The sequence below is a fragment of the Stegostoma tigrinum genome, chromosome 35 (assembly GCF_030684315.1).
Source record: "Stegostoma tigrinum isolate sSteTig4 chromosome 35, sSteTig4.hap1, whole genome shotgun sequence".
Classification (NCBI taxonomy): Eukaryota; Metazoa; Chordata; class Chondrichthyes; order Orectolobiformes; family Stegostomatidae; genus Stegostoma; species Stegostoma tigrinum.
This window is the reverse complement of record NC_081388.1, coordinates 23,734,006-23,878,184: the sequence shown is the minus strand read 5'-3', so window position 1 is coordinate 23,878,184 and position 144,179 is coordinate 23,734,006. Positions and strand designations below refer to the sequence as shown.

At 44.7% G+C, this 144,179-nt stretch overlaps 2 protein-coding genes across 7 annotated transcripts in view; both read right to left on the bottom strand.

Moving 5' to 3' along the window:
- The window catches only part of yju2b (YJU2 splicing factor homolog B), a 10,027-nt gene extending 3,122 nt beyond the window's left edge, over window positions 1-6,905 (bottom strand). Inside the window, exons 1-6 of one of the 2 annotated variants that reach the window (XM_048521919.1) lie at window positions 6,862-6,905; window positions 6,345-6,408; window positions 4,285-4,338; window positions 3,307-3,389; window positions 2,609-2,664; window positions 1,718-1,778 (exon numbers count right to left, since the gene is read on the bottom strand). In XM_048521919.1, the coding sequence (XP_048377876.1) occupies window positions 1,718-1,778; window positions 2,609-2,664; window positions 3,307-3,389; window positions 4,285-4,338; window positions 6,345-6,347 (257 nt within the window). In that variant the 5' untranslated portion in view covers window positions 6,348-6,408; window positions 6,862-6,905. The other variant, XM_048521918.2, reaches the window with a different exon arrangement.
- Window positions 6,906-41,664: 34,759 nt separating this feature from the next.
- LOC125447600 (sphingosine 1-phosphate receptor 2-like) lies at window positions 41,665-125,797 on the bottom strand. Of its 5 annotated transcripts, XM_048522150.2 has the most exons (3): window positions 125,717-125,791; window positions 100,091-100,214; window positions 41,665-44,968 (listed from the first exon to the last, which is right to left on the bottom strand). In XM_048522150.2, exon 3 carries the CDS (start codon window positions 44,836-44,838, stop codon window positions 43,759-43,761), a length of 1,080 nt encoding a protein of 359 aa, XP_048378107.1. In that variant the 5' UTR covers window positions 44,839-44,968; window positions 100,091-100,214; window positions 125,717-125,791; the 3' UTR covers window positions 41,665-43,758. The 5 variants fall into 5 exon arrangements, with proteins under 5 accessions (XP_048378107.1, XP_048378108.1, XP_048378110.1 ...); XM_048522151.2 differs by lacking the exon at window positions 100,091-100,214 and having other exon boundaries at window positions 125,717-125,797; XM_048522153.2 differs by lacking the exons at window positions 100,091-100,214; window positions 125,717-125,791 and adding an exon at window positions 101,070-101,318.
- Between the last annotated feature and the right edge of the window lie 18,382 nt (window positions 125,798-144,179).

The following is a 144,179-nucleotide window of genomic DNA, read 5'->3' as shown; positions in this document are numbered from 1 at the left end:
TTGATTAAATGCAGTCAACACAGTTTTGTGAGGGGCAGGTTATGCCTCACAAACCTTATCGAGTTCTTTGAGGATGTGACTAGAAAAGTTGATGAGGGTCGAGCTGTGGATGTGGTGTATATGGACTTCAGCAAGGCATTTGATAAGGTTCCCCATGGTAGGCTCATTCAGAAGGTCAGGAGGAATGGGATACAGGGGAACTTAGCTGTCTGGATACAGAATTCGCTGGCCAACAGAAGACAGCGAGTGGTAGTAGAAGGAAAATATTCTGCCTGGAAGTCAGTGGTGAGTGGGGTTCCACAGGGCTCTGTCCTTGGGCCTCTACTGTTTGTAATTTTTATTAATGACTTGGATGAGGGGATTGAAGGATGGGTCAGCAAGTTTGCAGATGACACGAAGGTTGGAGGTGTTGTTGACAGTATAGAGGGCTGTTGTAGGCTACAGCGGGACATTGACAGGATGCAGAGATGGGCGGAGAAGTGACAGATGGAGTTCAACCTAGATAAATGCAAGGTGATGCATTTTGGAAGGTCGAATTTGAAAGCTGAGTACAGGATTAAGGATAGAATTCTTGGCAGTGTGGAGGAACAGAGGGATCTTGGTGTGCAGATACATAGATCCCTTAAAATGGCCACCCAAGTGGACAGGGTTGTTAAGAAAGCATATGGTGTTTTGGCTTTCATTAGCAGGGGGATTGAGTTTAAGAGTCGTGAGATCTTGTTGCAGCTCTATAAAACTTTGGTTAGACCGCACTTGGAATACTGCGTCCAGTTCTGGTCGCCCTATTATAGGGAAGATGTGGATGCTTTGGAGAGGGTTCAGAGGAGGTTTACCAGGATGCTGCCTGGACTGGAGGGCTTATCTTATGAAGAGAGGTTGACTGAGCTCGGACTCTTTTCATTGGAGAAAAGGAGGAGCAGAGGGGACCTCATTGAGGTATACAAGATAATGAGAGGCATAGATAGAGTTGATAGCCAGAACTATTTCCCAGGGCAGAAATGGCTAACACGAGGGGTCATAGTTTTAAGCTGGTTGGAGGAACGTATAGAGGGGATGTCAGAGGCGGGTTTTTTACACAGAGGTGAGAGCACGGAATGCGTTGCCAGCAGTTGTGAAAGCAAGGTCATTGGGGACATTTAAGAGACTGCTGGACATGTATATGGTCACAGAAATTTGAGGGTGCATACATGAGGATCAATGGTTGGCACAACATTGTGGGCTGAAGGGCCTGTTCTGTGCTGTACTGTTCTATGCTCTAAGATGCCCTGAATTATATTATTGAAATAGGAGATTCCATTCCAGGATCTGCACCACCCAAACAGGCAGCCAGGCGAGTAAGCACAGAACAGCTCCGGGATCTTCTCCATTATCACTGGACTACCCAGCATAGCAAGACTAACAGGTTGAGAAAGAAGGACAATTTTGAAAAAAAAATTTATAACAGGAGTGTTATTGGGGATGGCGGTGGGGGGGGGGGGGAGGGGGGGGGTGGTGGTCGCCTTGAGAACATAAATCACCTCGAACATGGGAGGGTGCACACTCACGATGCCATTAAGGAAGTGGTTCCAGATTTTTGATCCATCGTCAGTAAAAGGAGTGGTGAGCCTGACTCTGCTGAAGGGAGCGGTAGATTAACCTGTCCTGATGGGACACAAAAAGGAATGGAGCAGCCAAAGCCTGACTGAGCTTCGGAGGACGAGGTGAACAGGAATAGTACCTGTAGATGGGGGTTGTGTAGTAATTCCCAACTTTCTTCTTCTCTGCATTGTACCGGACACCTGGAACGAGGAAAGGACTTTTGTCACCCCATCAACATCTACTCTTTTAAACCCAAAGTAAAGCCATCTCTACACTGTCCCCATCAAACAGGGAGATTACAAACCATGAGGTTTGAAAGCCAGAAAAGCTATCTTTACTCTTTTTCAGCCAAATAAAGCATCGTCTGATCTTTTAAACTGCAAGAGAAAGAACCTGTGACACTTTCCCCATCAAACACTCCAAGGGCAGGAACAGCATGGGGTCAGATACAGACTAAAGTTTCCTTGAGACTGTCCCAGCAAATGTTCCAGGGACAGAGACTGCACAATTTAATATAGATTTAAGCTCTCTCTACACTGTCCCTAAACACTCCCAAGACAGGGTTAGCACTGGGTTGGGTACAGAGTAAAGCTCCTTATTGCTGTTTATCCAAGCAGGATTGTTTGCAATCTCCCTTCTCATAGCACCTCCCAAAATAAAAAAAAACTTGAATGAAGCTAACTACAACTCATTGCAGAGATAGTAGGAGCTGCAGATGCTGGGGAATCAAGAGATGAAAGGTGTAGAGCTGGATGAACTCAGCAGGCCAAGATTTTCTGAAGGGTCTCAACCTGAAACGTCGGCTTTCCTGCTCTTCTGATGCTGCTTGGCCTGCTGTGTTCATCCACCTCTACGCCTTGTTATCTATGACTCATTGCATCTCAGTTTGTTGCTGTGAAGCAGCAGAGATAGCAGTTTTCTCCACTTGGTCTATACTGGACCCACATTTGGCTGAAAAGTTGAAAGGACAGAATGCTCTAACTCCTCCAAGCCCGATTTCATCATATTCTGCACATTGTCGCAGACTTACCCATTCCGATGTGCTTCCCACAACCATCACACCAGATGTTATATGGCATCTCAAACCTTTGAGAAAGCAGAAGACTCAGTTACTAGTAAACCATACCTAATAAACCACGATAATATTTGTCACCCTGAAAATTCAGTTCCATTGACTACCAGGTACATCAACAGGCCAGAGCAAGAACCTGTCCAGCGAACGTGACATGGCATTCTTCAGGGAATGTGGCCACCATAGCGAAGGTGACCAATCCTTGCTCATCTACAACTTGCAGTTCTGGTTGGAGAGCAATTGAGGAAGAAAACAGTTGCTAACCAATCTGTCTTGCAGCACTGTATCAAATGCTTTCTGGAAGTCCAAATATACATGGAATAGTGTAGGTTAAATGGGTTTCAGTTTGGTTTCACAGGTCGGCGCAACATTGAGGGCCGAAGGGTCTGCACTGCGCTGTAGTGTTTGATGTTCTAAAACTTGTTTGAAAGCCCTTTAACTGTGACACATGGCAGATATCTGTATTGAGTGAGAGCCAGAGGCAATAGCTCAGAATGAGGAGCGGGAGATCCAGCCCCTCTATCTCCAAGCTGCAACACACAGAACATCAAACCCGGTAGCAAATATAGAAATCGCAATCAAGCGGTCTTGCTCTTAAAGATACAAAACACACAAGAAAACAGGAGTTTAAAATTCAGACTCAGCAGGAGACTCACCGGATAACGAGAATTCCTTGGGAGAGTTTCCGTGCCCTTTCCCGCAGAGGGTGACTGTTCCTGTACTTGTTGAGGGATCCATGCTGTCAGGTTAGAAAAATGTCATCCCAGTCCAGAAAAAGCAGGAAAGAAATGTACCAGATTTAAAGCCAGTGCAGATTGCTTAACCATTGAAATCCTTCCACCCAACTCCTCCCATCTTTCTCTCTGAAGCCCTGGTTGCTGATATCATTACTCAGTTTTTACAGCATAGCAAGAGGGCTTTTGGCCCATCATGTCCACTTATTCCAATCTCATTCTCCAGCACTGGGCTTTGTACACTATGGCATTTCAATTGTTCATGTAATTGGTTCTTAAATGTTTTGATGACTTCTGCCTCTTTTAGGCAGTGAGTTCCAGACACCCACAACCATCTGGGAGAAGGTTTTCCTCAAACTCCCTCAAAATCTCCTATCCTGAACTGAAAACTGTGCCAAATGGTTACTGCCTCTTCCAGTAAAGGGAGAAAGATTCTCTCCTATCTACACTGTCTGTTCCCCCTCAGGGCCTCATTAACCTCAAACAGTTCCTCCCTCAGGTCTTCTCTGCCCTCAGGGAAACAACTGCAACCTATCTAGTCTCTGACATGAAACATTCAAGGTTTCACAATGTTAAAGGTACTAAATCATTATCTTTAATCAAAAAGTTAACAAAGGGATACGGGTGATATTTAACAAGGCAAAATTTATTGCCCATCTAAAACAGCCTTCGAGAACAAGGTGTGAGCTACCTTCTTAAAACGTTGCAGTCTTTGAGGTGTAGATACACCCACAGTGCTGTTAGGGAAGGCAGTTCAAGGTTTTTGAGCCAGCAACAGTGAAGGAACGATAACACAGTTCCAAGTCAGGGTGGCAGACTAGAAGGACAAATGACATACAGCTTGCAGCTCTTATTTACCATTCCAAGCACTTCATCTCAAACACACTGAACTCTTCTTACCTTTGCAGGATCAAAGTCAGGTGGGTAGTACTTGTTCACACCTTTCCGTTCCCCCTGTAGGAGAAAAAAAAAATTACACAATGATTAGCCAGGCTTTTTTGTCTTGAATGCACACCTCTCCATCCTAGGGACACTAACTCTCACTAGATTGCTGATTCTTCAAGGGCAGTGCCTCCCATAAGACCATAAGGCATAGGAGTGGAAGGCAGGCCATTCGCCCATCACGTCCACTCCGCCATTTAAATCATGGCTGATGGGCATTTCAGCACCACTTCCCTGCACTCTCCCCGTAGCCCTTGATGCCTTTTGCGATCAAGAATTTGTCGATCTCTGCCTTGAAGGCATCCAACGTCCCGGCCTCCACGGCAAGCCATCACTGATGTGGCCATTCCCCACGAGAGTCCTAGCAATGGCATTGGTAGAAAAATTTAAAATGAAGGTTTAAATGGTCAAAATCCAGCTAATTCTCAACAACAGCTAGGAATCCCAACAGGGTTACCCAACTGCTATCTTTTAGATAAATCATTTGACACAGGTTAGATGTCAAACTAGGAATCAAACCGAGAGCCTCTGGACCAACTACACCTCAGAACACTGGGAGGACTGTTTGCAAAATGTTATAAAGCGGAGCCTCATCACGTAGTAAGACAAATGTCCTTCTAGTTGGCAGGCCTTAACTCCTGCATCAACCCACCTAAAGAGTTTTTAAACTGAGGCATCAACCAGCTGCAATATCACAGCCTCACCTTTGAGGCTCAGACAGATTTGAAGAGTGTGTTCAGATTTATTTTGCAATGGGAAATGTCAGAGACATGCCTCTGACAAATGATCTTATAGCGTAATATCTTCCTGAATAATTTAAAAACTTTAATTCCAGTCACAGAGTCATGGAGATGCACAGTATGGAAACAGACCCTTTGAGCTGACTCGTCCATGCCTCCCCTAAATTGATGTCCTAAATTAATCTAGTCCCACATGCCAGCATATAAACTATTCAGGTACCCATCCAGATGCCTTTTAAATATTGTAATTGTACCAGCCTCCACCACTTCCCCTAGGCTGCTCTTTCCATGCACACACCACTCTGTTCGGAAAAAGTTGCCCCTCAGGTCCCTTTTAAATTTTTTTCCTCTCATCTCAAACCTATGCCCCTCTAGTTTTGGGCTCCTCTACCCCAGGGAAAAGACCTTTGCTATTTACCCTATGCATGTCCCTCATGATTTTATAAACTTCAATAAAAGGTCACACCAGTCTTCGATGCTGTAGGGAAAACGGCCCCAGCCGATTCAGCCTCTCCATATAACTGAAACCATCCAACCCCGGCAGCATCTTTGTATAGCTTTGCTGAACCCTTTCAAGTTTCACATCGTCTCTCCTATAGAAGGGAGACCAGAGTTGAATGCAGTATTCTATAGCATCCTCACCTATGTCCTGTACAGCTGCAACATGGCTTTCCCAACTCCTATACTCAGTACACTGACCAATAAAGTCAAGTATACAAAACATCTTCACCATCCTGTCTATTTGCAACTGCACTTTCAAGGAACTGTGAACCTGCACTCCAACATCATTATCCAGCAATACTCCCAGGATCCTACCATTAAGTGTCTAAGTCCTGTCCTGATTTGCCTTACCATCTCACATTTATCTGAATTAAACTCCATCTACCACTTCTTAGCCCATCTCATCAATGTCCTGTTGCACTCTGCAATAACCTCCTTCACTGTCTGCCATACCACTAATTTTGACATAATGTGCAAACCTAGTAACCACACCTGCTATACTCCCATAAAAATAAAATGTAAAGAAACATTTCAGATACACATTCAAAAAACAGACTGCAATGAATAACAGATTGCATTTAAAATACAAATCCAAGCAGCAACTGAGTTAATACCTAATTATCCAGAATTAAAGCAAGGGGAAAACTTATTTTAAAATAGAAACCAGGACACAAATCTCAAACAGAAAGATCACACACCCCTTTAGACAGGCAACCTTGATGAATTGCTTGTACATAAATTTTCATTCTCAAAACAACGCATAACCAGCATACTTACCATGGTTTACTTCTTGAACTTCCAATTCACAGGCAAACAGCTGCTTCCACTCCAGTCCAACAGCCTGTGGACAAAAGAAACACACAGTGAGGTTTCCCAAAACGTCAGCTTTTGTGCTCCTGAGATGCTGCTTGGCCTGCTGTGTTCATCCAGCCTCACATTTTATTATCTTGAGGTTTCCAGCAGTTTGCTCAACTTCATCCTAGTGGCGCGCGCTGCGGGGCTGGGAGTGGGAAGGGCTGTGTACTACAAGAGGGCAGCGAGGATGAGGGGGTGAGAGTGGGGAACACTGATGGGGCAAAGGAGCTTCGGGCGGAAAGATTCATCCGGGGCAGCTGAGGGTGAAACCAGGAGAGTTTCTGACTCCCCCCGGGAGGCTGACAACCGGCAGGAAAGACAGGTGTTGGGTGGGAGATAGAAAGCCACGCTCGGCTAGGCCGCTGAGAAGCCTCGGGAGACCCAAGGCCCGGTTTCCACAGCAACCCCGAACCATCTAGCGCAGGCGCCGCCATTTTACCCGCTCCGGACCCCCGGGCACACCACGCAGGCGCAGTCCCGACGCGATGACGTAATACGCTCCTCCCAAGCAACCGGGCAGACGGAACTCCGAAATTCCCAGGGAATGTGGTGTCTGTATTCCCAAATGTCTTTTAAATGGCGTCTTCCTTCCTCTGGTAACTTGTTTCATACACGCATCACCCACTGCGTGGAAAAGGTTGTTCCTCAGGTCTGTTTTAAATCTTTCCCTTCCCACCATAAGCCTGCGCCATGGAGTTTTAGACCCCCCCCCCCCCAGCCCTGGGGATCAGACATTGGCCATTCATCCTCTACACTCCCCTCATGATCTTATAAACTTCAATAAGGTCATCCCTTAGCCTCTGTCCGGGGAAAAACGTCCCAGATAGTCCAGCCTCTCCCTATAGCTCAAACCTTCCAGTCTCAGTAACATGCACTTTTTTTTGCATTCTTCCCAGTTTATTAACATCTTTCCTATAGCAGGGCAACCAGAATTGTACTCTGTACTCCAGCCTTACCAATGTCTCGTACAGGCGTAACATGTCCCAACTTCTGTACTCAATGTTCCGAATCACGAAGGCAAGCATGCCAAATGCTGCCTTCACCAAACTTGTCTACCTGTGACGCCACCTTCAATGAACTATGTACTTGCACGCTCTGGTCTCTCTGTTCAAGGACACTCCCCAGGCTGTCATCAACTGTGTAAGTCCTGTCCTGGTTTGTCTTAGCAGCACCTCATATTTAACTGAATTAAATTCCATCTGCCACTCCTCAGCCCATTGGTCTAGCTGATCAAGATCTCAAAGTGCTCTTCGATAACCTTCTTCACTGTCCAATGTACTATCAATTTTGGTGTCATCCATGAACTTACTAACCATGCTTCCTACATTCTCATTTTAACCCTAGAAGTGGAGATAATGAAGTCAAGGCTGGATAGGGAAGAGTCAGATGGACAAGATGAAGGTTAGAGAATGATGAAATTGAAATGAAATTTGATGAATTTTCCCAGTTCATGGCAGAAGCAGAAAATGACACTGCTTGAGTCATTACTGTATAGAGTCTTGGAGTCCTGCAGCCCTAACTGGTCCATGTTGACAAAAATGTCCATCTATGCTAAGCCATTTCCCCACATTTGGCCCATATCCCTCTAAACCTTTCCTATCCAAGTATTTGTCCAAATGCCTTTTAAATGTTGTCAAAGTACCTAACTCAACCACTTCTGCTGGCAGCTCATTCTATATGCGTATCACCCTCTGTGCAAAAAAGTTGCTCCTCAGGTTCCCATTTATTCTTTTCCCTCTTACCTTAAACTGTCACCCTCTAGTCCGTGATTCCCCAATCCCGGGAAAAAGACTGAGTGCGTTCACCCTCTCCGTGCCTCTCATGATCTTATACATTTCTGTAAGATTCCCCCCTCATTCTCCTATGGTCTGAAAAAAATGTCCTAGTTTTTCCAATCTCTCCCTATAGCTCAGTCCCTTGAATCCTGACAACATTCTTGTAAATTTCTTCTGCACCCTTTCCAATTTAATATCTTTTCTATAGCAAGGTGACCAAAACTGAACACAATACTCCAAGTGCAGCCTCACCAATGTCCTGTACAACTGCAACATAACTTGCCAACTTCTGTACTCAAAAGCCCTGACTGATGAAGTTCAGTACGCCAAAAGCCTTCTTCATTGCCCTGTCTACCTGTGACTCAACTTTCAGAGAACCGTGCACCTGGACTCCCAGGTCCCTCTGTTCCACTACACTCCTTAAGGCCATTCCATTCACCATGAAACTCCTACCTTGATTTGACTTTCCAAAATGCAATACCTCACACTTATTTATAGTAAACTCTGTTTACCATTTCTTGGCCTACTTCCCCAGCTGATCAACATCCTGCTGTAATTTGTGATAATCTTCCTCGCTGTCTACATTACTAACTATTTTAGTGTAATTCGCAAACTTACTAATCATGCCTTGTGTGTTCCCACCAAATCATTGGTATAGATTACAAACAGCAATGGGCCCAGCACCGACCCCTGAGGCACACCACTAGTCACAGGCCTCCAGTCTGACAAACATCCTTCCACTATTGAGAGATAGCAAGAACTTCAAATGCTGGAGTCAGAGACAACACAGTATAGAGCTGGAGGAACACAGCAGGTTCGGCAGCATCATAGGAACAGGAAAGTTGATGTTTCTGAAGAAGGGTCCCAACCTGAAATATCAACTTGTCTGCACCTCTGGTGCTGCCGGACCTGCTGTTTTCCTCCAGCTCCATACTGTGTTGTCCTTCCCTTATTAGTTTCTGCTTCCTACCATCAAGCCAATTTTCCAGCTCTCCCTGGATTCCATGCGATTGAACCTTGCAGAACAGCCTATCACAAGGAACCTTATCAAAGGCCTTCCTGAAACTCATATCTACTGCCCTGCCCTCATCAACCTTCCTCATCAAAGACCTTCATCAAAGAACTTTAACAAATTCATGAGGCGTGATCTCCCATGCAAAAAGCCATGCTGGCTATTCCTAATCAAACCCTAAATCAGCCAGGGCACCCGCAATTTCTTCTCTAGCCTCTTGCAGGGTTCTTCGATATATGTGGTAAGGGCCAGGAGATTTATGCACCTTCATGCATTCTAATATAACCAACACCACCTCTACTGTGATTGTCCCCAGGATATCACCAGTAACTTACCCAAGTTCCCAAGTCTTCGTATCTTTCTGCACAGTAAACACAGAGGAGAAATATTCATTGAGGATCTTGCCCAACTCCTATGGTTCCAGATATACATGAACAAAAGCAGAAGTTGCTGGAAAAGCTCGGCAGGTCTGGCAGCATCTGTGAAGAAAAAAATCAATGTTAACATTTCAGGTCCGGTGGCCCTTGCTTAGAACTGAAACGTTAACTCTGATTTTTTCTTCACAGATGCGGCCATACCTGGTGAACTTTTCCAGCAACTTCTGCTTTTGTTCCCGGTTTACGGCATCCACAGTTATTTCGATCGCACACATACATGTGCATTTTGAGATAACAAATTGTGGAGCTGGATAAACACAGCAGGTCGAGCAGGAAAGCTGACATTTCGAGTCTGGACCTTCTTTAGCTCTACATCTTGTTATGTCAGATTCTCCAGCATCAGCAGTTCCTACTATCTCATGCATTTTGACCTTGAGGGCTCCAATTCTCACTCTAGTTATTCTTTGTCGTTTAATATACTTTGGATTCTCCCTAATCTTCTCAACTAAAGCTATCTCGTACCCCCTTTTGCCGTCCTGTATTCCTTCTTCAGTAAACACCTGTATCCCCTATATACCTCCAGGGATGCCCTCGATCCCAGCTGCCTGTACCTGAGCCATGCCTCCTCCTTTTTTCTGGTTAAAGCCTCAATATCTCTTGCTATCCGGGATTCCCCTACTCCTGCCAACCTTGCCCTTCACCCTCACAGGACCGTAAAGATCTTGACCTTTAGCTATCACACTCCTAAAGGCCTCCCACTTGCCTGAGGTCTGTTTTGTCTGCAAACAAACTACTCCAACCGACCCCTGCAAGTTCCTGTCTAATTCCATCAAAATTCATCTTGCCCCAATTTAGAACTCAAACCAGTGGACCAGCTTTGTCCTTCTCCAGAACTATTTCAAAATTAATAGTGCTGTGGTAACGGGTCCCAAAGTGCTCCTCTGCTATCACCTCAGCCACCTGCCCTGCCCTATTCCCCAAGAGTAGGTTGGGTTTTGCCTTTTGCTAAGTAGGACTTCTCTATGCTGCTTGAGGAAATTTTCCTGAATATATTTAACCAAATTCTACCCCATCTAAGCCCTTAACACTATGGCAGTCCCAGTCTATGTGAGGAAATTAAAATCCCCTGCTATGACAACCCTGTTGCTCTTGCAAGTCTCCCCAGTCTCCCTGCATATTTGTTCCTCTAATTCCCGTTGACTATTTGGGGGGCATATTGCACAACCCCAATAATGTCATGATCCCACAAAGCCTCACTAGATGATCCCTCAGTTATTTCATCTCTGACTACTGCTGTGATACTCCCCTTAATCAAATAGGTAAACCCCTCCCCTCTTTCCTCTCCTCTGTCATGTCTAAAATACCTGTACCCTGGCATATTAAGCTGCCAGCCCTGTCCCTCCCTTAGCCATGTTTTTGTAATGGCTATAATATCCCAGCCCCATGTACCTTAAAAACACCTTGAGTTCATCAGCCTTACCCGTCAGCTGTCTTGCATTGAAATAGATACAATTTAATCCAAGCGGCATTCCTTGCTCCCCGTCGTATTCCAGCCTGACCTGTCCCTTCAAATTGTTGCCATTTCTGAGTACTGTATCTCCTTCCAGCCTTGCACTTACCTCCCTGCCAATCTAGTTTAAACCCTCCCTTGTAGCACTAGCAGATCTGCCCTCCAGAATATTCATCGCTCTCCAGTTCAGGTGCAACCCATCCCTCCTGAATGGGTCACCTCTGCCCCAGAGAAGATCCCAATGATCTAAGAACCTGAATCCCTGCCCGCTGCATCAAGTCTTTAGCCACGCATTTATCTGCCATTTCGTTCTGTACTTACCCTCACTGGCATGTGGCACTGGAAGTAATCTGGAGATTACCACCTTTGAGGTCCTGGTTTTTAACTTGTTTCCTAGCTTTCTATAATCAATCCGGAAGACCTCGTCCCTATTCCTATCAATGCCATTTGTGACAATGTGCACAGTGACTCTGGCTGCTTCCCCTCCCCCTTGAAAATGTTCTGCAGTTGCTCTCAGTATCCTAGACCCTGGCTCCTGGGAGGCAACCAACCATCCTGAGTTCCCATCTGCAGCCACATAATCTCTTGTCTGTCCATCTATTGAGTTTGTTGTCACTAAGGCCCTGTTTACCTTCACTTTGTCCTACTATGCCCCAGAGCCAGCCATTGTGCAACTGACCTGGCTACTGGCGCTTTCTGCTGAATGGCCATCCCCCTCAAAACAGTATATTTGTTTTTGAGGGGAATGGCCACAGGGGGTTCCTGCATTCTCTGCCTACTCCCTTTACTTTTCCTGCTGATTACCCAGCTACTCTCTGCCTGCACCTTAGGTGTGACCACCTCAGTAAAACTCTTATCTGTGATACACTTAGCAGCTCAGATGATCCTGAGTACAACCAGCTCCAACTCCCTAATGCAGTCTCCCAGGATCTGCAGCTGGGTACCGTTCCCACAGGTGTAGTCATCAGAAATGACGGAAGGCTCCCTGAGCTCCCACATCCTGCAGGAGCAGCATGCCTCTGCCCTAACTGCCATCTCAACTACTCTAAGAGTAAAGAGGTAAGTTAAAAGGACTTTACCTGAGCTTATCTGTACTTTTTGCTGAGACAGTGTTCATCAAACCCTCTTAAGCCAAAGTTTTACTGCTCATTTTGTACTGGAAAAAGATTTAATACAATGTGAGACAGTGTAGGTCTGGAATAAGAGATATTCCACAGAGCCCACAAACCAATCATGTTTTTGGACCTAAGATAACAAAGTGTGAAGCTGGATGAACACAGCAGGCCAAGCAGCATCTCAGGAGCACAAAAGCTAGACCCTTCCTCAGAGAGGGGGATGGGGAGTGGGTTCTGAAATAAATAGGGAGAGAGGGGGAGGCGGACCAAAGATGGATAGAGGAGAAGATAGGTGGAGAGGAGAGTATCGGTGGGGAGGTGGGGAGGGGATAGGTCAGGCCGGGGAGGACGGACAGGTCAAGAAGGCGCGATGAGGTTAGTAGGTGGGAAATGGAGGTGCGGCCTGAGGTGGGAGGAGGGTATAGGTGAGAAGAAGAACAGGTTTGGGAGGCGGGGACGTGCTGGGCTGGTTTTGGGATGCAGTGGGGGGAGGGGAGATTTTGAAGCTTGTGAAGTCCACATTGATACCATTGGGCTGCAGGGTTCCCAAGCGGAATATGAGTTTCTGTTCCTGCTACCTACGGGTGGCATCATTGTGGCACTGCAGGAGGCCCATGATGGACATGTCATCTAGAGAATGGGAGGGGGAGTTAAAATGGTTCACGACAGGGAGGTGCAGTTGTTTATTGTGAACTGAGCGAAGGTGTTCTGCAAAGCGGTCCCCAAGTCTCTGCTTGGTTTCCCCAATGTAGAGGAAGCCACACCGGGCACAGTGGATACAATATACCACATTGGCAGATGTGCAGGTGAACATCTGCTTGATATGGAAAGTCATCTTGGGGCCTGGGATGGGGGTGAGGGAGGAGGTGTGGGGGCAAGTGTAGCATTTCCTGCGGTTGCAGGGGAAGGTGCCGGGTGTGGTGGGGTTGGAGGGGAATGTGGAGCGGACAAGGGAGTCACGGAGAGAGTGGTCTCTCCGGAAGGCAGACAAGGGTGGGGATGGAAAAATGTCTTGGGTGGTGGAGTCGGATTGTAGATGGTGGAAGTGTCAGAGGATGATGCCTTGTATCCGGAGGTTGGTGGGGTGGTGTGTGAGGACGAGGGGGATTCTCTTTGGGCGGTTGTGGCGGGGGCGGGGTGTGAGGGATGTGTTGCGGAAAAGCAGGAGACACGGTCAAGGGCGATCTTGACCACTGTCGGGGGGGACGTTGCGGTCCTTGAAGAATGCGGACATCTGGGATGTGCGAGAGTGGAATGCCTCATCCTGGGAGCAGATGCGGTGGAGGCAAAGGAATTGGGAATAGGGGATGGAATTTTTGCAGGAGGGTGGGTCGGAGGAGGTGTATTCTCGGTAGCTGTGGGAGTCTGTGGGCTTGAAATGGACATCAGTTTCTAGCTGGTTGCCTGAGATGGAGACAGAGAGGCCCAGGAAGGTGAGGGATGTGTTGGAGATGGCCCAGGTGAACTTGAGGTTGGGATGGAAGGTGTTGGTGAAGCGGATGAACTGTTCGAGTTCCTCTTGGGAGCAAGAGGTGGCGTTGATACAGCCATCAATGTTTTTGGACCAATGTGGGTAGGCTTGACCGCAGCTTCTATTTGAGTGTACTTTGGTAAGAAGAACAAAAGCATGGACTATTTTCTAAATGGGGAGAAAATTCAGAAGTCTGCAGTGCAAGGAGACTTGGGAGTTCTGGTCCAGTATTCTCTCAAGGTAAACTTTCGGGTTGAGTCAGTAGTCAGGAAGGCAAATGCAGTGTTGGCATTTATTTTAAGAGAACTTGAATATAAAAGCAGGGTTGTACCACTGAGGCTTTATAAGGCTCTGGTCAGGCCACATTTGGAGTAGTGTGTGCAGTTTTGGACCTCATATCTCAGGAAGGATGTACTGGCCCTGGAGCGGGTTCAGAGGAGGTTCACGAGAATGGTCCCAGGAATGAAAAGCCTAACATATGAGGAACATTTGAGGACTCTGGGACTATACTCATTGGAGTTTAGAAGGATGAGGAAGATCTAATTGAAACTTACAGAATACTGAATGGCCTGGACAGAGTGGATGTTGGGAAGACGCTTCCATTGGTAGGAGAGCCTAAGACCCTAAGGCACAGCCTTAGAGTAAAGGGAAGACCTTTTTGAACGGAGATAAGGAGAAACTTCTTCAGCCAGAGAGTGGTGAATCTATGGAATTCACTGCCACAGAAGGCTGTGGAGGCCAGGTCATTGAGTACATTTAATACTGAGATAGACAGGTTCTTGATTATCAAGGGGATCAAGGGTTTTGTGGAGAAAGCAGGAGAAAGAGGTTGAGGAACTTATCAGCCATGATTGAATGGCAGAGCAGACTTGATGGGCTGAATGGCCTAATTTTTGCTCCTAATGTTATGGTCTTGAGTAAGTGAGATGAGTTAAAAGAGAACAAGTTCAGCTGGGTAAAGATGGAGGAGGCACTGGATTGAAACTGCTTGCATCCCCATTGAAGGAAGAGCTGGAACCTGTCAGGCCGTCCTGGTAAGAGATGAAGGTGTAGAGAGAGAAGTCCATGAAGGGGAGATATTGGAGACAGAGACCTTCAGAGGAGTCATATCAGTAAGGACAGACTGACAGCTCTGAGTGAAACAACACTTGGTGCGTCTTCTGAGCCCTATTCTGGTCAGGTAGTTTCTGACTCATTGGCTGCACAACATTGATTTGAGAAGATGCACAATTCTCTGTTCTCTATTTTTTCCTAGACTGTCTCCTCCAGCTGGGCTCTGTACATTGGCTTGCCTCTTCCAATGCCCTTCCCAACAGAGACCCTTCAGAGGCCACAGCAGTCAGAACTTTCTCTGTCTGTGGCCTATATCTTGCAGGTGTTTTTGTCCTGGAGGTATAGACACCCAGAATATCATAACCTTATTGGCCAGTTCACTGCAGAGAAGCTTTTTGGGTAAACAGCAATCATGAATGTTTTTGAGCCAAATCAGACGTTGCCACTCAGCAATGAATCTCTTCTGGTGGAATTGGCATTCCTCAGGACCTCTGAGTTAGTGACCTGCACTTGCCAGGAGGTCCTCCCTGTGGACATGATATCTAACTCTGCCGTCACAAATAGGCTTTATGTAGTGTCTCGAGCTTTCTTGGTGATTATCCTTAAACTACAAATCAAGGTAGTGTCGTATCCAATTCTCTAACTGTTTGTTGCAGTCAGTGATGATCTCCCTTGGTTTGTTTTCAATGGACCTGTTGCCTTTTTGATCATTTCAAACATGCCCTGACACTCCTGCATTCAATAACATCTGGATATTTCAACGTGTAACCAGTAATTATTGGTACATCAAATTGTCATCTGTTGAACTTTACTTCAAATGACTCTTAGTGCATTCAGAGTATTCTCACTCCAATCTGCCACAATCTATTTTCATAAAAGAACTGGACAAGGGGAGAAAAAAATGGACTCAAAATAGGAACAGTTCAGTTCAGTGGGGTAGGTGCAGGCTACAGGGCAAGTGCAGGAAAATACTTTATGTGACTTTTGGGTAGGAGGTGTAAGCGTGCTGTTTGGGATTGGGGTCTCTGAGGTTTGGGGCTGTGGAGGGGAGATCTCTAGGGTTGAAGCCAAAGACAGTTCTTGATGCAACGCATGATGTTTGGTGATATGATCATGGTCAAGGCAGAGGTATGAGTATGTTGATATTGAGAACCTGCTGAGTAGATGTCGGTGTGCCAGAAAACAGCAGCAGTAACCTGGTCAACAAGTTAGATGACGGTGTTAGTGTTAGATCTGAGAGAACAGAGTTCAGAGGGATACAGGCTAGAGGGATTGAAGGATCCACTGACCCAACTGATCTCATGCTGACAGGAGGGAGGCAGGTGGGAGTGGTCCTCCCTGTGTCAGGAGTAGTAATTCAGAATGCTAGGCTATGTTTTGGGCACTAGGCTCTATTTCCATCAATGACAATTGGTAGAATTTGAATTCGGTATAAAAATCTGGAATTAAAAGTCTAATGATGGCCATGAAACCTTTGTCAATTTTCATAAAATCCCAGCTTGTTCTGTAATATCCTTTAGGGAAGGAAGTCCACTGCTTTTCCCTAGTCTGGACTACATGTTACTGCAGACCCATAATAATGTACTTGAGTTTTAATTGCCCTCTGGGCAATTAAGAATAGACAATAAATGCTGGCCTAGCCAGAAATGTACACGTCCCAAGATTGAATTAAAAAAGTTCTCAATAATAATAGGAGAGGTTGTGAAGCTAAAGGAAGCGGTGCAGCCAGAGGAAGATTCTTGGAGACAGGTAAAAGGGTCTGATTGGTGGAGAACCCATTTGGAGGTGAAGGTAATATCATTGCCAAACTCAAACAGTTTGCGAAGGTGGGATTGATTGGAGTCCTTTACTGAGCATGGATTATTCAGTGCCATGTATGAGAAGGTCAGAGGAATCATTATTATACTCCAAGTGGTGCGATTATAAGAAAGAATGGAGTCAGAAGGAAGTGAATAGGAATAACACAAGAAATAGGAGCAGGAGTAGACCTTTTGATATAATTTAGTATGACTGTGGCTTCAATGACATTTTCCAGCCCAGTCCGAAAACACTTGATTCTGTGTGTGACCAAAAATCTGACTATCCTGAACCTTAAATGTATTCCACAATGGGGCATCCTCAATCCTCTGCAATCTGGAGAATTCCAAAGATCCAGAAATGACAGGGTGAAGTAATTTTTCCTCGTCTCAGTCCAAAATGTTCAGTTGAGATGAGAGATGGAACAAAGTCCACAAATTACATTACCCACTGCTGCTGTTGTCTCTGTAACCTCCTCTGGTCCTTACACCCCTCCCTAGGTCTGTAAACACCTCCGGTCTCCACACCTTCCTCTGTGTCTATAGACACTGCCAGTCTCTAAAACCCACCCTGTCTCTGTAACCTCCTCTGGTCCTTACACCCCTCCCTAGGTCTGTAAACACCTCCGGTTTCCACACCTTCCTCTGTGTCTATAGACACTGCCAGTCTCTAAAACCCACCCTGTCTCTGTAACCTCCTCTGGTCCTTACACCCCTCCCTAGGTCTGTAAACACCTCCGGTCTCCACACCTTCCTCTGTGTCTATAGACACTGCCAGTCTCTAAAACCCACCCTGTCTCTGTAACCTCCTCTGGTCCTTACACCCCTCCCTAGGTCTGTAAACACCTCCGGTCTCCACACCTTCCTCTGTGTCTATAGACACTGCCAGTCTCTAAAACCCACCCTGTCTCTGTAACCTTCCTAGAAGTTAGACCTTAGAAGTTAACCTTAGAACTTCCTATGTTCTAAGCACCTCTAGCCCTAACAACTCCAGTGCCTAAAACCCATCCCTGTCTCTGAAACTTACTCAAGCTCCTACAACCCTCTGTATCTCTGTAATCTCCTCCATGTGCTACAACCCTCCCTATCTCTGTAACCTTCTCCAGGTCTAATAACCTTCCCTATCGCTAACCTCCTCCAGACCTTATAGTCTCCCTGTCATTTAACTTTTTCTGGCTTAAGAGCCCTCCCTAGTTGTGTAACTTTCTCCTGCCGTGGTACCCCTCCCTATCACTGTAACTGCAGCATCAACACAGGGGCTTCTTACCTCCCTTTCTTCCAGCTACTACTTACAAACATACAGATTAGCAGCAGAATTGGCTATGACCCCTTTGGCCTGCTCTGCCACTCAGTAAGATCATGGCTGTCTGACTGTAATCTCTACATTCCTGACTATTTCCAATAACCTTCCCCCGGTCCTTTGCTTAACAACAATCATTCGACCTCTGAATTAAGAATACTTGAGAAATCCGATTCCACCATCCTTTCAGGGAGTTCCAAATACTCTCAACTCTCTGCGTGAAAAAAAAATTCTCCTCACCTCCACCTTAATTGGACAACCCACAAGAAGAAATATCCTCTCCACATCCACCCTGACAGGGCTCCTCAGGGTTTACATGTTTCAGTTAAGTTGCTTTTCACTGTAAATTATTGTGTGGATATAAACCTAGCTTGTCCAATTTGTCTTTATAAGACAACTAACCCATTCCAAATATTAGTCTAATTATCTGTACTGCTTCCAATGCATTTCCATTAGTCCAGATGTGGCCTCACTAATGCCCTGTGTAACTGAACATAACCTCTTTAAAAGGAAATGGTAGAGGATCAATGTGGAGAATGATATAGTGGAACGTGAAGTGTGAAGGAACCTGATCCTGGTTCTGAGAAAGAGGAAAAGGGTTGAGGCCAGGAGTGTGGGAAATAGACCAGAATGCCCTGTCCATCACAGTGGTGGTGGGAGGTGGTAGTTATTGCAAAGTTGGGTAGGGTACTTGTGGATTGGGAGACAGGAAGTCGCCCACACTGACTTTAGTAAGGCCTTTGACAAAGTCTGGCACAGCAGGCTAGTTCTGAAACTTAGGTCACATTGGATCCAGGAATAGCTAGCTAATTGGATTCAAAACTGGCTCAATGGTAAGAAGCAGTGCGTGGTAGTTGAACTTGGTTTCTCAGATTGGAGGCCTGTAACTAGTGGTGTGCCACAGGGGTTGGTGCTGGGATCTTTGTTATTTACATAAATGATCTGGATATGAATGTACAAGGGATGATTAGTAAGTTTGAGGCTGATACAGTATTAGGAGGTATTGTCGAAAACGAGGAATGTTATCAAAAATAACAGAGGGATCTTGATCAGATGGGGAGGTGAGCTGAGGACTGGCAATGCAATTCGATACAGATAACTGTGAGGTGTTGCACTTTGCATAGTCAAACCAAGGTAGGACTTATACAGTAAATGGTAAGATCCATTTTCTGAAGAAGGGTCCCGAACTGAAACATCAACTTTCCTGTTCCTCTGATGCTGCCTGGCATGCTGTGCTCCTCCAGCTCCACACTGTGTTATCAAGGTCCTGAGGAGTGTTGTGGAACAGGGAGACCTAGGACTACAAGTACATAGTTCATTGAAAGCGGCTTCACAGGTAGACAGAGTGGTGAAGAAGGCATTTAGCATGCTGGCCTTCATCAGTTGGGACATTACGTTACAGTTGGATAAATGATTAGTGAGGCTGCACTTGGAGTATTATATACAGTTTTTGTCACCCTGTTATAGGAAAAACATAGTTAAACTGGAATGGATAACTTTCAGCAGCAATGTATTTGTGACAGGCAACATCTCAAGATTCTTTTTGACAGTTCTGTTAATTAACAGAACCCATGATTCCAAAAGAGCTGTTTTGAGTGCTGACTTAGTATTAGATAACATGTATATTCATGATATCTCAGTCTGGCTCTTCTGCATGGTTTAAGTGTATGAAGAACGTCCAGGTGCAAACATGTTGAAATACATTGGCCTTGGTCAAGTTGCACCCACTGCCATTTTCAGGACAACAGTCCCCTGTCGCAAAAGGAGCCCAATTTTGCAGCCTATCTGCCTTTAGAGACATAAATATTGTCGGGCCCTTTGAAAACTCCCCCACCCTTCAAAATTAGGGAACTCATATTTTTAACAATGGTCAGATACCTAAGTAGTCTAAATCAAAAAAGACATCTTGAGCTTTCCCTTATCTTGAGCTTAAATCTCAGCCGCCATTCCTAGTGTAGTGTTTGACCCTGATTCAGAGTGTAGCAACTAACTCCTATTTCATTATTAGTCTTGCTATTGTAAATAATTGCAAGAGCTGCGAAATATAAAAAGGAACACATTCTTAATGAGATAGTAGGAATATAGCAGTGTATTGGCTTCTGCCCATTAGGAATAAGATTGAGATTGCTCACCCCTCACTGTAAAGAAGAACCTTACAGCCCTCACTTGGATAACAAAGTGTGGAGCTGGATGAACACAGCAGGCCAAGCAGCATCTCAGGAGCATAAAAGCTGATGTTTCGGGCCTAGGTCTAGGCCGGAAACATCAGCTTTTGTGCTCCTGAGATGCTGCTTGGCCTGCTGTGTTCATCCAGCTCCACACTTTGTTATCTTGGATTCTCCAGCATCTGCAGTTCCCATTATCTCTGATACAATTTTAGCCATCACTTGGAGCTTGATTAAAGCTGAATAATCAGATATGAAAGGCAATATTCTGACCGATCGGTCCAAACAGTCTCCCCAACCAGGGCAAGAAATACTGCATGCTGTACCAGTGGTCAGCTGAAGAATTATCATCTCCCTCAGCAGTGGTCACTTGAAGCCCAAAGCATTACCGCAAGATGCAAATAACAAAATTAAGTTTATGCTACACTTTCACCCACATTCAACAAGAGTTACAGATCTTAATGGTGTAAAATGAGAAGAGCTGTGGCATTGTGAATTTAAAGCCACTAGGTGGCACCCTTTAAACAGGTGTGATTCCATGCCGTGATGCTTCTAATGTATGGCTTTTAGCAGGACAGAGGCTCCATTCTCTATGAGGCAGCACAGGATGTCTCGGCACAGTTACACTCATAATCCAGGCCAAAGTCCACCAGGCTGGTGCTCACACTGTTCAGAAAGCTCTAGTCTGCGGACAGTCCCCAAATGAGCAACACCAGGCTCCAGGCTAATAAAATGTGAGGCTGGATGAACACAGCAGGCCCAGCAGCATCTCAGGAGCACAAAAGCTGACGTTTCGGGCCTAGACCCTTCATCACTCTCTGATGAAGGGTCTAGGCCCGAAACGTCAGCTTTTGTGCTCCTGAGATGCTGCTGGGCCTGCTGTGTTCATCCAGCCTCACATTTTATTATCTTGGATTCTCCAGCATCTGCAGTTCCCATTATCACCAGGCTCCAGGCATTCAGCAGTGTATTACTAAGAAATTATTGGGCCTGAACCCTGATATAATAGGCAATGTGAGGGTCTTGTGGCATAGTGGTAATGTCCCTGCATCTGGCCAGTAGGTATGATTTGAAGTCCCACCCACCCCAGAGTTATGTCATAACATACTCAAACCGGTTGATGTAATAAGTAATATAATGGAAATGTGTGCATGGTTGGAGTGATACCTAGTACATAGGGAGTTGTGGCCGAGACTAGTCATCTGTTCAGTCTTCTCTATGTGCAGGTTGTTGCCACTTTTAAAATCAGATTTCTTTGATCGTCTTGACACCTGTGACATGTTTCCTGTCTCTATGTATGTTCAGTCAGATCTCAGAATGAGTTTCCACTTGCGATGAAGAGAGATAACAGGCTTTTCTGCTATGACAAGCATATAATCAAAAGTTGAGTTTCCGGATTCAAATCAGAAACGTTTTCTTAGGTTGAATAGAAAAGGAAATTTTGATCTTTTATTCCGCATAGATTTCGCACCTGGCAAAGGGCATGCAATGTTCTGAAATGCCATCGATATAGCATCTGTTTTTTGAGTGTATCAGCAAAGAGTCAGTAATGGAGGTTGTAATTTCCCTAGTGTTCAACTGTAGTCTGCAATGAGAGTGGAATTTTCTTGAATTTAGACCAGTGGTCAGTGAGCACAGGCCTAAAACACAGAGCTGTCCTTAAACTGCATTAATTTCATCACTCAGGAACTCTACAGGGTAACTGGAGAAACTGGGACATTTTGTTTACATTCTATTTGACCCTGTCTGTTTATCTGTCCGTGTCTGTGCATTTGCATACATCTGGCTGTGCCACTATCCTTTCTTTTTACGCATTGACAGGAGGTGAGTGTTGCTGACTTGCATTTAGTGCCCATCCTAATGGCTCGGAAGGGAGTTAAGAGTCACCGACATTGCTGTGGGCCTAGAGTTACATGTAGTCCAGACCAGGTAAGGACAGCAGATTTCCACCAGTAAAGGACATTGTTGGACCTGTCCGGTGCAGTTTTGGAATGATCCAGTAGTTTTATGGTCAACATTACTGACACTAGCTTTTTATTCTGGATTTTTTTTCATTGAAGATAATGAAATTCTCCAGCTGGGATTTGACCTCATGTTGCTGCTTCATTCATGTAGATCTCAGGATGGCTATTCTACTTCTCTTGAACCTGTCTGTCTGCAAATTGATGTGTGTCTCTATCTGTTTGTCTGTGTGTATGTGTCTCTTCATGTGAGTGGCAATCTGTCTGTGTGTGCTGTCTGTCTCTCAGTATGCTAGCATCACTCCTGCAAAATCACTGCATCAATTGGAAATTAGTCGTTATAACTTGATTAGTTCTGTAATGTACTTTAGGCTGCAGAAGCTGTCTTTATTCACCTTGAGCTGATACATCTTCCCATTACCACAATATGGCCTTGCACCTCAAATAACCACTTAGAAAAATAATCTGTCATGTGTGGTCTTGCAAGAATTACCCACATCCTGAACACAAATACTTTTTAAAAGACTTTTTCACTTTGACATCTAAATACATGAGCTGTGAGGAATTCACGTTAAATTTGACAGCACAGAATAAGGCCATGGACTTTGTTGTTCCTGCGCTAGATCTTTGAATTATCACTTTCTCCTTGGTAATCTTTCCTTTCTGAGTATTTATCCTTCTCATGTGTCAGCATTGACTGTGAACTCAGGAGGTTTTGGCTTGACAAGTCCCACTCCAGAGAGTTGAGCATCCACCGCAGCCTAACATGCTCAGTGCACAGGGAGTGCTGGTTGAGATATTAAACTGAAGCCCAACCTGCTCTTTCCAATGCTATTTCAAAGAAGGAATTCCAAAGTTCTCTCTGGGCTCCTGACTAATCTTTAACCCTCAATCACAAAATCAGATGATATTTCACCCTGCTTGCACTTTGCACGTAACCCGACAGAATTTCCTCCTTCAGGCATGTAACAAATGGCCATTTTTGTTTCATTGGTTCACAGCACATGGGCATCACTGATTTCTGTGGATTGACAGAATGTAAGGATTGCCCACACAGCTGTTACAAAGAGAATTCCAGGAGTTTGACCCACTAACAGCACCAAGTCTGGATATTGTCCAGATCTTTCTGCATTGAAGACTGCTTCAGTATCTGAAGAGGAGCAAAAGATGCTGAACATTGTGCAGTCAATAGCAAACATATCTACTTTTGATCGAATGGTCAAGGGAATGTCATTAATGAAGCAGCTGAAGATGGTTGGGCCTAGAACACTACCCTGAGGAACTCAGAGGACCCTGCTGTGATGCAGATGTAGTGTCTTTACCCCTAGACCAGGAGGCAGGGGTTCAAGCCTCACTTACTTCAGAGGTGTGTAATAAAATCTTAGAACAGGTTGATTAGGAAAAGAGGTTAAAAAATACACTGAGTGATGGTCTGGTGCAGTGATAGTGTCCATGTCTCTGACCCAGGAGACCTGGGTCAAGTCCAACCTGCTCCAAATGTGTGTTATAGTATTTTTAAACAGATTGATTAGAAAGTATCTGCCCCGAGGAACTGGCACTGTGATGCCTTGGAATTGAGATTGTTTTTTTCTAGCAACCACAACCATCTTTTTTTAGTACAGATATACAGGTAAGGTTCAGGAGGAGGCCACTTGCCATTTAATAAGATGATGGCTGATTTGATTGTAACCTCAAATCCACGTTCCTGCCTACTCCCCTGATGTGCTCGGTCAGTCTCACATATGCCAGCAGCTGTGCGACATGTACATTCCACACGCTTTAAACATGACCAGGTCTCCAAGTCTAAAGGGAGTAGTCCTCAGTCACGTCAAGGAAGCTCACCTTCAGACAGGGGATCCAAATACAATAAGTAAAGGACAGCCTCTGACATCATTTCCAAGGATTGGATGTGCTCAGTTTGTCATTTGAGGTGGTTAGGGGGCTCATAACTGTACAGTTTGGGAAGTGGACCATGGTAAGCTCTGTGGGTCTGGTGCAACCAGTCCAGGAAGTTGCAGCAAATCAGCCAGAGAGCTGTGCGAAGATTGTTCAGGAATATGGCTAGTCATCAGTCACAGCTGGTCATCCAAGTCAGTCAACATCTAGGCCAGGCCATTCTGGTGCTCAGTTCTTTAAAAATCATTGGTGGATTATCAGGGGACATATCTACAAGCGGAATGCTGGGGAGCTCAAATGTGACAATTGGAAACTGTGTGTGGGGGACATTCCAATTGTGAATGTAGGGCAAATCAATATATTTTTAAGGGGGGAGACGATAGACCATGAAAGAACACTGCAGAGGAGGGGAGTGTCATTGACAATCAGCAATTCCGTTGCTTTGTTTAGACAGTGCGTGACAATTACTTGGCATGGTGGCCTAATACAGCTGCAGTTAGGGGTGTAAAATAAGCAAGTATAAATGTTTACAGACTGTTTGGGTGGGAACATGGTAAGTTTGTAGCCAATGGGGTTGCCAGGGATGGCAACCAGGAGGTCAATGTGCACATTTGAGAGATCACTAAGGGTAAGAGGCTGAGCTTGAGACTCACTGCATGGAACCTGAGACTCACTGCATGAAACATGATCAATGTTTCCTTCTATCGTGCTGCAAATAACAAGTGTGCAATTAAACTGCAATGGCTACTATCGGACCTGGGATGTGCCTCATTCAGTGGGGTAGAGACTTCAACTTTTGAGTGATGTGAGAACCTTCAGAGGTACATCTATATCGTTACACAGACACCCATACAATACAGTTGAAAGACATTTTCAAACATTACATGTGTGATGATACTATGGCTTTAAAAGATTTATTTTGGCCTTTTTTAAATGAAGAATAGTTGAGAGAGAGATATAGAGCAGTCTACCCAGAACCAATAAAGTAAACAGCTTATGAGGCCTTGGGGTTTTTTTTTTCTACAAGTCAGAATAATAGAAGCAGCCTGAATGGGTGGGGTCAAGCTCCCACAGAATCAGGATGTTTACTTTTAGCTTTCAGTAGCAGTTGCTGTTGGTGTCTTGAAGCCAGATGTGGAAGCTCTTATTCCTGTCTCCGTTACAGCTAAAGGTGGGGGCTCTCTTTCTGCTGTTGGAATTGCATGTGAAATAATCTATTGTATGGAATTTTCCTTTGCCAAGTGTGTGTTTAAAGAATGTTGCTATATTAGAACAGTTAATTAGTAGTACTTCTATTCTGTTAAATTTTCCCATACAGTTTAGTCATTCCAATTTAGAATCCTAAAAGCGTACAGCATGGAAACAATTTGTTTTATTATTCTTCAATGAATGAAGTTTGTTTTGCTTTAAGGCTAGTCGTTTGACCAATCAAGTTGCATCTGAAATGTAATGCTTTGCACTTACCTTTAAAATAAGAAAAAGGTAGGGTCTAGACTATCTTCTTAATATATTTTGATAGGGTTTGGTCTAGTCCATAACAAATTGGAAGCCCTTGTTGGAAGCAAAATCTCTAATTCCAGGTTGGGTTTAGGATTATTGGACTCAAAGGCAATGAGCAGTGAGCGTTGGTGCTTTTTATTTCAGAATTTGCATTCAGTTGGTTTAAATGGCTCTTGCAGTTACTGAGAGTTTCCTTGGGTGTAGAAGAAGTCACTTTGGGTGTTTTACAGAAAGTGAGCCAGGCAAAGCTTTTGGAATTGGCAGACACACTGGAGTTGGGGTTGCCATTGTCCATGCAAAAATGAGAAGTAATTGCAGCAAAAGCTTGACATTTATGATTGCCGGATGTTCCATCGGAATGATTGAAATTCACTAAAAATTCAATTGCAAATGAAGCAGCTTGAACATGAAAAGGAAATGAAACAGTTTGAATTCCGTTTAAAAGCAGACAAAAAAGCAAAGCAAGAAGGCAGAAGAAAGAAGAAAGAGAGGTTTTGAACTTCAGAGGTGGGAACGGAAAACTTAAAAAGTTGACTTAAAATGAAGGAGCTAGAGGTGAGAGGTAAGAGTAGTGATGAGGACAGTGATGGAGAGCGATCCGATCGTAGCCAAAGGACTGGTGGGGATCTCTTAAATATATCTAAGTGTTGCCTCAGATCAACAAGAAGGATGTAGAAACCTTTCTCATATTATTTAAGAAAGAGGCTAAACAAATGAAATGGCTGGTCACCATGTGGATATTGTTGACCCAAACAAAGTTGTTGGGAAGAGCTAGAGTGGTATAGTGAGGCATCTCTATCAGAATAGGTATCTGAGGAGTATGAGGAGGTGAGAAAAACCATTTCATGAGCTGGTACCAGAAGCCTATAGTCAACATCTTAGGAGTCTAAGAAGGGATTTTGGTCAAACGTACATAGAGGTTGAAAGGATCAAACAGAGTAATTTTGATAGGTGAAAATGGTCACTCAAAATAAGTCATACAGATGACACTTAGAGAGATGGTTATTTTGGAGGAGTTCAAAAATTCACTTCCTAAAATAGGGAGAATTTGTGAAAGAGCAGAGAGTTAGCAACGGAACTGACAGGTGATTATGAGTTGGTCCGTAAATCAACTCTCGGCTACCAACATCAATTTCAGTCTGTGAGGGATAGAAACTGGGGCAAAGAAAAATTCCCATGTTGTAAAGAAAAAGGAAATCTCATTGAAGATCATAAATATAGGTTAGTTCGTGGTAGAAAGGAAACCCATGGGGCAAAAGAGAAGTAAAAAAAGCCCAAGTGTTTTCACTGTAGTAAAGTAGGCAACATAAAGTCACATTGTCAGTTTAGAAGCTCTCATGACTACATCTTGGAACACCACAACCAATATCAGTAAAGGCTGTGACATACAAGCAGCATATTGTGACCTGGAAAGATTCACTCTAGTCATCAAAGTAGCAATCACCTTCCAAATTCCCATAGTCTACACTTGCTGCAGGAGCTGCTCACTTTACACCTTGGATCATAAAACCTCGTGTTGCATTAAGGATAGCGAGGGTCTGCATCTTCAATTTTGTGGCTACAGTTATGTGACATATATTTCCAAATGTAAAAACTTATTTAAAATTAAGTGTCACCTGTGTCATCTTTGTGCCCAAAGATGGTCTTAAGACCATAAGATGTTGGAGCAGGAGTCCGCCATTTCACCCATGGCATCTACTCCGCTCCATTCAATGAGATCATGGCTGATTTGATAATCCTCAACTCAGTTTTCCTGCCTTTTCCCCATACCTTGATTAAAAATCTGTCATAGATTTATAAAGCATGGAAACAGACCCTTCAGACCAAATCGTCCATGCTGACCAGCTATCCTAAACTGGTCTGGTCCCATGTGCCAGCATTTGGCCCATATCCCTCTAAACTCTTCCTATTCATGTACCCATCCAGATGCCTTTTAAATGTTGTAATTGTCCCAGCCTCCACCACTTCATCTGGCAGCTCATTCCATACACGCACCACCCTCAGAATGAAAATGTTGCCCCTCAAGTCCCTTTGAATTCTTACGGAAAGAACTACTGATCCTATAAATCAGGAACAAAAACAGAAGTTACTGGCAAAGCTCAGCAGGTCTGGCAGCATCTGTGAAGAAAAATCAGAGTTAATGTTTTAGGTCCGGTGACCCTTCCTTAGGAAGGAAGAATCTGAGGAAAGGTCACCAGGCTCAAAACGTTATTTCTTATTTCCAGAAACTTCTGTTTTTGACTCTTGAAGTCTTCTCCCTCTCACCGTAAACCCCTGCCCTCTAGTTTTGTACTCCCCTACCCTGGGGAAAAAGACCTTAGCTGTTCACCCTATTGATGCCCCTCAGCCTCCAATACTTTAGGGAAAAAATAGCCCCAGCCTATTCAGCCTCTCCCTAAAGCTGAAACCCTCCAACCTTGGCAACATTATGGTAAATATTTTCTGAACTTTTTCCAGTTTAACAGTATCTTTCCTATAGCAGGGAGACCAGAATTGAAAGTAGTACTCTAAAAGTGGCCTCACCAATATCCTGTACAGCCGCAACATGACATCCCAACTCTTTTACACAGTAAACTGACCAATGAAGGCAATCGTGCCAAACACCTTCTTCACCATTCTGTCTACCTGTGACTCCACTTTCCATGAGCAATGCATCTGTACCCTTAGGTTTCTTGGTTCAGCAACACTCCCCAGGCCCCCCCATTAATCGTACAAGTCCTGCCCTGGCTTGCCTTACCAAAATGCAACATCTCACATTTACCTAAATTAAACTCCCTCCACAGCTTCTTGGCTCATTGGTCCATCTGATCAAGGTCCCATTGTTTCTAAGATAACCCTCTTTAGTCTCCACTGCTCCAGTAATTTTGGTGTAATCTGCAATTTTACTCATCATACCTCTTATATTCAGATCCAAAACATTTATATAAATGATGAAAAGCAGTGGATCCAGCACCAATCCTTGTGACACACCGCTGGTCTCAGGCCTCCAGTCTGAAAAGCAACCTTCCACCACCACCATCTGTTTCCCACCTTCAAGCCAATCTTGTATCCAAATGGCGAGCTCCCTCTGAATTCTTGCTAACAGTCTAATAAACAGAGCCATATTGAACACCTTGCTGAAGTCCGTGTAGACAACATCCACCACTCTGCCTTCATTGGCCTTTTTTGTCACCTCTTCAAAAAATTTAATTAAGTTAGTGAGACACAATTTCCCATGCACAAAGCCATGCTGGCTATCCCTCATCAGTCACTGCCTTTCCAAATGCAGGTAGATCCAGCCCCTTTGAATTACGTCCAGTAACTTACCCAGCACTGATGTCAAGATCACTGTTCACCTTTCTTAAATAATGTCATCAGATTAGCCACCCTCCAGTCTTCTTGCACCTCATCTGTGGCTGTGGAAGTTAATGATGCAAATATCTCAGCAAGAGGCTCAGCAACTTCTTCCCTAGCTTCCCACAAAGTTCTGTTGATCTCAGCCTTGAATATACTTAATGACCCAGGTCTACAGCCCTTTGTAGTAAAGAATTCCCCAAATTCACTTGTCCTTGAAGACAATCTTCACCTGTCTTAATTGAGCAACCCCTTATTCTGAGATCAAGCCCTTTGGTCCGAGACTCTCCACAACATGAAACAGCCTCTCTGCATTTATTCTGTCAAGCCCCTAATAATCTTGTATGTTTCAATGAGGTCTTCTGTCATTCTTCTAAACTCAGTAAGTACAGGTACAACATACTCAACCTGCCCCTGTAAGAAAGTACCTCCAGACCTTGAATAAACCCATTAGAACGCTTGTTGAGTCCCTCACCACCGTTTGCACATCCAGACCAGCAGCATTGTCCATTTGAACTTGACTAACTTGGTCATTAGTGGTACTGAAGAGCTGAAGACCTTGAAGTCCTCCATCCAAAGTACCTTCTTCACCCTTTTCATCTGCATAGCTTCTACCAAGTGGTGTCCCAACGTGGAGGAACACTGATTCATAAGCAAGGGGAATGTTTAGGTGGTAATCAGAGGGAGGTTGCGTTACCCCATCTTTGATCTGGTGCCATGAGATATCATGGGGTATGGACCCAACACTGATGACTCATTGGTCAGTTGCTTCCTGCCTTTACCTCTGTACCATCACTTCTGCCGGGTCTGTCCTTTTTGGATATTAATAGGATTAAAGAATTGGCAAAAATGTGTGGGAAAATGTGAAATTGTTCATTTTGACAGGAGGAGTAATAAAGAAGTATCTAAATGATGAGATATTGCAGAGGGATCTGGATCCTGAAAGCATGAATTGCAAAATGGTTAGTGAGCAAGTACAATAAGTAATGGCATGTTGGCATTTATTGCAAGGAGAACTGAATGCAATAGTAGGGAGATTATGCTTCAGTTATACAGGACACAGCATGAATAGTGCATCTTCATTAGTCTCCTTATTTAAGGAAGGATGAAAAAGCTTTGTTGACAGTTCCGAGCAGGTTTACTTGATTGATATCTGGAATATACAGATTTTCCTATGAGGAAAAGCTGGACAGACTGAGCTTGTTTTTACTGGAATTTAGAAGAGTGAAGGGTGACTTGATTTTAAGTATATACAATTACAAACTACCTTAACAAGGTGGATGTGGAAATGAGTTTGCCTTTTGTGGGTGAACCCAGAACAAGGACACACCCCTTTTAGAACAGAGATGAGGAGAATTTTTTTCCTCAGAGGGTTGCGCAACTTTAGAACTCTCTGCCTCAGTGGGTGGTGGAGGCAGGGTCATAGAATATTCTTAACATAGAAAAATAGGTGCAGGAGTAGGTCATTCAGCTCTTTGAGCCTGCACCACCATTCAACACCATTCACTGAGGAGAGGGACATGACGGATGTTGAGGTTAGGGATAGATGTTTGATTATGCTAGGTCAAGTTGGAATAAGGAGGGAGGATGGGTTAGGTATTCTAAAAGGCATTAGGGTGGACAAGTCCCCAAGTCCGGATAGGATCTATCCCAGGTTACCGAGGGAACTGAGAGAGGAAATAGCTGGGGCCTTAACAGATATCTTTGCAGCATCCTTAAACACGGGTGAGGTCCCGGAGGACTGGAGAATTGCTAATGTTGTCACTTTGTTTAGGAAGGGTAGAAAGGATAATCCAGATAATTATCGACCGGTGAGCCTGACATCAGTGGTGGGGAAGCTACTGGAGAAGATACTGAGGGATAGGATCTATTTACATTTGGAAGAAAATGGGCTTATTAGTGATAGGCAGCATGGTTTTGTGCAGGAAAGGTCATGTCTTACCAACTTGACAGAATTCTTTGAGGAAGTGACAAAGATGATAGATGAGGGAGGGGCTGTAGATATCACATACATGGATTTCAGTAAGGCATTTGATAAGTTTCCCCATTGTGTGCTGATGGAGAAAGTGAAGTCGCATGCTGTCCAGGGTGTACTAGCTAGATGGATAGCGAACTGGCTGGGCAACAGGAGACAGAGAATTGTAATGGAAGGGTGTTTCTCAAAATGGAGAACTGTGACCAGTGATGTTCCACAGGGATCTGTGCTGGGACCACTGTTGTTTGTGATATACATAAATGATCTGGAGGAAGGTATAGATGGTCTGATTAGCAAGTTTGCAGATGACACTAAGATTGGTGGAGTAGCAGATAAAGGGGGCCGACGGAGAATGCAGCACAATACAGATAGACCGGAGAGTTGGGTGGAGAAATGGCAGATGGAGTTCAACCCAGGCAAATGCGAGGTGATGTATTTTGGAAGATCCAATTCAAGAATGAACTATGTGGTAAATGGAAAAGCCTTGGGGAAAATTGATACACAGAGCGATCTGTGTGTTCAGGTCCATTGTACCCTGAAGGTGGCAACGCAGGTCAATAGAGTGGTCAAGAAGGCATACAGCATGCTTTCATTCATCAGACCGGGTATTGAGCACACGAGTTGGCAGGTCATGTTGCAGCTGTATAAGACTTTGGTTCGACCACATTTGGAATACTCTGCACAGTTCTGGTTGGCACATTACCAAAAGGATATGGATGCTCTGGAGAGGGTGCAGAGGAAGTTGACCAGGATGTTGCCAGGTATGGAGGGCGCTAGCTATGAAGAAAGGTTGAGTAGATTAAGTTTATTTACATTAGAAAGACAGAGGTTGGTTGGGGACCTGATTGAGGTCTACAAAATCATGAGGGGTATAGACAGGGTGGATAGCAAGAAGCTTTTTCCCAGAGTGGGGGACTCAGTTACTAGGGGTCATAATTTCAAGGTGACAGGGGAAAAGTTTAAGGGAGATATGCGTGGGAAGTTCTTTACGCAGAGGGTGATGGGTGCCTGGAACGTGTTGCCAGTGGAGGTGGTAGAGGCGGGCATAATAACATCATTTAAGATGTATCTAGTCAGATACATGAATGGGCAGGGATCGGGGGATACAGTGTCCCAGTGTCAGGGCCCCAGTACCTGACCAGTGTCCCAGTGTCAGGGCCCCAGTACCTGAGCAGTGTGAATACCTCAGTACCTGTACAGTTCTCCCCAATTCTCCCTTTCATTTAGCAATGTAACACCTCTCCTCTCTCATTGGCTGTCGGCGTTGTTTCTGTAAATTTACACCTGTCAATATTATGCAAACTGGTGTCTCAACTCTAACTTATTTCCAAAGACCTCAAAACTATGAACTTTCTCATTCACCCACCACACTCCTCCAGTCCAGTTATTTCTCATCTGGTCAGAATCTTTTGATTTCCTCATTTGTGGGTCAGAGTTCATACATCAAGTTTGGACTTGGTCAACTTTAAACAGCCTCTGGGCATGCATGTTAATCAGAACAGAATGAAGAAAGAATTAGATTTTTGAGGTGATCAGAATCTCCGCTAAACCTGCCCAGACTTGGAAATTCTGAATCCAGTGAAGTAATGTAAGATTCAAATCAGCAGCAGCCCAGGGGAATTCAAGAAGCTGACAGATGTCTGATTGATAGAGCATAACAGTGAGTCAGCGCTTGCTATTTAACTGCTTTCACTCAACCATTTCCTATTTCAAATTCAGAGCCTTTACATGCTTGCATGGCTTTTGCTGTTTCAAGTCATGTTTTACTGCCACACTTTATTTCTGCTGTATCTTGTACAAGGAACTTTCCATCTTCGGAAGTCTGCATTTTCATTGCATCACAGGTCCGTTGTTTCAGCTCTAGGCCATCTCTGCAGGAGTTGCTCAGGGTAGATATTTTCTAATTAACCTGTTCAGAGACATTATTACAACACTTGTAGAGCAGGTGGGACTTGAATTGGGCAGTCTTGGTCCAGAGATATGGACACTACTAATGCACCTCAAAAGCCTCAAATTCCCAGGTTATGGTCCTGGACCCAACCACCTGCAACCTTCTGCCCATCATAAAGTCAGAAGTGGGGATGTTCACTGATGATTGCATGTTATTAGCACCCTTTGTGACTCCTCATGTATTGGAGCAGCCCATTTACAAATGTAGCAAGATCTGACCATATCCAGATTTGGGCTGCGAAGTGGCAAGTAGCACTCACTCCACACAGATAGCAAGCAAAGACCATTTCCGACCAGAGTGAATCTAACCATTTCCCTATGACATTCAATGGCATTACAAAACAAAATACCCTACTATTAACATCCTAAGATTTACTGTTGACCAGAAACTGAATTAGACAAGCCATGTAAATACTGAGAGTACAAAAAGAGGTCAGAGGCTAGGAATCCTGCAGAAATAACACACCTATTGACTGTTGACAAAACACAAGTCAAGAGTATGAGAATTATTGGTGATAATAAAGTGTAGAGCTGGATGAACACAGCAGGCCAAGCAGCATCTCAGGAGCACAAAAGCTGACGTTTCGGGCCTAGACCCTTCATCAGAGAGGGGGATGGGGAGAGGGAACTGGAATAAATAGGGAGAGAGGGGGAGGCGGACCGAAGATGGAGAGAAAAGAAGATAGGTGGAGAGGAGAGTATAGGTGGGGAGGTGGGGAGGTAGGGAGGGGATAGGTCAGTCCAGGGAAGATGGACAGGGCAAGGAGGTGGGATGAGGTTAGTAGGTAGGAAATGGAGGTGCGGCTTGGGTTGGGAGGAAGGGATGGGTGAGAGGAAGAACAGGTTAGGGAGGCAGAGACAGGCTGGGCTGGTTTTGTGATGCAGTGGGTGGAGGGAACGAACTGGGGTGGTTTTGGGATGCGGTGGGGGAAGGGGAGATTTTGAAGCTGGTGATGTCCACATTGATACCATTGGGCTGCAGGGTTCCCAAGCAGAATATGAGTTGCTGTTCCGGCTACCTTCAGGTGGCATCATTGTGGCACTGCAGGAGGCCCATGATGGACATGTCATCTAAAGAATGGGAGGGGGAGTTGAAATGGTTCGCGACTGGGAGGTGCAGTTGTTTATTGCAAACCGAGTGGAGGTGTTCTGCAAAGCGGTCCGCAAGCCTCCACTTGGTTTCCCCAATGTAGAGGAAGCCACACTGGGTACAATGGATACAGTATACCACATTGGCAGATGTGCAGGTGAACCTCTGCTTAATATGGAAAGTCATCTTGGGGCCTGGGATGGGGGTGAGGGAGGAGGTGTGGGGACAAGTGTAGCACTTCCTGCGGTTGCAGGGGAAGGTGCCGGGTGTGGTGGGGTTGGAGGGCAGTGTGGAGCGAACAAGGGAGTTACAGAGAGAGTGGTCTCTCCGGAAAGCAGACAAGGGTGGGGATGGAAAAATGTCATGGGGGGGTGGGGTCGGATTGTATTCTCCACTTGACAAGATGAGCACAGCTCCAAGAACACTTGAGAAATTTGACATCATCCAGAGCAAAGCTTGCACCCTACACACCACTGTTAAAACATTTGTTCCTTTCATTATCAATACACAGTGACTGCAGCCATTTACCAAACCTTCTTCAACAGCACCTTCCAAACTCACAGCCTCTAACACATAAAAAGACAAGGACATCAGATGTATGCCCCTCCAAGCCAAGTCAGTCTTACATCTGTGGTCAGCAAGGTTTGTCAGTCTTACGTCTGTAGTCAGCAAGGTTTTGGAAAGAATTATGAGGGGTAGGATTTATGACTATTTGGAAAAGCATAGCGTGATTAAAGGGAGTCAGCATGGCTTTGTGAGGGGCAGGTCATGCCTTACAAATCTTATTGAGTTCTTTGCGGAAGTCACGAGAAGGTTGATGAGGGTCGAGCAGTGGATGTGGTGTACATGGACTTCAGCAAGGCATTTGATAAGGTTCCCCACGGCAGGCGCATTCATAAAGTCAGGAGGTATGGGATACAGGGTGATTTGGCTGTCTGGATTCAGAATTGGTTGGCTGACAGGAGGCAGAGAGTGATTGTAGATGGTAAGTATTCTGCCTGGAGGTCAGTGCTGAGTGGTGTCCCGCAGGGCTCTGTTCTTGGGCCTCTGCTCTTTGTAGTTTTTATAAATGACTCGGATGAGGAGGTTGAGGGGTAGGTTATTATGTTTGCTGATGACACAAAGGTTGGAGGTGCCGTTGATAGTATCGAGGGCTATTGCAGGCTTCAGCGAGACATTGACAGTATGCAGAGTTGGGCTGAGAAATGGCAGATGGAGTTCAACCTGGATAAATGCAAAGTGATGCATTTTGGAAGGTCGAACTTAAATGCTGAATATAGGATTAAAGGCAGGATTCTCGGCAGTGTGGACGAACAGCGGAATCTTAGTGTTCAAGTGCAAAGCTCCCTCAAAGTTGCCACCCAGGTGGATAAGGTTGTTGAGAAAGCATTTGGTGTTTTGGCTTTCATTAACAGGGGGATCGAGTCTAAGAGCCGCGAGGTTATGCTGCAGCTCTACAAAACCCTGGTGAGACCACGCTTGGAATATTGTGTCCGGTTCTGGTCTCCCTATTATAGGAAAGATATGGAGGCTTTGGAGAGGGTGCAAAGGAGGTTTACCAGGATGCTGCCTGGACTGGAGGGCTTGTCTTACGAGGAGAGGTTGACTGAGCTTGGACTTTTCTCTCTGGAGAGAAGGAGGAAGAGAGGTGACCTGATCGAGGGATACAAGGTAAGGAGAGGCATGGATAGAGTCGATAGCCAGAGACTTTTCCCCAGGCCAGGATTGACAGCCACGAGGGGTCATAGTTTTAAGGTGTTAGGAGGAAGGTATGGAGGAGATGTCAGAGGGAGGTTCTTCACCCAGAGAGTTGTGAGCGCATGGAATAGTTTACCAGTGGTAGTCGTGGAAGCGGAGTCATTAGTGACGTTTAAGCGACTGCTGGACATGCACATGGACAGCAGTGAATTGAGGGGAATGTAGGTTAGGTTATTTTATTTTTGGATTAGGATTATTCCATGGCACAACATCGTGGGCCGAAGGGCCTGTACTGTGCTGTAGTTTTCTATGTTCTATGTTCTAAATACCATCCTGATTTGAAAGTATATCACAGGACCAACATTCATAAAATTGTGGGTATACCTATACCAGTTGGACTGCCTGGTGGTGTTCCCATGTATCTACCATCTTTGTCCTACTGGATGGTGATGGTGATGGTAATGGGTTTGGAGCTGCTGCCTAAGGAGTCAACTATGTTGCTGTGGGTCTGGATTCCCAGGTATACCATATTAGGTAAGGATGGTAGATTTCCTTCCCTGAATGTATCAATAAAATGGTTGAGTTTTTACAATAATGAAAAATGACTTAAGGGTGATCATAAGACTTCCAATTTCAGACATTTTTATTGAGTTCAGTTTCCACCATCTGTTGTATTGGGAATCATACCTCTGGTTTCGTCCAGTGACAATACCATTAGGACATAATCTCAACATAGTTATATGATGAGACTGATCGATGTGCTCACCCAGTTGCCCAGGCAGATGTAATATGTAACTCTGATGAAGGATCTAGGCCCGAAATGTCAGCTTTTGTGCTCCTGAGATGCTGCTTGGCCTGCTGTGTTCATCCAGCTTCACACTTTATTGTCTTGGATTCTCCAGCATCTGCAGTTCCCATTATCACTAATATGTAACAGTCTGTTTTACACAGGCCGTAACTAGCATGTAGCAAACTATCCTGGATCAAGAGAATGTAACTGTCCTAATCCATGGATATGAGCATATTATCCAGGCTGACAATATAGAACAATGCAGTAAATGTTTGTTATTTTTTGTTCCATAACCTTGCCCACTTTTTTTCACCTTGGAAATTATACAGAGACATGGATACAGTGCACTTCTGGAGGGGTGTTGCATCACTGGAAATGACATCTTTTGGAAGAGTCCTTTAATAAAGGCCCCCACAGACTGATGTATAAAAATCCTGTGGTGTTGCTTCAAAGAAGAGCAGAAGAGTCCCCAGCAGTGCTCTGGGCAATGATTATCCTTCAAGTAACATCACAGGAAGAGATTATCTGATTGAGATCACGTGACTTTGTACAAGGCTACTGTGAGAAAACTAGTGTTCAGAGATAATAGGAATTGCAGATGCTGGAGAATCCGAGATAACAAAGTGTGGAGCTGGATGAACACAGCAGGTTAAGCAGCATCTTAGGAGCACAAAAGCTGATGTTTCAGGTTCTCTGATGAAGGGTTTAGGCCCAAAACATCAGCTTTTGTGCTCCTAAGATGCTGCTTGGCCTGCTGTGTTCATCCAGCTCCACACTCTGTTATGTGAGAAAACTAGCTGCTACATTGATAAAAAAGGAAAGAGCTGCAGATGCTGGAGATCGAATAACAAGCAGTAAGTGCTGGAGAAATTCAGCAGCCTAGCAGCATCAATGGAGAGTTGAAACTCCACTGTGCCAAAGAAGCCATAAGACTCAAAACGCTGTCTCTTTGTCTCCACAGATACGGCTGGAGCTGCTCAGTTCCTGCAGCAATTTCTGTTATGAGTTGCTGTATTTCCTGGTGTCTTCAATTTAAAATTAATTGTTGGTGAAGGTTTATGGGAACATCTCATAGGGTGTAGAAGCTGCTACTACTATTCAGATCATGGAGCTCATGTTTGTATTTCACTTTCCAGCAATTGCTGGAATAAAAAAAATGATTTTTAGTTTATTATACAGTTATAATATATTTAGTTGTACATGTCAGGTTTCTCATATGCAGCATTGAGACATAAGGAGCATCACCAAAACTACCTTGAGTAATGTAGTCACAGGCCTATACTCAAGAGTTGATGGTAAACACAGAAATTCCTAGCAAAACTCAGCAGACCTGGCAGCACCTGTGGGGAGAAAGCAGTTAACATTTTCAGTCTGGCGACTTGTCATCAGAACTCATCAGGATCTTGATAATTCTCCTGATGGTGTGTGAAGCCCCTATTTTCAGCATCGTAAACAGCTTAACCTACCCAGCAGCCCCCACAATGACAAATATGGTAGCTGTGATGAGAAGGTGCCAGTGATGGACTGGGGTGGACAAGGTCAGAAATCATACAACACCAGGTTATAGTGCAACAGGTTTATTTGAAAAAGACATTTTTGGTTTGTAGCCCTTTTGTCAGGTAAAATGTGGTAGCAGAACTTATGACCCCAAACCAATATTGTAGTGTTACATGGTAAATAGTCTTCCTGGGGAACCAGTTACTGAATTCTTGACAAGACTGTGAAAATTAGTGGAACACTATGAGTAGGGCCAGACTTTAGGAAATGTGTTCGGGATTGCGTGGTTTATGGAATTAATAATATTGTGACCCAAAGGAAGCTACTGACCAAACCAGATCTGGACCTCAAGAAAGTGATAGAACTGGGCCTTTCCCACAAAAATGTCAAAAAAGGGGCTCAGCAGCATCAGAGGTCTGTAGACATCACTGTTCTCAACTTTGGGCAAACCCCATACTGCAGAGCCAAGTCCCACGTGGATAATACTCACAGCTCTTATTTGTTGCTAAGTTGGGGCGATTAAAGTCACAGGCTCTGAGCTTCCAGAACTGGATGGGAAGTTCCTGTACAATACAGCGAGAAACAAGAACATCCATGCTGTACTTGTGGTCATAGAGTTCATCCCAGACAAGGCAAAACACATACTGCCCAGGTCGAAGGGCATAGCCACATCAAGTCAGCCCATTGTAAAAAAATCAGCTTGAGGGTGAGAAATTGTTACAGCTAAATTGCATCGCTGCTCCCAAGGTGGCCCCAATTAAGATAAAGTTCCAAGTAAATGGCCACCCGTGGACCTGGAGATAGACACAGATGCCACTGTATCTATTGTTGGGGAGTGAACTTCTAGGAAATTCCAATGGAAAATCTTGTCTTTAAGCCTGCAAGACACCAAGGCTGGATTGACCACATACGCTGGAGAGTCCTATTATTATTGGGACCACCGTAACCCCAGATAGGCACCATCAACAGACTATCCGACTGCCCTAATGGTTGTGAAGGAGCCAGAACCTAACCTTCCTGAAAGGGACTGGCTACAGAAAATCTGCCTGGCTTGGCAACAGATCTTAAAAATGTGGACTGGTGATCTGTATGAAGTCACTGGGGAGTATCCCAAGTGTTCCAAGAGGGCCTCAGCAAGATAAAAAGCAGCAGGGCCAAGATCTACATGGACCCAGAGGCCTCAGCCGGCCCCCTATGCCCTACATGCCAAAATAGAGGCTGAATTGGAATGTCTGGAGGAACTTGGCATTAAATGCACAGTATAATTTTCTGACTGGGCCATGCCACTTGTCCTAGTTTTAAAACCTGACAACTCAGTCCACCTTTGTGAGGATTATAAGATGATGGTCAACAGAGCTTCCCCTTTAGACAGATACCCTCTGCCACACAGAGAAGACTTGTCGGCAAAGCTGGCTGCAATTGCACATTCTCCAAATTGGATATAAGCCATGCCTACCTCCAACTGGAGTTGAGGTATCGTCTAGGAAGTAGGTTACTGTAAAAACTCAGAAAGGTCTATCTGAATAGACTCACTTGCCATTTGGGGTACCTTTGGCTTGGGCCATCTTTCACAGTGTCATAGAGAACATCTTTCAAGGGGTGCCCAGTGTGATAGTCTGTATGGATAACATTTTAATCTCATGAGTTACTGCAAAGGAACATGTGGAAAGTTTGGAGAAGGTCTTATGGTGTTTTTCTGAGGCTGGCATCTGTCTAAGAAAAGAAACATGTTCCAAGTAAATGAGGTAACGTTCCTGAGGTAGAGTTGACCAAAGATGGACTATGCCTTGTTAAAGAGAAGGTGCAAGCTATAAAAAGACGCACCAACTCCAAGCATCATAATGGAGTCAAAGTTTGTCATCGGTCTCAATAATTGCTATGAGGAGATACAGTAAGTGTGATGAACTTCAGCAACAGCTCTCCAGGGACCCGGTAATTTATCCTACAAGAAGGGGGACTGGTATGGTATGTGATTAAAACCAGGGAGAAGATCACAAGATAAAAGAAGCCATCTCTAGCAGGGCAGCTGCTTCAAATGACATACCACTGATGCCAAGACCCTTACAGAGGCTCTTTGATGGCCTTTACAGAAGAGACAGTCATGTACTTATTATATCTCTGACCCGAGCTAGAAAGGAACAGGAATGGAGCCATAGGCAGAGTGACAGTAGAGACCCCATAATCACAGAGGTAAGTGGCTCCCCGAGACCCAGAGGGGCAGGGAAATGATGACCCATACAAGACCATTGGGGAATCACTAATTAATGTCCCTGTGCAGCTTGTTGAGTATGAGTTTCCTTGGTAACAGGAAATGGTCTTCCCAACTGGAACTCATCACCTGAGCCCTTCATAAAGCACATCCAGGGCCTACTTTTGCTGGTGCAGAGGTAGCATCCCTACCCCCTGGACCAGGAAGCCCACTTCAAGCCCCACCTGCTCCAGAGGTGTGTGATAACAATTCTAAACAGGTTGATTACAAAAATAAGTTAAACTAAAATCAATTTATAAGGTGATCATGTCCCTACCTTTGACCAGGAGAGCAGTGTTCATTTCCTATCTATTCCAGAGAAAAGTGAAATATCTCTGAACAGGTTGATTGGAAAAATAAGTTAATAAAAAATTGAAGGTTATAAACTTAAAAAAAACCAGACCCAGGGCTGCCATGTTTGCCCCGCCTCCTCAGTTATGTTCATGTCTGGTTGTCAAGGGGCTTCGCTTGTAAATATCTAATTGGCTACATGGATATTTTACAGCTGGTGGTTACCGTGCAAAAAGAAAGCAAAAATAAAACAAAAAGAGTCACTCTGGCTTTGGAGGTGGTAAAGTCCTCTGTTATATGTGTTAGCACTTCGGGATATACAAAAAGAAGATAAAGTAGACTAAGGCAGCTCTTGTGGTGAAATGATAGACTTTAAACCAGGAGACCCAGGTTCAAGTTTCCCCTACTCCAGATGTTTGTTATAACATCTTTGAACAGTTGATTTAAAAAAAGCAGACCCATCCATTGTTCTGAACTGACCATACTGTCTGCCCCAAGCTGGGCCTAGTGTCTGTACACCATGAGTAGTGGGTCTATCTGGTATTCAATAATAAATGATGTTCCTTTCCAGTTGGGCTTCCCGAGTGATCATAGGTTTAGATCTCCGGCTGTTCATTTTATATCAGAGTTAATGACATTGGATTGAGTAATTCCTTCCTAGGCGCAGCTGAGATGTCAGTCCTCTCCTGCCAAGCACGCACACTGTATCTCTTACCCTGTCCTCATATTTGCATGCAGTTTGTACAGTTTGACAGATATTATCAGGTGTTAAGCGATGTTTTACTTGATCAAAAATTTCTAGCCACACTCATTGAAGTTTGAATCTTGCATAAACTCCAAGCCCTGACTGTATGAAGAACACACAGCTTGGGAATAGGCTTTTAACATCAATCAAAGAACATGGGGTAAGAGAGAGGGGAGAGAAAGAGAGAAACAGAAGAAGAGTAAATATGGCTCTTTGCCTAACCATTGTCAGTGTCAAATGAAATCCAAGATAACAAGGTGTGGGGCTGGATGAACACAGCAGGCCAAGCAGCATCTCAGGAGCACAAAAGCTGACGTTTTGGGCCTAGACCCTTCATCAGAAAAGGCGGATGGGGAGAGGGTTATTTATTTCAGAATCCTCTCCCCATCCCCCTCTCTGATGAAGGGTCTAGGCCTGAAATGTCAGCTTTTGTGCCCCTGAGATGCTCCTGGGCCTGCTGTGTTCATCCAGCCCCACACACTTTGTTATCTTGGATTCTCCAGCATCTGCAGTTCCCATTATCACTGATCAAATGAAATGCAACTCCAGTCTTACTTATGCGGTCTGCACAGGACACAGCACATGACTCAAAACCTTAATGTGATTCCATCCTTACAGAAGAATCACAAATTCTACTTGTTATCCATCCATTGGAACAGTTCCTGAACTAGAACCTCAAAAACCAAGGCAGGAATTTTATTTAGAAAAGGTTTATTTTCTGTTGATTAATTCTCATTGAGCAGCCAGTAATCAGTTTTCGTACCGTTTAACATTCCATGTTTTGAATTTTATACATTGACATTTAGACATTTAACAATTGCCAATCCATTGCCGGATTCTGCTGTAGTGTTGCCACTTAAACATTTAAACTAAACAACCAAGTTAATTTGACCTTCATTTAAAGGAGCAGTCTGATCCACTGGTAGCTTCAAGACATTGAGTGTCTCCATATCTGGGTCACTTTCTTTACATTCTTCAGAATAGTGTCACATTGGAGAATAAATCAGATGCTGCTTGCACTGCCATCCAGGATTCTGCAGCTCCTTATTGGTGTTAGTATCATAATCTGGCTTTCCCAAGCACTGACTGGTTACTGCCTTGTGAAATGTAGGCAACATAGCTCCATTAAACTTTTGTACTGAGTTACTTTCATGGGAAAGAGAATTCCAGCACATTTACAGAAACTTTCACCATCAACAGTCATTGTCCAGTTGTCCAATGTGTCTGGAGACTTCTGCAGTTGAGTGGAAGACAGTTACTGAAGCTGGACTCCGGACCCAGGTGTCGAATGTAAATCTGTGCAGGGTCAGGGCTGCTGCATCAGTCTTGGACCGGGCCTGACGCTCTGTGACTCTCAGACAAAGTTCCATAACTTTCTCTGCACACTGGTTGGGAGGGGCTGACTACACAGAAATTTCAAACAGCAGAAATATCCCATGGAAACTAACCACATTATGTTTTGACATTAAACCGTCTTTCAGAGCGTGACACGTACCAGTGACAGAGATCAAAGTAAAAGCAGCAGTCAATGCCCAAATTACAGAATTTACAGAAACAAACCTGATTCTAACTGGTGTGTGAACCAGTGTTTAAAATATAACAATTAGAATTTTAAATGTTCAAGCTGGAACTGGCCAGCAGGCTTGCATCTTTTAGCTACCCTCATGATCTAAGTAATAGTTTGCTGAATTACAAACCGTCAGTGTCAAGTTATTATCAAGGTGATAGATAGCCCCTATAGGGTTCAGCTTATGCCCCGAGTAGAACTGAATTCAAACCTGTCTCATAGAGATCTTGCTGCTCTCCTCCCTCTGGTCTGTTAAAGTGAGGGGAACAATTTAGCTTCCCATTGTAATGGTACTGTATTACCATTGAGTGTGAGGGAGAGAGAGGTGCCAGCCCACTGAGCAGTGCTGCTGGGCAAGGTCACAGGGAGCACAGGACTATGTAACTAGGCAGGGCCGGCCTTTCAGCAAGGGACTGTACTGTTGGGGAAGAGGGCATTGGATACTGTCACTGGATAGTGGCAGAGCAATGTCACTGGGCAGGGGACTGTGCTGCTGGGCAGCAGCAATGCCACTATACAGTGAGCACAAGGCAATGTTGATGAGTAGGAGACACAGGGCAGTGTCCCAAGCAGGGAGCACTGGGAACAGCACTATAAATGGAAGTGGCATTCTCTGGGGGTCACGTCTAACACTAATGTGGCATCGGAGAAATAAAGAAGAGTTTGTGACGAAGCTCTATTAAATTGTGTGTGCTTGTTAGCCTCAAAAATATTTTATCATCTCCCTCCAGCCACTAGTTGCAATTGCAAACAGCATGGAAACATGATCCTGTCTGAGAATGGATTAACAGCAGACTATGTCCTGTAAGCTCTGCTATTGAGCATTGTCTGTCATTGTGTTTTGTAGCAGCTCGGCTCACAGACTCTGTCCGTGAGTCTCTGCAAACTCTGTCGTGCGGACCAACCATTGTTTACTTTGTCAGGCATATTCATTTCTGATTTGCTGCTGCTAAGTTGTTACTGTAGAGAGTAAAATAAATCCCACGGGTCAGCTGACTGGTTGCCATAGTGTCACACAGTGAAAGGTGTTAGACTGAGTCTCACATCCAACTCACTCATCATTTGTTGAGCTGTGATCCTGTTGTGACAGCAGACATTGTGGGCTCAGGAACTGATCTTGCACGTGTTTGTCTCTGTGGCACATAAATGTGTGGAGTGCACATATCGATGGTGCATGGTAAAGTCGCTCAACACCATCAGGCCCTTTTGCAGCACAGACATTCACACAAATGTTGTGCATTCTGGCATTGTTGGTGAGTCTGCCATCTTGTGTTTATGGTAAGAGCGGTCCAATGTACTGGTGTGGCGAAGACTCGGGAAGCAGCTTTCAAAACTGCTCTTATTCTCCATCATGGAACAGCAGCACAGGATGCGCAGAAATGCTCTGCGCATATCCCTGCTCCTCAGAGTGTAAATGATGGGGTTCATAGCAGAGTTGAGTGTAGACAGGGCCAAGAAGATTTCTGCTTTGTGTAGGATCTTCAAATTGCTTTCTGTGTAGGCGAAGTCCAGCAGTAACATGATGAAAGTGGGTGCCCAGCAAACAATAAACACACCAAGCACAATTGTGACTGTCTTCAGCAAAGCCAGAGTCTGTGGAGCCGCAGTTTCGCAGTGACTGGATCGTACAATCAGATAAATTCGCACATAAAGGATGACGATGGACAGAAGGATGATGCTGAGCAGGGTGATACAGAACAAAATGTAATTCTTGGAGAAGAGAGGCAGCACAGTAGAACAACCATTTACATGGCACAGGCAGTTCCACCCCATTACCGGCAGCCCACCCAGCAACACAGAGGCAATCCAACAGCTTCCAATCAGCAAGCACATCCGAGTATTCTTGTCACCGCTGTAGAGTTTGACTTTCACAATGGCCGCATGTCTCTCAATAGCGATGGCCAACAGACTGAGGACTGATGCTGCCAATGCGACAAACATGGTGCCCTCACGGATAAACCATTGCAGTGGTGTCAGCTTCATGGTCTGGCTTCCCGAAAACACAATGTTGAAGATGTAAGCAATACCCGCAAACAGGTCCGAGAGCGCTAAGTTTCCAATGAAATAAAACATGGCTGAATGGAACTTCTTATATCTGCAGATGGCCACCAACACCAAAAGGTTTTCAAGGATGATGAAAGAACACAAAATGATGAAGACAACAGAGGTGACACTCAGGCCTTGAGACTTATATTTTGGGTCTGCAAGTTTTCCTGTTTGGTTATAATGGAAACTTATTAACTGCCTGTTGTAGTAATTATTAAAGGAGCCCTCAGACACGGTGCATGGCATTTCCCCCATTTCTACAGAATTCGCTGGCTGCAGTAGGCAGTTGAGTCCTTCAAGGGCATAATGCCTCTTAACACCACATTCAGCTGAAGGTTGGAGGTCCACTGGTTTGACAAGATTCAGGAAGGGCTACTGTGATCACCTGTAGGAATCAACAAAGGGAAACCAGTTAGTCAGTTACTGTTGTGAGAAACAAACATTACAGTAAAAGGTCATACCTGTGGGCAGGGAAGGGGGAAGGGCAGCAAAGTGTTGTCAGTTTTCTTTACGGCCACTGAGAGCGAAATCATCCTCGAAAGGAGTTGTTAAATGATCACTAGTTACTGGTTACAGCACAGAACCACTGGGTTAGAGGAGTTCAACCCATCGGAAGTACACATCCTGCTGGACATGCTGTTATTAACTCAAAACTGGCAGGGAGTTACAGCGACAGAAACAAATCTAAAAGTCTGCTTAGTCATAAGGTGACCTCATCTCAGGCCTCAGTCAACCTGACTCCCAAACTAAGCCAGCAAGCAAAATCTCTCTGATAATAAAGCTGCACCCATGCTGCCTGGAGTTGCACTGGGCATGTATACATGGATTTGGAGCTGCAGTTGGATGTGAACAGGAATGGAGCTGCACTGGGGCATGAGGAAGATTGGTGTCACAAAGTGGGATATAGCTGCAGTTGGGCAGGAGCAGGATTGGTGCGCACTGCATTGAATCATAACGTACCCTCTGGCCCAACAAATCGACACCAACCCTCATAGCATCCCACCTGGACCTATCCCCCTATGACCCCCCAAATCTACGCATCCCTGAACACTACAGGCAATTTAGAATGGTGAATCCACCTAGCTTGCACATCTTTGGACTGTGGGAGGAAACTGGAGCACCCGGAGGAGACCCACACAGACAGCTACCTGAGGGTGGAATTGAACCCAGGTCCCTGGTGCTGTGAGGCAACAGTGCGAGCCAGCGTGCCACCCCTGCACTGGGGCATGAGCGGGATATGAGCAACACACATATTACAGTCATCATCGTTGAGTGGGTTCAGTTTGAGAATCACTATCACCGAACTGAATAATAGACAATGCTTGTACATCGTATATGAGGACTGCACAGAGAATCAACTATACATATTGTGGGACTTCCAGAAGGAGCCTTCCATCTATATTCCTGGTTGATTCCCTTCACTGGGATTTGTCCAGTCCAATAATCCTCATTCCGGGTAAAACTATTCATTCATAGCTTGGCGCCAGAAACTGAATGTAAACATGCTGTCCTTGTATCGGAAAGGGACCGGGGTGGGGGGGGTGGGGGGGTGGGTGGTGGTGGCGTCAGAGAATCTGGAACAGGATTTTACTTTTAAACATTTGATGGTAGTAGGGTGGGGGTCTGTGAAGGGAGTACACATTAGTACATAGCCTTTTCCTCAACATTTTATCGACTCGTCTGTTGAGTAATACTTTAAAAATAACAATTCAAATGTTGCTATATCTTCAGTTGAAAATGTGGATGGGAGTGTGATACAACCCACTCCCTCTAATACTCATCATTTCTTCCGCTAACACTCTCTGCCCTCCTCCCCTTATACTCCCCATCTCCTCCTACTAATAATCCCCACAGTCCTCCTGCTGGTACCTCTCCCATAGTCCTCCTGATGAGACTCCCCTTTGCTGCTGCTGATACCTGCCACTCTCCTCCTGCTGAGAACTCTGAGTAGACCTCACTTTTAACGGGGTTTATTGCATATTATTATCACATTATTAATTAAACTCACTTCATTAATATTCACTCTCCAATTCTCCCATCTGCCAGATAGAAATGAGACACCTAGCATTTTTGATATGAAAGTCAGAAAAGGTATGTGGCAATTCCAGCCCACCCCTTGCTCCTTCTGGCCTCCATCTTGGACATCAGGCACCAATGTCTCAGGCATACTCCACAGCTCATGGAAGCATCCCTTCTCCACAGAGACTGGCATCCAACACATGCTAGCGTCTGCACAATCGTAGCACAGCTCTGAACCACTTATGGTTCTACACTTTAATGTTGCACTTTGTAGTGAAATGGCAACTGTAATTGGAATGGTGTTGCAAGAGTACTTTATATGTAGGGACAGGGACCCATACCACAGATTGGACCAGGTTACCTTGACTTTCCTCCAATATGTTGGACATTCCTCCAGATGGCACTGACCTTATTGGCAACCCTAGATCAGAACAGCAGTGCCCGGTGCCATGGCCCGCCCTGTCAGCCCCCAAGAAGAGACTGTGCTTCCCATTCCCATCAACCATGGCCTCAAGGCCGCTGTCTGCAAAGCAGGTGCCAGTTTCCCCCTATCTACCAGTTATGGGGAAAATGTCATAAATTTCACAGGGCAGCTCTGGACACTGGCACAGGGATGCTGATCTATCCCAGCAGTGGCGAAAATCTCTGTGTACAGTGAATGGTAGAATTCTGTCAGCATCAGATGAGAGATTACCATACAGATGAAGTAGGTACTCAATAAGGTGAGCCTGCAGATCACTTTAGTTCGGAAATCAAGATAATCAGTTAGATTGAAGATGAGAAATGGTTGAGGAAAGAAGTCGTTCATGGGTATAGCCTATAGGCCCCTTAACAATAACCACAAAGGACAAAGTATACAAGAAGAAATATTGGGTGCCTCTGTCAAAGGGACAGCAGTAATTATGTGTGACTTTAATCTACATATCAACCGGAAAATCAGGTTAGTGATAAAAAAGACAAAGAATGCGAATGCTAGAAATCTGAAACAAAAACAGAAATTGCTGGAGAAACTCATGAGCTCTGAAAAAGGTCACTAGACCTCACTGGGTGGCATGGTGGTCCAGTGGTTAGCACTGCAGCCTCACAGTGCCAGGGACCTGGGTTCAATTCCAGCCTCGGGCAACTGTCTGCGTGGGTTTCCTCCGGGTGCTCCGGTTTCCTCCCAAGGTCCAAAGATGTGCAGGCTAGGTGAATTGGCCATGCTAAATTGCCCGTAGTGTTCAGGGGTGTGTGGGTTATAGGGGAATGGGTCTGGGTGGGATGCTTCAAGGGGTGGTGTAGACTTGTTGGGCCGAAGGGCCTGTTTCCACACTGCAGGGAGTCTAATCTAAATGTTAACTCTATTTTCTCTCCACAGGTGCTGCCAAACCTGCTCAGTTTCTCCAGCAATTTCTATTTTCTGCCTGTTCAATTCCTCTTGTAATAAACTTCATTAGCCTTCTTGATTAAAATCATTCCTGAGTATTTGTGAGGATTCCATTCCTGGTTACCTCACAAGTGATGAAATTTGCAAGCACAGAGTTGGTTAAAATTGCAGATATGTGGGTTTTGCGTGCAGATGTTGAGTTTTATTGTTACTTTTTTTCTGATGCGTATAGGTAAATTTGCAATTCGTGATTCCATAGAAGCAGGGGATTTATTGAACTTGGGATTGTACGTATTCGACCTGCAGAGTAACCTTTTGTGAGTCATATACCAGAAACTTAAATCCCTCTGAATTTTGGAATTCAGCGATCATTCTCTATTTAAATAATACTTTGCTTTTTTAATCTTCCTGCCAAAGTGAACAACTTCACATTTTCCCACACTATATTCCACTTACCAGATTTTTGCGCACATGCTGAACTATATGTTTCTTTATGTCTTTTGTCTTTGTGTCATCTGTAAATTTAGCTACCATACTTTCGGTCTAGTGACCCTTCTTCACTTCTCTCCACACATGCTGCTACAGCTGCGAAGCTTCTCCAGAAATTTCCATCATTGTTTTATTTATAAAGGTAAGGACAATATGCTTTTCGTTTTACAGGGTATCCATGAATCTGTATCTCAAATCCAGTTGCAGTTTTGGTTTCTGTCTTTAAGAAAGGATGTATGTGCTTTGGAAGAGGTTCCCCATGATCGGATACCATCCTTGATTACCAGCTGCACCTCATTTCGCTCAAACATCTTTCCTCTTCTTGCCCCCCGCCCCAAATGGTCACTGAACTCCTCTCTGGACCACATGCAGCTGCCACTAATCTCATCTCTGACCTCTGTGACCACCTCTGTACCAAAGCCACCCTGTACAAATAGTGTATAAACAACTGAAAGATAGCTAAGCTATTTCCTCCCACTATTCACAGTTAAGTTGTTGTTTCTAACCACTGACTGAAAGAATGAGCAGTTGATTTGTGAACCCCCCTGTGTCTTCAGCAAAGAACTGAAAGGATCCGGAAATGAGGAAATTGGAGATCAGAAGATATTCTAAGAAGCAAAAGGGACACTGCATTGAATCCAATGGGCTGGTGCTATTATAGAGTATAGAATAATACAGCATAGAAACAGACCCTTCAATCCAAACTGGTCCATGCTGACCATGGTGCCCACTCAGCTAGTTCCAATTGCTTGCAATTGGTCTTTATCTCTCTAAATCCTTCTCATCCATGTACTAATCCAAATATTTTTAAATGTTGCTATTGTCTCTGCCTCAACCACTTTCTGTGGCAGCCCATTCCATATACGCACCACCCACTACATGAAGAAGTTGCCCCTCAGGTCCTCCTTAAATCTTTCTCCTCTTACCTTAAATCTATGCCCTCTAGTTTTCCATTCCCCATCCCTGGGAAAGGGACAATATGCATTTATTCTACCTATGCCCCTCATAATTTTATACACCTCAATAAGATCACCCCTCATTCTTCTACGTTCTGTGGAATAAAGTCTTATCCTGGCCAACCTCTCTGTATAACTGAGGCCTACTAGTCCTGGAAACACCCTCATAAATCTTCTTTGCACATTTTCCAGTTTAACTATGTCTTTCCCAAAGCAGGGTGACCAAAACTGTACACAATACTCCAAGTGCGACTTCGCCAATGACTTATACAACTGTAACATAACATCCCAACTCCACTACTCAATTCCTCGGCCGATGAAGGCCAGCATGTACACCTGTGACGCCACTTTCAACGAGCTATACTGTACACTAGTACCCAGAGGTCCCTCTGTGACTCTGTCCTCTTTTATCCGTTACTCACACCCCACCACCATGTCAGTGACCCTCTCAATCCTTCATCTGTTTCTTTCTCCCCCGCAATCTTCTCCACGATTCTCTTCCTCCCTGTATCCATAACTCTCTCCCTCCCTGCAAGTGTGACTGTATTTATAAGTCTCTCTCAACTTTGTATCTGTGATTCCTTATGTGTCTTTGTAAGCAGTCTTTACATTGCTTTCTTGAAGAGAAGGCTGTGGCGTGACTTTATAACACATGAAGAAAATGTTTCCACTTGTGGGGAAAGCCAGAACATGTGTCATAAATATAAACCAGTTACTCATCAATCCAACAGGAATTCAGGCAACAATTCTTTACCCAGAGAATGTTGAGAATGTGGAACTCACTATGCAATTAAGTGGTCAAGCAGAAGAGCATAAACATGTCTAAGGACAATCAAGATAAACTTATGGGGGAGAAAGATCAGATATGGGTGACTTACGAAGTGGGAGGAGATCCCCGTGGAAAATAAATATCAGCACAGTTGGACTAAATATCTGGTTTCTGTGCTGTTCATTCAGTGCAAATAACATTTTTTAAGATATGATTTTTCTCAGGTGCTGTCCCCTCCACTCAGTGAATCATTTCAGCTAGTTTGAAATTACCTCTTTGACTAATGTGATGGCAGTGAGATTTTCCTTCTCCTCTGTGCAGTATAACGCACATTTGTGCATGGGGTCAGTTTGCACAACGTGTTGACAGGTAGTCTGAGAGTTGGCTGGCACCTGTGCCAGTGAACAAGAATGGAAACCCCTGGAGACACTCAGCAAGTCTGACAGGATGTGTGGAGAGAGAAACAGAGTTAATGTTTTGAGTTGGAAGTGTCACTGGACTCTAAATATTAACTCTGTTTCTCTCTCTGCAGATGCTGTCAGACTTGCTGATCTTCTCCAGTGATTTTTACTTTGGTTTCAGATTTCCAGTTCTTTGTTTTATTTTATGCCAGTGAACAAGGCCTAGATCTCACCCACTTCCTCCTAGAGACGTTTGGGGAGGTGCATGGTGGTGTAGGGAAAAAAAAACTCAAAACAACCAAAGTAATGTCAGTGAACATTTACGTTAAGTTGGAGGACGGACAGATGATCTCACTGGATATTTTAGACATTTTCACTCTGACAGTAAGTGTTTATGGTTAAAAGCCTTGCTGGGATTCCCCAGTCTGCTGCTTGATCACCGTGTATGAACACCAATGTACTGACAGGGCCAATCTGTAGTTTTTGGGAACTCCAGCTACTGATGACCAATTTCATTCTATCACATAGTCAGAACGGGAAGGGACTGATTCACAATCCTTCAGCCCTGCATGTAGTTTTAAGTGTTGCCCCAGTGATAGTCTCATATACTTCAAGGAATGATGAACGGAGTTTTACAGGTGATGGATAAATCTCATATCTATGGAAACCTTTGGCTGTAGGTGCTCAGGTTTTACATGCTATGGTGAGTGCTTCTGCTTCCCTGTCACTCTTCAATAAAGTGCTGAAATTTGATTCCACTCCTGATGACCTTTACCTCCATACATACTGTTGCATCACAGAAATCCCCAATGTAACTGACTAGCCAGGGTAATAAAATGTGAGGCTGGATGAACACAGCAGGCCAAGCAGCATCTCAGGAGCACAAAAGCTGACGTTTCGGGCCTAGACCCTTCATCAGAGAGGGCCCTGGTTTACTAAAACAGATGATATGGTCAATATCTCATTGCTGTGTACATGTTGGCTACCAGGCTTCCTGTAATTACAACAGCAACTACTGGACTGCAAAAGTAGTTAATGGGCTGTAAGGTGCTTTGGAATGTCTGATGGCCTTAAGCAGTATTACATCACTGCAAATCTATTCTTTAAATGATGTGAGCTGTGATGGGAAGTGAACTGGAATAGATCAGAGTCAAATGCTTCATTAAATGGGAAGAAGAAAGACAGCCCTCTTGCAATTTCTTTAAGAACTAATGACTTCTGCTTTCTGGGGACAGGATGTTTTTCACATTATTAGGTACATGACAGTGTTATAGCCGCACAGGAATATCTTGCCTTGAGAAGTGGCTAATTCTGGAGCACAGATCTTCAATATGATACTGGCAACTTGTGATGATAGGCGTCTCGGGAAGTGGCCAAGATGGATCATCCACAGGGCACTTTTGGCCGAAGATGGTTACGTGCTCCCCCGATATTGAGGGTGAGCACTTATGGACCCTGCTCATTCTGCTGCATGTTACACTGCCATTCACAACTACATGTTGCAGAATCCCAAATGAACAGGAAACTTGGGGAGTTTTGATTGGTTAGATATTAGCAAAGCTTTTGATAAATGCGTCCAAGAGATTGGACTTCAGGGTTTGAAGTCATGACTTAGGTGGAACACATCTGATTTGAATGAAAACCTGGCTGAACAAGAGGAAGCAAATGGCGTTTGCAAGGGGAGGGAGCGTTGGAATGCTGAGATTGAGCTCTTGACATATGAGAATTGGCTGTAGAAACTGAAAATCTTCATGCAGGAGAAGAAAAAACCCAGGGATGACCCCATTGAATTATTTACGATGGTAAGACCATTGATTGTATGAATATAAAAATGTTTAATATTTGTCACTGTTTCTAAGAAAAGCTTAGAAAAGAGTGAAATGATGTAACAGTTTATAGGAGATGATAATACAGTATAGAACAAGAATGCAAATATTGGGTGCATTCTGAATCAGCGACTCAAGTTGGATAAATTTAAGTTCTGACAGCAGAGATAAGAAGTCAGTAGTGGTACATTGCTGGAGAGGATTCTGAGAGACAGGATTTACATGTATTTGGAAAGGCAAGGACTGATTAGGGATAGTCGCACGACTTTGCGCTTGGGAAATTAGGACTGACTAATTTGATTGAATGTTTTGAAGAAGTGATAAAGAAAATTGATGAAGACATAGTAATAGATGTTGTCTATATAGACTTCAGCAAGTGTTTCAATGATGTTCTGCATGATTGACTGATTGGCAAGGTTAGATCACATCCAATCCAGGGCCAGCTAGCTAATTGGATACAAAATGAGCTTGAAGGTAGATAGAGAGTGGTGGTGGAGGGTTATTTCTCAGACTGGAGACCTGTGACCAGCAAGGATTGATGCTGTGTCCATTCTTTTTAATCATTAATGTAAATAATTTGGATGCAAATGTAGGAGGTATGGTTAGTAAATTTGCAGATGACACCAAAATTGGTGGTGTGGTGTACAGTAAAGAAGGCTATCCCTGAGTACAATGGAGCCTTGATCTGATGGGCTAATGGGCTGAGAAGTGGCAGGTGGAGTTTAATTTAGATAAATGTGGTAGATAAATATCGCAAACCAGAACAGGACTTATACAGTTAATGGTTGGGCCTTGGGGAGTGTTGCTGAATAAAGAGACCCTGGGGGTACAGCTGCTTTGTTCCTTGAAAGTGGAGTTGCAGGTTGCTTGGGTCATGAAGAAGGCATTTGGTACTCAAGCTTTGGTACGCGAGTTAGTGCATTGAGTATAGGAGTTGGGAGGTCATGTTGCAGCTGTACAGACGTTGGTCAGGCTTCTTTTAGTATACTGCGTTCAATTCTGGTCTTCCAGCTTTAGGAACGTGTTGTTAAACTGGAAAGGGTTCAAAAAAGAGTTACAAGGATGTTGCCAGGGTTGGAGGGTTTGAGGAAGAAGCTGAATAGGCTGGGGCACATTTCTCTGGAGCATTGGATGCTGAGGCATGACCATTTAGAGTTTTACAAAATCATGAGGGGCATGAATAGGATAAATAGCCAAGATCTTTTTTCCAGGGCAGGGGAATCCTAAACTAGAAGGAATAGGTTTAGGGTGAGAGGGGAATGATTTAAAAGGAACCTGAGAGGCAAATTTCCACACGGAGGACAGTGGGTGTATGGAACAAGCTGCCAGTGGAACTGGTGGAGGCTGTTACAAGTACAACGTGTCAACGGCAGCTGGATGGGTACATGAATAGGAAGGTTTAAAGGGCTATGGGCCAAATGGTGGCAAATGGGACTAGATCAGGTTAGCACATCTGATTGGCATGGATGGGTTGATCTGTTCTCGTGCTGTACAGCTCTATGTCTCTATCAGTGTCATGGAATATGATATTTATAACACACTGGAAACAAACATGTTGAATGAAAAGATTTCTGCTAGTCCTGTACATTTTTGTGATTTGACTAAATTAAATTGTGACCATCTTGACCATGTAAGGGTCTCTGCTCTGAGATAAACACAGCATTTCGTTCTGCTGCAATCTCTCATTGTTCCTCCTCATCACCCTTGGCCTCAGCTCTATTAGCTCATTCCCTCTGATGTAAAGCCCAGCAACACATTTAATGGAGGGTTCATTATGAGCATTTCATATTTCCTGACTGCCAACACCAACCTAACCTTTACATTAAAGTCACATAACTTGGCTGAACAAAGCATATACATACATCATTGAAAAGGAGTATATCTCAAAACAGAATAGACTTAATTCAAGGGCAACAGAAAAAAATACTCAATTCAAAACTTAGCTTCAGTTAAGAGAAAATGAAGTTTCAGAGAGAGTTACAGCATGGGGTTAAATACATTGTCAGGTACCATCAGTACTGACTCCCCCCCCCTCAATATTGTCATCATCTCATGCAGGTTGTTAAATCATCTTACCCTTTTTCAAGTTTGTCTGAGAAACTGTGAACCATTCATGAAATATTTCTAGGGTGGTTACAGCATGGAGAATGCAGTAATAGAATCATAGAATCCCTACAGTGTGGAAGCAGGCCATTTGACCCATCGAGTCTGCACCAACCCTCCAAACAGCATCCCACCCAGACCCTAATCCCCACCCTATCCTTGTAACCCTGCACTTCCCACGGCTATTCCCTCTGGTCTGCACATCCCCGGGCACTCTGGCATTTTAGTGTGGCCAATCTACCTAACCTGCACATCTTTGGACTGTGGGAAGAAACTGGGGCACCTGGAGGAAACCCATGCAGACCTATCAAAGACACTCAGGACAGGGAAAGCACAAGGTTGGGTGCAAATTAACGCTCCATCTACACCGTCCTCATGAAACACTCCCTGGACAGGTTCATCATGGGGTTAGATACAGAGTGAAATTCCTCCATTATTTCAAAAATGAACCTAAATTCCAGTCCAATTCAGCCGAATATGTTTGAAGGCAGAATAGCTTAGTTTCTGTAAAGACAAGCTATACTACAATGGAACAAGGTTTTCAGAAATAATACCAATCCGAATAAATGAGATGATTACTTTATTAAACCATTTTACTGTTATGTTCCCCAGCAGCCTCTTTTAACAGTAATTGTTAGCTTTTGTGCTCCTGAACTCAGCTGTGTTCCTCATTTCACTGAGCCTCTTTCTCTATTCAGATTGCTAACTCAGCTTCCCTCCTTCAGATATAGAAATATCTTCACATATTTCTGGTAGTTTATTATATATGGGTCCAGCACAGAGACAGACTGTCTAGCCCAACAGCGGTATGCTGGTGTCTATACTGTACACATACTTCCTTTCAGTCTACATCATCTTATCCCATCCACACGTCCTTCTTTCCTCTCACCCCCACATGTTTCTCGAGCTTTACTACCCCAATATCACTGTGGTAGCAAGTTCCATATTCTCACAATCTGTGGGCAAGGAATTTTCACCTGAATTCGCTATTGAATTTAACAGTTACTACCTTATATCTATGGACCCTAGATTTCTAGAAACATTTTCTGCACATTTATCTTTAAGAAAAATTCAATAGAGTACCTCTGTTAGGTCAAGCCCCAGGCTTCTCTTTTCTAGAGAAATGTGTTCAGTTTATTCAATCTTTACTCACAGTTATGATCTTCAGTCCTGGAATTATCTGTGTAATTGTTTTTGTATCTTCTCCAGTGCAGTACGGAGATCAGGCTGCACACAGTATTGTGATAACAAGACCTTGATATATCATTATTAGTGTTTGAAAACTTGGGTTCTTAAGTGGACAGTGCCATTTATGAAGTGTGGAGCTGGATGAACACAGCAGGCCAGCAGTATCAGAGGAGTGGGAAAGTTGACATTTCAGGTTGGGACCCTTCTTCAGAGAACCATTTAGTGTGTGTGTGTGTGTGTGTGTGTGTGTGTGTGTGTTTATAGAGATTTTAAATAAGGTTTTTAAAATTTTTGAAGTGACTAGTTCTTTGGATTAGAAACAAGGGTAGAAGAAAGAAAGAAAATGATTTGTTACCTAACAGCCCGTTTATACACAGTGAGAGAAAGAGAAATGATTTCTGTAGAAAGACATAACTGTCCAGAAGTTCAATGAATACACAGGGACTTTCAGAGAGAGAAAAGGTCCCTCAAAAAGAAGAATGCCTGTAACAAAAATTCTGGAGTTGAGCAGGCTCCACAAAAACTAGGGCAGTATGAAATAAGCCCCAAGTGCCTTAATCTCAGTAAAAGAATGGCTCCAAAACAGAAAGCTGTGGAAGAGGAGTTTAAAGAATCCATTTGAAGAAATATTGAGCTTTCTTAGCAGTTAGTTTAAGGGACCCAGGAAGAGATATTAACCAAAGAAATAGTGTCCTGAATGTAGACATTTGCTGAAATGAACCAATTATTGCCATGCTCGTTGAATAAGGAACTTTAAAGTGGAAACAGGATAGCCTTTCCTTGAAGTTTGAGTATCTGTAAGGTTGCTGTTGAGGGTAAAAGAGTTGAATCTTTATCGTCAGTATTTGCAATAAAGCTGTTCAATTTTCTTTCCCCCTTTGTATGTAACTTTAACAAAAGACATCAACCATAACCAAATTACATAATAGAAAGCTGATGGCGTGTCAAGCTGGCTTTCACTGTGGAGCCTGACCCTGTCCAGTATTACTATCAGTTGGGATCAGAACCATGCCAAGTGTCAGCTACAGGTTTGCAAAAGCATGATTCTGAGGTTTTTCTGTTCCTCACTGTAACTTTCAATTTTCGTAAAAAAAATTGTAAATGAAATAGTATCATGGTGCAGAGATAATGGGAACTGCAGATGCTGGAGATTCCAAGATAATAAAATGTGAGGCTGGATGAACACAGCAGGCCAAGCAGCATCTCAGGAGCACAAAAGCTGACGTTTCGGGCCTAGACCCTTCATCAGAGAGGGGGATGGGGGGAGGGAACTGGAATAAATAGGGAGAGAGGGGGAGGCGGACCGAAGATGGAGAGTAAAGAAGATAGGTGGAGAGGGTGTAGGTGGGGAGGTAGGGAGGGGATAGGTCAGTCCAGGGAAGACGGACAGGTCAAGGAGGTGGGATGAGGTTAGTAGGTAGCTGGGGGTGCGGCTTGGGGTGGGAGGAAGGGATGGGTGAGAGGAAGAACCGGTTAGGGAGGCAGAGACAGGTTGGACTGGTTTTGGGATGCAGTGGGTGGGGGGGAAGAGCTGGGCTGGTTGTGTGGTGCAGTGGGGGGAGGGGATGAACTGGGCTGGTTTAGGGATGCAGTGGGGGAAGGGGAGATTTTGAAACTGGTGAAGTCCACATTGATACCATATGGCTGCAGGGTTCCCAGGCGGAATATGAGTTGCTGTTCCTGCAACCTTCGGGTGGCATCATTGTGGCAGTGCAGGAGGCCCATGATGGACATGTCATCAAGAGAATGGGAGGGGGAGTGGAAATGGTTTGCGACTGGGAGGTGCAGTTGTTTGTTGCGAACTGAGCGGAGGTGTTCTGCAAAGCGGTCCCCAAGCCTCCGCTTGGTTTCTCCAATGTAGAGGAAGCCGCACCGGGTACAGTGGATGCAGTATACCACATTGGCAGATGTGCAGGTGAACCTCTGCTTAATGTGGAATGTCATCTTGGGGCCTGGGATGGGGGTGAGGGAGGAGGTGTGGGGACAAGTGTAGCATTTCCTGCGGTTGCAGGGGAAGGTGCCGGGTGTGGTGGGGTTGGAGGGCAGTGTGGAGCGAACAAGGGAGTCACGGAGAGAGTGGTCTCTCCGGAAAGCAGACAGGGGAGGGGATGGAAAAATGTCTTGAGTGGTGGGGTCGGATTGTAAATGGCGGAAGTGTCGGAGGATAATGCGTTGTATCCGGAGGTTGGTAGGGTGGTGTGTGAGAACGAGGGGGATCCTCTTGGGGCGGTTGTGGCGGGGGCGGGGTGTGAGGGATGTGTCGCGGGAAATGCAGGAGACGCGGTCAAGGGCGTTCTCAATCACCGTGGGGGGAAAGTTGCGGTCCTTAAAGAACTTGGACATCTGGGATGTGCGGGAGTGGAATGTCTTATCGTGGGAGCAGATGCGGCGGAGGCGGAGGAATTGGGAATGGGGGATGGAATTTTTGCAGGAGCTTGGGTGGGAGGAGGTGTGTTCTAGGTAGCTGTGGGAGTCGGTGGGCTTGAAATGGACATCAGTTACAAGCTGGTTGCCTGAGATGGAGACTGAGAGGTCCAGGAAGGTGAGGGATGTGCTGGAGATGGCCCAGGTGAACTGAAGGTTGGGGTGGAAGGTGTTGGTGAAGTGGATGAACTGTTCGAGCTCCTCTGGGGAGCAAGAGGCGTAGCGGAACTCGTCCTCACACTCAACAACTTCTCTTTTGACTCCTCCCACTTCCTACAGACTAAGGGGGTGGCCATGGGCACCCGCATGGGCCCCAGCTATGCCTGCCTCTTTGTAGGTTACGTGGAACAGTCCATCTTCCGCACCTACACAGGCCCCAAACCCCACCTCTTCCTCCGGTACATTGATGACTGTATCGGCGCCGCCTCTTGCTCCCCAGAGGAGCTCGAACAGTTCATCCACTTCACCAACACCTTCCACCCCAACCTTCAGTTCACCTGGGCCATCTCCAGCACATCCCTCACCTTCCTGGACCTCTCAGTCTCCATCTCAGGCAACCAGCTTGTAACTGATGTCCATTTCAAGCCCACCGACTCCCACAGCTACCTAGAACACACCTCCTCCCACCCACCCTCCTGCAAAAATTCCATCCCCTATTCCCAATTCCTCCGCCTCCGCCGCATCTGCTCCCACGATAAGACATTCCACTCCCGCACATCCCAGATGTCCAAGTTCTTTAAGGACCGCAACTTTCCCCCCACGGTGATTGAGAACGCCCTCGACCGCGTCTCCCGCATTTCCCGCGACACATCCCTCACACCCCGCCCCCGCCACAACCGCCCCAAGAGGATCCCCCTCGTTCTCACACACCACCCTACCAACCTCCGGATACAACGCATTATCCTCCGACACTTCCGCCATTTACAATCCGACCCCACCACCCAAGACATTTTTCCATCCCCTCCCCTGTCTGCTTTCCGGAGAGACCACTCTCTCCGTGACTCCCTTGTTCGCTCCACACTGCCCTCCAACCCCACCACACCCGGCACCTTCCCCTGCAACCGCAGGAAATGCTACACTTGTCCCCACACCTCCTCCCTCACCCCCATCCCAGGCCCCAAGATGACATTCCACATTAAGCAGAGGTTCACCTGCACATCTGCCAATGTGGTATACTGCATCCACTGTACCCGGTGCGGCTTCCTCTACATTGGAGAAACCAAGCGGAGGCTTGGGGACCGCTTTGCAGAACACCTCCGCTCAGTTCGCAACAAACAACTGCACCTCCCAGTCGCAAACCATTTCCACTCCCCCTCCCATTCTCTTGATGACATGTCCATCATGGGCCTCCTGCACTGCCACAATGATGCCACCCGAAGGTTGCAGGAACAGCAACTCATATTCCGCCTGGGAACCCTGCAGCCATATGGTATCAATGTGGACTTCACCAGTTTCAAAATCTCCCCTTCCCCCACTGCATCCCTAAACCAGCCCAGTTCATCCCCTCCCCCCACTGCACCACACAACCAGCCCAGCTCTTCCCCCCCACCCACTGCATCCCAAAACCAGTCCAACCTGTCTCTGCCTCCCTAACCGGTTCTTCCTCTCACCCATCCCTTCCTCCCACCCCAAGCCGCACCCCCAGCTACCTACTAACCTCATCCCACCTCCTTGACCTGTCCGTCTTCCCTGGACTGACCTATCCCCTCCCTACCTCCCCACCTACACCCTCTCCACCTATCTTCTTTACTCTCCATCTTCGGTCCGCCTCCCCCTCTCTCCCTATTTATTCCAGTTCCCTCCCCCCATCCCCCTCTCTGATGAAGGGTCTAGGCCCGAAACGTCAGCTTTTGTGCTCCTGAGATGCTGCTTGGCCTGCTGTGTTCATCCAGCCTCACATTTTAGTATCATGGTGCAGTCTGTTTTCACATTAGTATATATTCTGTTCACAACATTCAAAACAACTTTACTCATCACTGAAATTTCATTTGCTGCAGCTTACTGGCAATCCACTTCTATTCAGAAAGTTGCCTTTGCAAAATGTAATGTTGTGGTCTGCTCTGCACTCACCTCAATCACTCCACTTCTGCAGAAAACTTCAAACTCATGTACACAGTATTCCTGAATAATACACAAGAACGTTTGTTTAACTTTCTAAACAACATATTGTACACCCAGTACCTTCCCCATACAGGACACTTGCAGTGTCCCAGGGATTCTCCGTATTGCATGTCTACTTATGCTGAGCCTAAGATCTCTCAGTTCCTTTCCTACCCAGTTCCTTCTGTTGAGTCAGTGTAGCTTCTTTCATTGGGACCCTTTCCCACTGCCTTACACTGTCACTTCCTTTCAATCTTGAATCTGAAAGGTTCTGGTCAGTTCTGTTTCCCCTATGCTGACTAAATACCGCATTCTGTGATGTTACAGCTGGGGTTGAGCTCAAATTAGTATTTGGTCAGAACCTGGTGAAATGCCAAGGAATAACAGAGACTGGGTTGGATTTATCGGCCACACGGGCTGTTGCTAGGGAAACAGAGTGGGGATAGGTTCACAAGTTGCTGCTCGGCTAAGAGAGTGAGATGGGTTAGAAGGTTGTTGCTAGGGGAAGAGAAGAAGGACGGATTCACAGACCGTTTCGAGGAGAACAGATTAGGATAGATGAAGAGTCTGTTGCTAGGGTAACAACATAGCATTGGTTCACAGGCTGTTGCTATATCTTGCTGCTGTAGCTTGTAATTACTACACAAGATTGACTGGTCACTGAATTCAGGGCATTTGCAGTGGGTATTACAGATAGCTGATTTAATGAACCCATGTTCAACACTACAATCCAGGGTCAACAACAGAACCAGCAAATTTTCAGGTACTGATGGCTGCTTACAGGCAACGGATGCTTCATGAAGAGGATTTTTGTTTTCTTTAGCAAATATAAAGGCTGTATTGGACATTCCAAAGGCTACTGTCCATGACAATGTACCAGTAATAGTAGTGAAGATGTCTGTTCAGGATCTGCCATGCCCATAGCCGATCTGTTCCGGTACGCCAACAATACTGGTATCTACCTGACAACATGGAAAATAACCCAGATAAGATCCTGTTCACAAAAATCAGGACAAATCCATCCTGACCAATTACAATCTACCCTCGATCACTCATAAAGTGATAGAAGAGGGGCTATCAAGCAGCACTTGATTAACAATAACCTGCTCACTGACACTTAGCTTGGATTCTGCCAGGGCCATTCAGCTCCTGACCTTGGTTCAAACATGATCAAAAAAGCTGCATTCCAGAGCTGAGGTGAGAATGACAGTGCTTGACATCAAGGCTATATTTGACTAAATGTGGTTCCAAGGAACCCTAACAAAACCAGAGTCAATGAGAATCAGGGAGGAGCATGTCCACTGGTTGGAATCATATATAGTACAAAAGAAGATGGTTGCAGTTCTTTCAGGTCAACCAGCTCAGCTCCAGAACATCTCTGCTGAGGTTCCTCAGGGTAGCATCCTAGGCTGAACAATCATCAGCTACGCCATCAATGACTTCCTTCCATCAGAAATGGGGATGTTCACTGATGATTGCACAATATTCAGTGCCATTTGTGACTCCTCTAATTCTAAAGCAGAACATATAAATATGCAGCAAGATCTGGACAACATCCAGGATTGGACTGGTATGTTACAAGTATAAAATTTGCAGAACACAAGTGCCAAGTAATTACCATCTTCCCATTCAATGGCATTACCATCACTGAATCACCCAATGTCATCATCCTGGGATTTACTATAGATCAAAAACTGAACAAGACCAGCCATATAAACAATGTGACTACAAGAACACTTCAGATGTTAAGAAGCCTGCAGCGAATAACTTACTTCATCCCTCTGTAAAATCAAGTCAAGAGGTGAGGGAATATTTCCCAGTTTCCTGAATGGGTGCAGCTCCAACAACACTCAAGAAGCTCGACACCATCCGAGACAAAGCAGCCACTTGATTGGCACCACAGCCACTTCCTCCACCACCAATGCTCAGTAGCAGTAGTGTGTCATATATGAGATGCAATGCAGAAATTCACCAATGCTCATTAGACAGCACCTTCCAAACCCATCACTATTACTGTATTGAAGACAAGGGCAGCAGATAGATGGAAATGCCATCACCTACAAGTTCCCATCCAAGCCAATCACCACCCTGAAAATCTATGCCCTTCCTTATTGTTGCTGAGTCAAAACCCTGCAAAAAAAAATGCTCACCCTGCCAGCAGCAACCATGTCCCAGGACAAAAAATAAAAACAAGTTTTTTTTTAGTCATATTGCTCACTGAAGTTGAAAAATGGGAGGCGATTGCAAGCAACTGAAGAGGAAAATGCAAAACTACAAGGTATGGAGAATTAACCCATTATCAATTAATTAGTCATCAAATCCCTCACAGTCAAGGAAATGCAACACAATCAGAGCTAGATTCACATTGAGTAAGATCCCAACATAGGTGACTGAAACAAGGAAAATCATAGAGTTTGTACTAGAGGTCATACTGACATGGACATTCTTAAATGACTTTTGTGTGCTCATTCCCAATTCCTTCCCCTTTGAAACATGCACATTTTCCTAGTAGCTGAGCAGCAGCTGCACACATTTCACATCCATTTTCCATTCAAGCATCACTTCATTTTTTTAAAAATTATGAGCTTTCATTTCAAGAGGACTCTGAAAATAACAATCATGAATGGTTGAGTTGCAATCCTGGAGAATGAGTGTTGCCTTTTGAACTGCTGACTTGTGAACCACAAGACATGTTTAACAGGATACATTGAGCAGAATTTTATTCTCTTTACATTGATTCATGCCTAGAGCTGAAATGGCCCGAAAGAATCATTGGATCTTACAGTGTCAATATGATTAGCTTCACAAAGGTGAAACTGGGCATCTCGGTTATTCCCATTGTATGCTAAATACCATCGGAATCAACCTTCCTCTCTCCCCATCACCCTGTCAGGGACTGTACTTTTCTTGATGTTTATCAGTTCCCTCACACTATCACTCAGTAACCCCTTTCTCTTTATGGCCTGTATTATTTATTTATCGTAATGATGATGGCTGGTTTCAGTTTACACTGTGCTGTTGTAGTGCAGTGGTATTTAACCTTACCTTTAAGCCAGGTGGCCCAGGTACCAGTCCCACTCATTCCGGAGGTGTGTAATTACATCTCTGAGCAGGTTAATTAGAAATTTTTTTACACTGTGCTATAGTCAGTGTACCCTAATCAGGAAGGTGTTTGAACAATGCTGGAGGCAACTAAACAAAGTGAGAGGCACAAACAAATTTATATTCTATTCCCATTCAGCAATGCAGCCTGAACTGGGCAGTTACGGTCTTCTGTGTCAGAATTTTGTTGCTGGTACTTTGGTAATAACCAGTCACAACACACAAATCCTCATTCCCCAGCATTCCTGTTTGTTATGTGACTTCTCCTTGGCTGTGAAAGTGGTTGGGTTGTGGTGTTTCACATTGATTCCAGTCAGCCACAATAAACAGCAGGTTGACAGTTTCATTAAGCAGGGTGGGTAATGGTAAATACCACAGGTTAAATGTTGGTTAGACAGAATTCAGGTACTGGTGTTTCCTAGCAGAGTTATAGTCCAACTCCTACATCAGCAGCACAAACACCGCTGACTGCCAGTCCAAGGCACAGTAGGGAAAGACTACAGTCGAAGGTCTTTCCACTGAAATTAAATGGGGGTCTGAGATAACAAGGTGTGGAGCTGGATGAACACAGCAGGCCCAGCAGGAAGACTGACGTTTTGGGCCTAGACCCTTCATCAGAATGGGGGTCTGTTCTGTTACCGCACCCTCCCAGTACCTCAGATACATGTAAATATAGTCTCATTTGATTAAGTAATGCCTTGGGTTTTTGTTTTATTCTCAATATACACAGACTGTATAGAATTGAACTGCTTTATTGATTAAAAACTGATGCAGACGCTGGAAATCAGAAACAAAAACAGAAATTGCTGGAAAGGCTCAATGGTCTGGCAGCATCTGTGCAGAGAAATTGGAGTTAGCATTTCAGGAATCAAACCTGGGTCCCTGGTGCTGTGAGGCAAAAGTGCTAACCTGAGCCACTGTGCTACCTTATTTTATGAAAAGTATGAATATGAATGAAGTATATTTTTGAAATTAAAACAGTGCTTATCAATGCAGTTAAATTTCACCTAATTCCTCTCAACGAATGGATAACTATCACCTGTGCCCTCTTCCACTTTGCCTCAGGTATCCCTGCCAGGCACCATTACATCAAAAGAGGTGGATGGGAATGCGGAGGGGGGAGGATGAAAGAGATAGAATCACAGGTAACTGTTAACAGCTGGATCAGTACTTCCCTTCCTAATGTCCTATTATGTTACGGTGCCGTTAACATGCACTTAGCATTAGCCCAGGGTATCCCACCCTCTTTGACATCTCTTTCTATCTCTCTGTCTCTCAGTGGTATGATTAATGTGGACTGCAGTTTGTTGGGAGTCACTGGGAGGTGCCATATGCTGCCTGTCTATCCAAACTAGAATATATTTCACTTTTCAAAAAGTAGTTAGATAGAGTTCTTAGGGCTAAAGGCTTCAAAGAGTATGGAGTGAAAACAGGAACAGTGTACAGAGTTTGATGATAAGCTATGATCATAGTGAATGGCACAGCAGGCTTGTGGGCCAGACAGTGTACTCTATTACTGGTTTCCCTGATTCAGTGTTCTTCCATCATTACCCTGATGGTATTTCAGTGATTTAAAAGCTCACAAGTTGAGCAGCTTGCTGTCAGCAGGGTATCAGCAGGGGTAAAGGGAGCTCTTACAGGCTTGAACTAAAACAAATATCCTACACAGCATTCTTTCAACACAACCATTCAACCAGAGATTCTCTGCCCTCTGAAACCTCTACACTCCATTTCCAATCCCTGTTTGAAGTACACAGACACATTTGCACTTGAAGACTTATTTGATATGATAAAAATCACTGTTCTATGTGAGTCCTCAGTTTTAAAACCCTGTGATTATTGGCAGAAGCTGCCATTTGAATTTAGTGAGACTGATGTTACATGGGTGCAGTAACAAAGTTTCACAAGGCAGAGAGGTGGGGGTCAAATTTCATCCCCAGAGATATTTAAGTTGGTTTTGCTCCCCCTTTCGTGGGGATGATTTATAGTTTTGCTTATCTCTGGTGTCTTCAGAAGGTTTTGGTGAATTGTTATTGTACACACTGTTCTGAGCTGTGCTGTCCTCCCATAGTGCTATTAGACAGGGGTGATGAGTTATTTCTAACTCAGGATGGTGGGTGAGGGTGCTTTCGGAAGGACTGAAGATCCCATGTGCTTGCTTGCCTCCCCCTTTTAGCTGATTGAGTAGGGACGTTCTTTTGAAGGAGCCTTGAGACACTACAGGACAGCCTGTAGATGCCACACTGCAGCTATGGTGGTGGAACTACAGCTTGAAGCTGGTGACAGGAGACTAAACAAGCAGACTGCTTTGTTCTGGATAGATGACATGATTCTTTATTCTTCACTTCCCCATCACAACTCATATCAGCCTTTAAACTTTCGTAAGTTGCTAATCATTGTTTAGAGGAGGGAAGAGGAACATTCTAGATCTTGGTTAGATTAACAGTTTAGGGATAAAGCCAAAAGGATGTAATGGGTAATAACATGTGTCCATGCTAGTGTTTTTATGAATCCCTATGGTATTAGGCAGAGGAGCACTGAATGAATCCGTTTAGGACTCTCAAAGAGCCATTAAGATCAAGCAGAGTGGAACAGATGTTATCTGTTTCAACTGAAATGGATCTTCCTGTTCTCTCTGGCTGCAGTGAAATCCCATTGGGATTATCTGCGTTCCTCGCAGATGGGACCAAACAACTGGCAGACAGTAAGAATCAAAGTCTCCAGATCCTGCAGTATAGATTTTATAATAATGGCTCAGTGGCTCAGTGCTTAGCACTCCAGCCTCACAGCATCAGGGACCCAGGTCGATTCCAGCCTCAAGCGACTGTTTGTGTGGAGTTTGTGCATTCTCCACCATGTGTGCATGGATGTCCTCTGAGTGCTCTGCTTTCCTCCCACAGTCCAAAGATGTGTATGTTAGGTGGATTGGCCGTGCTAAGTTTCCCATAGTATCCAGGGATATGTAGATTAGATTAATTAGCCACAGGGAATGCAGACAGGGTAGTGGGGTGGGTATGGGTGAGATGCTCCTTGGGGGGGGTTGGTGTGGATTTGATGGGCCGAATAGACTCCTTCTCCTTACACTGTAGGCATTCTATGATTCTATGATTAATTTGCAATACACAAGGTGGGGAAAGGAGGAATATTTTCTTAATCCTGTACCGTACGCAGGCCGGTGTTATCAGGGGTAAAGGTGAAACATAAAATCAGCCATACTGAGTTACTGTTTTCTGTTGCAATTCATGATCACTCAGGCCAGGGCTGGAGTTGGATATCCCCCATTCACATTGAGAAGCAGAGGCAGTCATCACATTAATTTGAGTAATTTGAGGCTGACTGGTCTGTTGCCTAGAATTGTGTGCTGATCTAGTTGAGTCATAGTTTAGAAAACATTAACATGTTGCATCTGGGTTCCAGTGGTTTAATAGCAACAACGTCAAAAACTCCAAGTAATGAATACATCATTAAATGGTTCCAGTTTCCATCCCACAGATTCCTCATTCACCTTCTCAGCCGATGCTGTTCCTGGCCATGCTCCAGACTCTCTATGGCTGTGGTACCTTAGGGGAAAACTAGCCTTGTGCTGCTGGTAACTTCTGTGGGAGTCGCATAAAACAGTTCAGAGCAAGGCCAGGCAATGGATCTGATAGCAATACTGCAGTCAGGGTGGCCATTGAGAAAAGGAGTGGGTACAATAACATGAATCAGAACGATCCAGGATTGCAAAGCCAACCCAACTCCTGAGATTCAGACACTTTACTGTGAAAGATTTGACAATGTTCCTCTTCACAGGAGTCTTAGGGGGAACTGATGTGGACAAATATACCATGATTACTATGATTACACTTCAGGATTGCACCATGTTGAGAAGCCTTTGTGTAGTCACACTCCGACAAAGTATTGGCAGCACAGTGCAATGCAAACCAGACCCAACACGGTGTCTGAACTGAAGGAGTGTTTGCAGAATTATTTACTCAGAAAGAACAATAAGCTGAAATTGTGAGGTCTTGCACTCTGAGGCAGCTTGCCTGACCCTCTTTTGCGTTGCTGTAAGAGTTTTTCTTTTCTCCACCATTACTCATCATGACATTCTCAAGCTTCGAAATGGGCTTCCAGTGTGCAAAGGTTTGGGATGCATTCTGTAGGAGGGCCTGAGTATTTTATGAGATGTTCATTCACAAAGTTTCTCAGTGATCTACTTTGTTTTTCCATTTTCGGAGCATTCTTATGAAATGCAACATGCAGGATGATCAAATTCCATTGCCCCCCCACCCCCCACCAACTCCACTACTACGCTGTCCAACCAATTAGAGAGAAAACAAAAAAATTTCAATCTCCATCTCCCCCAGCACACCAGCCCTCATCCTGGTGACACACAGCTATTAACTGTCTGCTACGCTTGACACAGCACTAATGAGGAATTGAAGCTAGCATGTCAGAGAGGCTGTATGCAACAGCCACCTGGCAGGGGATCAGGGGAGGAGCTCGCTTTCCTCACCCACGTGCACCCTGGAGCAGTGATTAACTCTCAGGCTTCCCACTGACTAATGTGCCATTGAGTACTCCCTCACAGCAAGCTCCTGAAATTACAGTTTCTCCCAATGAAACAGCATGGGCCTGTGCTCACTGTCAGACTTCACTCTGTTTAGAGGAGTTGCTCAGAGGCAGGCTGCCTACTTCATTGCACTGCTTTGAAAAAACAACCTCACTCTCAGCATCTTTTACTGAGACAGCTCGGCTATCGCAACCCTATTAGACAAATCATTCCCTGTTCTTTAAGAAAGGCTGTGGATACCCAATTCATGTTTAAAAAGACTGTGCATAATTTGTAGACAAGGGATGCCCGGGACATGAATACTCTCTCTCCCTGGTGGGTCCGCTCAGACAAACCCTTTGATTATTTGTCCCAACAGCAAAGTTAGCCATTTGTTCTGGTGTGGAGTCTAAACACTGAATGCATTCCTGGCTGATTCAGTAATGTTATCGTGCAGAGGTGAAGGTAACTGAGGCAAGATGTGCTGAGTGAAGCTGGATCAGAACTTTATATCCCACTCCCTTGTTGGTGCGGACTCTTGCGAGGACTTGGAAAATCTGCACAGTTGGGCATTCATTTACCAAATCACCCAAGCGATGAAATAATACACAGTGAGGAAGATTAACAGAACTTCAGGAAACCCAAAGCTCTGACATGAAGAAATCTCCATGAGGATTGCAATGTGCAGAAGGAATTGGATGGACTGCAAAGAACAAAGAAAATTACAGCACAGGAACAGGCCCTTCGGCCCTCCAAGCCTGCGCAGATTAAGATCCTCTGTCTAACCTGTCATCTATTTCCTAAGGGTCTGTGTACATTTGCTCCCTGCCCATCCATGTACCTGTCCAAATATATCTTAAAAGACACTAATGTGTCTGTGTCTACCACCTCCGCTAGCAACGCGTTCCAAGCACCCACCGCCCTCTGTGTAAAGAACTTTCCACGCACATCTCCCCTAAACTTTCCTCCTCTCACTTTGAACTCATGACCCCTAGTAATTGAGACCCCCACTCTGGGAAAAAGCTTCTGGCTATCCACCCTGTCTATACCCCTCATGATTTTGTAGACCTCAATCAGGTCCCCCCTCAATCTCCGTCTTTCTAATGTACATAATCCTAATCTACTAAACCTCTCTTCATAGCTAGCGCCCTCCATACCAGGCAACATCCTGGTGAACCTCCTCTGCACCCTCTCCAAAGCATCCACATCCTTTTGGTAATGTGGCGACCAGAACTGTACGCAGTACTCCAAATGTGGCCGAACCAAAGTCCTATACAACTGCAACATGACCTGCCAACTCTTGTACTCAATACCCCGCCCAATGAAGGAAAGTATGCCATATGCCTTCGTGACCACCCTATTGACCTGCGTTGTCACCTTCAGGGAACAATGGACCTGAACCCCCAGATCTCTCTGTTCATCAATTTTCCCTAGGACTTTTCCATTTACAGTTTAGTTCACCCTTGAATTTGATCTTCCAAAATGCATCATCTCACATTTGCCCGGATTGAACTCCATCTGCCATTTATCTGCCCAACTCTCCAGTCTATCTATATTCTGCTGTAATCTCTGACAGTCCCCTTCACTATCTGCTAGTCCACCAATTTTAGTGTCAGACAGTAGACATTTGGTGTGGGATTGACTTGTACTCACAGATCTTGCATCAACAATGCTGACTGAGTGTGATGTTTCCAGGGCACAGTATGAGCCCAACCCCATGCCTAAACTGGAACATTAGCAAGTGCTGGTCAACATCAAGACTGTCTTTATTAAGAGTGTGTGATTCTGATTTCAGCTCACACATTGTTTTCTAGAAAAGGTAATGTCACTATGGTCTTAGAGAACCTTCAAGAGAGATGACTAGTGATGAGCTTAACGTGAGGGTTACCACAACTGAGGCAAAAGCATGGTTGAGAAGATAGGACCTTCATGGTAACCTCACCTGGAGTGGGAATTGAACCCACACTGTTGGTGTTATTCTGCTTTGCAAACTAGCTGTCCAACCAACTGCTGACAATTTCCTTAGAGAAAAACATCACCAGTTATGTAGTCGACATAATGGACTGAACTTATTTTCTCCGTATTCAGGCAGAGTGACTGACAGCATGAGAGAAACTACCCCAGGTTTGTCTCCACTGCATCCTCCATTTTCAATGGAAGATCACTGACCATACACGAATGTATCCTGATGACCAAAACCTATCCTCCCCCATCAGGTCCTGTTTCTCTCAACTCTTGAATGGCCATTGTTTCACAGGAGGACAAAGAAAGTGCTACAAAGACACTCTGAAGCCCTCTTTGAAATGAGGCAGCATTATCATTAATGACTGAGTCATTCAAAATGGTTACAACTTGTGCTTCAAGCTGCTTCACTCTGAATCTAAATGCCTTAACAATGAAACAGAGCAGTAGCAGAGATGGTAGGAAAAGGCAGTAAAGCCTGTTGCCCAGATGCACTACCTCATGAGCCATCCTGCCTGTGTGACCAAACACTGTGGGTCAACAATCAAACTGTTCACTCACACAAAGACCTACAGCAGAAATAGGTGACACTAAGTTGATGCCATCCTTGAATCGAGAGATAGCGATGATTTGACAGCAACTGACTTGTTAAGGACACTTAGGAATGACAAGTCATTCTGTTCTGATTTGTTGGTCATTTTTAGTTATTTTAGTCGTAGTCATTCTGCAGAATCACTCAACATGACTGTGATTTTAGAGCTCAGTCTTTAACAGAGCTTTGCAACTCATGTCTTAGATGGGAATAGTTTAGGTTTTAGCTTCAATTTTCTCCGTTATCTGCCCATTTTGTAAATGCCTAACATTCTGGTATATCCCACTGCACTGGCACCTGTCCTTGATAGTTCCATGTGTTGGGGTTTCCTTGCAGCTGTGTTCAAACACTTATCTGTAGACAGTTAATGTCCACACACATTCTTAACTATTATCTGCACAGACCTCAAAATTTGAAGGAAACTCGCCAATGCTGTGAATGTTCAGCTTGTGATTAGCTTCAGTTTTATAAATACACGCTGCCTGTGACATGGAGACAGACACGCTGCCTGCCTTCTGACAACTTCCACTTTCATACTGACTGGAAACCAGAACAATCAAAGGTTGCTGCACAACAGCATAAACTCAATGAATAAAATAAGTGACATCAAAATATATTTTTAAATCATTTTTGATGAGTGGAATTTGTGACAGGCACGTTATCAATTTTGTTATGTCACCAGCACTCTATCATGAGACACTTAGCTGGAAAGAGGTTGATGCGTAGGTCAAATCAGGCCTTGTGGAAGCTGAGGAGAAGGTATAGGGGGCCTGGGAACAAGGGTCACGGAATCTGGGAGCTCGTGGCCCTGGAGCAGGGTGATTGGGAGCAGGGTGTCTGTTAGCAGTGTTTGGCTGCAAGAGGTCCAGGTGCAGGGGTTAAGTGGCTCATCAAAAGGAGACAAGTAGCAAAATATAATGAATAGCTGAGAATTCCTGAGAATTGCCCCGAGGATTAAATGGAAGGACCTTATGTTCATTATGCAGCAGTATTAGTTCGTGGTGACATCAAAGCTTTATCAGAAACACATTTCTTCCTCCACTTCTGTGAGTTGTGTATTTCAGAGTGTTACAGTGAGGGGTGTGGGCTGTATTAATGTGTTACAGATAGGGGTCTGGGATTTATCAGAGAGTTACTCTGAATGTTTGTGAGCTATTTCACAGTTTGACAATGACATTAGGGTTAGAGTTACAGTGAAGGGTGTGGGGTATATCAGAGTGTAACAATGAGGGGTGTAGGGTATATCAGAGTATTACAGTGAGGGGTGTGGGGTATATCAGAGTGTTGCAATGAGGGATGTGGGGTATATCAGGGTTACTGTGAGGAGTGTGAGGTATATCAGAGCATTACAAGGAGGGGTGTGGGGTGTAACAGAGTGTTAATAGTGTGGGGTGTAATGGAGTGTTTCAGTGAAAGGTGTGAGGTATATCAGAGTGTAACAATGAGGGGTGTAGGGTATATCAGGGTTACTGTGAGGGGTGTGAGGTATATCAGAGTATTACAGTGAGGGGTGTGGGGTATATCAGAGTGTTGCAATGAGGGATGTGGGGTATATCAGGGTTACTGTGAGGAGTGTGAGGTATATCAGAGCATTACAAGGAGGGGTGTGGGGTGTAACAGAGTGTTAATAGTGTGGGGTGTAATGGAGTGTTTCAGTGAAAGGTGTGGGGTATATCAGAATGTTACAGTGAGGGGTGTGGAGTATGTCGTTGTGTTACAGTGTGAGTCTGAAGTATATCATAGTGTTACCGTGTGGGGTGTATCATTGTGTTGCAGTGAATGATGTGGGATATATTGGAGTGTTACAGACGGGGTGTGGGATATATCAGTGTTACAGTATGAGCGTGAAGTATATCAGAGTGTTACAGTGAGGGGTGTGGGCTGTATCAGTGTTTTACAGTAAGGTGTGTGGGGTATATTAGAGTGTTGTAGTGAGGGATGTGGGGTAATATCAGAGAGTTAAAGTATGAGTGTGAAGTATATCAGAGTGTTACGGTTTAGAGCATATCAATGTGTTATAAGGAGGAGTGCTGGGTATATCTGAGTGTTATAGTGAGGGAGGTGGGATATATCGGTATGTTACAGTGAGGGGTGGGTATATATCAGTGAAAGTATGTGATATACAAAGAGTTACAGTGGCAGTTATCTGGTATATCAGAATATTACAATGCGGGATATTATTACAAGGGATGTAAGATGAAACAAAAAAGATGAACACAGAAAAATGTAGCCTGAATGAATCAGAAGAATTGGAAATGGAGCACAAGGAAATGGCAGAGCAATTAAACAACTATTTTAGTTCCGTTACCACAGAAGAAAGCAAATACAAATAACTTCCCAGAAATGGTAGGGGAACAAATTTTTCTTTAGAAAGGAGGAATTGAAGAAAATTAATATTACGATAAAAGTTGTGTTGGAGAAACTGATGAGATGGCAAGCTGGTAACTCTATGGCCTGATCATCTAAATCCCAGGGTACTAAAGGAGGAGGCCTTGGAAATAGTGGATACGTTGGCTTCTCGTCCACGAAAAGTTTGTACATTCTGTATTCCAGTCCAGCAGATTGGAGTGTGGGAAATGTAACCGCGCAGTTTGAAAGAGAAGAAAACTAGGAATTACAAAGCAGTGCCTAACATCAATAGTAGGTGAAATGCTGAGGTCTAGTCTAAAGGTTACAATAAAAGGACATTTAAAAATAACAAGGATATCACACAAAGTCAGAATGGTTTTATGAAAAGGAAATCATGTCTGACAAACCTACTGGAGTATTTTTGAGGAAGTAACTGTTAGAAAAGATGTGGAGAGCTTGTGGCTGGTGTGAGTTTTGGATTTTCAGAAAGCTTTTGATTAAAAGGTTAGTGTATGTGGTCAAAGCAGATGGGATTAATGGCAACATACTTGCTTTTCATTGAGAATTCGTTAGTAGAAAACAGAGATTAGGAATAAATCAGGTTTTTCTGGTCATTCGTGGTTTCTGAAGAAGGGTCTAGGCCCGAAATGTCAGCCTTCCTACTCCTCTGATGCTGCTTGTCCTGCTGTGTTCATCCAGCTCTACACCTTGTTATCTTAGGAATAAATGGATCAGTTTTGGGGTCTAAGGCAGTGACGAGTAAGGGACCTCAGGGATTAGTGTTTGGGCCCCAGCTGTTGATAATATATATCAAAGATTTGGATGAAGGATTGAAGTTTAAGGATGGCAAAAAAACCTGGTGGGAGTGTGAGTGGTGAGGAAGATGGAATGAAGCCCCAGTGAGATTTAGACAAGTTGAGTGAGTAGGAAATGCATGTAAGATGCAGTATAATGTGGATAAGTGTGCACTCATCCATTTTGGTAGGAAAGACAGAATGGCAGAGTATTATTTAAATAATGATGGACAATTCCTTCTTTCCAAAAGACACTCGCTCCCTTGCCACAGGCCAGTTAGCCTATCATCTATTGATATGAAAATGTTAGCGTCTCCTGTAGAGATGTAGTAGCAGAGCATTTAGAAATACATCCTATAATAAAGCAGAGGCAACATGGCTTCACGGATGGAAAGTAATGCCTTACAACTTTATTACAGTTCTTTGAGGAGATAACTCTAAGGATAGTTAAAGGGAAACTCATAGATGTAATAGATTTGGATTTCCAAAGGCTGTTCAAAAAGATACAGCATATAAGACTACTTAATAAGAAAGGAGCCCATGGTTCTGGATGTGTTACATTAGCATGGAGAGGGGATTGGCTAATAAATAAAAGATAAAGAGTTGAGTTTAAGGGGGGCATTTTCAGAATGGCAGCTTGTAACTAGAAGAGTACCACAGTGATCAGTCCTGCGGCCACGATTATTTACAATAAATATTGATGACTGGGATGAGGGAAGTGAAAGTACTATTACCAAATTTGCAGAAGACACAAAAACATGTTGGAAGGCAAATAGTGAGGATTAGACGACGAGCCAACAGAGGGGTATAGACAGGTTAAGTATGTAGCAGATGAAACACAGTGTGGAAACATGTCAGATTATGCACTCTGGCAGGAAGAATAGAGGAGTCAATTATTATTGAAATACAGAGAAAGCTACAGCACAAGAGTGATTTGGGGGTCCTCCTGCAGGAATCACAAAATACTAGCATTCAAAGTTCAGAAGGTAATATGAAAGGTAAAGGGACTGTTGGTCTTCATTTGGAATGTAGTGTAAAAATAGAGGAGTCTTGGAAACTATACAAGGCACAAGTCAGATTTCTTATGAAATGAAATTTATACTGGTATTGGAGGCAGTCCAGAAAAGGTTCACTGAGTTGATCCTGGCTATGGAGGGATTTGGTTACAAGGAGAAGCTGAGCAGGTTGGGCTTCTACACATTCAAGTTTAAAAGAATTAGAAGGAACATTATTGAAACACAGAATTGTTAGGGAACTTGACAAGATAGAGATGCTGAGAGATTGTTTCCCCCAGTGAGGGGTGTTGGGTGTATGAGGACCAGAGTAATCTCAGAGTAATGGGTCACCCATTTGAGACAGAACATAGAACATAGAAAAGTACAGCACAGTACAGGGCCTTCAGCCCACGATGTTGTGCCGTGGAATATTCCTAATCCAAAAATAAAATAACCTAACCTACATTCCCCTCAATTCACTGCTGTCCATGTGCATGTCCAGCAGTCGCTTAAATGTCACTAATGACTCCGCTTCCATGACTACCACTGGTAAACTATTCCATGCGCTCACAACTCTCTGGGTGAAGAACCTCCCTCTGACGTCTCCTCTATATCTTCCTCCTAACACCTTAAAACTATGACCCCTCGTGGCAGTCAGTCCTGCCCTGGGGAAAAGTCTTTGGCTATCGACTCTATCCATGCCTCTCATTACCTTGTACACCTGGATGGAAATGAGAAGGAAATTTCTTATCTCAGACCGAGTAGTTAAATTGCGGAATTCTTTAGCACGAACAGCTATCAAGCACTGAGTGAGACACATTTATAATTAGTAAAGGAATCAAGGAATGCCATGAAAGTAGATCTGAAAATGATCAGATCAGCTATCAGCATTTTGAATGACAAGAAGACTTTTTTGTCCAAATGGCCTATTCTCCTACATCTTATGGTCTTATGGGAATGCGAGGAAATCTTATTGAATGGCATAATGTTCTGACAGGATCAGAAAGACTGGAAGCGGCGATAATGTTTCCCATGGCTTGGGAAGGTCCAGGAGAAAAGGTCATGGTCTCAGGATATGGTAGGCCTTCTTGGACTCAGAATAGGATAAATTTCTTCACTTTAAGGTTGGTGAATCTGTGGAATTCTCTACCACACAAGGCTGTGGAGGCCACATCAGTGAATATAATTAAGAAAGAAGAGATAGTTTTAATAAGCTAGATGTCAAGAAGTATGGTGAGACAGCAGGAGTATTCTGTAAAACTACAGGATCAACAATGATGATACTGAATGGCTGGACAGGCTCACTGGGCCAAACGTCCTAAACCTGTGCCTACTTTATCAGTTTCTACTCATTGAGGGGTGTGGGGTATAAAACAGTGTTTACAGTGAGGGATGTTGGGTATATCACAGTGTTTACAGTGAGGGGTGTGGGGTATATCAGTGTGTTACAGTGAGGGATGTTGGGTATGTCACAGTGTTTACAGTAAGGGATGTAGGGTATATCAGTGTGTCACAGTGAGGGGTGTGGAGTGTATCAGTGTGTTACAGTGAGGGGTGTGGGGTGTATCGGTGTGTTACAGTGAGGGGTGTGGAGTGTATCAGTGTGTTACAGTGAGGGGTGTGGAGTGTATCAGAGTGTTACAGTGAGGGGTGTGGAGTACATCAGACTGTTTACTGTGAGGGGCGTGGGATGTATCAGAGTGTTTACAGAGAGGTGTGCGGGGTACATCAGAGTGTTACAGTGAGGTGTGTGAGGTATATTGGAGGATTACCATGAGTGTTGTTGGGTAAAGCAAAGTGTTACAGTGAGTGTTGTTGGGTAAAGCAGAGTGTTTACAATGACGTGTGTGGGGTATATCAGTGTGTTACAGTGAGGGGCGTTGGGTGTATTGGTGTTTTACAGTGCGGGGTATGGGGTATATCAGAGTGTTTACAGTGAGGGGTGTGGGGTATATCGGTGTGTTACAGTGTGAGGTGTGCGTATATCAGAGTGTTTACAGTGAGGGGTATGGGGTATATCAGAGTGTTTACAGTGAGGGGTATGAGGTATATCAGAGTGTTTACAGTGAGGGGTGTGGGGTATATCAGAGTGTTTACAGTGAGGGGTGTTGGGCATATCGGTGTGTTACAGTGTGAGGTGTGCGTATACCAGAGTGTTTACAGTGAGGGGTGTGGGATATATCAGAGAGTTTACAGTGAGGCTGTTGGGGTATATCAGAGTGTTTCCAGAGAAGGGTGTGCGGTTTATCAGAGTGTTTACAATGAGGGGAGTGGGATATATCAGAGTGTTACACTGTGGGGTGTGGAGTATATCAGAGGATTACAGTGAGGGGTGTTGGTTATATCAGTGTTTTACAGTGAGGGATGTGGGATGTATCAGAATGTTTGTAGTGAGGGATGTAGGATATGTCAGAATGTTTGCAGTGAGGGATGCAGGATATGTCAGAATGTTTGCAGTGAGTGATGTGGGATATATCAGTGTGTTTACAGTGGGGGGTGTGGGGTATATCAGAGTGTTACAGAGAAGGGTGTGGGTTATATCAGAGGATGACAGTGAGGGGTATCGAACACATCAGAGTGTTACAGTGAGAAGTGTGGACTTATCAGAGTGTTTACAGTGAGTGATGTGAGGTATATCGGTGTGTTACAGTGAGGGGTGTGGAGTATATCAGTGTGTTACAGTGAAGGCTGTGAGATATATCAGTGTGTTACAGTGAGGGTTGTGAGATACAAAAGTGTCTTACAGTTAGAGCTGTGTATTAAATGACGGTTACAGTGAGGAGTATTGAATATGTCAGGTTTAAATGAGGACTGTGTAATAGATCAGTGTTATACTGAGGATTGTAGAATATATCAGTGTTACAGTGAGCGGTTTGGGTTAGATCAGACTATTGCAGTGAGAGGTGTGTAATGGATTCGAGTGTTAGAGGATGTGGCGTATATCAGAGTGTTACAATGAGTGGTCTGTTAAATCAGGTTACAGACTGTAATATTGGGTACTGTGCTATATTCTGTAACCCTTGTCTTAGTGTGAGATATCAAGCTGAAATTTTAATGAAATCTCTCAAATTGACAAGGTGTCCATGAAGGAATGGTGGATATGCATTGCATTGCGATTGCTGTCTCAGATGCCAGTAGTAACCTCACACTGTAGCAGGCAGATGGGTAATATGCTAAACTGACAGCCCCTCTATTTTTATGTTCCAGTGCCAGTAATGGGCTGTGACACACCATAAGGTCAAGAATGATTTGAAACATTCATGTCTGAGATGTGTATCAGTTACCACACTCTTAGCCCCAGTCATCATGGTAACTTGGAATTGTGTGCAGGAAGGCACATTGTGACTAAGCAGATGGATGATGGTCATGATGAATGGTACAGACCTTCCAACACACAAACAACTCATGACTTTCCAATGGCCTGTGCCAATCAGAATGCTCCACTCAAGGCTTCTGTATCCTTACTTCACCTCATCCTATCTGTTTACCCGTCTATTCCTTTCTCTCTCAACTGCTGATTCAGCTTGCCCTTAAAAATGTCTTTGCTTTTCATCTCCCCTCCCCATGGGAGTGAGTTCCACGTTTGGGTAAAGAGATTTCTCCTAAATTCCTGATGGACTTATTTGTGAATGTTTCTTTACAAGTGTGTGTTACCAAGCACTCGCACTCTTAAGTCTGACCACAGCCATTTTATAAAATCTGCAGAAAAGAACCTATTAACGGAAAACTAGTGACACTAAATAAACAAGACGACCAAATGAGCACAGCATCTTAATGAAATATTAAGAACTGTTGTTGTCGTAAATCCGAAACAAAAACAGATGTAGCTGGAGAAACTGAGCAGCTTTGGCAGAATCTGTGAAGAGAAAGCAGAGTTGACGTCTCAAATCCAATGACCCTCAGTTCTGAAGAAGGGCCACTGGATCCGAAATGTTGGCTCTGCTTTCTCTCCACAGATGATGCCAGATTTACAGAGTTTTTCCAGTTATTTATGTTTTTGAGCACAGCACATTACTTAATAGTGATGCTTTCCACAGGTGAGCAGCCTGCTGACACCTTCTCGGTTCACAAGGTATAAAAGAAACGCTACCTTGGGTAAGTACCCAAGAGGTGTTCACATCATTGGAACAAGACCTCTAAAGTCAGTAGGTTAGGAAGGGGCAAGGCTCACATTCTGAAGCAGGGTAAGGACAGATTCAGCTCGGATACCAATACACGGTCTTCCTGCAGCCTACACTGACCTGTCATTTGGTGCAGGGAATGCTGAATTCCTACATGTTGGGGAGTGAGAAAGACTTGTAGCGCAAAAGTACTGTTCTTTCAGACTTGTCTAACTGGTACTTATCTAATGGCTAAAAACCCCAGCAACTGCCTCTTCCAATTCTCTTCCGCCCCCCCCCCCCCATTCAATCACAGAATTGCCCACTGGGCAATTAAGAGTCAACCACATTGCTGTGGGTCTGGAGTCACAGGTGATCTAGAGCAGGTAAGCATGGTAATTTCCTTCCCAAAACCGTATTCGTGAAGTTTTTCCCCTGACAGTGGAGTCACAGTAATCATTACATTCTTAGCGGGATTCGATCCGGGTCCCAGGAATGTACTCTAGTTTAACAGCCCGGTGAGAATACTACTAGGCCATCGCCTCCCCAGGATAATTAATCCCAGTACACCGATGAACAAATTTGCCTTCCCTGCCAGTCCATTTGCAGACTCCTGTATTCGGAGGGAGCAGTGTTGGTGCTAGACAGTTCAGGTTTTTCCAGATCCTTTCTAAGATGGTTTCTCGCGCTGAGCTCCATCGGCTCACATTGCCACAACACACTGGCTTCATGGTTCATACACTCTCCGTTTTCCGTTTCAAATACGGCCCACTCCCTCCGCCTGTAATGCAGCACAGTCTCTGACCTATCCTCTCCATTTCCCTGTATACCGCCGTTAACCCTACCTCCTTCTCATTCTCCATCGACATCTCTCACCAACTTCAAAACCTCCTCCACCTGGATCTCGGAACTTGTTAACACAGCCATTCTGAAACAGCTTGGCACTATTTCTGAGGTACCCAGCCTGCACGGAACTAACATTTTCAACAACAACTTGCATTCATATAGCACATTTACTGTAACAAAACCTTGTGTTGTGCTTCACGGGAGATTTACCAGCGTTAGTTACAAAGAGATAGGATTGACACCCCGAGGGAACGGGTAACCAGGAGACCTAACAGAGTGTGATAGAGGGAGGGAGGGAGGGAGGGGATCCGTGAGGTTGGGGCATCGGATCTTCTGTCGAGACTAGATCTTTCTATTGTCCTTTCTGTCAGATCTGAGCCTCCCATTGGCCCCTGGCTCGTGTCGCTCGGCTCAGTCTCAGCTCCCTCTGTGTTTCGCTCCTACCACCGGGCCACTCGCAGCCCGCTTCTCCCCACCTCGGAATGCGGTTAAAGTCTCGCTCCCAGTCCTGCTTTACCCGAACTAACGGCAAGGAATTCCAGGCTGAAAGTCAGAACTCGTTCATGACAGACTCAACTAAAAATCAAAACACGCTTCATTCCAGATCAGCCTAAATTTGAATAAAACAGGGTGGGGTGAAAACCAGTTTTATCAATGTTACAAAGCCGTTAAATCAGTCAGTCTCAGTGGCAGATTTCGGAAACGATATGGCATTAACCTGGCTTTCTAACAAAGTAACGGCGGGATCAGCTAGAATCTACAGCCACTTCCCAAACAGAGAGACACTCACAAAAGTGGCAGAGAACGAGCAGCAATTCCTTACCGTGTTACTATTGCCGACGCCTCACTCAGACAGTGTGTTCAGATTCACATCGAGATCCTCAGTGCGGCCAAGCCTTCACCGCCCACACTCCCTCCCCCAGCCCCTCTGCTTTGTGTCCGCTTCGCTGGTGCTTTCCTTCAGGCAGGAGGGCACTTGGTTTATTGAGCTCCTTTCTTTCTCCCTCTCCCCCTCCCTCCTTGTACACGTCTGCCCGTCTTCGTCTGTGTGTGTGTCCCTCTTTGTCTGTCTGTGTCTGTCCCTCACCCTTTCCCCCTGTTTCACACTGTGTCCTTCTGTGTCCCTCTGTGTCTCTCTCTCTGTTTCAGTGTGTGTCCCTCTGTGTCTCTCTCTCCCTCTGTTTCAGTGTGAGTCTCTCTCTGTTTCACAGTGTGTCTCTCTGTGACTCTCTCTGTTTCAGTGTGTCCCTCTGTATGTCTCTCTCGCTGTTTCAGTGTCTCTCTCTCTCTGTTTCAATGTGTGTCCCTCTGTGTGTGTTTCTCTCCCTCTCTCACACACACCCACAGTTTCAGCGTGTGACCCTCTCTATCTCTTTGTGCCTAGCTGAGGGCTCTGTCAATGCTGCTTCACATGAACAGTTCATCGGGGAAAGTCCACAGTTATTCCTCAGAGTCTGCTTTGGATGTGTACAGCGCCTGGTTGTCTGACATCAAATACCTTATTTCCTTTTGTAACAACGCAGCCATTAAAACTGCCCTGGTAATACCCAGTGCCCCTGCCATCCCAACCACAGACTCCCCCTGCCATCCCCTTCCCCTTTTCACCCCTTAACTATGCTTCCTATCGCCTCTCCCCCTCATTTCATCTCCCCCTCTCTTTCCTTCTCCCCACTCACTCACTCCTCTGCCTTTCCCCTCTCCCATTCCCCATCACCCGTCCCTTTCTCCTCCTCACCACCCCCTGCTCCCTCCCTTTTACCTACTCTCCTTCTCCTCCCTTCTTTCTCCCACCCTTACCCCTCACGTCCACCATCCCTCCCCCTCACCTTCCTCTCCAACACCCTCCTCTCTCCTCCCCTCTCCTCCCCACCCCTCCTACCCCACCTCTTCCCTTCCCTCCCCACACCCCCCGTCCGCTCCCCTCCCTATCCCTTCCCTCCCCCCCGGCCTCTCGACCCCTTCCCTACCCTTTTCCTCTCCTCCCCTTCCCTTCCCTCTCCTCCACTCCCCTCCCTCCCCTCCCCCTCAACCCCTTCCCTACCCCTCCCAACCCCTTCCCTACCCCTCCCCACTACACCTGCCCCACCTCACCCTCCCCTCCCCTCTCAACCCCTTCCCTAGCCCTCCCCACCTCTCACCATCCCACCCCACTCCACCTCTCTCTACCCCACCCCACCGCACCCCTCTCCTCCCCACCTCAAGCCCCTCCTCTCCCTTCTCCACCTCCCCACACTCCTCCCCACACACTTCCCTACACTCTTCCCCAACCCTTCCCACCCCTCACCACTCACACCCCACCTCTCCACTCCTGTTCTCCTCCCCCACTCCCCACCCCCCATTCCACAATCCCCACCCCCACACCCTTTCCTCCCCTCCCCTCCCCGCCTTGCCCATCCCCACCTCTCCCTTCTCCTCCCAGCCTCTCCCCTCCCCACCTCTTCTCTTCCCTCCGTTCCTCTCCCTGCCTTGCTTCTGTCCTCCCCACCCCTCCACACCTCTTGCCTACCCTCCCAACCTCTCCCCTCTCTGTCTCTTCTCCTCTCCATCTCACCTATCCTCTCCCCACCCCTCCCAACCTCTTACCTACCCTCCACTCCCTACCCAACCTTTTCCTCCCCTCCACTCTCCCACCCACCCCTCTCCACCCCTCCCCTCTCCACCCTCCCCACCTCTTCCCACCCCTCTCCACCCCTCCCCTCTCCACCCTCCCCACCTCTTCCCACCCCTCCCACCTCTCCCCTCTCCTCCTTTTCCCCTCTCTGCTCCCCACCCCGCCTTTCCCTTCCCCTCCCCAACCTACCTGTGCTCTCCCCTCCCTCCCCTACCCCTCCCCACCCCTCCAACCCCTCCCCTCCACTCCCCTCCCCACTCTTCCCTCCACTCCCCTCCCCACTCTTCCCTCCACTCCCCCTCCTTTCACACCTCGCCCCCCCCCCCCCACACCTCTGCCCACCCTCACCTTCTTTCCCCTCCCCTCCCACACCCTTCCGGCCCCACTTTCCCCCCTCACCTCCCACTTTCCCCCCTCACTCCCCACTTTTCCCCACTCCACCCCACTTCTCTCCCTACTCCCCACATCTACCTCCTCTCTTCTCCCTCCCTCCCCCGACTTCTCCCACCCACTCCTCCCCCCGCTGCACTTCTCCCCTCTCCACACTTCTTCCCTCCACTTGCCTCCTCCCTATTTCTCCCTCCTCCCTACTACCACCACTTCTCCCCATCCCCACTTCTCCCCCTCCCCACCCTATGCCCCTCATCACTTCTCCTCCCTCCCCACTTATACCCCCCTCCATCCCCCTCCCCACCTTACCCAATTACCCCTCCCCTCTCTTCCCCTCCTCTCCTCCCTCTCCACCTCACCCCTCCCCACCTTTCCTTTCCCCTCCCCACCTCTCCCCTCCACTCCCCACCTCTTCCGTCCCCACCTCTGCCCTTCCCACCCCACCTATCCCATACCCTCTCCTGCCCTTCACCTTCTCTCCCATCTTCATCCCCTTGCCCTTCCATCATCCTGTTCCTCCATTCCGCTCGCTACCTTTCCTTAGTCTGTCCTCCTAACTTACTGCTCTCCCCACCCCAATACCTCTCTCCTCCTCCTCTTCCCTTACTCCTCCCCAACCTTCTCCCTCTTCCTGCTCCTTCCTTTTTTCTCTCTCCAACCCCTTCCCTAACCCAGTCAACGTGGTTGTTGACTGACTTATTTCCCATCTGTCATGTTTCAGTTGCAGAGTTTGAAAGCATGCCCGGTAGAGAGATTTTTAACAATGTGCACTGCAAATCTCTCTCCCTGACACTTCAAATGAGATGTAGGAGCAGAAATAGGCCATCGAGTCTGCTGTGAATCATGGCTGATTTAATATTCCTCAAACCTTCTAGCCTCTGGATGGAATCATACTGTACAAAAAGAGTGCTTTTGCCCATCAAGTTTGTATCACCAAAAGAACACTCCTGCCCTCACTAGGCCCACTTCCCCACACTGGGCCCCCAGCCTTGAATGTTGGAACACTTCAAGTGTCTGTCCAAGTACTCTTTAAAGCTTGTGAGGTTACCTGCTTCAACTACCCTCCAAGACAGCATATGCCCAAACCCCATCAACATCTGAGTGCAAAAACTGTTCCTCAAATCCCATCCAATCCTGCTGCTTTTCACCTTAAAACTGTGTCCCCTTTTTATTGACCCTTCAGCTAAGGAGAACAGCTGCTTTCTATGAACTCTGTTCATGCTGTTCATGAACTTTATACACCTCAATCAAATTCCTGCTCAGCCTTCTCTGTTCCAAAGAAAACAACCCGAGCTTACTCAGCCTCCCTTCATAACTAACCTGCTCTATGCCAGGTGACAACAAAATGTGAGGCTGGATGAACACAGCAGGCCAAGCAGTATCTCAGGAGCACAAAAGCTGACGTTTCGGGCCTAGACCCTTCGTAAGCTCTCTGACAAAGGGTCTAGGCCCGAAACGTCAGCTTTTGTGCTCCTGAGATGCTGCTTGGCCTGCTGTGTTCATCCAGCCTCACATTTTGTTGTCTTGGATTCTCCAGCATCTGCAGTTCCCATTATCTCTGATCTCTATGCCAGGTGACATCCTGGTGATTCTCCTTAGATTTATTTAGAAATAAATAATGATTATAAAACATAATATTAATACTATATTACATTAACATGCAGAGTAATCTACCTGTACCCTTTTAAATTGAAAGCAAAGCTCCCATGACACTGTCTCCATCAAATTCCCCCAGGCCAGAGACTGCATGGGGTTAGACACAGAGTAAAGCTTCCTCTATTCTTTAAAACTGAAAGAAAAACTATCTCTGTTATTTTAAACTGAAAGTAAAGTGTCCTCTACACTGTCTCCATCGTACACTCCTGACTGGTACACAGCCAGTTAGGTACAAGGTTTTTTTAATACGTTTTGGAGATGTGGGCGTCACTGTCTGGGCCAGCTTTCATTGCCTGTCCCTATGTGGTAATGAGTTGCTTTCCTGAACTGGTACAGTTCATGTGCTGCAGGAAGGGAGTTTCAGGATTTTGACTCAGTAACAGTGAAGGAACGGTGCTATATTTCCAAGTCAGGATGATGTGTGGCTTGGAAGGGAACTTGCAGATGCTGTTGTTCTCATGTATCTGCTGCCTTTGTTCTTCAGGATGAAAGTGGTTCTCAGTTTGGAAGTGATGCTTAAGACATTTTAGTGACTTTCTGCAGTGCATCTTGCAGATAGTACACACTGCTGCTACTGAGTGTTGGTAGTGGAGGCAGTGGATGCTTGTGGATATGATGCCAATCAAATGGGCCATTTTATTCTCGATGGTATCAAGCTTCTTGAGTGTTGTTGGAGCTGCACTCATCTGGACAAGTGGGGAGTATTCCATCACACTCCTCACTTATGGATAGGCTTTAAGGAGTCAGGAGGTGAGTTACTCACTGCAGGATTCCTAGTCTCTGACCTGGTTTGTAGCCTACAATACTTATATGGCTGGTCCTGTTCAGTTTTTGGGCAATGGTAACCCCAGGAAGTTGATAGTGTAGGATTCAGTGATGGTAATGCCATTGAACATTAAGAGACTATGGTTATATTGTCTTTTCTAGAGATGGTGATAGCCTGACATTTAGTCATGCGAATGTTACTTCCCACTTTTAAACCCAACCCTGATATTGTCCAGATCTTGTTGCATTTGAACATGGACTGCTTCAGTATCTGAGGAGTTGCGAATGGGCCTGAACATTGTGCAATCATCAGTGGACATCGCCACTTCTGACCCTATGATGGAGGGAAGGTCATTGATGAAGCAGCTGAAGATGGTTGGGCTGAGGACACTATCCTGAGGAACTCCTGCAGAGATGTCCTGGAGTGAGATGACTGACGTCCAATTAGCACAGCCATTTTCCTTTATGTTAAGAATCTACCCAGCCATTGGAGAATTTTCCTCCTAATTCCCATTCCCAAGCCAGTTTAGTTCAGGCTCCTTGATGCCACAGTGAGTCGAATTCAGCCTTGATATCAAGGGCTATCACTCTCACCTCACCGCTGGAATTTAGCTCTTTTGTCCATGTTTGAACCAAGGCTGTAATGAGGTCAGGAGCTGAGTGGCCCTGGTGGAACCCAAACTGGGCGTCACTGAGCAGGTTATTGCTGATCAGGTGCTGCTTGATATCACTGTTACTGACACCTTCCATCACTTTACTGATGATCAAGAGTAAACTGATAGGGTGGTTATTGACTGGGTTGAACTTTTCCTGCATTTTGCATACAGTACATACTTGGGCAATTTTCCACATCGTCAGGTGGATGCCACTGTTGTAACTGTACTGGAACAGCTTGGTAATAGAGTGGCAAATTCTGGAGTACCAGCCTTCAGTGGTATTGTGGATTGTTGTCAAGGCCCACAGCCTTTGCAATCGGCAATGCCTCTGCTCGTTTCTTGGTGACCGAGTGAATCACATTGGCTGGAGAAGGGCACTTGTGATGCTGAAGACTTCTGAGGGAGTCTGAGATTAATCATCCACTCAGCATTTTAACTGCAAATTGTTGCAAATCTTTCAGCCTTATCTTTTGCATTGATGCATTGGGCTCTCCTACCATGAAAATGGTGATACTTGTGGATAAAGCTCTGTCTATACCTTTCCGATCAAACACTCTACACTGCCCTAAATGCTCACATTTGATGTACTGTAGCAGCTCCTTGATTCCTTTCAACTATATGGTCACTCCAAATTAGATTTTCAGTTTCATTTCAGTCTTGAACCAGATATATACTGTAAGCCTTTACTCACTTGGAAATAGACTAACAATATTGTTCCTTCACTCATGTGTGCCACTTTCAAACTACCAGACAGTGAAAACTTTCATCACGCCAGTTGAGTCAGGATTTGAACTCTTGACCCAGTCTTTTGCTTTTGTTGAATGACAAGTCAGAAACTAACCTTGGGCTTCAACACTGTTGGTTGGCGGGAGCCAGGTGGGAGCTGAAAATAATTGCATTAAGTTAACCCCTTCTATTCCTAATGCCATTCACCAGGTTGTATTTTTAACCTGCTGAGTTTAACTTACTAACAATATCTTCTCATCGAAATAATTAAAAGACGAACCACAGTAGACACAGCACTGATCCTTGTGGCACACCACTAGTCACAGGCCTCCAGTCTGAACAATAACTCTCTATTAACATCCTCTCTATAAGGTCTCCTACCTTACAGAGGTTTACAAAATCATGAGGACATATATATGAAGAGAAAAGGATTAGAGGGATTTGGGCCAACTGCAGGCAAATGGGACTAGTTCAGTTTAAGAAACCTGGTCAGCATGGATAAGTTGGGCTGAAGGGACTGTTTCCAAGTTGGATGACTCTATAACACCAACGGTCACGGATCTGTAGTCAGAAAAACACCCATCTGCTGCTATTTTGTCTTCTGTGACTAAGTTAGTTCTGTATCCAACTTACCAGCTCACTGCAGATTCCATGTGACTTCACCTTCTGTATCAGCCTGCCAATGAGGGACCATGTCAAAGACCTTGCTGAAGTTAAAGCATAGAACTCCTACAGAATGGAAAGGGGCCATCTGGCCCATTGAGTCTGCTCTGACCCTTGGGTGAGTACCCCATCCAGACCCAGCCCCCACCCTATCCCAATAACTGCACATTTCCCATGGCCAATCACCCTAACCTGAACATCCCTAGACACTATGGGGCAATTCATCATGACCAATCCACCTAACCTATGCATCTATGAGAGGAAACCAGAGCACCTGGTAGAAACCCACACAGACATGGGGCAAACATGCAAACTCCACACAGGCAGTCACCCAAAGCTGGAATTGAACCCAGGACACTGGCACTGTGAAGCAGCAGTGCTAACCACTGAGCTGCCATGCCATGTGTGTAAAATCCACTGCTCTGCTCTCATCAATCATCATTGTTACTTCTTAAACAAAGGAATATCATTAGCACTTCTCTAGTTCTCTGGGACCTCTCTTGTGACCAAAGAAGGCACAAAGATTTCACAGAAGGCCCCAGCAATTTTGTCTGTCACCGTCCTCAGCATTCTGACATAGATCCCATCATGTCCTGGATAGTTGTCTACCTTATTGCTTTTCAAAACATGCAGCACCATCTCCTTTGTTATATTTGACTACATATGAAACTCATTGAATAATTTGAAACCAGGAAAAGAATGGAGGCAGATTTTCTAACATATAAGTTTCATGCTGGACATACCCTAGAATATCAAGATACCCCTCTCTACTCTCACCATCCACCATGTCCTTTTCCTTTGTAAATTCCAATGCAAAGTTAAAGACTTCACCCACCTTCTCCAGGTCTGAGCATAAATTCCTTCCTTTGTCCTTGAGTGGGCCTACCCTTTCCCTAGCTTGGGACTTGCCTTAAATCTGTATGCCAACATCATTTCATGGCCCCTTTAGCCATTCTAACTCCTTGTTTAGGTCCTTTCCTGCTTCCTTTACATTCCTCAGGGATTCTATCTGAATTCAGTTTCCTAAAACTTACATGTACTTCCACTTTCGTTTTGACTGAGCTTACAATTTCTCTTGTTACCCAAGGTTCCTGCATCTTGCCATCTTTATCCTTCCCCACTTTCACAGAAATATGGTGGTCCGGAACTTCAATTATCTGGCCTTTGAAATGTTTCAATGTGATGGATATGGATTTATCCTCAAGCAGCTGCATCCAATCTGCATTCCTCTGTTCCTGCCTAATATTGTCATAGTTAGGGTTGCCCCCCATTTAGTACTTTAACCTGAGAACCACCCTTATCCTTATGCATCTTCTTGTTCAATTTGCTACCTGCCATCACCCCTACAACGCTCATTGGAATCACTGGTTAATCTCCTCATGGAGATAATGGGAACTGCAGATGCTGGAGAATTCCAAGATAACAAAATGTGAGGCTGGATGAACACAGCAGGCCAAGCAGCATCTCAGGAGCACAAAAGCTGACGTTTCAGGCCTAGACCCTTCATCAGAGAGGGGGATGGGGAGAGGGAACTGGAATAAATAGGGAGAGAGGGGGAGGCGGACCGAAGATGGAGAGTAAAGAAGATAGGTGGAGAGAGTATAGGTGGGGAGGTAGGGAGGGGATAGGTCAGTCCAGGGAAGACGGACAGGTCAAGGAGGTGGGATGAGGTTAGTAGGTAGCTGGGGGTGCGGCTTGGGGTGGGAGGAAGGGATGGGTGAGAGGAAGAACCGGTTAGGGAGGCAGAAACAGGTTGGACTGGTTTTGGGATGCAGTGGGTGGGGGGGAAGAGCTGGGCTGGTTGTGTGGTGCAGTGGGGGGAGGGGACGAACTGGGCTGGTTTAGGGATGCAGTAGGGGAAGGGGAGATTTTGAAACTGGTGAAGCCCACATTGATACCATTGGGCTGCAGGGTTCCCAGGCGGAATATGAGTTGCTGTTCCTGCAGTTGCAGTTGTTTGTTGCAAACTGAGCGGAGGTGTTCTGCAAAGCGGTCCCCAAGCCTCCGCTTGGTTTCCCCAATGTAGAGGAAGCCGCACCGGGACAGCCCACCGACTCCCACAGCTACCTAGAATACACCTCCTCCCACCCACCCTCCTGCAAAAATTCCATCCCCTATTCCCAATTCCTCTGCCTCCACCGCATCTGCTCCCACGATAAGACATTCCACTCCCGCACATTCCAGATGTCCAAGTTCTTTAAGGACCGCAACTTTCCCCCCACAGTGATCGAGAACGCCCTTGACCGCGTCTCCCGTATTTCCCGCAACACATCCCTCACACCCCGCCCCCGCCACAACCGCCCTAAGAGGATCCCCCTCGTTCTCACACACCACCCTACCAACCTCCGGATACAACGCATCATCCTCCGACACTTCCGCCATTTACAATCCGACCCCACCACCCAAGACATTTTTCCATCCCCTCCCCTGTCTGCTTTCCGGAGAGACCACTCTCTCCGTGACTCCCTTGTTCGCTCCACACTGCCCTCCAACCCCACCACACCCGGCACCTTCCCCTGCAACCGCAGGAAATGCTACACTTGTCCCCACACCTCCTCCCTCACCCCTATCCCAGGCCCCAAGATGACATCTCCCCCCACTGCACCACACAACCAAGATGGCACCAGTGGTAATAACATCCCTGAACAGGTTGCTTAGAAAACTAGGTTAAATAGAAAAAAATAGAAAAAAATTATTTTAATCATAAAGCTGACCCAGGGATGTGTCTGCAGAACTGTCTGTCCCAGACTGGGATGGGCCTGTGTGTGTCACAAGTAGTGTCTCTACTGTGATATTGAACAATAAACAATGTTCCTTTCCAACCGGGTTTCCTGAGTTATTACATGACCTCCCTCTCTGTAGCCTCACACTCTATAACCCTGGCTGTGTGGTGGTAGCAGGAAGTCTGTTTTCAATTTAAAATTCCTGTTAACATTGGCAAGTCCAGCATGAAACTTATATGTTAGAAAATCTGCCCCCATTCTTTTCCTGGTTTCAAATTATTAAATGAGTTTCATATGTAGTCAAATCAATTTCACAAGTCCCAACCCTAGAAGAGCATGGTGGGTCCCAGATTGATTACTATTAGGTTTTTTAGCTGCTTCACCAATGAGTTTCCCTCCATCATACAGTCAGACGTTGGGCTGTTCATTGGTGATTGTCCCCAAGACAATAGCTGTTCAAGAAGGCAGCTCACCACCACCTTCTCTAGGGGAACTAGTGATGTGCAATAAATGCTGGCCCAGCCACTGACAGCCACATCCAGTGATGAATCAAACAGAAAGACTGGTCTGTAAATTTCAAAAGCTCTTCAGGTGTTGTGAAGCCTCCCTAAATCAGAGCCAAAGCCTTGCCTCTGAATCTGACACCTATTATTTTAATTCAGCATTTATAGGACATGTTTGTTTTTTTATAAGATTAGGAATTGTAAGGGATTTAAATGCTGTAATGAAAGTGTTATTTTTAAACATAGCGACATCTAAAGGAGTCACTTAGAACTTTGTTTCATTTTACTGTGCTCTTAAGGTTTGTCCAAGGATGATACTATTTGAGTTGCGTAAAGGGTGTAAAAGCAAAAGGTGGTGAGATGGTGGCATGTGTTGACATGAGTTAGCATTGGAGCTGTAACAGACCATTGGCGGGTAGACGGGCACAAGATGAGATGGAGAGTACGAGGGGCCATGTGAGTTGGGAGCAAAATTGCCTTTAATTTTTCTTTCTTGTGGATCTCCGAGGCCCTTGCACAGCAGCAGTTTTCAGAAGTGCAGACAACGTGTTAGCATGATCGGCATGTGCTATGCTTCCCAGGGAACATTGGCTGAGTGCATGAGTTGGCTTGGATAGTGCCTGGGGCATGTGTGGGGGTGGTGGTGTAAGGCAGTGTGATTAGTAAGCATATAGGGCTGTGTTTTACATCAACGTAGGCATTTTAAACTTCTAGTCTCTGTGCCCAGCCGCTCCCTTGGCTGCCTCCACACCTTTTCAGCAGTCAGTGGGCTGGATTTCTATTGGCATTCCCCCTGGAACCCTCTGTGACCTGTACCTCCTAGAAGGACAATGACAGAAGGGAAAGGAGACTGATACCACCACCTACAAATTTGCCTCCAAAACACACGCTGCCCTGTCTTCAAAATATATCACCATTCCTACTCTGCCATTGGGTCAAAGGCCTGAAACTCTCTTCCTTAACAGCATTGTGGCTGTATCTACAGCACATGGACTGCAACCATTTAAGAACACAGCTCACCCACCCCTTCTCTAAAGGCAACTGGGGATGGAACCACAACCCATGATCAACTCTTTTAAAAAATTACTAATGTCTTTTTAACCAAATGTGCAACAAAATAATCACTGTTGTTTGAAGTATTGATGCAATCTTTTCTATTACATCAGAATTGTTAATTCCGCCAGACACTTTCCAACCACTCAGAAAGTCCCACAGGCGTGTTGAAGTACACCTGGATCTTAACTGCACATGAAGGTGTGCGGTAATAAATGTTGTGTGGGTCACAGAAACAGTGCAGAGCAAGACAGAAACAACGCTTTCACTGCAGCAAGCTCCTGCACTGATACGTCTCGCGGTTTTCTCCCAGCTGTATTGAAAACTTTTATCGAATGAGATAATCTTGACCTGAGTCTGACCTAACGTAAATGTGTGGCTCCTTGTGTACATTGGTAATAGAAAGGGGGACGGAGCAACAGCAAAGCAACCTTTACAGGCATGAGTAAGTGAAACTGAGTGCAGCCACAGTAAATAGGTCAGAAATCTTGCAGTGATGTGAGATCTCAGCCTCAAAACCTTAATCCATTTTCACTACTTTTAAATTCTGATTAAATATTAGTGATACACAAAATATCACGGGCCCATGTGTGTTATAGACACACACGATAACACAGAGACAGCAGGCTGCAATGTGTTGCACACACACCAACATAGGCTAGAGACTGGCAACAATATGTTGCACACACAGGACAACGTAGGCCAGAGTGTGTTACACACAGGACAACACAGGCTGGAATGTGTAACACACAGGACAACACAGGCCAGAGTATATTATACACACAGGACAACACAGGTCAGAGCATGTAACACACAGGACGACACAGGCCAGAGTGTTTTGCACACAGGACAACACAGGCCAGAGTGTGTTACACACAGGACAACACAGGCCAGAATGTGTATATACAGGACAACACAGGCCAGAGTGTATTACACACAGGACAACACAGGCCAGAATGTGTTACACACACAAGGTAACACAGGCCAGAGACAGCAGCCACAATGTGTTACACATTCAGGATGACACAGGTCAGTGCGTGTAAAATACAGGATGACACAGGCCAGAATGTGTTACACACAGAATGACACAGGCCAGAGTGTATTACACACACAGGACAACACAGGCCAGAATGTGTTACACACAGGACAACACAGGCCGATATGTGTATGACACACAGGACAACACAAGCCAGAGTGTATTATATACACAGGATGACACAGACCAGAATGTGTTACACACAGGACAACACAGGCTAGAGTGTGTTACACACAGGACAACACAAGCCAGAGTGTATTATATACACAGGATGACACAGGCCAGAATGTGTTACACACAGGCCAGAGTGTATTACACACACAGGATGACACAGGCCAGAATGTATTACACACACAGGATGACACAGGCCAGAATGTGTTACACACAGGACAACACAGGCCAGAATGTGTTACACACACAGGATGACACAGACCAGAGTGTATTACACACACAGGATGACACGGCCAGAATGTGTTACACACACAGGACAACACAGGCCAGAGTGTGTTACACACAGGACAACACAGGCCAGAGTGTGTTACACACAGGATGAGCCAGACTTTATAAAAGACCTTAAAGTAAGGGAATACTCAGGAGGCAGCGATCAAAATATGGTAGAGTTCAGTCTGCAGTTTGAAAGAGAGAAGGCAAAATCGGATGTAATGGTGTTACAGTTAAATAAAGGTAATTACAGGGGCATGAGAGAGGAATTGACGAAAATCGACTGGAAGCAGAGCCTCGTGGGGAAGACAGTAGAGCAACGATGGCAGGAGTTTCTGGGTGTAATTGAGGACAGAGTACAGAGGTTCATCCCAAAGATAAGAAAGATTATCCGGGGTGGGATTAGACAGCCATGGCTGACAAAGGAAGTCAGGAAATATATCAAAGAAAAAGAGACAGCCTATAAAGTGGCCAAGAGCACTGGAAATCAGAAGATTGGGAAGGCTACAAAAACAAACAGAGGATAACAAAGAGAGCAATTAGGAAGGAGAGGAACAAGTATGAAGGTAGGCTAGCTAGTAATATTAGAAATGATAGTAAAAGCTTCTTTCAATACATAAGCAACAAACGAGAGGCAAAAGTAGATATTGGGCCGCTCCAAACTGATGCTGGAAGGCTAGTGATGGGAGATAAGGAAATAGCTGAAGAACTTAATAAGTACTTTGCGTCAGTCTTCACAGTGGAAGACATGAGTAGTATGCCAACAATTAGGGAGAGTCAGGGGGCAGAGTTGAATATGGTAGGCATTACAAAGGAGAAAGTGCTAGAAAAGCTAAAAAGTCTAAAAATTGATAAATCTCCTGGCCCCGATGGGCTACATCCTAGAGTTCTGAGGGAGGTGGCTGAGGAAATAGCAGAGGCTTTGGTCGTGATCTTTCAAAAGTCACTGGAGTCAGGGAAAGTCCCAGATGATTGGAAAATTGCTGTTGTAACCCCCTTGTTCCAGAAAGAATCAAGGCAAAAGATGGAAAATTATAGGCTGATTAGCCTAACCTCGGTAGTTGGTAAAATTCTAGAATCCATTGTCAAGGATGAGATTTCTAAATTCCTGGAAGTGCAGGGTCAGATTAAAACAAGTCAACATGGTTTTAGTAAGGGGAGGTCGTGCCTGACAAACCTGTTAGAATTCTTTGAAGAGGTAACAAGTATGTTAGACCAGGGAAACCCAGTAGATGTTATCTATCTAGACTTCCAAAAGACCTTTGATAAGGTGCCTCACGGGAGTCTGCTCAGCAAGGTGAGGGCCCATGGTGTTCGAGGTGAGCTACTGGCTTGGATTGAGGATTGGCTGTCTGACAGAAGGCAGAGAGTTGGGATAAAAGGCTCTTTTTCGGAATGGAAGCAGTGACGAGTGGTGTCCCGCAGGATTCAGTGTTGGGGCCACAGCTGTTCATATATATTAATGATCTGGATGAAGGGACTGGGGGCATTCTGGCGAAGTTTGCCGATGATACGAAGATAGGTGGACAGGCAGGTAGTACTGAGGAGGTAGGGAAGCTGCAGAAAGATTTAGACAGTTTAGGAGAGTGGTCCAGGAAATGGCTGATGAAATTCAATGTGAAGTTTTGCACTTTGGAAAAAAGAATACAGGCATGGACTATTTTCTAAATGGTGAGAAAATTCGCAAATCAGAAGTGCAAAGGGATCTGGGAGTGTTGGTCCAGGATTCTCTAAATGTTAACTTGCAGGTAGAGTCCGTAATTAAGAAAGCAAATGTAATGTTGTCGTTTATCTCAAGAGGGTTGGAATATAAAAGCAGCAATGTGCTTCTGAGGCTTTATAAAGCTCTAGTTAGGCCCCATTTAGAATACTGTGTCCAATTTTAGGCCCCACACCTCAGCAAGGACATACTAGCCCTGGAGCGTGTCCAGGGGAGATTCACACAGATGATCCCTGGAATGGTAGGTTTAACGTATGATGAACGGCTAAGGATCCTGGGATTGTACTCATTAGAGTTTAGAAGGTTGAGGGGAGATCTAATAGAAACTTACAAGATAATGTATGGTTTAGAAGGGGTGGACGCTAAGAAGTTGTTTCCGTTAGGTGGGGAGACTAGGACCCGTGGGCACAGCCTTAAAATTAGAGGGGGTAAATTTAAAACTGAAATGAGACGACATTTCTTCAGCCAGAGAGTGGTGGGCTTGTGGAATTCATTGCCATGGAGTGCAGTGGAGGCCAGGACGTTGGATGCCTTCAAGGCAGAGATTGACAAATTCTTGATCTCAAAAGGAATCAAGGGCTACAGGGAGAGTGCAGGGAAGTGGTGTTGAAATGCCCATCAGCCATGATTTAAATGGTGGAGTGGACTTGATGGGCCGAATGGCCTCACTTCCACTCCTATGTCTTATGGTCTTATGGTCTTAGGATTACACAGGCCAGAATATTTTACACACATAGGATGACATGGCCAGAATGTGTTATGCACAGGATAACACAGACCAGAGTCAGGCCAGAATGTGTTGCACACATAGGAAAACACAGGCCAGAGTGTGTTACATGCACAGGATAACACAGGCCAGAGTGTGTTACACACACAGAATTACACAGGCCAGAATGTGTTACACACATAGGATGACATGGCCAGAATGTGTTGCGCACAGGATAACACAGACCAGAGTCAGGCCAGAATGTGTTGCACACACAGGACAACACAGGCCAGAGTGTGTTACACACACAGGACAACACAGGCCAGAGTGTGTTACACGCACAGGACAACACAGGCCAGAGTGTGTTACACACAGGACAACACAGGCCAGAATGTGTTACGCACAGGATAACACACACCAGAGTCAGGCCAGAATGTGTTGCACATATGCACACACGGGATAATTCAGGTTCGATTGTGTTACACACATGACAACAAAGGGCTGGTGTGTTTTTTTCTCTGACAGGGTAACACTGATTTAGCGCTGTGTTGTTGAGCTGGCCTGTGAGATGGTACAGGTACTGAAATATTCTGAGAGTATGGGCAAAAACAGGGTTGCAGCAGCTCTAACCTCATAGGAAATTTCCCACAGCTGATTTGCTGATGTTCTTTTTCATAAACTAGTAACCACCACCAATAAAAACACTTGTGTATCCAACTGAGCATTAGCACACAACACCCATTAGGGAAGGTGGGGAAGTGGATATGGAGAGCAGGAAGGGACTAAATCAAAAATGGATTTGGATGGGGAACTAAAGCACTGTATCTCATGCAGTATCTGCTGATATTAAAGATTGGTGAGGAGAGGTGTCTCCTGACAGAGGTAATCAACCTCTTTATCAAAATCCAGACAACCGAGTGGTGACAGAATGACTGGAGACCAGCCTTTGTTCACTTACAGCCTTTATCTGCAAAAGCACCCATTATGTTACATCCCATTTTCCCCTTCTTTGAAATTAATTTATGGGATGTAGATGTCACTGGTTTGTCCAGCACTTCCTACCTGTCACTAATTACCCTGGAGAAGGTGATAATGAACTGCTTCCTCGAATGGCTGCAGCCCTTGTGGTGGGTGCTCCAATGTGTTTTTAATCAATCTTTTGCTATGATTCACCTGCTGGCAGGTAGAACTTGAACCCTGATCTCCTGACCCAGAGATAGGGACACTATCGCTCTGCCCTGAGACAGGTGGTGCCCAATTAATACCTCCTCCTGACCAGAAAGAACAGTATCTAAATATCATGCTCACTACGAAAGCTATCCTTTGTCTTTCACATTGGACTGAGGTATCATTTTGAGAAATAACTAACAGAGTGGCAGCATCTCTAACCTCATTGGAGTTCAGAACTGAAGGCTCAAATGCAACACTCTCATTGCTTCCTCATCTGCTAGGGCAACATTCTTTAAGCGTGTGGCCCCTTTTAAATTTTGCTGTGTATGTGCAGAAACTTGTAATATCTTCCTGCAAGAGAGACTTCTGGAAATCTCAGGGAATATTGTACACATGGAAAAGTTCAGGTGACATAAAGGTCATTCACACAGAGTGACTCGATCAGTATTGGTGATCTTTTGATTTTACTATCAAAACATTCTCCCCTATCACAACCCCCAACAAACTCTCCCCTCACCTGAGGTGTTGTGACCCTTGGTTAAACTACCATCAGTTGTCTCGCACTTTCTAATGAGGGAGCTGCTCTGTCATCCTGTTGTCCTCTGATAATGTAGTGATTTCCCCCTATCTTTTATGTAGAGCTGCTAAAGGAGGCAAACAGTTTGGTGGAATGGATAGAAAAGTGGCAGATAAAATTTAATACAGAGAAGTATGAAGTGTTACATTTTGGGGCGGCACAGTGGCTCAGTGTTTAGAACTGCTGCCTCACAGCACTGGGAACCTGGGTTTTATTCTACCTTTGGGTGACTGTTTCAGTGGAGTTTCAAAGTTCTCCCCGTGTCTGCGTGGGTTTCCTCCAGCTGCTCTGGTTTTCTCCCACAGTCCAAAGATGTGCAGGCTCGGTGGATTGGCTATGCTAAATTGCCCATAGTGTTGAGGGATGTGTATATTAGGTGGGTTATAGGGGCATGGGTGTGGGTGGGATGCACTGAGGGTCAGTGTGGACTTTTAGGGCCAAAGGGCCTGTTTCCACACTGTAGGGATTCTGTGAAGTAGATAAGGCGATAGTACTGTTTTCAGTATTGTTCCACTGTCTGCTAGGCTATATGAGGTGACTGCTATGATTTGATTAATTGAAAAAGTGATCAGGAAAAGTCTCTACTGCACTGAGATGATAAAACTAGGAGGTAGCTGGTAAGGTAGGACATGAAACCAGAGGCTACTTGATTGAAAAAGCAACTGGAGAACAGTTTCTATTTGTGTTTCCATCTGTTCATGATGCTGCTTTATCTGTACAGTCCCATGCACACACTGATTCTCACTGGGGTACAGTCCCACACACACTGACTCTGACTGGGGTACAGTCCCACACACACACTGACTCTCACTGGGGTACAGTCCCACACACACACTGACTCTCGCTGGGGTACGGGGTCCCACACACACTGATTCTCACTGGGGTACAGTCCACACATACACTGATTCTCACTGAGGTACAGTCCCACACACACCCTGACTCTCACAGGGGTACAGGATCCCACACACACACTGACCATCACTGGGGTACAGACCCACACATACACTGACTTTCACTGGGGTAAAGTGTCCCACACACACTGACTCTCACTGGGACACAGGGTCCCACACACACACTGACTCTCACTGGGGTAGAGCCCCACACACACACTGACTCTCACTGGGGTACAGTCCCACACACACACTGACTCTCACAGGGGTACGGGATCCCACACACACACTGACTCTCACAGGGGTACGGGATCCCACACATACACTGACTCTCACTGGGGTACAGTCCAACACACACACTGACTCTCACTGGGGTACAGTCCCACACACATACTGACCGTCACTGGGGTACAGTCCCACACACACACTGACTCTCACTGGGGTACAGTCCCACACACACACTGACTCTCGCTGGGGTACGGGGTCCCACACACACTGACTCTCACTGGGGTACAGTCCACACATACACTGATTCTCACTGAGGTACAGTCCCACACACACCCTGACTCTCACAGGGGTACAGGATCCCACACACACACTGACCATCACTGGGGTACAGTCCCACACATACACTGACTTTCACTGGGGTAAAGTGTCCCACACACACTGACTCTCACTGGGATACAGGGTCCCACACACACACTGACTCTCACTGGGGTAGAGCCCCACACACACACTGACTCTCACTGGGGTACAGTCCCACACACACACTGACTCTCACAGGGGTACGGGATCCCACACACACACTGACTCTCACAGGGGTACGGGATCCCACACACACACTGACTCTCACTGGGGTACAGTCCAACACACACACTGACTCTCACTGGGGTACAGTCCCACACACATACTGACCGTCACTGGGGTACAGTCCCACACACACACTGACTCTCACTGGGGTACAGTGTCCCACACACACTGATTTTCACTGGCGTACAGTGTCCCACACACACTGACTTTCACTAGGATATAGGGTCCCACTCACACACTGACTCTCACTGGGGTATAGTCCCACACACACACTGACTCTCACTGGGGCACAGTCCCACACACGCAGTGAGTCTCACTGGGGCACAGTCCCACACACGCAGTGAGTCTCACTGGGGCACAGTCCCACACACGCAGTGAGTCTCACTGGGTTGTGGCTCCCACACACACACCGACTGTCACTGGGGTATGGGTTCCTACACACACGCTCTGACCCTGGCTGGGGTACGGCCTCCCAAAAAGACTGACTCTCATTGGGGTATGGATCCCACACACACTGCATCACACTGGGCTACAGTACCACACACATTGACTCTTTATAGATATGATTTGACTTGGTTTGTATACTACCCAGCTGTTTCCTGAAAACATATTTAAGTTGGTCTGTTGGTATTAGTTTCTTATTCTATCTGTTGTACGTGTCCTTGAGGTCACCATGTTTCCCAATTTAGATCAGTTGCTGTGATGTCATCTTTCCAGAATTGTTCACTATTTATTCCCACTGACAAACATGTCCCTGGCAAGGGTCACTGGACCCAAAATGTTAACTCTGATTTCCCTCCACAGATGATGCCAGACCTGCTGAACTTTTCCAGCAACTTTTGTTTTTGAAAGAGGACCTTTGTGCAGACAGACATAGAAGATCTCAGTCTCAGTCCCACCTCTCTACTTATTCCTGTGGTCACAGGGTAGGAAATTCCTTCTGTTATTTAGTATCATGCAACAGTAGGCAACCTCACAATGATAGCACACTGTAATTAACAGTGCTTGTTACTATGGTTTGCATTTTATTAAATTAGACTAGTCAGAATCAGGGTGTTGAATGGCACATGCCCAGCACCTGGACTGTGGAAGTGAAGAGAAAAGAGTCTCTAGCTTGGATAGATGCTGGATAAAACTTACAATGGAATAATGGTCTGTTCTTGTCAGAAAGTAGACACATTTGGAGGATTGGTGCACCTGAACTGTGCAAAGCTGTGTCCTCAATGATTTGTCATTCAGACAAATTATCCAGAATTATCTTTACAAGTGTAAAGAAGAAATTGCCACTTGCAAATCAAACATGGTCAATGCTGAGTTAACAGTGTGCCTGCTTCCACTGATCCTGAGCAGAGTGGTAATGAGTTCACATCTGAATGCAACTGTGAATAAATCGGATCATTACATTGGATGGGCTGTCAGGGCCTGAAGCAATCTGTGAGGTACAAGGCTCCCTACAGGGTTCAAGGTTATTGAACAGCAAACATTTTGACACTCACCACAAATTCCATGTTGCGGCTTTCCTCTATACAGCAGGGAGCACAGGCTCTGCAGTGGCTGAGTCTAAAGTCCAAAGGAAGGGGGTGGCTAGTCAGCAGGCCCACATTCCACCTCTCCTCTGACCTATTGGAGCAATAGTTTCACTTAACCACAGACAAAGATGTTGCTACATGGTTGCTTAAAGAGGCAGTGTCATTGTATTAGAGATGTAGGGTCACTGCATTAATGGGACAGTGTCACTATATTAAAGTAGTGGGGTCACTATATTAAAGGACCAGTGATCATCAAAGATGACTCTGATCCTATGAGGTTTTCATTCAGATGAGTAAATTGATAGCGAACCTACCTAACAAACTGAAAACCCTTTTCAGATTCCTTTATTGCCTTTTCCATTTCAAAGTCATTAATTTCAGAACACAACAGAATCTGACCACACTAAACCTTATCTGAGCTTCTTAACTGTTAAATAAATTAAATTACTGTTGAAGCAATTGAGGAGCTACAATAACAACTGTGCTTTCTTTTAACTGTCATCCTTAACTTTAGACAGCTCAGAATGATCAACAGTTTGCTATGTTGCATTCTGATAGAAGGGTTATTATTCGATAGTGATTGTTTTGTTTCCTTTTTTGATCTGGATTGACTGACTGATTTCATAACTATACACATACTCACAAGGTTGAAAATATGGCCTCATAGACACCTTCAAAAAGAATACTGAACTTCAACAACTATTTATTCAATTGAAAAGTATCTGCCAAACAAACACAGATATGAACAAATCACATAACATTCTTTGATTCAAATTGAATAGATTAGTCCTTCCTTCAGACAGATTGGTTAAATATTGAGATAATTGTTTCAGTTTAACCGGGGATAGAATTTCTCTGAATGAAATTAGTTTGTTAGTAAGCTCTGTACTGTGATTAGAATAAAATAAATCATGATACATTTTAGATAATCAAACTTCATTCTTACCAGTTTTCTCTCAAGGTTTGACACACTTATTTCTCCCACTGAACCATTTTCTCAAATGATGTGACAGAGAACAAGGCCATTTTCAGTGTGAAGCGTACGTCTCTATACCACAAGGACTGGATTTAACATATTCCCTGCCTCCCTTTGGCTAAGATCCTGGTTTATTCATCCGTCCTACCCCTCCTCTGCCTTACAACAGCCCCCGATGATAGAAAATATGTGCACAGTTGCTGCTCAAAACCTTGCTCAATGCTCATTCTCTGTGAATTGTTTTATGAACATCTAAACTGCTGCAGATGTTAGACTTACATAACATGCTTGTTACGTAACCAATAGTCAGTTAGGATGTGTGAAATACTGAGATCAAAAACCCTCAAAGAGGAACAATTTGAGGGAAATGGCACCCTATCTTTATAAAGATTGAGCCATAAAGAATAATGTTTATGTTCTAAAGATGTGTTTTAGTTAGTTAAGGGGGAAACTATAGAGTATGGGATTTGGGATGTGGTGGTGAGGATTAGTTAGAGGGTGGAAACAGGTAGTTCGTAATTGGAACTGGGTTGTGGTGTCCCATAGGATTCAGTTACTGAGATATTTCTGTACACATTGTATATATATCAAGGCCCAACATCAATATACCAAAACAGGAAATATAACTAGTTATTAAGAAGACAAAAGAAAGCTGTAAGAAAGATTTTGATAACACAAGGATGAGGTTTAAAATGGACCAATGGAATTCAGTATCAATATGTGTGAGGTAACATAGCTTAGAAATGACAGAAATAGTCAGGTTGCAAATCGGAATAAATGTGATATTTGAGCATGTGGGTTCACTGGTAATTAAAAGAAAACCCCAGGTGACAAGGCTATAAAAAATGGATTTCCATGTCTTCAGTGTAAGAGATGTAGAGTGTAAAATCCAGTATGCATGAATCAGCCATTTGACCCAGCAGTGTGAGCACTGTTAGATTTCACACTGGAAAAAAGAATACTGAGGCTTTAAAGAGGGTTCAGCAGAGGCTTACTGCAATGCTGCCCGGTATGTTTAATCAACTTTTCTGAGGAACTCAGTGTTAGCATACATTTGGGAAACCTCAGGCAAAAAGGGGAGGGAGAACAGGAATTAACGCTGTGATGGCCAGAACTGCTTCTCAGAAACAGAGTGAAACTTATAAAAAAAACATGCAGAATGTGAAATAATTTAACAACTACTTCCTCCCACAAACCCCTTTACTATCGTAAATTAGACCTCAGAAGTCTTCCAATCTGTCCGTGTGCTTTCTGGAGATGGGTAAGTAATTTCACTGCAAGTACAACTTAACAACTACTGTTGTTCCCTCAGCAGGGTGAAGTTGAAGACTGGTCTGTTCTCCTCAGCCTTGAAACAAGGGCCAACATTTGGGCCTCCTTCATTGAACCATGGGTAGTGCAGACTAGGAGGAGCTAGCTGTGTTACAGTTTTGTTCGCTGACTTCCAACAATGCATTCATTGTGAAGCTTCAGAATCAAGGCCTATTGCACAAAATGAACATTCTGTTGAGATGAGTGCGGTCCAGGGAGAGCTGTGGCTCCTTGCTTTCATCATCCAATTGAAAATATAATCACAACTTAGCAAATAGGGGAAAAATAAACCATGTGCTCAATTTTTTGAAGCTCCTTCACAAGAACATTGTTTCATTTACTTGAGGGTAACTTTCAGCTTTTAAAATGCTAATGCAATCCTTCTCTCACTGAACACTGATATGAGCAAGTTCCAAATATAAAATCCTGTTTTCCATGTGTCTGTTAGACATAGATTGCAATGGTGAAGCAGCTTTCTTCCTCTCAGACTTTAGCTGTACTAACTCAAACCAAGTGGGAATTACTGTGGCACAGACTCAAACTTCAGCATTCTTCCACCTGTGGTGAAACATCCAAATGTTAATTAATTCTCCATTTACAGCCAGCACTGACATCATGGTGGCAGTGTGAGGCATCTTGGACGGGACTGTACAGTCCACCTTGCTTCTCACAGTTCAACAAGGCAATCTGGAACTCCAGAGAACCATCTGGTGAGCGGAATTCAAAGGATCACACACAGTTCCATCAGTTGAGTATAGCCGGGAACGGAGTGATCAGGGTGGGTTACAGGACTCAGCTTATCTATGTGATTGTTGAAACATTCACATGCCTGACCACCAGTGAGTGCTGACTAACTGAGTACAGCGACTGAGAGCAATTAATAAGACTAGAATTAGAATTAGCAAGCCGCAAGTTCTGTGATGGAAGGTAGGTGATTTATATATTTATTAACATCCATTGTAGAGTTGGAATCTCAGACTAGTGTCATATTGTTGATGGTTATTTTTGGGAAGGGTTAAAAGAAAGTTTAGAGAATCCTACCTGAACCATTACCTAATCAGAGGTCAGAGGTGGTTTCTTTACTCAGAGAGTAGTAAGGGAATGGAACGCTTTGCCTGCAACAGTAGTAGATTCGCCAACTTTAGGTACATTTAAGTCGTCATTGGATAAGCATATGGACGTACATGGTATAGTGTAGGTTAGATGGGCTTGAGATCGGTATGACAGGTTGGCGCAACATCGAGGGCTGAAGGGCCTGTACTGTGCTGTAATGTTCTATGTTCTATGTTCTAATCCAGTATGTGGAGAAGAGCGCTTTGCAGGTGACTGTAAATCCCCCTGGAGTGTTAATGGAAGACTGTTTATATTGTGGAAATTACAAAAGAGAGTGTAAACATTGAAACCATTAGCTTGCTTTTGGTTTTGAATAATCAAGGATTTATTTTGGCTTAGAAAACCAAGAAATTAAAAACTTTTAGGGCAATTTTTACAGCATCCTAACTAGAGACACAATCAAATATAGTTTCTGTCTGAGAAAGGTGGATAGAACACTTTAGGGAAATTGCAGTTATCTTAGTGTAAAAGTTTGACTTGTGAAACTCCCAGGTGAGGAGTATTTTGTTCAAAGTCTGAAGATTATTGAAAGACTGAGAAAGACTAAACTTTCAGTTTTGTGAATATTCATGCAAGATGACTTCAAAATCCCCAGGACAGAACTGGAGATCTAATATAAACCGAAAAAAACTGCGGATGTTGTAAATCAGGAACAAAAAAGAAGTTGATGGAAAATCTCAGCAGGTCTGGCAGCATCTGTGAAGAAAATGTCAGAGTTAATGTTTCGGATCCAGCAACTCTTCCTCAGAACTAATTTGAACTAAATCTCTGGATTTGAATCACTGCAAAATAATGGTGTTTGGGAATTGATGGGGCATAGTTTTGCGGTGAGTTTTAAGATCTTTCATACTGTGTTATGTATTTAGATGGTTTGGTTTGTTTACTTTTATCTTTTTCCTTTCATGTAATAAACTTCTGTTTTATTGTTAATAGAAAAATCTGCAACCTTGTTTTTCTATATTTCAGTGAATGACCACCACGCTAATTAAAAACAAATTCTGTCAGGCCAGATCTCATTTTGGGATCTGATTTCTCCAGTAGTGACATCAGCTGGGACTATAACAGTCTTTATCCTTATCAGAATTTAAGATTTTGACCCCCAAACAGTGAAGAGATGAAGATATATTTCCAAATCATGATAGTGTGTTGTTTGGAGGGAAACTTGCTGATGGTGGTGTTTTCATTTATCTGTTGCCCTTGTTCTTGTAGACTATAATACTATAATCATCCCCTTATGTAGCATTTCCCATCTTCCATCAACTGTGTCTCTGAAACCCTCAATCCCTCAAACCATTGTCACCTCTAGATTTGTTTCAATGTTTTTGTGTGAAGCCTCCTATCTCCCACTTACTGCAATCTTGAGCCCAATTACAGCTGTACTGACTGTATCTTCTCCACAAATAGTTCTGGTCATTTATTGCAATATAAAAGTAAGGAGGGCTTGCTACAACCGTGCGGGGCATTGTTGAGACTCACCTAGAGTACTGTGTATAGATTTAGCTTCTTTACTTTAATAGTGATATCTAGTGGTAACTCAGCAACACATTCTGGAATTCCATCTCTCTAACACACACTTGACCAAGTTTTTTGTTCTCTCTGGTCCTCACATCTCCTTTTTCGACTTTGTGTCTAGGTTTCTGTGGAGCTCCTTGAGATATAGAAACATAACACAGAAGCAGAGAAAATAGGAGTAGAAGTAAGCCATTCTGCACCTCGAGCCTGCTCTTCCATTCAAAATGATCATGTCTGATCATCCAACTCAGTCCCCTGTTCCCACTTTCTGCCCCTATTCTTTGATCCCTTTAGTCCTAAGAACTTTATCTATATCTTTCTTGAAAGTCTTCAATGCTCTGGCCACAACAATTTTTTGTGGTAGGGAATTCCACAGACTCACCACTCTCTGGGTAAAGAAATTCCACTTCATCGCAGTCTGGAAGGCCTCTCATATCCTTAGACGATGACCCTGGTTTTGATTTCCTGATAATCAACAGCCAGAAGATCCTTCTTCAGATAAAGAAGCCAAAACTACACACAAAAGCTGACGTTTCGGGCCTAGACCCTTCATCCTCTCTGATGAAGGGTCTAGGCCCGAAACGTCAGCTTTTGTGCTCCTGAGATGCTGCTTGGCCTGCTGTGTTCATCCAGCCTCACATTTTATTATCTCACAATATTCTAGGTCTAATCTTGCCAATGCCCTGTACAGTTGCCGTGTACAATACCTTTGCTCCTGTTCTTGAATCTGCTTGCTATGAAAGCAAATATGCAATTTGCCCTCTTCGCTGCCTGCTGCACCTTCATGTTTATTTTCAGTGCCTCATGCACAAGGACACCCACGTCTCATTGCACCTCCACAATTCCCAATGTATCACCTTTCAGATAATTGCCGTCATGTTTTCGCTACGAAAGTGAATAATCTCATATTCAACCAAATTATACTGCATCCTCTGCCATGTATTTGTTCACTTCCTTAACTTGTCTAAATCACACTGAAGCACATCTCCATCCTCCTTACAGTTCACCCTCCCACTCAACTTTGTGTCATGTGCAAACTTGGAGATAAGACACATAATTTCTTTATCTAAATCATAAGTATTTGCTTTTGAAATGTGCAAAGCGTGATATTGAAGCTTCTTGATATTGTTATTTCTTAAAGCAGTCACTGATTTCATTAACTAACTGCATTTCTGAGATGAACACAGCAGGACCACTTAACTACAAACTCTGAGTTCACCCATGCTAGCTTTACCTCATGGCTGGAGGTGATACGCAATTACCAATTAGCCTGTGTGCATTAATGGGATTAGTATCTAGTGCATTCTATTTATGTTACTGAATTTTTCCAACTTCACCCACATCTGTGCTGATGTGATTACTTGTGTATCTTTCTCAGCATCTATTTTTGCTGCATCTAAGTGCAATCTGGTGTGTGTGTGTGTGTGTGTGTGTGTGTGTGTGTGTGTGTGTGTGTGTGTGTGTGTGTGTGTGTGTGTGTGTGTGTGTGTGAGAGAGACAGCGAGAGAGTAAGAGTGAGAGGGAGGGGGAGATATTCTATCATGTGGCAGCATTCGATGATTATATGAGGTTTATCTGCTGTTTGTAGACAGTGCTGTGTTTGCTTCAGTTTGCAGTCTCAGTCTCCCATTCCTAAGATAATAGTCCCACAAAAAACACATGGATTATTTTAAACAAAGTGAAGAATACAAACAGGAATAGGGAATTTGGGAACAGGGGTTACCTGGACAATTGCTCCATGTTCAAAGCAACTGAAGAAAGAAGACAACAGTAAAATGCTCATATTGAACCTGAGCTTGTCTTTCAGAAAGCAGAGGTGAGCTGCCTTCTGGAACTGTAGGAATTCTTTGGGTGTAGGCTCACCCACAATGCTGTTCGGGAGGCAGCTTCAGGATTTTGACCCAGCAAAACTGGAGGAACGGCGATGTATTTCCAAGTCAAAATGTGGCTTGGAGGGGAACTTCCAGGTGGTGGTGCTGCCATGCATGTGCTGTCTTTAGTCTGTCAGATGGAAGTGGTCGTGAGTTTGAAAGGTGCTGTCAAATGAGCTTTGGTGGATTATTGCAGTGTATTTTGTAGATGGTACACACTGCTGCTTCTAAGCATTGTGGTGAAGGATGTTTAAATGTGTGTATACGGTGGAGATTGAAGTGTGTTTATCGAACAGAACTGAGCGCCCCAGCACTGCCTGTATGTGTATTTGTAACAGGACCGAGGTGTGAGTGTGTAACAGGACTATTTGTTTGAAGTTTTTTGGAACAAGTGACAAAAAAGATTGATGCAATAGACATTCTCTATATGGCCTTCAGCGAAGCGTCTGACAAAGTTCCACATGGTAGTTGGTTCATAAGGGTAGATCACATGGATCCAGGGGGAGTTAGCCAGTTGGACATAAAATGGCTCAAAGGTAAGAGACAGAAGGTGGTGATAGATGGTTGCTTTTCAGACTGGAGGCCTGTGACCAGCGGTGTGGTGCAAGGATCGATGCTGGACCCATTGTTTTTTGTCATTTATATAAATGATTTGAATGCGAACATAGGAGGTATGGTTAGTAAGTTTGCAGATGACACCAAAATTTGTGTATAGTGGACAGCAAAGAAGGTTACCTCAGAGTACAACAGTACCTCAATCAAATGAGCCGATAAGTTGAGGAGTTGCAGATGGAATTTAATTCTGATAAATGTGAGATGTTGCATTTTAGTAAGGCAAACCAGGGCAGGACTTATACAGTTAATGGCAGAGCTGTGGAGAGTGGTGCCTAACAAAGAGACCTTGGGGTACAGGTTCATAGTTCCTTGCAAGTGGAGTCACAGATAGACAGAGTGCTTGAACAAGGTGTTTGGCATGCTTGCCTTCTTTGGTCAGAACATTGAGTACAGGAGTTGGGAGGTCATGCTGCAGCTGTACAGGACATTGGTGAGGCCACTTTTAGAATACTGCGTACAATTCTGGTTGCCCTTTTTAGGAAGGATGTTGCTAACTTGAGTGGGTGTAGAAAAGATTTACAAGGATGTTACCGTGGTTGGAGTGTGGTACATGTGTGGAATGAACTGACAGAGGAAGTGGTGGAGGCTGGTACAATGACAGCATTTAATAGGCATCTGGATGGGTACATGAATAGGAAGGGTTTAGAGGGATATGTGTCAAATGCTGGCAAATGGGACTAGGTTAGATTGGGATGTCTATTCAACACGAACGAGTTGGATCAAAGGGTCAGTTTCTGTGCTGCATGACTCTATGATTGAGGTGTGAGTATGTAACAGGACTGAGTGTCCTAGCACCGACTGTGAACCTATTTATCATGGTTAGTCTGTGTATTACATGGCCTGACCAGTTGTGTGGATTTACAAACCACAAAGGAGCAAACTCTAAAACAGATCTTTACATGAGTTGATACACTAGTGTGGATATGGTGATAATACACTAGCCACAATCTCTACTCTCCCTTCTGTGAATCAGTTTTAGAAGGAGTATGCTCATGCCAGAACTGTCAGGGCTCCAAATGCAGAGATAATGGGAACTGCAGATGCTGGAGAATCCAAGATAACAAAGTGTGAAGCTGGATGAACACAGCAGGCCCAGCAGCATCTCAGGAGCACAAAAGCTGACGTTTCGGGCCTGGACCCTTTATCAGAGAGGGGGATGGGGAGAGGGAACTGGAATAAATAGGGAGAGAGGAGGAGGCGGACCGAAGATGGAGAGAAAAGAAGATAGGTGGAGAGGAGAGTATAGGTGGGGAGGTAGGGAGGGGATAGGTCAGTCCAGGGAAGACGGACAGGTCAAGGAGGTGGGATGAGTTTAGTAGGTAGGAAATGGACGTGCGGCTTGAGGTGGAAGGAAGGGATGAGTGAGAGGAAGAACAGGTTAGGGAGGCAGAGACAGGCTGGGCTGGTTTTGGGATGCAGTGGGGGGAGGGGATGAGCTGGGCTGGTTGTGGGATGCGGTGGGGGAAGGGGAGATTTTGAAGCTGGTGAAGTCCACATTGATACCATTGGGCTGCAGGGTTCCCAAGTGGAATATGAGTTGCTGTTCCTGCAACCTTCAGGTGGCATCATTGTGGCACTGCAGGAGGCCCATGATGGACATGTCATCTGAAGAATGGGAGGGGGAGTTAAAATTGTTCGCGACTGGGAGGTGCAGTTGTTTATTGCGAACCGAGCGGAGGTGTTCTGCAAAGTGGTCCCCAAGCCTCTGCTTGGTTTCCCCAATGTAGAGGAGGCCACACCGGGTGCAATGGATACAGTATACCACATTGGCAGATGTGCAGGTGAACCTCTGCTTAGGCTCCAAATGCAGTTTGCCTCCATAGCATAGGCTCTGAGATCACTCCAGGAACTCTCACGTTCCCTCATCACCTCATTGTATTATGTCTGTGATTTCACACAAACTCTTCTGCACTGCCTTGCCTTGAGCTGGAACCTTTTAACAAACACCCAGAGGCCCTCTAACATCTCCTTTGTGCACATATTTGTGAGCGTGATGCATGCACACTGTTTTTTTCCATATCCAGCTGTTAGCTGGAGAATGCCTCATGGACAAGAATCTTGGCAACTGTCATACACACCGGCCCACACAGAAAGGTAACAACTGACTGACACAGGCAGGCCACAAGGACGTGCTGATTTAATCATACTCCAATTGGATTTGATGCCTTTGTGATGGATGAGCAAGAGCCCCAGTTGTGCGTTGTTGGATTGTCCACACATGAGGCTCAGTTTTGGGTGAGGATAAGCCAAGCTGAGCCTCACTAGCATCTATAGTCAAGGGAGGAGTAGTCCCCAGTAGATGTGCTGCCAAACAAAGCTTTTTCTATCAGAGAAAGCAGCAAAACTGTGAGAGAGGAGTGGGAAATGATGCTGGTTTATTTGCTTGAGCTGTTGTACAAGGATATATTGCAAAGTCAGTTTCCTTTGTACCCTGACAGATGTGACGACAAAGTGCCACGGTGTTACTAAGAGGCCAGGACAAACGAGGTTCTCCCGGTAGCCAGGCAGTAAACCATTCAGCAACTGTCCCTGATGGTGCTCTGTGTCCAGTTCCAGAGGTTAAAGGGAACTGCTTAAAACCATCCTGCTGTAACAGCAAATCTTTTAAATAACAAGAAGTTTGATTTGAACAACAATAATGTAGGCCTCTGTCATGTCTGAGACATCCAGGGACAGTTACATCTGCTGACAGAATTCAACACTGGAACCACATAAACAGATGTTAAGACAGTTGACCCATATATTAGTTAGTGAGGTAGGTATTAATGAGAGTGGGGAAGAGGTCATTAGACGAAATATTAAAACCTTGGCAACTGGAGATGCAGCTTTAAATTGGGGAGGAAAATAGATTGAAATGAGTGGAGTGTAGAAACCCTGGAGGGCTGTGAGGCTAGAGAGGGCTACAGAGAAAGTGAGGGACAAGACCATGAGTGGTTTCAAGGGAAGGATGACAATCTTAAAATTAAAGCATTGTTGGACCAGGAGCCAATTTGGAATATTCAAACTTCAGATGCACTGGAGTTTAAGGAAGGTATAAAATGAGAGTCTGCTCACGACTGAATTTGAATGGTTGAGACTAGAACTATTTAAATATGAGACTAGGCCCAAGTCAGGAGAACAGGGCATGACTACACAGATAGAGTGGCAAGGACAGAGATTATGATGAAAATATTTTTAATCTTTCACGTCTTATTTTATCTTTATCTTTCCATTTGTACAACTCTCCTGAGCCCTGACTACAGGAACATGTTGGTTGTTGCTGTCTCCAAGGATCTTCTCGAAGACACAATAACTGTCGGGATGACTCCCTTCCTTCCCATATTGAGGTATCTGGAGTCTGCTCAATGCCTCCTCCGAGGGACATGGGAAAAGACAGGAAAGTAAAGATTTAGGCATAGGTTCTATCCACCTGGAATCCACAGTTTCTTGTCAGAACCTTCTGATATTGTGCTACATTGCACCACCCACACTCAGTTTACATAATGTCTTGGCACAGCTCTCCTATCATAGAACTCTAACAACTTTTATAATTGACATTCACAACTGTTACAGCTGATAATTTGACTCATTCATCAGGGACAAATCAAAAATGTTGCAATGGTTTAAACATGCAGCATATCATCCAGGCTCCCACTGGACTGAAGAGATTGTGGGAGTGATGAGGGATGGGTTTATTTTAATTCCTACATCTGTCAAAATTGACCAATGTATTCAGTGTAGTAAAGTCTATTACAGAATACAGTGTACGTATGCTGTGTAAGAAGATGATCTGGATTTGTAGAGTTCTTGATGGGGCAGAGATATAGAAAGACATAAGAAACAGAAGCAGGAAAAGACTGTACAGATGACATTGTTCCAAACAATTACAGCTGATAGTTTGCCTCAACTCCACTCCCCTATTGCCTCCCCATATTCCTCAATTTCCCAAGAAATTTGCCTCTAAATATATTAAATTATGGAATATCCTTTGGGGTGGAAGATTCAAAAATCTCACACCAACTTTGAGTGAAGTAATTTCTCCTCATCTCCAATCTAAATGATTGGTGCATTATCCTGGGATTCAGGCTCCATTTCTAGATTCCTGATCAGGGGAAAACAATATCTCAGGATTGAATCCATCAAACCCTTTCAGAATCCATTTGTTTCAATTCAATATGCTCGCATTCTCCTAAATGGCAGAGCCTGTAGGCCTAATTGACTCAGTCTGTCATGTTAAGAAAGCCTGTGCACCCCACAAACCAATCTAGAGAATCTACTGATAATGAAATGTGAGGCTGGATGAACACAGCAGGCCAAGCAGCATCTCAGGAGCACAAAAGCTGACGTTTCGGGCCTAGACCCTTCATCAACAGAGAGGATTCTCCAGCATCTGCAGTTCCCATTATCCCTAGAGAATCTACTGTTCACCTCCAAAGAAGGTATAGTATATCCTTCCTTGGGTACGGAGACCAAAGTAGCACATTGTTTTTCTTGTTGTGGTTACTCAAAACCTAGGGAGTAGGGAGATTAAATGTTGGAGTAAAGTCACTGAAAGGGTACACTGTAATAAGTAGAGTATAGAACTATTTTATTTGATTTGCTGCACAGTCTTTGTGTGATCCAATCTTTCATAAAATAAGAACAAAAAGTGTTGAAGACACTCAGCAGGGCAGGCAGCATTGAAGAGAAAAACAAGGTTAGCATTTGTCAATTAACATATCAGTGAGCTTTCATCAGGAATTTAGCCATTAAACCTGAAATTATAAAAGGCAAAATAAATTCTTTCTCCACTAATGCTGCCAGACCTGCTGAGTTTCTCCAGCATTTAAAAAAACTTCAGATTTCTAACATTGACAGTATTTTGCATTTGCATCAATCTCACAGAACCTTCCCAATCCTACTGCAAACTTTCACTGATTATGAGCCTTTCACCCAGTTTATAAAATGACAGTCGGTATTGTTTTAAATCTCTAAGATAGTATACTATGGCCAACGTTTTGAACTGAGTATGTGAAAATATATTGAAGGATAAAGCAGACCAGGACTGGAATGGCTTTCAGTTTTAATTCATTCACATCTTTGCAGATGTCAGCTTTAAAGTAAATTATGTCTGAACTGAAACCCCCAGATACTGAGAGCAGACAGCGTGGGTGAACACTGTGTGGCAAACATTGCAACACTCAGAACATGAGTCCGCTCTCCTTTGATAAGGGGATTTTTAAAAACTACAGCCCACGTTTCCTAGAAAGCTGTTACCTGTAAAAGAGAGTTTCTGGAAATAATGACGTTTCTGCAGCTGCCTCTCCAATTCACCCACGTTTTCCAAAGTGCGGCTAATTGAGGATATTAGAAGGCTTCAGATGCTACATGTAAACTCAATTTTTAAGCCACGACCAGCTGAGAGACTGATATATGGACAGTCATCACATGGGCACCTGACTCATCAAACACTGGTTGTACGTGGCAGTATGTAGCATGCTATCTCAGGAAATCTGAAATTAAAACAGAAAATGCCGAGAAACACCAAGCAGCATCTGTGCTGGGACAAACCAAGTTAACTGAGCTTCAGGTCAGTGAGCTTTCATCAGGAGGTAAGAGGGCTGTTTGGGATGAACACAAAGGGAAGTCCATGAAAAGTTGCAAGACAGGAGAGATTGAATGGGAGACAAGACATTTCTCTAAAACAATAGAGAATGCTGAAGGGGCAAGTGAAGAAAGAGAGAGAAAAGCTGTGCCAGAGCAGGTGAGCTGCTGCTCCAAATCTGTCACTTCCATCATCATCAGAAACTGATCCTTGATTTGAGAGTGCTGTCTGCTCAGGGTTGTGAGTTTCTGTCCAATTCCTGGGTGAGGTTCCCCCATTTGTTCCGGTTCCGGGGACTGGGACTCCCTTATCAATAAGTTACTGAAGTCACTCTCCTTCTTTATTCACCTGCTCCATCAGTTGGTTAATTTTGAAAGTATCTCTTGCCCGTGAATCTCTTTGCCCCTGTCCAAAATAATAGATGTTTTATCAGGGGCTGTTAAAGTAGGCTTATGAACAAAAGAATGAGTTTATTAGTTACTAAGCAGGAGAAGAAATAGTAACAGAATATAAGTACCTTTGAAACAGGAGGTGGGTCTAAAAAGATAACAGTTAAAAATATGCACAGATTAGTATCAGAGTTCCAGGAAGAGGAGAAGATGAGACATTGAGGCCATATTATATTATATTATATTATCATTATATATGGGTAACACTGATGTTAGTGGGCCAGCACTCCAAGGCTGTAATGAGGTCAGGAGCTGAGTGGCCCTGGTGGAACGCAAGCTGGGTGTCACTGAGCAGGTTATTGCTGAGCAGGTGCTGCTTGATAGCGCTGTTTCAGCATGTTGGCTTTGTGGGTCAGCTGAAAGGCTTTCTTCCAGCTTCTGTTCAGCTGTGACTGGCTTGCAGCAAAGAGAGAGAATAGTCTTGTTTTATTGCCTGCAGCGCAGGCATGCCCAGGGTTTTCTCAGCTGACACCATAGTGATTGGAATGAGGTCGGTGATTTCATAGAAAACAAGTTCCCTGATTGGGGCTGTTAACCTGGTCCAACTGGGGAGTCCTGGCTGACAGATATAAACAGGAGTGCCAGGGGTTCTGTTCACTCTAGGAGCTGGCTCTGAGCTAACTGGCTTAGTATCATGTACTGTGCATGTGTAAATAAAGGGTGACTGGGTGACGGGAGTTATTTTTGACACCATTGCCCACCAGCACACAGACCAGAGGTGAAACTGACTTTAATCCTGGTCTTGTCAATGTTCGAAAGGGAAAGACAGAAACATGTTTCTCATTTAGATTATTCCTTTCTCTCCATCAAGTTCACAGCCTGAGATAACTCACAGCAGATTAGAGTGCAGTCTTCAATGCCTTTCTCCCTTTGATGGCCTTCTCTTTGAGACTTCCTTGACACCTGTTCCTCAAGGATGAGGGTAATCCACACAGGCTCTTCAGCCAGTCATTGAATTCCATTGTGTGAAGGTTTAATTCTCAGTCTGGTTTTGGTTTATATCCTCCTTTTGAAAAAGGATCGCAATTAAAAGTTCAATATGTACCATGTCTGTACGTGATCCTAGATAATGACAGTCTTCATGTGAGTGAATGGTTAGTGGAGCTGGCTGCAAGAAAGAAATCTTTATTCTCAAACACTCCCTGCTGTAGTTTGTAGAAAGCTGATCTGACCTGGTGTGTGGAGAATCGTCCAGTTATGTTCTGTACATAAAAAGCATGATAAATCCAACCCGGCCAATTATAGCACCGTCGGTCTACCCTTGATCCTCAGTGAAGTGATGGAAGGTGTCAGTAACAGTGCTATCAAGCAATACCTGATCAGCAATAACCTGCTCAGTGACGCCCAGTTTGGATTCTGCCAGGGCCACTCAGCTCCTGACCTCATTACAGCCTTGGCTCAAACATGGACAAAAGAGCTAAATTCCAGAGGTACGGTGAGAGTGACAGTCCATGACACTAAGCCTGCATTTAACTGAGTGTGGCATCGAGGACTCCTAGCAAAGCTAGAATTAATGGGTATTGGGGTAAAACTCTATGATGGTTGGAGCCATGCCTGACACAGAGGAAGATGGTTGTGGTTGTTGGAGGTCAGTCATCTCCGCTTCGGGACATCTCTGCAGGAGTTCCTCAGGGTAGTGTCCTCGGCCCAACCATCTTCAGCTGCTTCATCAATGGCCTTCCCTCCAACAAAATGTTGAAAGTGGGTATGTTTGCCAATGCTTGCACAATGTTCAGTGCCATTCACACTCCTCAGACACTGAAGCAGTCCATGTTCAAATACAACAAGTTCTAGACAATATCCAGGCTTGGGCTGACAAGTGGCAAGTAACATTTGCACCACACAAATGCCAGGATGTGACCATCACCAATAAGAGACAATCTAACCCACTGCCTGCTTGCTATTCAATGGTGCTACCATCACTGAATCCCCCAGTGCCAACAGGTTGCTATTGACCAGAACCTCAACTGGATTCGTCATATAAGGAGAGGAATGGTGCTCTTCAGAATGGAGATCATTAACTAGTGGTATTCCGCAGGGATCAGTGCTGGGACCTTTGTTGTTTGTAGCATATATCAATGATCTGGAGGAAAATGTAGGTGGTCTGATTAGTAAGTTAACAGATGACAACAAAATTGGCAAAATTGCAGACATTGAGGAGGATTGTCAAAGGTTATAGTGAGATACAGATAGATTGCTGATTTTCTGTGGGAAATGGGTGTCGCTGGCTGGCCAGGATTTCTTGCCCAACCCTAGTTGCCCTTGAGAAGGTGTTGGTGAGCTGCCTTCTTGAACCACTGCAGTCCTCCTGCTGTGGGTTGACCCACAATTAGAGAGGGAATTCCAGGATTTTGACCGAGAGGAACTTGGAGGGAGTGGTGTTCCCATATCTCTGCTGTCCTTGTCCTTCTAGATGGAAGTGGACAGGGGTTTGGGAGGTGCTGTCTGAGGATCTTTGGTGAATTTCTGCAGCGCATCTTGCAGATGGTACACACTGCTGCTACTGAGCATTGGTGTGAAATGGCAGGTGGAATTTAATGTGGACAAATGTGAGGTGCAAATTATACAATAAATGGCAGAACCCTCAGGTGAATTGACATACAACGGGATCTGGGCGTACAGGTCCACTAAACCCTGAAAGTGGCAATACAGGTGGAGAAGGTGGTCAAGAAGGCGCAGAGCTCGCTTGTCTTTGTCAGCCGGGGAATTGAATATAAAAGCTCACAGGTCATGTTACAGCTGTATCAAACTTTAATTATGTCACATTTGAAATATTGTGTGCAGTTCTGGTTACCACACTACCAGAAGGATGTGGATGCTTTGGAGAGGGTGCAGAGAAAGTTTAATCAGGATTTACCTTGTCTGGAGGGTTTGAGTTATGAGGAGAGGTTGGATAAACTTGGATTGCTTTCACTAGAAAGATAGAGGATGAGGGCGACCTGATGGATCTCTACAAAATTATGAGAGGCATAGATAGGGTGGATAGTCAGAGGCTTTATTCCCAGGTGCAACTGTTAACTACAAGAGGGCACAGTTTCAAGGTGAGAGGGGGAAAGTTTGGGGGGAGAAATGCAGGGAAAATCTTTTACATAAAAGGTGGTGGGTGCCTGGAACACACTGCCAGTGGGGGTGGTGGAAGCAGGCATGTCAGCAATGTTTAAGGTGTATCCTGACAGACACACGTACAGGAGGTGAACGGAGGGATAGAAACCACGTGTGGGCGATAAGTAGTGTGTCTAAATCAGGGTCATTATTGGTGCAAGCTTGGTGGGCTGAAGGGCCTGTTCCTGTGCTGTTTTGTATTGAATATAAATACAGCAGCTGCAAGAGCAGTTCAGAGACTAGGAATACTGTGGTGAGTCCTCACATCCTGACTCCTGCTCCCCCCTCCCACACCTCATCTTCTGAATACACACCAATAATTTCTCAGCTACTCAGATATAGTAAGAACTGCTGGAAATGCCGGAAGGGTCCCAAGCCGAAATGCCAGCTTTCCTGCTCCTCTGATGCTGCTTGGCCTGCTGTGTTCATCCAGCTCTACACTGTGTTATCTCTAATTTCTCAGCTACCATCAGTTCTGAAGAAGTGTCGCTGGACCTGAAATGTTTACTCTGATTTCTCTCAACAGATGCTGCCAGACATGCTCAGTCTTTATAATTTCTGTTAAAGATTTTTACATATCCATTTTAGATCTTCCACTCAATATGTTTGCAGTCACATCATTATGATGAGTCAGCAGGATTGTGATGATGTTTTGTGGACATCTAAAACTTTGAAGCACAATCCTCAGAATCTCACAATTTACTGCTCAGTTCTAAGAACCCACTGAAGCGTTTCTGACATTTTTCTTGTTTTGTCTGGCAACAAAGGCCTATGCCTGGAGAGTTTAAAGCCATATAGTGTCTCTGGGAACATTTCCTCAACCACAGGAAAAAGGTGATTGGAAGACAGGATTTTCCCTGCTATGGTCAACAGAGAGCAATTGCAAGAATTCCCACAATGTGTTTTGTCTCATTCACGAGGAGCAGTTCATCTTCCCCTCAAATCCTCACAGGAAGAGTGTACGGAGTTGAAGGTGAGCAAAAGTGCATTAGGTTTGAAGAGCTCAGCTGAAATATAATCAGGGCAGCAAACTCTGCTCAGTCCAAGAGGGGGAAATCAGCGTCTCAGCGTTAAAGTGGCCCGACTGACAGCAGGAATTCCAAAAGCATCTCGCAGTTAACCTGGGAAATATTCACAATCCCAGCTCCATTTCAACATGATGCGAGGTTGGCTGCAGTAGCCATCAGTGTCCAGGCCACTGGGTTTGAACACCATTGTAATCAGGACTGGTTTGATGAAAACCATGCTGGAATATGTAAGCTCCTACAACAGAGATGAGTGGACCTCGCTGCCTGCCAGAACAACCGAAAGTTTGCAAGTCAAGGCAGAAGCTCGAGGCTGATTTTCAAAAACAACTCTGGAACATAAGGGACAAGTGAAGGAAAAAGAAAGCCGAGGAGATCTGACAGTCTGCTGGTCACCATGGGGATGGGTTTCCCATGCAAAGCTTCTTGAAGCATCAGGGCCATCCATGGACCCAGGTCCAATGGCCAGAACCATCTTTGTTTTGCAGTATAGTGTTTCTCTTTGTAAGCATGACAATGACATTTGATAAAGCTGAAAAGAACATTTCCAACAACTTTCAACCGCAAAGCCAAAGTGAGAGCTGATCCCATCCAGGGTTTGGGGCCGCTATCCTACATAGGTCACACTTTAAGGATATAGAATATGCCGTTTAGCACTGAGATGAGGAGGGCTGTCTTTACCCAGAGAATGGTGAGCCTGTAGAATTCTCTGTCACAGAGCACAGTAGATGTCAAAGCATTGAATATTTTCAAGACTGAGTTAAGTATAGTTCTTTATGCTAAAGGGATCAAAGGATATGGGAGAAAGCAGGAACAGGGGACTGAGTTGGTTGATCAACCATGGTCAAATTAAATGGTGCAGCACATGGAATGGCTTGAAGGATCGAATGGCCTACTATTGCTTCTATTCTCTATGTTTCTGGGTCTGTTCCTTGGCCAAATCCATGGGTGGACCATCATAGAGTCTTACAGACATACAGCACAGAAACAGACCCTTCAGTCCAATCAGTCCATGCTGATCATTATCCCAAACTCAACTTGTCCACATGCCTGTGCCTGGCCCATTTCCCTCCAAATGTTTCTCATTCATGTACTTATCTAAATGTCTTTTAAATGCTGTAACTGTACCTGCATCTACCCCTTGCTCTGGCAGTCCATTCCACACACAAACTACTCTGTGTAAAATAATTTGCCTCTCATGTCTTTTTTAAATCTCTCTGCTCTCACCTTAAAAATATGTTCCCTGGTCTTGAAATCCCCACCCTAGGGAAAAGACACCTGTCACTCACCTTATCTCTACCCCCCCATGGTTTTATAAACCTCTATAAGGTCATCCCTCAACCTCCTGTGCTCCAATGAAAGAAATCCCAGCCTATCCAGCTTCCCTTCTAACTCGAACCTTTCATTCCTAGTAATATCCTGGTAAATCTCTTCTGAAACCTCTCTAGATTCTTAATATCTTCCGATAACAGGGCAACCAGAAGAGGCCTCACCATCGTCCTGTACAACCTCGACATGAAGTCCCAACTGCTACACTGGAAGGTAATTTTGAGTAAATGGGAGAGCCGCATTAAGCTTCAACCTCATCTTCAGCATGCAAATTGACTGCAGCAGCAATACAAGGGAAACCCCTCCCTTCCACATCTCCTGTCAATCAGTAGGTCTTACAACATCCCAACTCATGGGCAACTAGAAATGGGCAAATAATGTTAGCATTGCCAGCAATGGCAACATCCCAAAACGGTGTTGCAACCTGTTGTCTTCAGGGATCCTGGCAAAGATCTAAAAGCCATGTTTAATTAGTGTAGAGAACAGCACGCTCCTTAGCTTTATGTTCTGCGGTTCTATTCATAAAGAGTTGCATATTCTCCAGAAAATAATGGCGATTTGGAGTTGGATTTTCTTCCAAGATGGGTTTGTGCATTATGTTCATTTAATTTACATTGGCTGTCCCATTGAACGCAGCAAACAGAAAAGCTCAGGGAGAGGCCGGAAGCAGTTCACTGCCCTGTTAGCTTCACTTTGTGTGCTTTTGTTCAGTTCAACCCTCCTTAATTGCCTGGCGCAGTTTGCACATGCAGCAGATTACTGCATATGTATAAAATTTCACCCTTAAACAATACCATATGACAAGGCTGGAATGCTTGGCTTTGTGAGTTATGAAATCAGCTTTCTGCTCCTGGACAGTGAATGCTGTAACTGATGTTCATTCCTACCCACTCTCCACATGAAATTAAATTTATTCCCAAGAAATCTCTGCAGAGAGAAATGTAGGATCATCAATAGCCCTGCAACTCAATCAACCAGATGGCTCCCTTTTTCCTGCTCTTTGTTCTTAAAAGCTTGTTCTCCCCTGGCCATTTCATCTTCATGCTGCTGTGTGTGTTGCCTCCAGCTCAGTACAGAGATTGGGCAGCATCACTGCCACAGGCTGGGTGGATACTGTTGGATTGCTCTGTCTTTGTTTGGATACCAGTACAGGACATATTTCAGCTGCTCAGTGCGCTATTCCAGCTTTAGGCTGAACCACACACCAAACTGGATATCTGCGATTAGATCACATTCAAATAGGATATAAGACCAAAACATTCATATATTTGCCCACCTCAAAGGACTGGATGAAAGCAGGATACTTTCCAGCATGGGTGCTGCGTTCACTCTCTGCCCCATGTCCTGGGATGCAGGAGTTTTAAAGTTGTGCCATAATTCAGTGTAGAGTAATGACTCACACAGAATAAGAATGGCAAGTTCAGCCTACACTTCCTATCCTTAAATTATTCCAAGCTTTGTGAAGCAGAGCAGCTGCATTAGCTTCAGGTTTCAGGTTTCCTGGGAAAGGGACTACAGACAGGTCTGTGAAATGAGAGCTGCAGTGTTTTCTGCAGAATTGACTCTTTGTTATAGTGAGTGTGTGGAGGAGGGGATGTACTGGGATGTTTTGGAGAACAGAATAGCTGCAAGATTAGGGCACTGGTGCGCTGATTGTGGTCTTTGTCAAATATATGTGAACCCGTGGGCAGAACAAGCAAGCTCCCAGCAGTGTGCAGGCAATAGTATGTGTGTATGTGTGTCTGTGTATCTATGTGTCTGTGTGTGCGAATATCTCTGTGTGTGTCTGCGTGTGCTCCCATATGTGTGTGTGTGTGTGTGTATATTAATAAAGAGAGGAATCAAGAAGCGGAGAGAACAATAATAATAGACCAAAAGCTATAAAGCTGCTCCCAACCAAATATTTAACATTGGCTGATGTGCTTCCAGACAGACCCTCAGATAACGACTAGCTATTTCCTACTCCATACAGTGTGCATCTCACAGACACAGCGCTGCATTGTTCCAGACCTCACAATCATGCTGTGTACTGTATCTGTGAAGTTAGTTAGTCATGTATTCATGGTGACCATTAATGTATCTTACCCGTGTTCGTACTTGAGCAAGTTGAACGTTTTAAGTTATTGGATTGATAGTGTGATCGATAATGTGTGATGCTGTAAATGAACACTTTACTGAAGTTTTCGAATTATTTTAATTTTGGGGTTATTCGTCAGCATTTATTACTCATCACTAGTGGCCGTTGAGAAGGTAGTGGTGAGCTGCTTCTTGAACGGCTGCAGTCCATTTGGTGTAATTCCATTGACAATGCGATGAGGGAGTGAGTTCCAGTGACCCAGTGTTACTGAAAGAATGGCAATATATTTTCAAGTCAGGACCGTGACTGGCATTGAGGGGAACTTGAAGATGGTGGAGTTCCCATTTACTTAGTGTCTTGGTAGTGCTTATGGGCTTGGAAGTTGCAGTTCAAGGAGCCCTAATGAATTTCTGGAGGGCATTTTGTAGATGATACACATTGCCGCTACTCAGTGCCAGGGGTGGAAGGAGGATTTTTTGGATGTTATGTCAATTAGTTGGGCCGCTTTGTCCTGAATGGTGTCAATGCTTCTTGAGTGTTAACGTGGAGAGTTTTCCATCACACTCATGGGCTTTGTCTTGTAGGTGGTAGACAGGCTTTGCGGAGTTGGGAAGTGAGTCACTCACTGTGGTATTCCTGGCCTCTGACCTGCTCTGGTCCCAGTACTTATTTATGTCCTCGGGGAAGGTCTGAGACAAGAGTCAATCATTATCCTTGCGGGGTATCACCTGATTCAGGGGAGGAAGTCACCAAACATCTGGTCTGGGCAGTAGCAAAAACAGGAGGTGCAGTTCCAAGACAAACCTGGATGTAGATGCAGCTTCTACTCCAAATGGAAAAGGTTTCTGGCTGGCCACGTGTGTTCAATGTGTGTGATAAGTCAAACAAGATTCACAACCCAATTCAGACTACTTTCACCCCAAACAATTTTGGCGTAGCACGGTGGCTCAGTGGTTAGCACTGCTGCCTCACAGTGCCAGGGACCTAGGTTCGATTCCAGCCTCAGGCGAGTGTCTGTGTGGGGTTTGCATATTCTCCTTTGTTCGTGTGGGTTTCCTCCAGGTGCTCCGGTTTCCTCCCACATTTTAGAGATGTGTAGGTCAGATGAATTGGCCGTGCTAAATTGTCCAGTGATGTAAGGGTTAGGTGGGTCAGACATGGAAAATGAAGGGTCACAGGGGTGGGGTGGGTCTGGGTGGAGTGCTCTTCAGAGGATTGGTGTGGACTTGATTGGCAGAATCGCCCACTTCCACACAGTAGAGATTCTATTGTACTTATGTGGTTAGTCTAGTTCAGTTTCTGAAAGTGTAACACTATTTCACGGGCTTGAGGAAAGGCAATCAGGTTACAACATTTTCAAAAGGTATTACCCAGCCCATTGCATGTTGTCAACCTTTTTATTTTTTTAAAATCAATGTTTTGCTGAGACCTTTGAGTGATAAAAGCAGAAAATGCAAGAAACACTACACAGCATTTGTGTAGAGAGGATCAGAGCTTCCCTTTCTTTCTCCACAGATACTGTCAAACTAACAGAATGTCTCCAGCATCTACAGTAACTGTTAACAGATTGATGTTAGTGGCTGAGTTTAACGTACTGTGTTCATAGCAGAGATGGATTTGAGGCCCTTTGAGTCTGGATGACTCTATCCCCTAGTCAGTAGCCTGAACTCTCACTCCATATCACCATGCACATGGTTTATGTGATCACTTATGAATGAGTGTTTTTACTTATAGAGTCACACAGTCATACAGCATGGAAACAGACCCTTTGGTCCAACCAACCAGCCCATGTTGACTATAATCCCAAACTGAACTAGTCCTACCTGCCTGCTCCTGGTCCATATCCCCCCAAACCTATCCAAATATCTTATCTTGTGACAAAGAAATCTTTAAATTATTAAAATAATCAAGTGCCAAGTTGTTTAAAACTTCATTCATTTAATGAATTAGCGAGTTTTACTAAATTCATTGTTAAACCTCACAGTGTTCATAGGGAATGTGCAGACAATATGTTTAAGGGATTTTGCTGTGAAGCTGTTTGAAGTTCAGAGATTGGAAACAGTACTTCTCAGAAAGCAGAGTCTGTCTCCAAAAAAACAGCTATCATGGTCCATGGATCATCACCTTGGGATCGCCGATGGACATGTTGAACTTATCATTCCAGTATGTGTGTTTTAAAAATGGACTGCTAAAGCCAAAAGACAGCTGAGGATGTAGATTCAGGGGCTGTCCAACAGAGTTCTGTGTGAACTCGTGGAATGTCATACCTGTGCAGAGTCAGGGAAATTTCTAACATAAACTATCAAGGAAGAGAGGCTGACAAGAGGCTGACCACCCAGCCCCTTTCAGCTCAATACCATCTCTTGCAGACCTGTTTAGATTTTACCCTTACAGGGATATGTATAACCATTGTCAAAAACCACCTAAAGCCACTGGTCTGTACGGTTTAATGGTGTGATATCCGAGTGAGGGCACTATTCTGCTGTGCAAGTCACAACTTAAGAACAGCCATTAAATACACCTACACTGCAAACGAAGAAAGGGAAAATGGTTTCTCACAGCTATTGAGGCTGATATGAACTAGGATGAGGAATTTCAGTCAACCTGCTCAATCTGAAAACTGACTGCTTAATTACCAAAGTAACCTCTCCCTGAACCGACCAATGTAATGGGCACAACATTCCACTATCTCCTCTTCACTGACCCATTTATCTTCTTTTAAGCTTTTATCTGTTTTGGGCTAATTTTATATTTCCAATCTGCTGTGTTTATTATTTCTTCTGTGTTTATTATTATTAATTAATTTACTAAATAATAAAATTACTGTTTTGCTACCTCAAGAAATTCTGACTAAATTGGCTCTTTTTAAAACATAAATTAATTTAGTCTGGGAGAAAGATATCAAAATTGAAGGGGTCTTTTTAAATAAATCTTGTTGTGACTAACCGAGGGGATGGGTGAATAAAGAGCAGTCAGTTCATCTGTCCTCACTGGTGGGGTGAATGATTTGGTGTCTCCCAGATGGAATGGCAACAAATTGGGAACTTTGCTCAGGGACTGCTGGTCATAAAGCAGGAGAGAGTTATTTTATGTTCCGGAGGATCAGGCAGCTTTGGGAAAGGAGGTGGGGTCATAGTAACATCACTGAGCTAATAATTCCAAGGCCAAACTAAAGCTCTGGAGACATGAGTGTAAATCCAAGCATGGCATCTGGTGGAGTTTAGATTCAATGAATAAGTCTGGAATTGAAAGCTAGTTTCAGCTATAGAGACCAGGGTTGATTGTAAATGACCCTTCTGGTCCTTTTATAAAGCTGCACAGCGTGGAAACAGACCCTTTGGTCCAACTCATCTGCACCAACCAGATATCCTAAATGGATCTAGCCCCATTTGCCAGCATTTGCCCCATATCCTTCTAAACCCTTCATATTCATGTGCCCATACAAATGCCCTTAAAACATTGTCATTGCACCAGCCTCCACCACTTCTTCTGGCAGCTTATTCCACACACACATCATGCTCTGTGTGAAAAAGTTGTCCCTCTCACCTTAAAACCATGCCCCTCTAGTTTTTGACTCCCCCACCCTGGGGAAAAGACTTTGTCCATTTACCCTATCCATGCCCGTCATGGTTTTACAAACCTCTATAAGGTCAGCTCTCTGTCTCCAAAGCCCCAGGGAAAATAAGCCAGCCTATTCAGCTTCTGCCTCAAACCCTCCAATCCTGGCACCATCCTCATAAATCCTCTCTGAGCCCTCTCAAGTTTAACAACGTCTTTCCTATAGCTTCTTCAGTTCTGAACAACAATCATGTCGAACAGGTGGCATGAACTCTATTTCTCTTGCTGCATTTCCCCAGCATTCTGTGTTTGTTACTAACCCTATAGTACAACACACCGTCTATCCTGGCATTGACCCGAAACTATATTCCAACACAATCTGCATTGACACTGATTATATTCCAATGCCCATTATACCTCAGAAACCTCCTATATTGCATTTATATAGCCACTACAGTCCTGTATATGAGTACATTATATTTTAATCATATGGTATATGGCATATCCTGAAATTCACTGCAGCACTCCATACGAGTTCAGTTCATGTATCCAGACATTTAATGAAAGGAAATCTGCCCTCCTTACCCAATCTTGCCTACCAATGATTCCAATCACACAGCAATGTGGTTCACTCTTAATTATAGTCCCAAATGGTCAAGCAAACCACATCATTCAATACATTAAGCAGTTAGGGACAGGCAATAAATACGACCAGAAACAAGTGAAGAGAATCTAATGTGCTCCTGAGATGCTGCTGGGCCTGCTGTGTTCATCCAGCCCCACATTTTATTATCTAAGGGAATCTAATGGTTGCCTTCTATTTAAACATGCAAGATTTTTTAGTTGGATCCTGATCCCTTTTGAGTTGCAGTCTGCTACATCCATGCTTTCCAAAGCTGTGTTCTGGCTGCAAACTGTTCTTGACCTGGAGTATGATTAAATAATATTTTCATTCAATATAATCCAGTTGGTTATTAAACCATAAAACACTCAAACTAGCAAAATGATTATGGGTCAGCGATGTTAATACAAATGCAGACGGAAATATGAATCAGAAACCTTGACTGTAAAAATGATAAAATAGACACTTACATTTTCAACAAGGCATTAACTCTGGGAAGATAGTGCTACTTTGGCACAGAATGGTTACCCGACGTAAATTCTAGGTTTAATAGGACCCAAGAGAAGTCTAGCTAGAAAATGTTCCTTGTCACTATGAGCAATCATTGATAGGTGTAAACTTGGCTCCTGGCCTCCACTTTGCCATACCTTACAGAGTATAGGACGCTTTAGAAGCTGCAGATAACCAGCTATAGAGCCTGTGCTCTGCAATGTCCTTTTAAAGTGCACACCCAACTCTTTTTGGGAGATAAGGTTTCAGTATATGTGAGAAAATTTTTCTTGCAAACTTCCATTACATGGGAGAGGGCACAGTGGGACACTTGACTGAAAACTGGAGGCTGCACATTAAGTTACCTGTCAAAAGATGAGGTCCAGTTCCAAATGAATCTGAACAGCCTCTGATTCTAAACAAATGTTCAGTCAGTTCAGACTGGGTGGTGAATAATGGGCAGTGGAAGCTGGTTAGCTGTAACTGGAAGCAACAGGCTACTTGAACTAGCAGAGGTAAGAATGTCAGCGACAAGTTTTAACCCTGATTCTGGATTTTAAGATTAGCCATCTATACAGCAGTAAAACAGTGAAATATTTAGCAGATTTTTCACCCTGAATTGATCAGTGGCTGGTCAGGATTTCAATTTGAGACCAAAATTACGAGTGGGATATTTATATAGTGAATGGTCCATAATTGAAGAATTTCTTTATTCAGTTACTGTCCAATAAAACCTGTGTTTTTTCCAGCACCTTCTAATTTGTAGCATTATTCTATGTCAGGAATTGAACCTGACCCAGACAGTGAGTTCCTCAGCCTGTAATTCTCTGGTTGATAAGTAACAGTAATTCTGATACAAACACAGAGAATGCTGGAGAAATCAAATCAGCAGATCGAGCAGCATCAGTGGAGACAGAAACAGATTTAACATTTCAAGTTCAGTACGGATAGTCTTCAGAGCGTTAGTTCTGACAGAGTGACATGAGGTTGCCTCACTTGCAAACTACTGAGCTGTTTCTGAATACAATCTTCCTCACTAAGCTCGCGTTGTGGCTTGGTTGAGTTACCAAGAAACAGTTTGACTACAGACCAGCCCTGACCTTGCAATATTGAGAGAGCAAAAAACAAGCCTGATTTCTGACATAACTTATTCTTATGTGGGATTCTGGAGTTAGCATCAAAATCAAAGAGAACACTCACCAATTTAGAGATAATGGGAACTGCAGACGCTGGAGAATCCGAGATAACAAAGTGTGGAGCTGGATGAACACAGCAGGCCAAGCAGCATCTCAGGAGCACAAAAGCTGACGTTTCAGGCCTAGACCCTCCATCAGACAGGGGGATGGGGTGGGGGAACTGGAATAAATAGGGAGAGAGGGGGAGGTGGATCGAAGATGGAGAGAAAAGAAGATAGGTGGAGAGGAGACAGACAAGTTAAAGGGGCGGGGATGGAGCCTGTAGAGGTGAGTATAGTTGGGGAGGTAGGGAGGGGATAGGTCAGTCCAGGGAGGACGGACAGGTCAAGGAAGCGAGATGAGGTTAGTAGGTGGGAAATGGAGGTGCAGCTTGAGGTGGGAGGAGGGGATAGGTGAGAGGAAGAACAGGTTAGGGAGGCAGGGATGAGCTGGGCTGCTTTTGGGATGCACTGGCGGGAGGGGAGATTTTGAAGCTTGTGAAATCCACATTGATACCGTTGGGCTGCAGGGTTTCCAAGCGGAATATGAGTTGCTGTTCCTGCAACCTTCAGGTGGCATCATTGTGGCACTGCAGGAGGCCCATGATGGACATGTCGTCTAAGGAGTGGGAGGGGGAGTTAAAATGGTTCCCGACTGGGAGGTGCAGTTGTTTATTGCGAACCGAGCAGAGGTGTTCTGCAAAGCGGTCCCCAAGCCTCCGCTTGGTTTCCCCAATGTAGAGGAGGCCACACCGGGTACAATGGATACAATATACCACATTGGCAGATGTGCAGGTAAACCTCTGCTTAATATGGAAAGTCATCTTGGGGCCTGGAATGGGGGTGAGGGAGGAGGTGTGGGGGCAAGTGTAGCACTTCCTGTGGTTGCAGGGGAAGGTGCCGGGTGTGGTGGGGTTGGAGGGGAGTGTGGAGCAGACAAGGGAGTCGCGGAGAGAGTGTTCTCTCCAGAAGGCAGACAAGGGTGGGGATGGAAAAATGTCTTGGGTGGTGGGATTGGATTGCAGATGGCGGAAGTGTCGGAGGATGACACGTTGGACCTGGAGGTTGGTGGGGTGGTATGTGAGGATGACGGGATTCTGTTTTGGTTGTTATTGCAGGGGCAGGGTGTGAGGGGATGAGTTGCGGGAAGCGCGGGAGACACGGTCGAGTGTGTTCTCGACCACTGCGGGGGGGGGGGAAGTTGCGGTCCTTGGAGAATGAGGACATCTGAGATGTACGGGAGTGAAATACCTCATCCTGGGAGCAGATGCGGCGGAGGCGAAGGAATTGGGAATAGGGGATGGAATTTTTGCAGGAAGGTGGGTGGGAGGAGGAGTATTCCAGATAGCTGTGGGAGTTGGTAGGCTTGAAATGGATATCGGTTTCTAGGTGGTTGCCTGAGATGGAGACAAAGAGGTCCAGGAAGGTGAGGGATCTGTTGGAGATGGTCCAAGTGAACTTGAGGTTGGGGTGGAAGGTGTTGGTGAAGTGGACGAACTGTTCAAGCTCCTCTTGGGAGCATGAGGCGGCGCCGATACGGTCATCAATGTAACGGAGGAAGAGGTGGGGTTTGGGACCTGTGTAGGTGTGGAAGAGGGACTGTTCCATGTAACCTACAAAGAGGCAGGCATAGCTTGGGCCCATGCGGGTACCCATGGTGGGAGGAGGGGTTTTCTGTAGGAAGTGGGAGGAATCGAAAGAGAAGTGGTTGAGGGTGAGGATGACTTCAGCTATGTGGTTGAGGGTGTCGGTGGAGGGGGACTGGTCAGGCCTGCAGGACAGTAAGAAGCGGAGGGCCTTTAGGCCATTTGCATGAGGAATGCAGGTGTATAGGGACTGGACGTCCATGGTGAAAATGAAGTGTTGGGGACCGGGGAATTGGAAGTTCTGGAGGAGGTGGAGGGCGTGGGTGGTGTCACGGACGTAAGTAGGGAGTTCCTGGGCCAAGAGGGAGAAAATGGAGTCCAGATAGGGGGATTTATACTGTCATGTAATCAGTATTATAAATCAAATAAAGATGATTCCATTGGGCATGTTAGCCAGGGTGTTTATTCTTGATGTAACTTATGCACTTATTCCCTGACTCCACATTATCTCTGTTGTCCAACCCATCCACATTGTCCTCTCCTGTAGGCTCACCTTTTCAGACTTCAGTTAAATGACTTACTTCTACACAAATCTGAATAGTTTCTGCCACGCTCCTTGGCTGCTGCAGATTAATAGATTGTTAGTTACGGTGAATACAACTCAGGTGTGTCCAAGGCTATTGGCAGCGCCCATCAGGGCAGAATCATGCTTGTTTGAGCATGTGCAGGCAATGTAGTGCTTTGTCAATGAAATAACTCACCCTCTGAGAGAGAGACAAAAGCAGGTACTGAGTTGAGTGTAATCATTCATCTATGACAGGAACATTGCTGTGGAGACAATATCCTTTTTCCACTTGGTAAAGAGCACAGAGGTGAATGACTTGAGCATACTGTGTGTTTTGGGATAAAAATACTTCTTTTTAAAGTAAATGTTTTCAAAGAATTTTATTGATTGAGGAAGCCGAAACTTCCAAAGTCAACAAATCAAATGGAAAACATTGGTATAGGAGACAAGATTAGTCATGAAAAATCCACAACCATTTTCTTAAAATTACCTCATGGGATTTGAGCATCGCAGGCTGGGCCAACATTAATTAGTCATTCCTAATTGCCCTGGAGAAGATGGTGTGGAGTTCCTTGCCACAATCCAAGACAGTGTAGGTACATCCAGAGTGCTGTCAGGAAACGAGGTCCAGGTTGGAATGGCAATAGAGTTTCAAATCAGGATGGAATGTGACTTGGAGGGAAACTTGCAAATGATGGTGTTACTGTGCATCTGCTGGTGTTCCCCTTTGAGGTAATTCAAGCTGTTTGTCTGGAGTATGTTATATAAGGAGTTTGAGTGAGTTGCTTCAAGGCAGTTTGTAGATGGCACACACCATGGGTTGCTGTGTGTCACTGAAGGTTGGTGTGATTGCTGAAGGCAGCAGGTGGAATGCCAGTCAAGTAGGCTGCTTTGTGCTGAATGGTGTTGAGCTTCTTGAATCTTGTTAGAGCGACAGCCAGGCAAATGGAAAGTATTGCATGATACTCCTGACTTGAGCCTTGTAGACAGTTGGCAGGTTTTGCGGAGACAGAAGGTGACAGGTTTGACAACAGAATTCATAGTCTCTGGCTTGATCATGTAGTCATAGTACTTTTACAACTGGTCCAGTTAATGTTCTGGTCAATGGTAACCTCCAGTTTGTCAATAGTGGGGGGCAGTCAGAGATGGTAATTCCAATGAATGTCAAAGGTAGATGGTTGAATTGTCTCTTGTTGGTGATGGTCATTGCCTCGCGTTTGTGTGGTGTGAATCTCACTTGCCACTTGTCAGCCCAAGTCTGGATATTGTCCAGATCTTATTGCATTCTGGCATGAACTGCTTCAGTATGTGAGGAGTTGTGAATGGGCCTGAACATTGTGCAATCATCGGTGACCATCCCCACTTCTGACCTTATAATGGAGGGAAGGTCATTGATGAAGCAGCTGAAGATGGTTCGTCCTGGGGAACTAACCTAAAGAACTCACCAGAGGTGGCCTGGATCTGAGATGACTGACCTCGAACAACCATGACCATCTTCCTATGTGCTAGTTATGACTCTAACCAGTGGAGAGGCTTTCCCTTTAATTCCCATTGATTCCCGTTTTGCTAAGTGTACTTGATGCTCATAAGTCACTTGTACTTTGCCTCAACAATTGAGCTGTTTCATTTATGTTTGAACCGAGGCTGTAATGAGGTCAGGAGCTGAGTGGCCCTGGTGGAACCCAAACTGGGCATCACTGAGCAGGTTATTGCTGATCAGGTGCTGCTTGATAGCGCTGTTACTGACACCTTCCATCACTTTACTGATGATCGAGAGTAGATGGATGGGGTGATGTTGTCCTGATTTTTGACCCAGGACATATCCCGGGCAGTTTCCCATATTTTTGGGTAGAAGCCAGCGTTGTCGCTGTACTGGAACAGCTTGGCTATGGGTGTGGCGAGTTGTGGAGCACATTTGTCCAGTACAACTGCTGTAGTGTTATCAGGGCCCATGGCCTATGCAGTGTCTTCAACTGTTCCTTAATGTCATATGGAGTGAATCAAATTGGCTGAAGACTGGCATATGTGACACTTTGGATTTCTTGAGAAGGCTGGGATGGATCATCTACTCACTATCTCTGGCTCAAGATTGTTGTTAATGCTTCAGCCTTAGCTTTTGCACTGAGATGCTGGGTTCTTCCTTTGATAAGGATGGGAATATTGATGGAACCATAGAACATAGAACATTACAGCACAGTACCGGCCCTTCGGCCCTCGATGTTGTGCCGACCTGTCATACCGATCTCAAGCCCATCTAACCTACACTATTCCATGTACGTCCATATGCTTATCCAATGACGACTTAAATGTACCTAAAGTTGGCGAATCTACTACCGTTGCAGGCAAAGCGTTCCATACCCTTACTACTCTCTGAGTAAAGAAACTACCTCTGACATCTGTCCTATATCTTTCTCCCCTCAATTTAAAGCTATGCCCCCTCGTGCTCGCCATCACCATCCTAGGAAAAAGGCTCTCCCTATCCACCCTATCTAACCCTCTGATTATTTTATGTGTTTCAATTAAGTCATCTCTCAACCTTCTTCTCTCTAATGAAAACAGCCTCAAGTCCCTCAGCCTTTCCTCGTAAGACCTTCCCCCCATACTAGGCAACATCCTAGTAAATCTCCTCTGCACCCTTTCCAAAGCTTCCACATCCTTCTTGTAATGCAGTGACCAGAACTGTACACAATACTCCAAATGCGGCCGCACCAGAGTTTTGTACAGCTTCACCATCTTCTCCAGTGAGTGTTTATTTGTCCACCACTATTCACGACTGGGTGTGGCAGGACTGCAGAGCTTACATCTAATCTCTTGGTTGTGGAATTGCTAAACTCTGCCTAACATTTGCTGCTTAATGCTGTTTGGTGTGCAAGTATTCTTCAGTGCAGCTGCACCAGGTTGGTGCCTCATTTTTCAGCCTGGTGCTGCTCCTTTGCACTTCATAGAATGTTGAAATGACAGATGGTTTTGTGTATTTGAATTCTAACTCTGTCATGCCCACACTTTACTGGCAGATGTAAGAATGATCTCACAGGGGCTTGTCTGATGGCCGAGTGGTTAAATGCATCAGTAATGAAGTGCACAGGCTCAAGCCACCCTAGATTCCAGCCCCATTCTGGCTGACTGATCCTGCTCAGAGATATCACGTGTGATTTAATCATCACCTAATGAGAAAGGGCATTACTCCACATGTTGATGCTGAGCCCTAATTCAGCTCAGCGATCAATAATCAATGATCCAGTACTCACACTTCATAATGTGGTGGCCCAGTGAGCTATACTGCAGTGTTCAGTGATCCAGTAGCTTATTTTGGAGAATGTGCTCATGCTGTGGAGTGTGGTGATCCAGTGTGTCATTCTGCAGCGTATGTTGATGTAGTAGCTCATATTGTGACCAGTGTGTCATTTTGTGATTGCAGTCACATTAAGAATGGCCATGTTACTAGAGCACAATTCCCAGCCCTGGCCAGGGCAGGGGAAGAAGGGGAGAAGTCAGACAGTAGATACTGAGGTGTGGCCATGTAGACAGAGGTCGAGTCAGTGTTCTGAGCAGCTGTGCATTTTCCACATTCCACAGAGCACCATGTGGTTAATGGTCATTCCTCATTTGGAGATCGCTTATCAACTCCCTCCATTCTGCTTCATTCTGATTCTATCTTATCATTGGCCATCAGTTGTCTGAGATTGCACTGTAAAATTTCTATCAAGTTACAATACCGGTGTACATTTCCGCAGCCTGCTCACAAAGCAGCCCTCTTATTCCTGCACATCACAGCCAGGGATGTGTAAGTAACTGAGCGACACGTGACAAAAAGCAAGCTTGCACAGGCTGAGTATCGAGCTACCATCAGGTCCCTGCAGCCAACATGCATTGACTGATGGGCCCTGTAGCCTGTGATATTGGTGAGACAACAGCCAGCAAACTGTGTGTAAGAGAGAATAACCACCCCCCTGAAAGCTCATGACAGATTACATTAAAGTGAATGGAACAATTCACTGTTAGGAGAGGGTCCTATTGAATATCAGGGAAGATTCCTGAAGTATTACTCAGCTGTAAACCATTTTGTTTTTAGTTTTATTTCTGATTTTCTCATTAATCCTGCTGTATTGCAGTCAAGCTGAACTGCTGCTGTTTTTGCAGAAATATTTAGATGATGTGATTTCTGTGAAGTGGGATATGTTGTCATGCAGACAGAACTGATTCATCAATCAGATTGCTGCTAAATTAGTGGTGTGTAGGCATTGGAGGAGATATGAACAGGGACTGAATGAGCTGAGGTCTGCAATTTTCTGCTGGTGCTGCGGTGAAATGCCTCTGCTTTCATTCTGATTGACATTGCTGACTGGCGTACAGTGCGAAGCTCAAAAAAGGCCTTGTACTGTCCTCACTCCGAACTGACAGAACCCTTGAGCTTTTGGGAAATGTAAAATTCACAGGCACTCTATAAGGTGTTGTTTACAGCAGCAGTGGCTCACTTTCTGTTTCTCAATCTGGAACAATTGCATCTGGTGAGGAGCAAATCAGATCCAGTACTTTGAAAGAAGCATGAAGCAGTGCTAGACCTAATCCAAGGGAATGAAGCCAGTCAAGTAGTTGAAGTGTCCGTGGGAGATAGTGACCATAACTCTGTAAGTTTCAAAGATCTTATGGAAAGGAGTAAGTCTAGTTTGGAAGTGGCTAAGTTGTAGGAGGCCGATTTCAAATTCATGAGATAAGATCTGGCAAACACAGACTGGGAGCAGCAACTTACAGTTAAATCTATATTTGGAAAGTGAAAGTCTTTTAGAAGTAGAATAGTAAGAGTTCAGGGCTAGCATGCTCCTTGAAGAGTAAAGGGCAAGGACAGCTATCCAGCAAACACTGGATGTCAAGGGATAATGAGAGTTTGATAAAGAAAAAGAAGGAAGCATTGGACAGGTACAGAACTTAAAAACATAGAGAAGGGTCTTTGGGAAACGCAGAGTGTATGACGGTCCTTCAAAACAAAAGTAAGAGTGCAAAGCGAGACCAGAAAATGTCTTTGGCAGAGATGATTATGCAAAGCACCAAAGCAATTTTTAAGTATATTAAGAGTAAGAGGAATACCTGAGAAAGAGTGGGGCCTATTACAGACCATAGGGCAATCTGTGCGTGGAGCCAGGTCAGGTCTTAGCTGAATATTTCTTTGTGTATTCACAGAGGAGAAAAATATTGTAGCCGAAGATTTCAGTTGGGATGGTGAGGTTCCAGAGCATGTAAAGAAATAAAAAGGAGGGTGTATGAGAAGTTTTAGCAGGCACAATGGTGCATAAACCCCCAGGGCCTGATGAGATGTATTCCAGGCTGCTATGGGAGGCCAGCAAGGAGATAGCTGAGACCCTGGCAGGGATATTTAATACTTTGCTGACCACGGGTGAAGTACCAGGTGTCTGGAGGATAGCTAATGTGGATTCCTTTGTTCAAGAAGGGCAGAAGGGTTCGACCAGGTAGTTACAGACCAGTTATTCTGACATCGGTGGTCAGGAAGTTATTGGAAAAGCACCTGAGGGATAGCTTTAACCAACAGTTGGAAAGGCAGGGATTGATCAGGGATAGTTAACACAGATTTGTTGGAGAGAGGTCTGCATTTGTTGGTCGGTTCACTGGGCTGACTGGATTTCATGTAAACGTTTCATCCCCTTTTAGGAGAGAGATCTGTCTGACTCATTTAGTGATAATGGGAACTGCAGATGCTGGAGAATCCCAGATAATAAAATGTGAGGCTGGATGAACACAGCAGGCCAAGCAGCATCTCAGGAGCTCAAAAGCTGACATTTCGGGCTAGACCCTTCATCAGAGAGCATGAAGATGAAGGGTCTAGGCCCGAAACGTCAGCTTTTGTGCTCCTGAGATGCTGCTGGGCCTGCTGTGTTCATCCAGCCTCACATTATCTTGTCTGACTCATTTAGTTGAGTCTTCTGAAGAGGTGACTAAATATGTTGATGACTGTAATGCAGTTGATGTGGTTTACATGGACTTCAGTGACGTCCTTAACAAGATCTCACATGGAAGACTCGTCCAAAAGGCAAGAGCCCATGAGCTTCAAGGCAAGTTAACAAACTGGACCCAACAGTAGCTTAAAAATAGAAGGCAAAGGGTGATGGTAGAGGGATCTTTATCTGATTGGAAGCCTGTGTGCAGTGGGGTACCACAGGAATCAGTACTGTCTGTCATGTACATAAACGATTTGAATGTGAATGTAGAAGGTATAATTAGTAAGTTTGCAGATGACATGAAAATTGTTGGTGTTGTTGATGGTGAGGAGGATGTTCTCTGGCTATAATCTGATATTGATCGGCTGATAAATTAGGCAGAGCAATGGCAGATGGATTTAATCCCACTTAGTGTGAGGTGATGCATTTTGAGAGGTCTAATAATGGAAGGATTTCCCAATGAATGACAGGTCCCTAGGGAGTTCTGAGGAACAAAGTGACGTTGGTGTACACTTCCATAGTTCCTTGAAGGTGTCAGCACTGGCAGACAGGGTGGTGAAGAAGGTATACAGGGTGATAATGGGAACTGCAGATGCTGGAGAATCCAAGATAATAAAGTGTAAAGATATATAGGGTGTCTGCTTTCGTTAGCCTGGACTTAGAATATAGGAACAAGGAAGTCCTGTCACAACTTTACTTACATGAGGAATAAGAGAATGACCAGAAAAAGGGTAGAGCTGATCAAGGATTGTAAAGGGAATTTGTTCACAGAGCCTAAAGAGATAGGAGAGGTCCTTAATGAATACTTTTCTTCGGTATTCACAACTGAGAGGGACTTATTTGTAGAGGAGGACAGTGTGAAACAGGCTGGTATGTTACAGGAGGTCGATGTTAGTAAGGAAGTTGTACTAGGAGTTTTGAGGAACTTGAAGATAGATAAGTCCCCTGGGCCTGATGGGATTTATCCAAGGATCCTATGGGAAGTGAGGGAAGAGATCACAGGGTCTTTGGTGATGATCTTTTAGTCCTCACTGTCCATAGGCATAGTGCCAGAAAATTAGAGAGTGGCAAACGTCATTCCCTTGTTCAAAAAAGGGAAGAAGGATAACCCCGGAAATTACAGGCCAGTAAGTCTTATATTAATGGTGGGCAAATTATTGGAAAGGGCTCTAAGAGCTAGGATTTATGATCACTTGGAAAGGCACAATTTGATTCGTGATAGTCAGCATGAATTTGTGAGGGGTAGATCATGCTCACAAACCTTATTGAATTCTTTGAAGAGGTGACCAAACACATGGATTGATGGTAGAGCAGTGGATGTGGTATACATGGATTTAAGTAAAGCGTTTATAAGGTTCCCCATGGTAGGGTCATGCAGAAGCTAAGGAGGCATGGGATATGGGGAAATGTGGCAGATTGGATGCAGAATTGGCTGATCCTTACAAGACAAAGGGTGGTAGTGGACAGAAAATATTTAACATGGTGCTCAGTCACGAGTGGTGTACCACAAGGATCTGTTCTGGGTCCTCTTCTGTTTGTGATTTTTGTAAATGATTTGGATGTAGGAGTGGAAGGGTGAATTAGCAAGTTTGTGGACGATATGAAGGTGGGTCGAGTTGTAGACAGTACGGAGGGCTGTTCTAGGTTACAAAGGGACATTGATAGGATGCAGAGCTGGGCTGAGAAGTGGCAGATGGAGTTTAATCCTGAAAAGTGTGAGGTGATTCATTTTGGAAGGACAAACTTCAAGGCAGAATACAGGGTTAACGGAAAGATTCTTGGCAGTGTGGAGGAGCAGAGGGATCTTGGGGTTCATGTTCACTGTTCCCTGAAAGCTGCCACCCAGGTGGATAGAGTTGTTAAGAAGGTGTATGGTGTGTTAGTGTTCATTAAAAGAGGGATTGAGTTCAAGAGCCGTGAAGTTATGCTCCAGCTGTACAAAAGCTTGGTTCAGCCACATCTGGAGTATTGTGTCCAATTCTGGTCAAACTCATTCCGGGAAAGATGTGGAAGCATTGGAAAAGGCGCAGAGGAGATTTACCAGGATGTTGCCTGGAATGGAGGGAAGGCCTTAAGAGTAAAGGTTGAGGGAGCTAGGGCTTTTCTCTTTAGAATGATGAAGGATGAGAGGTGGCTTGATAGAGGTGTACGAAATGATCAGAGGTATAGGTAGATTAGACAGCCAGAGACTTTTCCCTAGGGTGGGGTTGGCTATTACGAGGGGCATAGTTTTAAAGTCAGTGGAGGTAGATACAGGGGAGACGTCAGAGGTAGGTTATTTACTCAGAGACTGGTGGGGGCATGGAATGCATTGCTGGAGAGGGGAGTGGAGTCGGCCTCATTGGGGCATTTAAGCAGCTATTAGATAGGCATATGGATGGTAGTTTGGGGTAGGGCTGGAGGTTAGATCGACCTTAGGTTTAGGGTAAAAGTTTGGTACAACATCATGGACCTAGGGCCCTGTACTGTCCTAAGTTTATGAAACATTGATTAGGTCTCAGATGGAATACTGTCTGCAGTTCTGGTTGCCACACTATCAGAAAGATGTGATTGCACTAGAGAGGATGCAGAGGAGATTCACCAGGATGTTGTCTGGGAAGGAAAGGCTCAGTTATGAGGAGAGACTGGATAGTCTGGGTTTGTTCTCCTCACAGCAGAGGAGGCGGCGGGGGAGGGGGGAACAAAATTATTAGAGGCAAAGACAGAGTTAATCATGAAAATCTTTTCCCCATGGCAGACATGTCTATGACCAGAGGATCTTAAGGTGAGGCGTAGGTGGTTAGAGGGGATCTGAGGAAACATTTTTCCCTGAGAGGGTGGGAGAAATATGGAACATGCTGCCCAGTGATCTGACAGTGACTTTAACTTACCCGATTCCAGTGAAGGGTGGGTCGCAGGAATGGGGAAGGTAGGTAACTGAGTTGCTTGCAGAAGGGAAGTTAGTTATTTAAATATGATAACCAGGCTGTGTACCTCAGTTTTAACCTAGTGCAGAAAGGCCACATTTCCAAATCCTCAGGAATCCCAGCAGCTGAAGGGTGGTGAGCGATAGGTGTATGGGGAAAGTAAGTGTTTTTATGGCACTGCCTGTGGGATAAGAAAACATGAGTACTTCCTTCCAGTCCATCAAGCTTATCTTCTGTGCCTGTCCAGGACTGCTGAGCACCGCACTCTCCACCACATCCCAGCTGCAGGCAGGATACCTACCTTAAAAAATAACATGCTATATTCTTGAACCTGCACAGCATTTAGGGAATTAGCCATCTTGCTAATTAATCCACCCCTAAACAACAGCACAGCCATTACTTTTGCAGTTCAGTTTTGAAATTAACCTTCTGCCTTCGCAAGCTGTGGTTATTGAACTATATCCTGCTGCCATATAGCAGTATGTGCTCAGAATAATTTTACTTAAAATCTTTCCTTTGCTTTCCATAAGTTGTTGAACTACAGAGGTTTTGGTCACCTTCCAGAGCCTTGCCTACGTAGCCATGCTCATGGTTTAGGTCTAGACAGTAAAGTTTGTCTCTTCATCTGTTGCAGATAGCTACAGCTGAGTGCAATCCCATATCAACAATCATTCACAAGTGTGCACTTTCCAGCAGCTCCACTGGACTGGATTCCAGACAGGAAATCCTGGATGATCTGTGTTCTGAGTATGCAAAGTGCTTCCTCAAAAGCACTCAACTGATCTTGGTAAATCTCTCTCTCTCCCTCTCTCTCTCTCTGTCCTGCTCTTACAAGCGCTGGACATAATTAAAATAAAAGTGACTTTGGGCATGTGCTGGCCAGCAGCCAGAAACATGGCTGTTTTTATTTTAATCTGAGCACCCTCTCAAGGGGCTGATCTCATGAGGCCTTAAACTGAAACAATTTGTGCGCCTACGCATAAATAATTGCTTCATCTTGGCAATTCTGTTTTCCAAGTTGCTGTCAGCTATGTGAAGATGTTAAAGTTCACATTGTTGCGTGCAAGAGCATTATTTAACCTCTTCATTACCTCAGACAGTTTAACACTGACTTTTTAACTCAAACCCGCCTCACTCTAAAGATTCTGTCCGAGCACTGCCATCTCGCCCTCCAACAGAACTAAAGTAGGAACCAGGTATAAATGAAAAGCTGTAAATTGAACTATTGGAATTTAATATGAGACAGGAAAATCGATGAGGTACTAGCCAGTACTGCTTAACACAGCTGAGGGCCACCTGCACAGACAGGAATAAGCAGGAGGCTGTACTGCTGCTTGAGCCAAATCACCACCTGTATTCTAAGATTGTACCTTATCTTTGATTCATACCTGTCAACATTTTTGGTTACCAAAGGTCTGTCAGTTTCAGATTTAAAGTTCACAACAGATCTGGAATGAACATTCAGAGTTGGGCTGGTAAGTTGGTAAGTCAGTAACGTTTGCTCAATTAGTATCTCCGTTATCAGCAGTAAATGCATGACCAGCAACATCCTGGGAGTCACTATTGACCAGGTGTTAACTGGACCAGTCACATAAATACCGAACTACAGGAACATGTTAGAGGCTGGGAGCTCTGTGTTGAGATAGTTATGCCCTGCCTCCTAGAACATTTGAGTGACTGCTAAGCACCTCAAACACTCACTCCCACCACCAACTACCTACTCTGGTCTCATGATGAACTGCTGCAACTTGCCAAGGTTCATCCACTTATACTTTCCAAACTTGTGATCACCACTAGATCAAAGGACACGAGCAGCAGATGTGCCTGCAGTTTCCTCTCCAGCCCAGTTCTGACTTGAAAATGTATTGCTATTGTGTTAACTCTTGCAGCAGGTATGTGATATACTTTTAAAGGCCATACTCATGACATCATCATCACATCATTGCACGGGGGCTAACGGGATAAAGCTCTCAGTCTCCACCTTCCTGAGTATGACATGCTGAGGGAAGTGCACTCCAACAGATCCAAATTGGTTAGCTTAAGCGCAGAAATGTGAGTGCCTGTGATTATCACATACAGATGTAGATGAAAATGCTGTAGGCTTGTTGATTTCTTCAGCATACGTGACCCATTTTTGATCTTTATGTGAGCTAACATTAAGTCACACAATCTGATATTGGTAGATCATCAATATATCACACCCCCACGTGTTACAGCCATTATATCATATCAGTCCCTTTGCTGCTGGTGTTAGTACATTTGGCAAACCTCACATGCCTTCGTGAGTTGGTGAATATCCTGACTCACCCCTGGCCAGAGCACAGATTCACATGCTTGGCACCTTGAACATTCAATACCTATATGTCCTTAATGGAACAAGGTCGTGACATCTTGGTGGAGATTGTTTGGTACTTGGACTTGAAAATGACTCGCTGTAATATCTCAAGTTCATCACTGTATGGCCAAAATGACCAAATGTTCTCAGGAACTTTCCTAATAGTGTCATAACCCTTCGATATTGGTCCCTTGCAACTCCTGTAGTTGCTCATCTGTGGCAGGTTCCATTTCCAACTGTTCAGAGTGTCTCCACCCAAAGTCTAATAGCTCTACCTGAAGAATAGTTTCAATCCAGGAGTCTAGAGCATCCACATGTAGAGAAAGAGGGCCATCTTGGTCCAGTGTGAGTTCATTAATCTGCTCAGTGTGACACATCATTCTGCTGCATGACTTCAAAGTCATTCCGATGTGCCTTGACAAAACAAGATCTACAAGTACAGTCGTCCTCTTGTTTATGGCTTTTAGAAAATAGTTCCTCATGCTTACGGTCCTTTTCAGTGGCGAATTTATTGCTGAGTAGGTGTTGAAGCATGTGATACAAATCCCAGAGCTAATATCTCAAGCTCTACAGTGGAATAGTTGGCTTGCACAGCTAATAGAAATGTTGAGCCAAACATAGAAACGTAGAAGACAGGAGCAGGAGGAGATCATTCAGCCTGTCGAGCTTGCTCAGCCATTCTTCATGATCATGACTGATCGTCCAACTCGATAGCCTAATCCTGCTTTCTCCCCATAACCTTTGATTCCATTCACACCAGGTGCTATATCTGGCCACCTCTTGAATATATACAATGTTTTGGCATCAACTACTTCCTGTGGTAATGAATCCCACAGGCTCATCACTCTTTGGGTGAAGAAATGGCTCCTCATCTCCGTCCTAAATGGTCTACCCCAAGTCCTCAGACTGTGACCCTTGGTTCTGGACACATACACATCGTCAGGAACATCCTCTATGCATCTACCCTGATCCCAGTTCTGCTAAAAGTTCATAAGTCTATGAAATTCTCCCCTCATTCGTCTGAACTCCAATGAAAACAATCCCAACCTAGTCAATCTCTCCTTATACGTCAGACCCGCCATCCCCGGAATCAGCCTGGTAAATCTTCGCTGCAGTCCCTCAAGAGCAAGAGCATCCTTCCTCAGAAAAAGAGACCAAAACTGTGCACAATATTCAAGGTGTGGTCTCACCAAGGCCCGGTATAACTGCAACAACACGTCCCTGCTCCTGTACTCAAAACGTCTTGCAATGAAGGCCAACATAACATTTACCTTCTTTCCCGCCCGCTGAACCTGCATGTTTATCGTCAGCAACTGATGCACAAGGACACCCAGGTCCCACTTCACACTCCCCTCTCCCAATTTACAGCCATTCAGGTAGTAATCTTCCTCCTTGCTTTTGCTTCCAAAGTGAATAACTTCACATTTATCCAAATCATACTGCATGTGCCATTGATTTTCCCACTAACCCAACCTGCCAAGATCGTGCTGAAGGATCTCTCTATCCTTGTCACGATTCGCCTTCCCACCCAACTTGGTATCTTCTGCAAACTTGGAGATGTTACATTTTGTTCTCTCATCCAAATCATTAATATATATTGTGAATAGCTGGTGTCCCAGCACCAATCCCTGTAGCACCCCACTAATTACTGCCTGTCAATTTGAAAAGGACCCATTAATTTCTTTCCTTTCTACCAACCAGTTTTCTATCCGTCTCAATACACTTCCCCCAATCCCATGTATTTTAATCGTGCACATTAATCTGTTATGTGGGACTTTGTCAAACACTTTCTGAAAGTCCAAATATACTACATTGACCGGCTCCCCCTTGTCAACTCTACTAGTTACTTCTTCACAGAATTCCAAGAGGTTTGTGAAGTGCGATTTCCCCTTCATAAATCCATGGTGACTGTATCTGATCCTGCCACTGCTTTTAAATGCTCTGCTATAAAATCTTTGAAAATGCATTTGAAAATTTTCCCCAATACTGATGTTAGGCTCAGTGGTCTATAATTCCCTGCTTTCTGTCTGCCTCCCTGTTTGAATATTGGAGTGATATTAACCACCCTCCAATCTGCAGGGACTGTTCCAGAGTCTATAGAATCCTGTAACATGCAAAAAAGAGGTACATTCTGGATGTGAGTTTGCTCGCTGAGCTGGAGGGTTCATTTCCAGATGTTTCATCGCCATTCTAGGTAACATCATTAGTGAGCCTCTGACGAAGCGCTGGTGTTATGTCCCGCTTTCTATTTATCTGTTTAGGTTTCCTTGGGTTGGTGATGTCATTTCCTGTTCTTTTTCTCAGAGGGTGGTAGATGGGCTCCAAATCAATGTGTTTTGGAGCCAATCTACCATCCTCTGAGAAAAAGAACAGGAAATGACATCACCAACGCAGGAAATGACATCACCAACCCATGGAAACCTAAACATATAAATAGAAAGCGGGACATAACACCAGCGCTTCGTCGGAGGCTCACTGATGATGTTACCTAGAATGGTGACGAAACGTCCGAAAACTAACCTTCTAGCTCAGCGAGCAAACTCACATCCAGAACCTCAACCTGAGCTACAAATCTTCTCAAAACTCGCTAAAGAGGTACATTTTTCATCTTGTAAAAGACCTAGGCCATTTTGAGAGGTGTCTGCTTCCAGAATTGTGTTTATCCTGAAACTGTGGTATTTGTAGGCAAGATTTTGTGAACAGAAGTTGCTTAAGAGTTTCTTACGAAAAACAAATGATGTTGGTGGTCATCTTGACGCAAAAGAGGGACTGTCCTTGGGTAAATCTCTCAGCTGGGATGCTGACTCCATGAGGTTAAAAATGTAAGGTGAAATGATGTCCAAAAATCCGAGGCAACAACACAGAATCCCCTTATCCTGTGGGACTGGCATTTGTTTAACATCCATTATCTTGTTTGGATATTGGTAGACTCCATGGACACAGTAAATGAACCCAAAAATGTACATCTAGCTCAGGTTGACCTGGCATTTCATGGTGCTCAGTGCCAATGCATGCTGCTTCATTGCTGCCACCACTACGTGCAGGTTGTAGTGCCACTCTGCGTTTGTTTGACCCCTGACCACAATCTCAGCCGCTCTGCAAACAGAGCCCGGTTCATGTTCAATAATCATGGCCACGAGCTCTGAGACGTAGCACAACTTGCACAGTCACTGCATCAAAATCCTAGAGCTTCTTCGCTAACAGCATGTGGGCCTCCCCACACTCCAAGGGCTGCAGAGTTTCCAGAAGGCACAGTATCATCATATTCTTAAGGGCAAATAGGATTATAAGGCTACACAATATAGGAGCAGAATTAGGCCATTCAACCCATTCTGTCTGCTCTACCATTTGATCATGGCTGATGTGCTTCTCACCCCTATTCCCCTGCCTTCTCCCCATAACCCTTACTAATCAGGAACCTATCTATCTCTTGGCCTCCAAAGACTTCTGTAGAGATGAGTTCCACAGGTTCACCTCCCTCTGGCTGAAGAAATTTCTCCTCATGTCAGCTCTAAAGAGTTATTCCTTCACCCTGAGGCTGTGTGCTTGTGTCCTAATCTCTCCTATTAAGGAAACACCTTCTCCATGTTCACTCTATCCAGGCCTCTCAGTATTCTGTAAGTTTCAATGAGCTCCTGCCTCATCCTTCTAAACCCCATCAGGTACAGACCCAGAGTCCTCAAATGCTCCTAATATAACAAGACCTCCATCCCCGGGATCATTCTTATAAACCTCCTCTGGACTGCCTCCAAGGCCAGCACATCCTTCCTTAGATACAGGGCCCAAAACTGCTTACAATATTCCAAATGTGGTCTGACCAGAGCATAATACAGCCTCGGAAGTACAACCCTGCTCTTGTATTCTAACCCTCTTGAAATGAATGAATGAAGGAATGGGTAATAAATACCAAAGTCCCATTATTGAATT

Coding starts and splice junctions, on each gene's coding strand:
- LOC125447600 (XM_048522151.2), bottom strand. CDS start 44,838: ATGGGGGAAATGCCATGCACCGTGTCTGAGGGCTCCTTTAATAATTAC.